Source organism: Pelecanus crispus, chromosome 8 (genome assembly GCF_030463565.1).
Source record: "Pelecanus crispus isolate bPelCri1 chromosome 8, bPelCri1.pri, whole genome shotgun sequence".
Classification (NCBI taxonomy): domain Eukaryota; kingdom Metazoa; phylum Chordata; class Aves; order Pelecaniformes; family Pelecanidae; genus Pelecanus; species Pelecanus crispus.
This window is the reverse complement of record NC_134650.1, coordinates 28,752,605-28,884,132: the sequence shown is the minus strand read 5'-3', so window position 1 is coordinate 28,884,132 and position 131,528 is coordinate 28,752,605. Positions and strand designations below refer to the sequence as shown.

Below are 131,528 nucleotides of genomic sequence, written 5' to 3'. Positions count from 1 at the left end.
GCTAAACGTTAGAGACGCTAACTCAATATACACACATCTGCTTGATGTGCAGGAAGGGAATACATTAATTTCTAGGCATCATTGTGCCTCAGGGAGCTTTTAAAAGGACCAAACTAAAAGCAGTCCGCAATAAACAGGCATTACATTAAGTGGCAGAGCAGGAACTAAACAGAAGGAGAAGGTTAAAAATACTAAACAGAAAATGGTTCTCAGTCAGGCATTGAGGGATGACACCTTTCTGCCTGAGACTTCCTGAGGTGCGAGCTCTTAATTCTATAGGGTGCTCAAGATCATTTTGAGTCCTGCACAGTAGAGCTAGAAAGGTATACTTGGTCCCATGGCACCATAGGATACATCATTTATTTAATCAGTACTCCTTTGTCATGCTGTAACATGCATTTTATGATAAATCCTTCACAGATACCAAAATACACTGTAAAGTATATAGAAACTCCAGCAATCTTAACAAGGGTGAGAATCAGACTAGGACAAGACTATTACAAGAGGAAAACACAACTAATTCTTGAGAACAGGGGCCCATAGGCTGCTGTTTTTCATGTTTTCAGATAACTCTGAACATACATTATGAATAAATCTCATTTACTTTTTTTAAAAGCTAGGCTCCTGTTTCCAAACACATGAAAGGCAATGGTGGGTCACCTAGAAAGTGGACCTTCCTTGTTCACCCTGGAACAAGAAAGGTATTAATACTGTAAATCCTGATCAATTTGTTTAAGGAAGGTGAATCAACAGGGTCTCCACTGGCCACACCAGGGGTTGATTTCTGAGGGTAAGATCTTCTGATCCAAGAAAATTAAAACTCTATTTGTACTTTTGCTGTATCAGTGGCACTGCCTAAATAAATGCAGAAATACAGAGATAACACATCCAGGTTTCACGTCAGATCATACTGCTACAAGATTTGCTCCTAAACTGCCAAAATCACATAGTTCCTGGCTGGTTGCTGTCCATCTGTAGAGCTATGAGGAGCAGTAAAACACTTCTGGAAAGCATCCGAAAATGGATCTCCAATTTTCACAGCCAATAGCTGTGCAGCATCAGTCACAGGTACCAAGCCAGGCAGTGGCTGCTGCTTCTCAGCTTTTGTACTCACCTACATCAGAACAAGTTAAGCACCAAATTGTATTCCCACAACGTTACCACCATATCCAGAGGTGTTACCACCTCTCCCTTATCAGCTTGCTCCATAATGTGTGTGTGTGTTGGGGGGGGGGGGGGGAATTTCAGTGATTCCCAAATGGTTTTGCAGGGGCCATTTTGCAAGACAGCTGTGTGCTCTGCCTGTTCAACCGCTAATGACTGTTCACAGGACTGCTGCACAGTAAGGGCTGCTTGGCCACATCTGTCATCTGCCTAGCAATTCCCATCTAAAATGAAGCGGTCCCTGGGTGTCAGAAATCTGAGAAACATTAGTTGAGATCTTTTTTTTCTATGGTGGTCAGCATACCAGAGCCCTATTCCTGGGTAATTCTTCAGGCACTATGCCAGTGCAAATAAATACAACATTCTGCCTGAGCAGGCTTCTAGTGGTGTTTGCATAGGTGCCAAGGGCTACTCAGAATGCATGGACATGGAAAATCAGGGCCTGAAGCTTAGAAACTAAATGTAACAAATGTCATTACATACCAAGCACACCCACACTCTTTGGAGAGTCTGCCTGTGAACTGTTTGACCACAGCCTTCAACAAGGAAAGCAGCCTGAGATTCCATGCTGAGAATTACATAGCTCTCACTTTGAGAATGCCACAGGAAGATTTTTAAGATCGATTTTTAAGAAAGGTTTGGGAGGTTTGTAGTTACACTCCGTATGATTTGCCAGGAAGGTTGGACTCCAGTCAGTGGCCTTTGGCTTACATTTTTCCTCTCAGTTTTGCATCCCTTGGAACAGCCTGCCTTTCTCTCTACTTTCTCCCTCCACGTTTCTGCCTAAAACACAGCCACTACCATCAAAAGCTGTGTTCCACAATGATTAATGTTAAGAAATTGTAAGATTAAAACATAAAAATTACTGAATTGAGTGGGATTCAGGGGGCACATGCAGAATTCAGGTAACTACTTCTACTGGCCCTCAGTAAGAGCAAACTTGTCAAAGGTTGCAAGGGATTTTAATGACATTTAATTAATTAATTTTAAATCTTTACTCAATGAAATAACATTTATTAGACTGACTAACAGTAGGGAGACGTTTGTCAGCAGTGCTTAAGTTGGCAGACTCTCTGTTACTATACATAGCCAGAGAGGCAGAAAGTAAACATCTTATAGGATTAGCAGCTATGTTCATAGCTGAGATGAAATTTGGACATTTCATTAGTATAAGATTGATTCTGACATTTCATAAAGCCAAAATGCAAACAAAAAAATGTGTCTGATATAAATACAGTATGCGGCACTTACTCAGATAAAGTTCAAGAAGCGCAGCAGGTTTAGTGCCATGACAAAGGAAATACAGAAGGGTCATTTAAGGACCCAACTTGTGCTAAGCACTTAAGTGTATGCTTCATCCTGTGGGCATCAATCAGATACTAAAAGCACACAATAATACCAATAATTAGAAAACATGAAAGATTTCCATGGCTAGTTATTGTTAATGGTGGCAAGAATTACACCACCTTCACCAAGGAAGACAATATCACAATTCATTAAATTTTATGGAAGTTTTCATTTACTGTGCCATCCTCTTAGTTTAAGATACTTTGTAACAACCACAGCTTGACTGGTGAGGCTTTAGAGACACATGACAATGTTATAATAGGAAATACTTCATTACCTTAGCTAGGCACTACCTACTGTTGTCTTTTTTTTAAGCCCCATGCACCACAACAGGTTGAAAGTAAATATATGCCCATTCTCTACTCTCACATCACGATTATTCTACGTTTTCATGCTATTAAATGCTTTCATGTGCTGAAAGTAAATCAATTATGTCAACTTTTTTTCATCAGTTTTTATTAGACTATCTAGAAAATACTCTGTTGAAAATCTTCTTTTGCATGTTAAAAGGAGGTTTAAATGATGCTCAGCTTTAAAGCTACACCTGCCTGCTCATTGCTTTGTTCTAAACTGGGCATAGGTAAGAATCAGCATGTTTCCCAAGTTTCTAGAAGTCTGCTTAAGCATGTTATCTCTTGAGGTTATACAATGGCTGCATGAGACTCAATTTAGCAGTGTAACAGTACTACAACAGGAATCATTCAAACCAGACACGGGTTTTAATCAGGGATTTGTTTTTTCTAGGAATTGCTAGAAAAACTGAGGCATTTTGAGAATGTTACTTAGCTTACGTTTCATTGTGAATTTCTTATTAGCAAGAATACCCAATAAACACACACAAAGAAGTATTCCCTTCTTATAAACCCAGCAAATAGAAATTTGTTTGCAGAAGTGAGAATTCATTAGATTAAACCTGCCATTAAAGGTCTCCGCAGAGGAAGACTGCCCAGCCTTGCCATACAATCTAGTCCATTGCTCAACAACTTCTACTGTTAGGGAAGTTTTTTTCATGGTCTAACCTGGATACTGCTGCAGCTGAAGTCACTAGGTCTTGTGTTCACCTTGCTCAAGGAGAATTGATTAATTTCTACTTCTCTGCAGGGTAACTATATCTGTACAAACATACATACATATCCAGAGCTTATCATCATGCCTGTTTCACTCCTGCATCTCCCAGCCGGCCTTTCTTAAGCCAAAAAGCAAAACCTCTTTCATTCTTTCCTTACAGGTTGCACTTTCTAGACTTCTGTTTATTTTCATTTAAGTTCTCTGGAGATAGCACTTAAGCTCCAGCCCTACCATTCCTCAGTGGACTAGAAGGCTTTGTTTACATAGTTTGCAGTCAATATTCCTGCTCATACACATCCAGCATAAGGCTTGGCTTTTCTAAAACAACATGGCATTGCCCACTCATATACAGCTATCGCTGATCTGTAAGCCCTAGATCCTCTTCTAAAGAACTGCTCCTTAACCAGCTTCCCCCTTTCTCTCTTCCTACAACTGCTCATTCCTGCCTACTGCACTATCTTAGCTTTATCCTTACTGAATTTAAAATATCGGTTTATCAAGAACATTTTGATCAGCTCAGATTATTGTTAGAAAAAGCTTTCTTCTAAAAAAAAAAAATATTACTTCCCTTTTGTTAAGGACATTATCTTCCTAAAACTTCACTAAGCATCTGACAGTGCACTAGAAGCAAACCGCTACAAATTAGAGAGACATGATGAAAGCTTAGAGGCTATAATTGTTCAAAAAGAATAATTTCCTTTTCAAAGGTAAACATCAGCCTTGCAGACAAAGATAAGGCCAAGTGCACAATTAGATACGAAAGTCTGTGCTTCTGCTCATATCTCCTGATATCAAAGATTGCAGGAAAATTCAAAATGTTTTCTTAAAATGTAAAAAAGAAATGAACAGGAAAAAGTGTAGGAGACTAGAAGGAGTCATACCAGAACTGCCAGCAGCTTTTAGGAAAGCTGTTTTCCTCAGTGCCGGAAGTCTTTGAAAGGGCAGATAACCAGCCATGAACTAGAGCAGCCATTCAAAGCAGAAATCATTTAAAATGTTTAGATTTTGTATGCTAGTCTTTTGAATGAAAGTATGCCAACATCCATAATGTTATTTAATTACATGTCTTTGACAGCCTGTCTCTTGTAAGCAGAAAAGTATATTGTCAGTATACGCTGGGGAGAGAGAAACGGTAGCATTTTCACCTATGCAGTTTGAATGCAGGTTTGAACTATTGTTAACTCAAAGCTACACTAAACCTAAAACAACCTTTGAAATAAGGAGGAGGAGCCATTCTTTCTACCTTTGCTATTGCCAATTTTAAAGGCAAAAGTCTATGCTTTCTATAGTGGAAACTAGCAGAAAAGATACTCTGTGGACCAAAGAGAACCAGTCCTTCAGACAATGACAAGTAATAGGAGACACCTTTGACAAAACTCTCCATTATTATTCATTTTATTACAATGGACTTTGCAGCTCTAACAGAAGAAACAGCCATTGAACTAAGTCTTGTATAAAGCACATAATAAGAATTTCCACCTTTCCTGGATATTTAACAGTTTGTAAATAGACAAGGCAAAAGGAAAGCAACTACCTTGCCAAAAGTTACACAGGAGGGTACCGACATAGCAGAGACAGAAATGCAAGAGTTCTGACTCCTGATTAAGTGAATTCCCCATGGGTGCTTGTGGTGTCCCAAACCTCGTAATCAAATTTGACATTCTTTGCTTTAACACTCCCACTGATTTTTTTTTGCCAGATGCAAGAAGGCAAACTCAGCATCAGATCATGAAAAGCACAGATTAAACAGATTTGATCATTTATGGCAAGATGGTGCATTTAGACTCTTTTAGCATCTTTTTCCCTATCAAACCACTTGTACTTCTTACCTGCAGCTACCTCTGTCTTGCTTGCTGTCACTAGGCATTTTCAGTGATACAAAGCCTGATTCTTTCCACTATGATTTGGTGCATGCTAAGGTGCAAAAGAAAGAGATCTCAGGTCTCCATACAGTTTAGGCAAGCTCTGCCCTAGCAGGCACCAGGCAGTGTCTGACCTTCTGGTGGAGTCAGTCAGTCTCAATTTACTCTTCTTCCAGTCTAATGTGAACAATTTCACAGCAGACAAAAAACCCTTCCCCTCCACCTAATCTCTTATTATTTTCCCAAGTGGAGTCCATCTAGCTTACATCAAAGAATTGGTCTCGTTAAGCCATTGTTTTATAAGTCTGCTAATATTTTTCCTGTCCGTAATACAGAAGACACTGCTGACAGAAATATGTCAACAGGAAAACAAACAGGCAGCATTTGACATGCTATTAGTCCAAGTCTGGGTGGATAAATAAATCATAGATCAAATATTCATAAGGGGGAAAACACTGTTTATTTCCACTGGATTCATTACGCACACATCTCCCATACAACATGGTGACAAACACATCCCATAAAAAGGATGTCACAATGTACCCAAGAAAGGACTGTTGATACGATGAGGACAATGTATTCCCTCCTTAGAAAGTGCTTCAGTCTCTTGGGAATATGTCACACCGGTCATACAAAATGAAGCCAGCCAGAAGTGTCTACTTACACCACTGTGTAAGGCAGGGTAATTCATCAAGACTGAATGATTCCTAATCACTGGATGTTTCTCTGAAAGTAATTTGTGCTGTAAGTGCAATAAATATTAAGTATTTCGCCCCCTTCTTTAAAATATTGAAAATCCCACACTATTCTTAAATGAAAAATACATTCTAATCCTACTCTGATCCTACGTCAGGCCTACCGATCAGGGTATCCCACCATATTCTAACTGAGAAAATATAAAATGACTTAATGACATTGTTAGCCATCTAAATATATTTCAGCTCATAACGCTCTCCATAATAAACGATACTGATGTAGCAAAACTGAACCCAATTTATTTTGGTGATGTTTCCTAATCCAAAACATCAGTAAAGAAACCACCTTGGCAACTGTTTCAGACGCAGCCTTAACTATAATCAAGCCAAGATGATAAGGTTAGCATCTCTTCTCTCCTAGAAACAGTGCTACTGCAACCAGGTCACCCGAACTCTAAGGAATAAAACACCTATAGATGTGGAGTCTTCAGCTACTAGAATTCTATAGCTTGTGTCTTTAGTGGTGAAATGCGAATATTCAGTTCTGAGTTAGAAGCTGCCACCAGACAGATGCCTGTGACCCACTGGTGGCACCCACTTTCAGACAGTGGGGAATGATTAAAAATTCGACAGCTTTTTTCTATTTCTTCAGAAGCAGTTACTTCAGGGGAAGCATCTCAGACAGGTAAAAATCTACATTGATCTCTAGATAAATGCTGTGTGGAAGCGCCCAGAGACAGAAGGTCATGTTGTTTAAAGCTCAAAGGTACCTCTGTGCCTAAAGTACCATTTTCCAAAAGCCACCTAGTTTAGAGGACCAAGTATCGTAAAAATACATTTTCAGTCTGTTTCTTCAGAAAACACAGCCCAACCAAGCACAGGGCACAAAGAGGGTGTGATAGAAGAGAAGAAAATCCTTGTTAACTCCATTTGAATTGTGAAAATAAGCTGTCTGGAGGACCTAAGCACAGGACTGGTAAAAAAGCAAAAGCCAGTCTTCCCCCGCTGCTTTCTTAGAGTAAGCAAAGACTGAGAAGCAGCCAGGCAGCATTCGCAGTGCTAGCAGAAGAACAACTGTCGTCCTGGTAATGAGGCAACTGCAACTAGAGGCAGAACAGCAGCATGACACAGCCCTTTCGGCTTACAGGTATCTCCTCTTGCCGAAAGCAAAGTAATTTTCAGTCAGCATTGCTATGGGGATAATGGAAGATGTTGGCCCCCTAGTGCAACAAACCCCATGTACTTTCTTTGCTGAAAGCTTCATTTATGCACGAGGAAGCTCATCTCATTTATACGGCACAGTAGCACATTGACTTAGTTATTGCTACTGAAAGTGGGTGCCGGCTCACAAGGCAGGTCTGCGTGTGTAGGCTTTTTTCCAACAAAGGCAACTTCTATTCAGTTCTTTTTGTTATTCAGGGCTGGGTGAGGGACCATTGCCACGGTGCCGTATTTTGCTCTGGCCTCTTCTTACTTACTAGCTTCTACTATAACTAGTCAGTGTTCATCACCATACTCATTACAACTTTGGTTTCTCATTAATTGATAAATGGTTCAAAAGCCAGTGCTGATTTTCTCTGAATCTCTCATCATCATAGGAGAGCATTTAATGAATAGTTTTAACTCAACACATTCAGCCCTGGGTTGCACTGCAGACCTTCTTCCACAGCTTTAGGCTTACTTACCACTCCTGCTATATGGTTGCAATCACATGGTGCGTCCCCTACTCCTTGCCTGGATAAAAATATTTTTAAAAATTCCAAACCATCCCAAAAAAGGAGGGAATACAAACCACTAACCTAGACCTCAGCATTCCAGGAAATATTAATGCTCTTCCAGGTAATATTAATGCTAAAATCCAGATAACTTTAGTTGCATAACTGTTTCAATGAGTATCTGGCAACTAGCAATCTGAATTTCATTAGTTCCTACAGAATATAATAAACTGAACTTAGTTCTTTTAATTGCTGAAACATTTCCCAAACAGGTGCTTATTCCTCCCAGATTTAGTCAGTGCTCAGTCTTAAGCCACAATACCATTTAGATCGTATTGCTTCTCCTTTACCTTCACTCTCTCCATTTCTGTCTCTTCTCTGTACAGAGCATTGAACACTGGAAGTAACACGGATATGTTTTCATTTCAAATAACTACACCTACTAACTGGAGGCAAAGAGACTGTATAGTCTCAATGAAAAGAACTGTATTCAAATTATATCTGTACATCACAGTAGTGTGTAAAAAACAAAAACTGAATGAATCAAGAAATGCAGCAAAAGCTATGCCTACTGTTAAACAAATGAAAGCACCCTCCCTTGGGCCTTACTAAATAAGTTTCTGGGAGAAGCAGAGCAGCTGAGGCTTTCTCAGAGACAGATTAAATGAGATCTCACTCCAGGAACAGGTTTCCCTCATTTGTTTGTTTTAAAAATCATTAAACAATCCTGAAACTCAACTGCATCCCTCTAGAGACACGTTAAGGGTGATTTTTTTACATATTATAGGCAAATGCTCGCCATTAAAAACAAATGCATGCATTTTTCCTAAGAAACTCCAACTAAAGTCATACATCAAGTATGTTATCAAGGTCATTCCATTGTTGCAATTCAGTAAAGGATGCGTTCCCAACAGGAGATAACACAGTAGATTTTAAAAAATTCAGCAAACTTCAAGGGAGATTCAAAGAAAGGCTGCTTCATTCCTGCAAAAGGAACCAATTAAAGACCCAGTGCCACAAGGAATTTCGAATATATTGCTCTTGAATGAAACAATGTTTGAAGAAGGAAATGAATTTGTTTATGAGACACATTGTTGGCTTTGCTGAGTTTTACCACCACAGTTTTCCACCAAGAGGAAATACATTATTAAGCATGAAGGAAGACAGCCTCTATCAATCCCAGTAAGGGAGCCTAATGTTAATGTCAGCAATGACATGGCAAGGCTCCTACCAGAGTTTTATTTGGCATTTTAATTACAAACCCTCCAGAGCTGCCAGGTTCCAATTTACATACAAATTCCCTCCAAAAGGTTGGGATTTTGACTTGAGCCTATTACATATTCTTATCTGTTTGGGTTTTTTTTTTTTTTTAAGCTTGGCTTCTTTAGGGCTTGGACTGGCCTTATGTTAGACATTTTACAGAGCCTATCATAACAGGGTCCGAGACCCCACCAAAATACAAATAATAATTTATTCAGCACAGCAATCTGACCCTTCAATGTACATTTTTGGAAGCTGCGTTATCAGGTGTATCTGCCAAGAAACAGGCCCCAGAAAATAGGTCCTAAAAACTGTATACCAGAATCAGATAATTACATTGTATGATAATGAACTAGCACAGCTAAGGAAGCATCAATACTGCCTTAGTGGTTCCTAAAAGTAAAAAAACTGAATTAGTGTGCCATCAGAGCTGTGTTATTACACCACAGAAACACAGCACAAAGCTTCCAGCACTGGCCTCATGCTCATTCCAGTAAGACGACTGTGCCCTGCTGCTGCCGCTGGAGCTCTGACCCCTTTTCTCCTTCTCCCCGCAGGGGCTGCAGAGCCTTACCCGACAGCGGGGACTGGAACCAAGTTTTGCTGAGATCAACTCAGAAGAGGAAAAAAAAGAATGAGGCTAAGAGAAAATAGGGAAAAGTATAAGATAAATAATATGGGAATCAGTGGTCAATGTTAATGATTAATTTATTGAGAAAGAGAATACTGAAGTGCTGTTGCTGCGTTAAACCCTGCTTATGCCTCCCCGCAGACACATAGATCAAGAACTGCGGGGGCTGAGGCCCTTAGGAAAGAGAGATGTTGAAGGCAACTGCAGCAATTCTAGAATCAAAAGAAGGTGGTGAACTGGTAACTGACCTAGATGTAGTAAAATACAGGTAGTTTTGCCTTCAGTAGCCTTCTCCTTGATGAAGTTACTGACCATACCAAATTAATTTGGTCTATCTTCTTAATTTCTCTCTTCTAGTCTTGTGAAGTCAGCATATACTGACATAACTAAATACGCAGTATTTCTTCGAAGTAGAGTTTGCCTTCCAAATTTTACCTAGGGTCTCCTAGAGCATGGCCCTGATAAAAGAACAATGCAAGAAGCTTCAGAGAAGTCCCACACTCAAACAACTCATCCTCTCACCCTCAAAATCCCCCGTAATCTCCTCTGTACTTATTAATTTATTGAAAGGGCTCCTTTGCTAACCAGAGAGTTAGAGTCCAGCAAATACTAGCCTATTCCTTCTTGCAACCTAAATAAACAATGCAGCTCTTAGCTGCCAGCACATCTAAGAAGTCCTTACCAAGCAGTACCTATGCCTATCTCTTTTTTCTCTTTTTTTCTCTCTCATAAAGCAAAAATAAAAGAAAAAAGGAGAAACTACATTTCCCAACTTCCTTAAAAGTTTTGAGTCTAACTCAACTCATCTGCATCAGACCGCCTTAGCTCAGAGCCCTTGCTGGAAGGACTCTGAACTCCTGGCTGGAGTTGAGCTCAAGGCAAACCACACTGCTGCATGGCCCGGCAGGAGTCTGAACCCCTCATAAGGACGTATTGAATGAATTTGACACTCCCTCCCCAAGAAAATCTGCAAACTGCTAATGAGATGCAGAAGCCAGGGATGAGACTGGCCCTCAGATTTCCTTCTGCAGGAAGCTCAGGCAGATCCTTGTCCAAACTTCAGAAAATAAAAAAAACCCAAACAAAACAAAACAACAGAAACCACTAGGATCACAAGAATGTATTAAGAAATAGCACTGCCTACATTAATAATATGCAGGCTAATTATTAACAACAGCCTGCCATTAACAGCAAAAGCTTTTTTGAGGAACTAGGAGTGAGCATGTAGAACAACTCATTGTTCTATGCTGCTCAGTAGCTCACACAGTGTATGCTAGTGTATCTTGATTTTCTGTAATAATGTGCTAGTTTGCTTTTGGTTTGACATCCTTTCGCACACATTCAGCTCACTCTCCCCCCCCCCCCACCCCCCTTTTTTTATTTTTATTTTTAAAATTTCCATGTGTTCCTTTGTGCAGGAAATTTCTGCACAGTACAGCTGCAAGGACAGCACAACTGAGTGGAACATTATGTAATTACAGCCTGATCCCATTTGCTTCCCCATCTCTACCTCCCTACCATAACAGACCTGCAGAATGTGAAGTATCTTAGAAAGGTTCTGAGATGTCTCCCTGAATGCACAGAAAGAGGCTCAACTGTTTTCCCTCTCCTGGAGACATTCAAAACCACACTGACAAAACCTCCTAAATTCATCTTTGGTTTTCTTCAAAAAAATGGTAAGGCATTTATTTTTATTATCCTTCCATTTTTGAGCACTTATAGTTCACATTTTCAAGCTTATGAGCTAGAAATGTAACTTTTTATTCTTGAGTGGAAGCTAGGTTTCTAATAGAATCACATGAATTCAGAAAGAAGGTGGGACTTTATGAAAATACCCTAAATATTGTGAGGTTTGGGCAAGCTGGCAGCCCTGGGACCACCCACAAAGGCGCAGGCACCCTGGGGAGCTGCAGTGTAAGCAGCCCATCTGCACTAGGCCACACCACCCACCAGCCCTCCCCAGCTTTGTTCCAACTCGGTCTCGCTGCCAGGCACTCCCTGGGGCTGGCACTCTCTCAGATCCTCTTTTAAAAGAGATTCCCTTCTGCGGGAGATCCTTTCCAGAGCATGCACTGCTGTTCCACCCTGTGCTCATTTTTCTGGGTTCCTCTCTACAGCCAGAAGAGCGACTACATTTGTATCATCCCAGTTCCTCCCCTTACACGGTGAAGGCAGGCCCAGGTCCCATCCCATTCCCACTGCACTATCCTTAGTGTATGAATGGTGTCACTTAAAACAGCAACGAATGGTGTCATTTGGGTTCCCATTCTGTACCCGCATCCTAAAAAAACCAGTGGCTGCAGTTCACCAGAGGCAAAAGCACAGATGAAGGGTAGGCGGACACATAGCACAATGTTCTACCATGCTTGGAGATAAGCTGTGTAGCAACTTACTTTGCCTTTCCAGTGCACAGTCATATTCTCTATGCCTAAAAAATCCAAATTGCAGACACAGGGAAGACAGGCAGAATACTATTCTGCTGAGATTACACGGAGTAATCAGTTAATGATGATGATCTGTGAAGGGGTATAAGAGACCACCAGTGGAACAGAGAATGAGGAGACTGCAAATGCAGGTGTTCACTAAGAAAGAAAAGGAACATAGCTGTCAGCTCTTCTTAACAGGGTAGTTTCTCCTTATACCCCATGAAATGCAGTGGGACTGCAGTCACCAACATGGAATCCCAATGTTACCATACTTCCCGCCATGATCCCGCCTGGGAATGCTAAAAACTCTGTACTCTAATGTGTGTCAGACTAGCAATTATCCTGATATTAAGCTACCCAGGAGATGGATTTCAGGTAGAAGAGAAACTTTGTAGTCTTCAGATGTATCCTCAGTCTACAGAAAAGGTAAGGATTAACATTCAGAGGATCTGATTCTGTCCATGGACTAGCAGATGACCTCTTCCATAGCATAATCTTAGCCACTGTCTATGTATCTCTTCTCCTCTGCCTCTAATCTGTTTCCACCGTAATCTTCTGTCCCTGTCTCTAACTGTGCATGAGCACAGGATGAAGTCCACTGTAGACTTGCTATTACAACAGGGTTCTAGACTCTGCTATCAAACAAGTCACAATATTCCCTCAGAAACAGCACTGAATTTGTTAATGATGGTATAGAGGTGAGTATATTCAACTTCTCCATCATACTTTCCCAATGAATGATAATGTTTGACCTTGACCAGGAGGAATTGTACATTCTCTCATCATAACTTGGACACCAAGAGAATGCAACATGCAAACCTTCAGAAAGCAAAAGAGATTTTTTAATGTTAAGGATACATCTGAATGCCCCATCTTCCCTTCAGGGTATAATGTCTCACAAAGAATCTCTCAGGCTGATTAATCTTCTGGTATCACTACTCTTTCAGTACATAAACAAGAATTGAAGCTTTGGCTGGGCGAAGTATCACATTTTTTAATTACATAACTTTATGCTTAGCCATTTCTATTGCTTATGTTTTACTGAGATGCAAGCAATGTACTTTGATTAAGAACAGTGAGAAAACTAAATAATCACAGCAAGGAGGGATGACTGTATGTTCACCTGCTGGTTACATCTCAGCTCATTTATTTGAAATAAACAAAGAAACAACTGATTCTTCAAATCTACATCTAACTTCAACATCAGCATTTTCATTCCCCTTCCTTTTACGTCAAAGATTCTTGTCTGCTCAGGACAAGGAGCAATCAGGCAAAATTTGGTATTAGCTTTAGGAGACCTACATGGAATCAGTAGGTCACAGAAGTTTCAATTCCTGGAAATGGCAGAGAGACAGAAGACGTCTGGTGTGCGAGAGGGCTGGCTGTCAGAGGAATGTCAGAGGCACAGCCATGTTTCTAAGATCTAACATCAGCTCTTCCATTCGCTTGTGCCACAGCGCAATCTTAACTAAAACATTATCTTGACAACACTTCCTAAACTTTGATTGCTTGACTTTGCAGCCGGGACTGGCTTTTAATGTTGCCATTCATAGGTCTCAAATGTATGCTTTAAATCAGCATATTTGCTGCATGATTAAGGAAGTTTGTATCTTCCTTACTTTCAAAGGAGGTGTCTTTAACTTCTGTAGCAACCCGCTGAGCTCTAGTCTTTTTAGAGGTCCACAGTATTTGACAGGAGGAAGAGAACAGGCACCTAAGACCAGACCCAGCTTTCCTTGAACGGCTTTTCTCAACTTTCAGGTTCAGCAGTACCAGAAATCCCAGCTGCTGTGCATCCCGTTACCTCCGCACCAGAGCCTTCCCGTTAATCCCTGAAGCTGGAGTGAAGGACAACCAGCAGGTGGAGCTTTAGGGCAATCCAAAAAGACACTTTCTGCCTTTCCTCCCGCAGCACCTACTTCGAAGCTGCTCTTACTGTATCCCCACAGCCAGCCACGCAAGGCTTCCTGCCAGAAAAGCAGAGCCGTTCAGAAACCAGAAGCCAAAGCGCTGTAATTGTTATGTCCCCAGACACTTACTGAGTAACCCCGATCTGGACAAGCGCAGCCCCATCCTGGCACCTGTTCTATCTGCTCTGCGGGACACACGGCAACAGAACTTGCTACAACACCCTCATCGGGGCAATACTGTCTGCCAATTTGTGTGCCTCCTTTTCTTGGTTTCAATCGTCATGCAAGGATATGTTCGCTTCAATATATGTACACCCAAAGCAACAAGAGTCACGCAATTAAGTTCACTTTAATGTATGTACACTCGAATCAATAACAAATTTTTTCTTTATCTTTTCATTCTTTGCAAAACAACTTGTCCAGCTGGATCCTAAATTATTTCAATCCTTAATTCAATTGCATTTTTGCCACAGCCCAGCCAATGAGCCCATGAAACCATTTGTGCTTAGTCCAGAAATGCAGAAAAGGAATTAGAAGTTAGGTGAGTAACAACAGGGAAATCCTGTCTTCTACTACCCTTCAGTATTTCCATCTACATTAAATACATACAAGAATAAGTTGCTCTCACTGTGTGAAGTTTGTCTCTGACTTCTCGAAGAACAGATATAGCTAGAAAAATATTTTTTCTTCACTCCATTCTACAGGCTCCCACTCCAGTACCGCTCCATTTGCTAGTGTTCAGGCATTGGGTGCCTCCAGAAGGAATTTACCGTATCCTACATTACTGGCCAACATTTTGGTTTTACCTACTTTTAACACACAGACACACACTGTGCTCACCAGAACATCAGCCAGTCTGTGTAACGTGGTTGTCACAGTGCAACCTTCGCATTCAATCCTTGAGCTGAAATGCAGCGATACATACAGGTACACGTGTCTGTGAGAGAGTGAGGACTGTGGGTCACCTATGGTTTTCAGTGATGAATGATTTTAGATGCACAAATTAATATCGAGATGGCTAATTATAATTTTTTCTCACTTAGAAAATGTGTCCCTTATGCAGGGATCCCCTCCTCTGCTCTCCCCCAACACTCCTCAACGTTCCTGCCAATTTGGAAACTCGTAGCTGGTGTGCTTACACAGCTCAAGCGTCCACAGTCCCTACCACATTTAGGACCTAAAAGTTAACTTATTTACCTAGACTTGCTTTTTCCCAGGTCCACCTTCTTTCAGTTCAGCTTCTTGCTTCTAACCTTTCAGCTTATCAGCATTGATTTATTTAATACAAAGTAGTGAGGTTACCTTAGATCAATTATACCTTTCTTTCTGTGCAATTTCCAATGCTTAATACATCTGCTACTGCTCAGCCGCAGGGACAACTTGTCCAGCTGGATCCTAAATTATTTCAATCCTTAATTCAATTGTATTTTTGCCACAGCCCAGCCAATGAGCATAATTCTTTTATGGCTAAGAAGCCTCTTTAGAAATAATCCAATAGCCCATATTAAAATATAGGTCATCGTGAAAACTGCCAAGTGCCTGACTTGTCATAACTTTGAAGACAGGCTCTGAGTATCCTTCGGCATTGCTGATTCTTTTGGTGCTTGGAGGCTTAATTTTAAAACAATCACCTCAACAAAAACAATTTACTTATAACTGTCCAAACTAGTCAATGTTAGCTGGGAAGCTAATTTGCTACTTGGTGTTACACTTGGATAAATGCTACAACTGAGGGCAACTGAAGGTTTCCAAGTACTAAATCAGTTCACAACTTTATTTACATAGACCTGTTGCTATAGAACTACAAAGGCTTTGGACAGTAAAAATAAGTAAAACCCATTCAAACCTATACATGAGGTGATCAGGTGAAAACACCTGTAAGATGAACGTGTAAACTTACATGAGGCAAAACATATACAAAAGTTCTTAAACTTTGAGAAGAAATTATTTTTGGCTCTTCAACTAATACCCATGATGAGACTTGGGTCCTTTTGAATGTTTATACTTTTACAGATTCGCTTAGTTTTTAAAAGAAATAAAGAACTGATTTTGTTCAGTGTTTTGGAGGAGCCAATTTTCAATTAGCCACTGGGTTTTTTTCTCCTTCTACCTCAAAGAGATGGAATCACAGTATCAAAAGCTTAAGGAAATCAGTTGCCTTAGGAGCACTGACAGGCATGTGGTCCTTTCTCTCCAGCTACCAGCAATGGAAAACTAATTGCTTCTAGGTGGATAAGGTGAATCTGACTTTTTTTTGTGCTTATGTACGTTCAGCATCTAGCACAACAGAACTCTGATGTGGATATAACTGCAGTGTAAGCCTTGAGCAACAGTACTGTAAGCTGCTGCTTGCACACCTTCCCTTATTGAAACGGCGACTTTATTGAGCACAATTCACTTGTTTCTGAACACTCTTAGAAAAGCCAAAAATGACAAACAGAATTTAGATAAGTGAGGCTTTCATTTCCACATCTCCTCCCCAGATCCATGCATACCATTCTCACTGGCAACAAAGGGAGTTCTGTTTCGATACCAAAGGAAATAATTTGGTCCCAAATGTTAATATTAGGCCTAGCAGTAGAAAGCACAAACAGTGAATAATGTAAATGTTCTCACTGTTTGTTTGGGCTTTAGTACAATCAGTGAAATCAGCTGGTTTGCATTTGGAAAAAGAATTAGTCTTATTCTGTCTTCAGATATAGGTGCATGCTGCCTCTTAAAATGAATGAGGCTACATAAAGATTGGCTTTGAATATGTTCAATAATCAGTGTAGTACATAATAAACTGAAGATCAGAAGCCCATGTTAACGTGCCTATTTCTAATTAAGCAAGGTATCAGTGCTCATTCTCAGTCTTTTTTGCAGCCTTCACAATTGGACATATTTTACTTGCTGTACAAGCAGAGATACCAGCAATACACTGGCACCACAAAAAAAGACAGGTCCTCCCAGCAAGCAAGGACAGATTGCTCCTGTTTTTTTGTTTAGTCCTTTCAACAGGAGGAAAAGAATATCCAGCACCTTGCCATCCACAGTGCAGTAAAAAAAATGTAGTCTTAGTATCATCTGAAATGCAATGAGGTTTCATATCATGATATATTTTGGGTCATCTCTTAGTCTAGCTTTCAACATTGAGCGAGGCGTCTTGTTCAGGGTCTGCAGACAACAGAAATTATGAAGTACCTTACAAAGGCCTTGATTTAGGGAGATGCATATAATCCTATGATGACATGGAATTCCCAAGTTAAAACACATTTCACGAATTCTACCCATAGGTATATAAGCACAGAAGACTGCTATATGCAAAATGAGCTTCCCAAAGCCAGATTAATCTGGCACCTCATTCTGATAACTGCTTTTTATAAAAGCAAGGAAAATGTGGTAGATATTAATCTACCGTGACATCAGAAAAGCAGCTGCTACAATGACACTTACAATTGTTACTCTGAGCAGAGGAGATGGAGAGAAATAGAATTGTTAAGACAGGAAAGGAACTGACTGAAGAGGATGTAATACCATGTTGTGCTATAAGGATAATTACAGACTTGGAGTGAGATTACCCATCCTGAAAGATCTGTTATTGGGAATGAGCTTATTAAATATTTGCATTAATAATATGCACCCAAAAGTTTGTGTTTGCTAATGAAATGTGGAGATGATGAAGTTGGCAGGCAATATTAAATCAGTGAAGAATGAGACTCACACAGGAAAAAAAAGGAATCCTAGAGTAACAGAAATGGGATGGAAGCGAACAGAGTAAAATGTTAAGCCTGGTCTTTAAGGATTAGAGAAAAAAGAGTTTGTTCTCTAAACTACAAAACTACAGATTGTCATCTGGATTGTCATCTTGGGTGTTTATAACCTGTCTGTGAGCAAACATTTAATACAGGTGTGAAAAAGGCAAGTGAGATTCCCTTCTCGTTAAAGTCTTAGCTGATAATCCTGGGAATTATTACTGTTTCACTAAATGTTGGTAAGACTTTGTCTGAAAGATAGGCCATTTTTGTTCAGGAAAGGTTTATTCCAACTAGAAAAGAGAAAGACTACATGGACACATGACATGGTGAACCAAGAGGATGGGCTACAGTGGACCCAAGTGTTCTGGTTCTCTTACTGTTTGAAATAGGGACTAGGTCAGGGTGTGTCCTTGCTCCCTTCTGGACCCTGTACCTGGATTCTCTTCTGCACAAGCCAAGATGAAGGGAGCAGGATGGAGTGCACCTTGTGCACAGTCAGACTGAAATTGGGAGTGCTCCCAGTTTCACCCCATTTATACGCAGCTTTGCAAATTGCTCTCATACAAGTATCTCTGAGATAGAATAAACCTGATGCTAAAGCAGCAGCAAGAGCTAGTGATTCAAAACAGGTAGCAAGAAAGAATACTTAACTACTTCTGGTGTGAAATGTTCGAAAGTAGATTTATAACCTTTAACACATATTAAGTGCTAGTAAGCTGGAAAGAGGCCAAAGTGAGGTGAAGAAGGTGTGCCTATAGAGAGGGAGCAGTGTTGAAACTGCATTTCAACATCATCCTCTCCACACACACACATTTTATATGTGATAAAATAATAATAATAAATAAATAAATAATAAATAAATAATAAAGATGCCACGGGATAGATTGCTTGGGTGACACTGATGGCTTCCATGAAGAAGGTCACCTGATGCCAGGGATAGCAGATCCCAGGTAAAATGAGCTTGGGAGGCGTGCATTTGTGACAATCTCAAGCAACTTGATAAGAAAGATACAAATGCTACTATCATAAGAAAGAGGGAGAGGCCTTGTCTTCCCCTAGAACTTGGCATTCTTGCATAAATGGAACACCAAAACATTATGGAGTGCTTTTGTAATAATTTGTTTGCATCTGAAGACAGTTTGTAGCACGACAGACACTGACTGTCAAAATGCAGGGTTGGACCAACCCAAATGGGCCCTCCCAGTGAAAGAGATGCATTTCTTTGGCTCTAGGGAAGACATACTATGACAACAGCCTGCTAACAACACAACACAAAGCTTTTAAATACTAAGTGAACACTACATTTGGAATAGCAATATGATTTTAGAGATACTATGAAGCAGACCTGCCCAACCCACTCGTAACAGTCCAAGAAGCTGGAGCTGATCTATCTACTGTCTATCATCAAAAGGTGTCTGATACAGTCTACAGCGTGGTATCCTTTACCTGCTAACCTAGAAAGATGGGCACCCCTGCAACTGCCATGTTCCTATCACTGTGAAATTGTTTTAACATTGATTCAGTCAGAAGGCTGTTGTCTACTTTGTTCCGAGTTCCTACAGCAACTGGCTATTCCCCGAGTTTCTTTTATCACAGAATAACCAAACCTAACTTCATTCAGCTTATGCACTTCATTTGAAAAATGTTTAGCCTTTCAGTGCTGGTGAGCCCCAAGGCCAGAATGAGCTCAGAGTTTCTGAGGATGTACCAGGACGTGCAAGTAAATAGTTGGGGTACCCTTTTCATTATATATTGGATTATAATAAGAAAGTGATGTCCTGGGTCTTCAAGTCCAAATCCCAGCTCTCGCAAGCAACTTCATGATGCAACCCTGCTCATAAAACAACATCCTAAAACCCAGGTCTTTAGTTCCCACTGTAGTCACTGCTTTGATAGTTAGAACTCTCCTTCTCATTTTTCAACTGAATTTATCATTATTCTTTTGTCCTTTGGTTTAAATGTTGGTGGTGGTTTTTTTTTTCTTTTCCTCAGTGACATTTACCTCAATTTATTTATAAAGCCATCATATCCCCTCTCAGTCACTGTTCTGTTTGGTTCAACTGCCAAGCTCTTTCATCAAGTGTATCAGACATAACATGAAGCAAGATTCTTTCAGATGCACCAACTGCAAAGTGCGAGTTCCAACATATTTGAGCACTGTTTGATACAGCCCTTCTCAAAAGCTGATTCACAGGAAGGACAGTAGCCAGCTCCTGTAGTTCTGTAGTATCAGTGGCAGGGGGCTGCGCTGCTGAAGGCAGAGAATTCAAACCCTGCTGCCAACAAGCACAATGAGCCTTCACACCAGCAGCAAACAGCGATCTGGAAGCACACACTAAATTGTTGTTCATTGGGGTTTTTCTTCTTCATAGACACTAATAGAATGACAATCCCAGCTTACTGTTACAGCATAGAGTATATTCTCCTATACATTGCAAAGAGAATGATAGACAAGAATTTGAATAATTGATGACTAACCCAGCAACACCTGACTATTTTTGAAAGTAAATTATAGCCTAGTTCCCAGTCAAGGGCGGAATATCACTAACAGCCTGCCATCTTGCCTGGCTCCATTGAGATTTCGAAATACAATATTCCCTTCTCTGACTTCAACTCTACCCGCTGTCAGGTTCCATTAGGCATAACAAGATCCAGACAGATTCAAGATTAAGCAACTTTTTTATAAAATCCAATTGAGGACTTTCTTACCTTGAGGGTGCAGCAGATATTACATTAACCAGATTGTGCACACTCTCCATGCAAGAACTAAAGGCGCATATATACATATATATATGCACAGTGACTTAATTCTCTTAGGAAATAAGCGGGGGCTTTCTAGATTCCTCCCACCATAGACATCATGATCAAGCTCAGCTAATTGAGACCTTGTGGGGAAAAGGGTGTTCCTTAGCAAGGCCTTATTTTTCCAGAAGCAATATGTGAGTGCTGTTGTCTAGCGTAGGAAGTCTGTGCAGATTATTAAGGCAGTAATAGTCACGTGGAGAGAGGGGAACCAGGTTTAAAAAGCTCCTTGCTGGCTAGGCTACAGCTTCAGCTCCCAGAGAGACTGCAGTCCCAGAGTGGTGGCACCAAGAAGGAGGAATCCCCCTTCAGTCATCTTCTCCCTCCCTGTAGGTACCAGGGAATGGGACAGAGACATCCCCAGTGCTACCTGGTGAGTCCGTCAGCAAGGTGGCTTCAGGGCTCTGCAGCTGGGAGCGGAGGCTCCCCTTGTGCCCAGAACAGAGCCTATCCTGTATTTGCTACGGGAGAATGGGTGTGCAGGCTCACTGAAATGCAGGGGAGTGTGGGCATATTTGGGGGCACTGCATGTAACACGGGTATGTATTTGATGCATGTGGTGGCAGTGAGCGATGGACGGTATAAGGAGTAGGCAGCAGTGTAGCTGCGCAGCAGCGTAAAAACGTGTGTTGTACTGCATGGGCAAACAGCAAGTGTTTACAGGGTACTACGTAATGACTGTGCACAGGGGAAGTACTTGCAGCACATATGGCATGAAGTGTCAAAAAGAATAAGAGAAAATGGTCTTCTGTGGTGTATTCAGAGATGAGGGCAAGAAATCACAGAGTAACCAAAAGAGAACATATATGAGCTGCATGCTCTAAGCATATAATTGCTCTGAAACAGCATAGCCACTGCTCAAATACTTCACCTGGATGAGGGCTTTAGGATCCAAGTCACAGCCTGGATCTTGGAGTTTGAACCAAGACCTTTTTGTGAAGGCAGAAAATCTGCAAATTGTCAATAGCTGTCTTACTAGAATCTTCATAGTCTGTGGCCTAAAGAGAGGAGGGGCAGATGCCAATATGCGAGCTTTAACTCTTGAGTTGGGATTCTTTTTCACATGCCAAGTCTGCAGAGGAACCTGGTATTCCTTGTGAACTCTGACCAGCACCACTTCATATATTACAATTATAATAGTGTATTACCAGTCCTAGCAGAGTGAATAAGAGCGGGAGGCTGTAACAGCACTGAGAATCCTCTGTGATCTGACCTATTCTCATTGATGCCAGGCAGAAGGGAAGATATTCAATATTGGGGAGGGGGGGGCCAGTTTCTGCCTTTTGTGCTCAAATTTGATTCCCTTAACAGACAATGAATGTAGAGTTACTGCTCACAGCTGTAACAAAACGAATGGAAACCCCTTTCCGCAGCTGTATTTAGCCAACTTTTGGCATCAACCACTGTTGTTCTGCCAGCTAATTCTTCGTTCATTTTACCCATCAAAGACTCAGGTCCCGTTTGGAATAGCAGCACCCAGTTAATGCCCTGCCAATACTTCAACCTGACAACTGAACCCTACCAGCCCCATAGTTGCCAGGAAAGAAAAAGCGGGGCATCCATCAGTCCTGGCGTGGGAGTGTTAGCAGTGTCCAGCTCTGCCGTTGAACCCGCACCCCGCCAGGTTCTGATGTCAAAAGCCAGATTGTACTGTTTAACGAAAGGCACGGTAGCAGCCAGGGGAAAGCTGCCTCTGTGCTGCCGTTCAGCCGGGAAAGCAGGGAAGCGGGCGATCCGAATTAGCTCTACCTGTCGCCTGCTACCGGCACTTTCAGATTGCTTGACCGGGGACGCGTATTTTGCCTGGCGGGAAGGAGCGGCTCCCAGCGCCCCGTAGCCTGCGGCAGGACAAGCCCCAGCCGCCTAACCAACGCCAAGGCGACACTGCCGCTGGCGGGCGAGCCGCGGGGCCGGGCGGTGCGGGGCTCCGGCCGGGCGGTGCGGGGCTCCGGCCGGCGCCGCTCTCCCTGGCTCAGCCGGCTCACGGCGCGGATCGGGAGGCTCCAGCTGGGTGTCCGCCGGCGGGGGGGCCGGGGCCGGGACCGGGGCCGGGACCGGGGCCGGGGCCGGGGCCGGGGCCGGGGCGCCCCAGGTGCGCCCGCGGCTCGGCAGGCTGCGGGCAGCGGCGCCGCGCCGGGCTGCCGGCCGCTCCCCCGCGGCGGAAGGGCGCGGGAAGCCCCGCTCCCCGGGGGCACCCCGGCGGGCGCGGGCGCCGCGGTCCCCCCTCTCCCGCCTCATTTGCATGGCTCTTATTACGGCCGTGCCTCGCGCCTGCCGCGCTGACACCGGCGGGCTGGAGCGCGGAGTCGCCTCCAGCGGGAAGCGCACTTCTTCCGTCATCCGCGCTCCGCTCCGCTCCGCTCCGCACCCCGCCTCGCCCGCGCCCGCTCCCCCTCCTCAGCCCGCTCTCTCTGGATGTTTAAGGCAAGGATGAACAAACAGATCCAGCCCGACCGCAAAGTGTCGGTGGTGGCCCCCTTGCCGGACCGCGCGGGGCCGCCGCCCCCGAGGAAGGACGTGGAGCTGATCCTGGTGAAGGAGCACAACGGGGTGCAGTACACCAGCAGCAGCCTGCTGCCCGCCGGCCCCGCGCCGCGCTGCGGCGCACCGGACAGGGAGACCTGGGGCAAGAAGATCGACTTCCTCCTCTCCGTCATCGGCTTCGCCGTGGACCTGGCCAACGTCTGGCGGTTCCCCTACCTCTGCTACAAAAATGGAGGGGGTAAGAGCACCGCTTGCGAGGTCTTTTTGGTTTTTTATCCCCCCTCCCCCCCCACCCCCCCCCCCCCCGGCCCGGCTTCCCAAAGCCGCACCGCCGCGAAGGCGGCATCCCCTTCCTCTCCCCGGAGTTTCAGGGGGAAAGCCAAGAGCCGGGCGAGGCTCACCCCGCGGCGCCCGGGAGCGCTGCCGGACGGCGAGGGGAGGAGCGGCGGCGCGGCCGCTCTGCCCCAGCGCTGCCCCGCTCCTCCCTTCGCCATCCGGCACCGCGCGTCCCGGCGCCGGGCCCCGCAGCGGGGCCGCCGCTCCCCGCCGACCCTTCGCGGCAAGGACCGCGTCCGCTCCCGCTCCCGCTCCCGCTCCCCTCGGAGTTCCTCCTAAGTTCGGCGCACGGGCGGACTTGCCCTCTGCTGCCGCCTCAGCCTGCTTAACGCTTTTTTCGTTCGCAAGAAATAGCATCAAGAGGGGAGGAAAAAAAAAAAAACAAACAGAAAACACTTGAGCAGAAAAACGGAGTCTAGGAAAGTTAGCGCCGGACCGCTGAAAGGTTTCTTGGGGGCAGTTTTAACGTGGGAACAGGATTTCTGCCCTCCATTCTGCAGTTTGGGGCTTCCCTCCCCCCAGCAGGTAGGAGACTTGTTACAAACAAAACCTCACCTCCTGCACAGTTCGGCTACGACGGCAACAAAAAAAAAAAAAAAAAAAAGAAAAAAGACACACGATAATTACAGTTAGCTCCGAGTGTCTGGCACATCTTCAGTAAGACCTTAACTCCAGCACCCGCTTTCATCTCCCTGAAAGACGCTGTGTTGTCAGCAATGACTCCACACTGCGATGGAGTAACACCATCTGCAAGCCGGGCAGGTGCCTGGGGTGCTTTCAAATCGCACATAGGAAGAACAGACCCTGCCTAGCAGATGGAGGACTGTTTGTGTGAATGGTGAATGACACAGAGGGAAGAACTGCTAGATAGAAAGCGCGTTCTGTAAGATAGTTATGTACGTCTTGATAATGTGGTTGCCTGGTGATAAAGGCTAATGGTTCACACTTGTAGCATAAAATACCTGCTTCCTGTGAAACGAGGACTGCAGGATGGGAAAATCCCTATCAATTAACAGGGAATCACAGCCATCCTTGGAACTTAATAGGTTACTAGAAAGGGCTCGGTACTGAAACACTTGGTCTAGTGTGGCACTTCCAAAACTTGAGAGGAGTCAGAAAATATCCCTGCTCACCACCCAGACCAGCTGAAGAAAGTAGTTAGTACTGAAAAATAACCTCCATCCTTATTTCGTTGCCAAAAATAATACCAGCAATTCACACTACAGCAGCACAATGCATCATGAACCCAGCAGGCTTCCACGGTGTCAGGTGCAGGTGTAGCAGCAGCAGCAGTCATGCCACTCAGCACATATGCACCATTGCCAGATCTCCAGCTCATCTTGCAAGTTTTAGGGAAAGAGATACATTCCCCATCTCACATTGCACAAGGTGACACCCAGAGTGCTTGAACTCTTTCCTGTCATACTTTGGGGCACTTCATTTCCTAGCCTGCTTCCTTTATAATTGGCTGCTAGCTCAGGCATAGGAGGTAACAGTCTGCAATTCTTGCATTTTGTTTAGTCTCCATGTCAGTTCAGCTAGAGAAACCTGGGTCTTCATTAACATCTTTTAATTCAGATACTTCCAAATTGCAGTGGGGAGACAGCTAACATACTTCACAGCTACAAGAGGCACCTTTCAGACAAAAGTTTGCACCAATTCTTCCATACCATCAAAGTGAAATCAGACCTTTACAAGCGAAGGTGGAGAGGCCCTATGCTATCAAAGTCTGCAGAATGACTGAGAACTGCTTACTGATATAGAGATTATAAACACACATTTGTTCTGCTCTTCAATAGAGAACAAAACGCAGTATGAAGCATCTCAGTCAACACCTAGGATGTCATTCCCGAACACAGACATAGTATCACAACATCCTTTACTGGCACTTGAAAGACTTATTTTACCATAATATGAAAGATGGGATAATTCCGATGGTCAAAACCCATCAACAACGGCCTTTTTCCAAGGAGGTGTTCTCATGGAGGACATCAGCTAGCTGAGCTGGACAAAGACACATCAGCTGTGGCTAACAGGGGGACAAACTAATTTTTACAACTTGATTATGTTTGGCTTAATGAAGTTTAATCATATCTAGATATTAAGATTATTTTTCTTTTTCTATGCTTTTTGATAGATTTACGGCCATCAGCATATCAGTCATGACAGAATTTCCAGGATAGACCCTGCGCTGAGATGTGGGGAATGGAAATATAGCCAGGGAGTGGTTAACAGATCTCTCCCTTCTCTTTACAATTGTCTCTATGCAATCTTAAAAATGTTGTATATATCTCTCTACAAATTTTGTTTAGTAGAAACTCCTGTAAGAGATTCAGGCTCTAAAAGTACTGAGTTCACATCCGACTCAGTCCCTTTTCTCTGTCAAACTGGGTTTGGGAGCTTGTTCGCTCTATGGGTAAATTTTCCTAGGGGTAGATTTTCCTACAAGAGCAAAGAACATGAGGCAACAGGCAGAGCTATGGGATATTGTTGGATTTCGCCGTTATCTTTCCAGCCCTAAATCACAGATACTCTTGAACTTTTTTTTTTCCCACACTGCTACTGCAGGAGGGAACCTTTTTAGCACTACAGCAAGTTTTGCTACCTCAAAAGAATAATCCAGTAGGTTTCATGTAACTGCTGGCTTATGTATCTCCATACAGAAAATGTAATAAAAGTAAAGTACTAGTAGACATGGAGAAAAATTTAATTTCAATATCTTAGTAGTTTTGCTCGACTGCCAAGTAAGCTGAAGAGACAAAATCAGGTCGAGTTTCTATACTTGTATAGCGTGCTCAGACTTGATGTTTAAAAAAGTTTTAGAAGATGCTCATAATAGGGTTACAGTTTGCCTTTTGATATTTGTAAGGAGCTACTAGATAAAGGAAAAAACCGAAACAGATTAAACTTGAATTTGAAGGCATGTATAAAGTAAATCAGTAGAAGGAAAATGGTTTCCTGTCGTCTTCCTCCCTCAGTCTCTCTTCATTCTGAAAGCCTCAGCAATTACTCAGCCTCAGCAATTTAACTAGAGCTGACTTTAGACAAAGACAGTCAAATGCTGGTTACGAACTTGTGTATCTTCAACAGATTGATACAAAACGGGCAGTGAAAAGAAGCATGTTGCAGTGTCATAAGGCCTGAGCCAGTAAGGTATTTTAACACTTGTTGTCAGCATAGCTTGTGCTATCTAGCAAAAAGAAATTCTGTTATCCTTCCAAAATCTACACCCACAAAGGTTCTGCAAGTGCTCCTAAATATTGAACAACAGCGTCAAGGACATGGAAGTGGTAGAAAATGGCATCCCCCTTTACATCTGAAAAAAGTGACATGGGTGACGTGTGCACTGTTATGTTCCTAAGACTGGCTATGATTAATTTAAGATGCCAGCAGACACACTAAGGGCCTTTCCATGCTTGTAAAAATAGGTGGTTCTCAATAAAGCGTGAGAACTTACAGGAACTCAGAAGGCAAGTATAAACACACACTGTATTCCCTCATTCAAAGTTAAATTTTACAAGGACATGGATGTGTATACACCCCCACCTTCTTACTAGCCAGATCCTTGAGTTTCTTCCTTTGATACGCTCCAGGGACATTTCCTGATTAAAAACTAGGCTTTTGGGTTAGATCTTGAAGTTCCACACGTACAAAATTCCTGATAAGTTTACTTCAGTGAGTTTTACTTACACAAGGCATACACCACCCAGCAGTATTTATATAGACCCTTTTATGTTAAGTAACTTTGGAGGCAGCACCGGTGGCATTAGCAAAAAAAAAACAATTTGTATTTTAACAAACTCCCAGTAAAAGCTAGAGAGTAAGAAGCATCCAGCAGCACTAAAATGCTGAATGAATTGCCAGAAACATCTGTGTTTTGGGAGTAGCCTGCTGAGAGACCCCAATGGGACTTCTGCACAAAGATAGATGGCAGAATGTAACCCTTCTGTGAACAACTGTGATTTTTGGAAACATTCTTCTCCTATAAAAAAAAAAATCCCCAATCTTTAGTAAGATCTAAAAAGCTAGAGCGTTTTTTTTTTTTCTATCAGTTACCTACTTCCATAGTACTTGCCTGCCTTACAAGGGCAGAGACAGATCCAGTGGCTGTATTACAATATGAAACGGGCCACAGAAAACTTTCAGGACAGTTTAGTGTGAACAGACGGGATGAGATCTGGCCCTCACTAACTTTCTGGAAGCAGGATATGCCCACTATGTCCTCTAAAGTACTATATAAGATGATAGGGAGGCTCTGTACAGATGGTAAAATTCTGCAAGCAGATAAGGCAACACTGCAGAAGGGGGAATTCTCAAATATCGCCTTGTCAGTTTAGCTGATCAATAAACACTGCAACTCACATGTATTTGACTGCTCACACCACAAAGGAAAAGCACTGTTTGCAGCAGAGCAAATACTTTTTGTGCAGTCTGTTTGTGAGAGTTTCAAGGACCACAGTATGTCACTGGAGAAATCATCAACTATGGTCATTTCTACTGGCTATTCTCACAAGTGCTGTATCCTCATTATAACTCATTTCTGGCAAGAGCCCATTTTTCTTTTTTTTTTTTTTTTTTAAAAAGAGACTGCCTAGCTGTATGACTCTATCTATAAGTGATCAACATCAGTGTACCCAAAACAAGTCTTCATAATGCATCCAACTTTTTAAGTGCTCCCCAGTTCTGTATGAGGCTATGCTGAATTAAAGAATAAGAAGGGTATTAAAATTAGACTCTCATCAACTTAGGGAAAGATTTTCCCTGATATTTGGATTACATCTAAAATTTTACTGATGCCAAATGAAGTTGAGTAATGCCTAGTATGATTAACTGGTGTGCTCACAGTGGGGGAGGATGATGCTCAGTTAACAAAGCTACTGTAGTTTTTGTACAAGATACTTTTAGTATGAATGTTCATTTTTGTTTGCTTTTCCTGCATAGCCATAGGCAAAACTAGTATTTCCCATTGAAATTTGTGGAAAAAGAATTTACCAACATAAAGTCCTTTTTTGGTGAGCCATAGTATTTGCAAGGTCAGTCATGTTCAGACTACTCATTAGGAAGCATGTCGGATTAGTCACTGGAGATTTAGTGTATCATAAGAATCAGATTAAGCTTTTCATGAGTTTATGAATAGCTGCAGATAAATATTTTAACAGTTCTCTAGCTATCATAATGTACACTTCTAATCTCCTCCGAAGCATTATTTTTTTAAGTATTTTTAGACCACGGTATTTCTAGAAGAATTTGTTTGCTTCAAAGAACAGTTAACCAGCAATCAATACACTTTAAAACAGAAGTATCTTACAGTTTGTCCTAATGCTCCCTTTCCTATCCATATTTCCATAAGCTGTAGTGCAGGAGTGAGCAATTCACAGCACAGGTGCCGAAGACAGCATACAACCAAATGCGAACATCCCCAAGCAGGGCCAGCACAAAGCCAGGAGCCAAGAGCTGTCGCACACTGAGAATGACACCTGTGAAGGTATCGCCTCCCACAGAGCTGTGACCCTGGCTAGCACACCGCTTCACCAAAAGCAAGCTGTGATGCTGACCAGCAGCACCTTGCCTTTCTACGAGGCTCTGCCCCCTGCATTTTGGTCTGCCACCAAACTTAATCACTATTTTGAGAAAGAATATAATCTGGTGCTTTATACTTCAAAAGTGGATGACCTTTGCCTTGTAATATCAGAGTTTACATTCCAAAATAGCAGTGATGTTGATAACAATAAATCATCTTTGAAGTAATCTCACTGCAAAGCCTACGCCAAGACTTTGACTCATCAATCAATCAAAGCTTAGATGCAAATCTAGTGATTTTGGTTTCCTAATAAGGGGTTTTCAGTTCCCGGTAGCACATCAAACTAGTGACCTCAGACAGGTTAGACTGTATGCTGATGTCCACACTGTGGCCATGAGCTTTGGGCTCCAGGCATCGTGTGACACTGGGGACAACGTTCACTTGTGTGGTGTGACAGTACCTCCTTCCCCAGAGCTGGATTCCGTGGCCCGCTCACAGTTGCTCTCTTCCCTTTCCCATGACTTCATCTTTCCTTTCCTTGATCAGCCACAAATCATCCGGTGTATACAGAACATAGATTCACCTAGGCTCACCAGCACTGTAGCTCACATGCCAGTTGCTTCTCTGAAATTCCCTGTTTTCCTCTGCATATCTTGCTGGCTCCACAAAAGAAATCTTCAGAACTGTAATGTCTGCAGGGTTGTAAGGTACTATGTCATACATCTACTACCTATGAAGCATTATGAATAGTTAATAAGGAAGAACTGAATCCTTCTCACCCAAATCTTTCATCAATTGTAAAATTCTGGTTTCTGACTCTGGGGTAAGATACCATTGAAACAGTGTATAAGTGGTAGGTACACTGTATGGACTGTCAGCCAGATACCTGCCTGAGCGGAAGAGTTATATGTGTCCCTGAACAATTCTAGCAGTACTTAGATTGACAATTTTACAAAAGGTTCTAGAGAGATACAAGCATAGAAAGGTTCTAGACAAGATTGATAGTCTTGTCATAGTCATTAGCTTGACAGTACACCTTAAGAGGACCATCGTGTGATTCATGCAGGGCAAGCATTCAGAACTGATCTAAGGGGTGCTCTAATCAATCAGCCAAACTGGTTTTACACCTTTGCTTCTCCACGTTACCAAGACAATAAAAAAAAGCTGGTGTGAACCAAATGAGCTGTTCTGACAAAAGCAGAGATACTTCTTTCTAAGCATGCTGAATGAACGCATTTTGATTACCACTCAGAAACACTTTATCCTAAAGTAAGAGGCAGAAAAGACATCAAGTAGTAAACTTAGTTCCATTGTTTAGAAATTTAAAATCTCTGCTTAAGGTCTCCCGCCCGCCCCGCCGCCCTGCCTTCATTCCTGTATGCCATTCTCAATTCTGCCAAGAAACTGAAGTTCTGAAATAACACTAGAAAGCCATTCCAATAGGATATATATCCCTCCTGGACAAATAAATTCTGAAAGTCACATTAGGAAGCCTTCTACGTTCATATTAACACCTATTAAAACAGATGCAGGAGTTTCTTATAATTTGGCTAGGGATCTTGGGTTTTGGATACTCATTCAAGCTGAAATAGCAGACACTTAAGCTTCATCTGTTTCTAGTCTGTTTTCTCACATCTTTTTAAGCTCTTTTTTAAATTTGCTGGGAGCAATGGAAAATAGGCCATATTATGAGTGTAGCAGCCAACAGCCCTTCTTTACTGAAGAAACTAAAATATCTCTGAGGGGACTGAGACATGGTCTACATGGTTTTGGGGCAGAATTTCCCTTTCATCTTTTGGCAAAGTATCACAAACCTGTCTGTCAGCTCAGTGAATATGTGAATACAGCTCTAGTGGTCTAAAGATGTTATTTCAAGACAGATACTTTCCTCCCCGTACTTACACTGATACAAATCAGAATGCCAATACAACTACTTACACATAGAATCAGAGGAACATACAGCTTTAGTGAGTGTTTAGATATGCTGTGAGGGAAATTATTAAAATCAGTCCACGAATTACTGAACCTCTTGCTGTGAATTAAAATGGAAACAAATGGTCTAAAGAATTTTGGGCAGTTCTGAGGAGGAACATAAATAGCTCAAGCCTTCATTTTTGCTATGTCTTATGGGAAGCACATCAGCAAATCCCAGTTCTAAAGCCTTTGTCCCAGGTTAACCAATTGATTAAATAGTTAAGAACTGTAGTATGGCTCTCTAATATCAGTTTGCACTGTAAACTCCATAGCATTTACATACACTGTCATTATTAGATGATGTTGTGCCTAACTGCTCGAAGCACTATTACAAAACAATAAACCACAACCAAATAAATTATATACTTAGAGATATATTTATATTAAAATACTGTAATTTAGGAGGCAGGAGAAAAATTTAAATGGATGTCTTTGTAATACAGTTCTCGATCTTTCAGTACTACCTTGCTCTTAGTACTTTCCATTCTCTCTGTATATATGCTTCATACAGAATATACAAAACCATGGTAATGGGTTTTGGGGAATTTTGCAACTGACTCTTGACTTCTTGACTTGAAATGTGACAACAAGAAATTATTATTGAAGTTGAAATAAGTTGTATTCAGGACAACTCCACTGCCCCAGTCCAGTTTCACTGAAGAGTATGTAAAGATTCCAGGAATATCACACTGATTATAAACCTTCAGTTTCCCTTCCTCAGGGCATATGGAGACAAAGGATTCATGTTAGTAGCCTATTACCTATGTCTTGACAACCTGTAATTCCCTCCTCCAACTACAACTCCTTAATCTTCCCCTTTCCTTCCCCCTGCCTCTGAGTTAAGTCTTGAACCTTTCGTGGCAAGATTTCATCCTAATCGTGTAGAACTTATGCACTGGTGCCAAGTCAGAATAGTTTCAAGTGAAAGGCTTTACTGACACTCAAAACTTGACTTCCTAAAGATGGATATCCGAGTCCTTCAGGAAGTTGGCACCAAAAGTGCCTTAGACCCCCTGCAATGCTGAATAATCCCTGTTCTCATGGAAATTCTGGAGAGATAACTGTAGTATAATTCAGCATCTTAACTTCTGTATAGATTCAACATACTTAATTTTAACCATACAGATTTTTATACCTTTAATCCATAGAGAAGGGGGAAGGAGGTGGAGGGAATGGAAGGGAAACAGTTAAGGTCCTTGCCTTGTGGCATATTATTCTTCTTCACAAGGACCATAGGAAAGAACATCTAAACTACTTGTCAAAACTATCCTTTGTTTTATTCTCACTCTTCCTTCTCCTTTCCCCTATTCTCTGTTGAAGCAAGTTTTGCAATCTCTCTCCTGAAGCATGACAAAGGTGACAGCACAGTACACCACTTTGAGAACTAGGGTCTACCATTCAGAAACAGAAACTGTCAGCAGGGAAGCTGTCAGCTACATAAGCCACATACTTCTTTACACTCACATTCATCCAAAGAACACTACCAACTTGCCAGTGCACGGAATTCCGTGATAACATATTACTAAACAAAACTTGGACAGGATTGGGCAGGCAGTTGTCTTTTGCCAGTCCATAAATGTTTTTAATGATTAACATTCTGATTGCTGGTATGCAGAAAGACAAGCTGCCTTTATTATACAATAAGCCTTTTTACAGAAGATGGTAATTTTTCCAGCGCTCCTACTCTTTAAGGCTTTGTGAGCACAACCACTCACTTCCAAAAGCACAAGTGATTGCAGAAGCTGTGCTCTTAACGTAGGTATTAACTGGTTGTTATTGTTTGGCTATTACTATTGTTTAAGAATATACGCTAATTTAAGTGTCTAAAATAGTATCCAACACTCCCAGACCAGTGGTGTAAGACTAGACAAATATAAAGCCTTTCGTGGAATGCTTTGTTACAAACTGCTTCCCTAGAACAAACCCAGCATCAGAAGAGCAGTACCGGTTTGATCCCACCCCACTGAAGTACACAGGAGTTGTGATTTCAACAGTAGAAGAACATTACTCCTTTACAGTCTTTATTTCAGAGCTGGAGAAAAATACTGCATGATTCCCAAGCACCGCAATTAGTGACAGAGTGAGTAAAAAGCCATGTCTTGCTATAGCACTCTTGTTAGTTTGAGAAACAGCTTTTGTGGCACTGATGTACAGGAAGGATTGTGGCCGGGTAATTGCATAGCATTCATCTTTACTGAAGTCTGCAGAACTGTGGGAAGCTGCTGATTTTCTGGCCCACTGGCAGCATGGAAGAATACACCCTATCTGATTGCCTCACTGACTATACAAACAAGCTGTTACCATGGGCCTAGCGTATGTACTGAAAAAAGCATCCGAGTATTGTGTATCTTAGTTTTTGCTAGCTATTTATAATTTATTCTGCGCCTTCTGAACTATGTGTACTGAATAGCACTCTTTGCTGATATACCTTTCATTTCTCTCTCTTTTTCTCTTCTGCAATCAAACACCTCTTGCAATGTCTATCCTGAAGCATGCCAAAAGTGACAACACCTTACTTGCCCTTAAGATCCATATCTGAGGAAAAGTACGATACTGGTTCCAGTCAAATTCCAGTTTAATAAAAAAAGGGGGAGAGGCTGGACTTTTTCTGACATGCCACTTTAGAGTAGAATAATGGAAAACTTTTTCAGACCACAAGGTGGAGCAGTAGATCCTTAGAGATCTTGGTAGGTCCTAACCGGATAATGAATGTAGCAGCAGTCTACTGCATTTATAGGAAAAAAAAAAATACTGGAGGACCTAACAGGGTGGCTCATGACTTTCAAATACAGAGTTGCCCAGTAATAGCAATGATTGTTCCAATCTGACCCTTCTTGGATTTCCTGATTCACTTCATTTATTAGGATATTATAGGAGTGGCAGCTTTTAGTGATGCCTAATTCACATCAAGGAGCTCACTTGTCAGCATGGCCACAATGACAGCAAGGAGACAATCCATTGATAACAAGATGTTACCCCCTGAACACACCATTTTTAAAATCAGTGCAACATTAAAATTGAGACACAGTCTTTTTTCTGCAAGGAATGGCACAGGAGGAAATAATTTCTCAAATACTAAGTTTGGAGGTTGTTCTCTGCAGTGCTCTCAAAAAATTTACCTTTGGAAAACAAACAAGCTCCACACAGACTTTCACTACCATTCTACAATGTAGAGGCATGCCTTTTTTTTTTCTTCTTCAATGTTAATGTAACCAGCCTTCCAGCAGGTCTCAGCACCTTGCCTTTTTGGCAGAAGCATCATTATTTCACACCACCAGTAACAGAACACAAAGAGTTTCAGTGAGCAAGAACAATTAAGTATATTGGACTAACTATGATATTAGCAAGTTTGAGGCCAAGTATTATCAAAACATCAAGTTCACAGCTTGGAAGCTACTCTAAAGTATCTTTGCTGCATGACTCTTCATCAGCATGCAGGACTGTATCTGTCTACGGGTGTCCAATAAGCCTGATGCTATAAGAAAGCTGAAAAGCTCATGTCCCTAGCTGAGGGGTGATCATGGCTGTACATAGGCATCTTATTTATAAGGTTTATCACAAAACTGAGGAATAGCTTGTGCTGTGCAGTGCTTTTGTCTCCTCTCCAAAGAGAAATGCAGATGTGTCAATGAGATCATGAGGCAGGTGTTGGTGAGACCGGAGACACTCCAGGATTTTGTTTTGGGGAAGAGTTTGATCATTTGCTCCTTTTCTGCAGTTTGTTTCTCATTTATGTATGGCTTTACAGCCCTAGTTAGAATCAATAGATTCGTAAACCACAAGGGAGAAATCCTGACCCAGCTGAAGTCAATGGGTGGTTTTTTTCCATTGACGTCACCAGAGCCAGGATTTCAACCCAAACAACAGACGCCTCTCTCTTAAGGACTCCTAAGTAGACAGAATTTCCAGACTAAGAATTATGTGAGAAGAAAAACAGAGTAAAGTAATAAAAAACTATTCAGACTACACTGATATAGAAGACTTCCACTGACTAATAACTGATCTTCAGTCAGTGCAATAGCTCAGTACTTTACCTAATAAGCAAAATGTCAGAACTTACATAGGTGATGGTCATTATTACACGAAATGAATTTACTCTGTGAGAGTTAGGCTGTGACTTCGGCATTCTCCTATGTAGGGCTCAAGCAATAAAAAAAAGTACTATTTTAAGAAATGCTTTTTACTCTCACAGTTCATAGAGACGAATGATTAGGCACGAATCTCTTTCTAGCACTCAAGACTAAAGAGAAACACTGGGAAAATACAAGGCAAGTACAAGGCTAAAGGTCAGCAGGCAAATGAAAGGATTGGACTAGAAGATCTTACATTTTAAGACATTTTAAATTATTCTGGGGCCTAACCCATGGGTTTTGAACTTTTGAAATTGGCAGTTGTAAGAATATAGCTGGCATCGGTGACTCTCTCTCCCTTGACTCTTCCCTAAAAGAAAGTGACAGACAACAGTTTCCAGGCTATTCCTAAATTACAGGTTAATCCTTCATTGACGCATACAGAGGCTGATGACAAAATAGCTGTCTCTAACCCTAAATTAAGAGATTTGGAGATCTTCAAGATCACCTACGTTTTTCCTTCTAAATACTGTTTTACAGTCATGAGGTAGTATGTGTCTAAAAGCTGTTTAGAAATATGAAAAAAAATACAGCTGTGTGATAAGTTGAAAACACAAAGCTCAGCCACACTGATTTATCATAAGGTCTGAGTAATCAGTGAACAAAACTGCCCCACTGTCTGCCCTAGCAAAAGTTTGCACTGTGATGAAACAAGAAGAATTTTGCTTCAAACTGTTAACAGGCCTCTGCTTCGTCTTGGCAGTGAGCTATGATGGGCCCTGAGGTCATTTTCACATTCTTCTATGGCATTTCAAGCTAGGAGGCCCTGTGCAGAATCGCAGTGATAAGGTATGTACTGGACAGATTGGACTGAGGGGAAAATTTACTTCATTGCTGGAAGCCTATTAGGAAAATAGTCCACTAAATAAGAACAAACAAAGCTCAGGTTTCAAACTGAAATAAAAACTTTTGTCTGATTAATTCCCACAGAAGAGGGAGAGTAGTCAGACAGAAAATGAAGGAAGGGTGTTGCTAGCCAGTACAGCCAGATTGATGCAGCACTGTTGTGGTTTCATACTGGTCTAGGTGAGACTCAGTTTACCCTTTGGAGCAAGGGTACATCAAGAGAAGTAGTTCTTACAGTCCTCCTGTTGCAGAGACGCTACTGAAAAGTTTTGCTTTGTGCCCACAATGCCCAAATTCTCAGAGACCCCACCTGATGGCTCTGCATTGCATACGGCATTTTACCAGCACTACCACAGGCTAGGTACAGATTTTTTCCAAATGGAAAGGTTTTCAGTGAAGAATGCTGTGACAGTTTTTGTGAAATTCTTGTGTTCAGTGTTAATAGAAAGTATAGTTAGTTAATACAAAGTAAAGAAGCCACAGCCATCTGGAAGCTACTCTTGCCCAGACCTTCCAAAATTTTAGCACAATCCAATAGCAACTATAATCTTTGATAAGAATACACAGTTTTGCATTGTTCTAGGCAATTAACGCAGTAGTAGCCATCACTGTAATGGTAAATTTGCCAAAATCATTGCTAACAGCATCACACGCAGCCATTAAAGTTTACAAAGAAATTAAATTGATGCAACATTTGTCTTATGTAAGAAAATATTGTTTATGGCTAGATAGCATACTATCCATTTCAAAATATGTGTGAAATCTGTACTTTGTAGTTTATATAGCATGTCTAAGAAGTATAGATGTACCAGAAAACTACATAAAGAATACTTCCCAGTAGTGTTGACAGAAAACATAGGTGGGTTTTAATAAAACATGGAGAATGGCTTTATAGTGTATGTAACTGTTTTCTACTTGGAAGCCCTGTAAAAACATACATTATATGTACTTTACAGTATATTTATTCTGCTTCCTTTAGTGGCATCAGAAAGAACATTCATCCTGAAGGCCTCCAGTATAATGACTAAGAGTAAAAGTTAGATTTCCTAGAATACTTATAGATGGGAATGTATAACTGTCTCATACTTCTGTGATAGAACATAACCCTTTATTGCTAGGAAGAATTTAGAGGATTCTGTTGTGCAAGAGTTTGTGAAGATTGAGATAGTACAGAAAGTATTACACTATTGCAAATAAATCTCTAATAAAGCCTGGAAAGAAAAGGAATGTTTTGCTTTGGTCATTGAGTCCAAAAATTGGAGTTACAACTTAAAATTGGATTAATCACTAAATGGTAAGGCAAGTTTTAAGTGTACCTCAGAGTGTTTATACCTGATTCTTCTCTAGCAGAACTTCAAGGCATTTACCTCCTATTGGTTTGTACATTAATCCTCTTGAAAGCAGCCTGGCACTTGTCTAGAGCTGATTTAAGATGTCTTAAGCACTTTGTTTTACCCTGGCACAGTTATGAACATCATGCTGCCTAAAATGGGTACTGCGTCCTCTCCAGAGGGTGCTTAAACTTTGGGGCTGTTTTTTATTTTGACAACCTGCAAAAGAAAAGCAGTCTTTAAGAGAAACACCCTCCGAGGTTGTGTTGTGAACCAGAAATTGCACTGTTACATGTACAGAACAAAGCACATTTAACATGCCTTGTCTCTCTGTGTATATTAGCTACTGCTATGGCTCTAATTAGCTCTGCCAGGGCAGTCGTATCACCTCGTATTAGGCCTCCAATGCCGGTAGCATAACTAGGAGGTGAGTCTCCCCGTGTAAACCCTGTACAATGTACACAGGACAGCGAGCAGCTTCCACAAGGGCAATCCTGAGAATGTTAGAAAGAGCAGAAAGACCAAAGCAAGAACTAACACTGCCTAAATGAGGGGCTGAAATCCAGAGGATTCATCCCAGGCTCTTTTCTAGCAAGGTGGAGGAACATCTCAGAGGTATAAACTTAGCATTCCTGAAGCATCAAATGCACAGCTCGGAAAGTGGGTGCCGTAACTTCATGTGGGTACAAAAAGTGCCCACATAACTCTTCACCCTGCCAATATATGAACCTGCCATGTGAAGAAATACCTGTAAGGTGGGAATTTTAGACAGAAAAGCAGGAACCACTACTACACTGTAATTCATTAGTTTAGTTCACTCAGTCTCTTCAGATTATAAAAAGAAGGCTGAAACACTTGATTGCAGCACTTAAGCATCTTCACAGGAGGGAAACAAAGTATTGCAGGATATTTTAATTTATCAGGGAAAGCATGGCCACAATTAAATGTCAGATATATTCAGATTAGAAATAATGGTTTGGGGTTTTCTTTAAATTTTTTTTTATAACACCAAAGTTATTAACCCAGGAAACAAACTACCAAAAAAAGCAAAGAATCTGCCTGGTATCTTCAAATCAGGATTGTATGTTTTTCTGGTTTACATTAGACAGGAACTTAGATCAGAGTATCTAACAATCCATTCTGGCATCAAAATCAGATGGATCCATGAATTTTGAAAAAATTAATTTTAGTTTACAGCTGACTGAGACAAAACAAACACAAATGAACATACAAGTTCTCTGAGAAGGGAGAGAAAACTATGACTAACAGTCTGTATCTGAACTGAAGTAAAACTGTAGTTGCCAAAATCTCCCTGGCACCAAACAAGGACTTCCCTACACTTAAGAGGCAGTTAAAGCTGATGAAGTAGTATTTCCTTTCATGTACATGACTATATTCTGTACATCACAGAAAATAGTTTTTCAGTACACACATTTCACGGAAAACTTACCACATGAGGTTATGTTATTATGGATTTTCTAGTGCTGGAATCTAGCAAAACCTGCTTATCTTGATCCACAAGCTCACAGCCAATAGCTTCTGATGTCTTCATTCAAAAATACTTTTAGCTATGGATGTTCTGCCTACAATAAATTGGTACATTTTGACAGGCACTTGATTTTGTACATCTCAGGTAAGCCTACACCTTACATGGGTGGTTTTGTTGATATGCAATTGCAGGTGAATATATCCTTGTGTCACCCCTAATAATTGTTAGGTTGGGGAAAAAACACAAATAAAACACTCCTATTAATAAAATGATAGAATACTATTTTTCCCTCTTAATTTAGCATCTCTTAAGCATCCAGTGATGTCTATTGTGAAGCAGCAGTGTTCTCCAGCTAGGCATCTGCACGCTGACCCGGCAGTCCAGTATTACGTACTTCCCCTGACCGGCACCTTCTGAAGAGCTTGCCATTTTGTTCCCCAAAGCGTTAGCTGTTCCAGGAAAGGATACTACCACTCCTACAAACCCTGTCCCATTCAACATTAGTAATAGGGATTTCATAAATCACATAACAAAACAGTCTACAAGCTGGCTGCACATTCCAGCTCACTTACTCTTTCATTTCTTGTTTAAATCAGCCAGGTAGTTGAAAAAGAAAAAGGCACAAAGTCAAGATGGATTTGGGCAGGAATGTCAGTAGCTAGACCTGCACATTGTTACAACCTCCACGTTATTTACTTACCAAACTACTGTGAAAGCTCACCTTGATGCTAATTCATTTATTTAGAAACAAAGGGGCCAGCTCCAATAGTACCTGTGCTATCAGGAGGCATGATATAAAAACAAAAGCTATCACTGCAACCTTGTAAAGCAGATTTTTGGACTTTCTACAGTCACACTCACAGCAGAAGATGGGAATGGCTTGATTTCCCTAAGCTAGCAGCAGTAAGAGTGTTGTGAAGGTCAGCAGCAGGGACCACCCCCCCAGGTCCAGAGCTCCCACTGCCACACTGGCCATCTTGGACCAACCTGATTTATATTCTTTCAAACCCACCACGTCTATTTATTCTTTAATTTCCTATCAAACAACATAGGCCAGGGTTTTGTTCTTATATGTTCCTGTGATTATCTTTAAACTACACACTGTTGTAAATATGATCATTTGATTAATTTATGTAATAGGACCTTAGCCAATGACTTGGGTCTTATTTATGAATGAATCATGCTGCTCTGAGTGGCTGGGTATATTTAACTCTCATTAATTTGTTCAAAATAGCTACTAATGGGTTTCTTTAGCTCATTACCCTTGTAACAAAAAGCCGAAGAGATGACTGGGTTTGCATGGAAGGGCTTGGGTAACCCTTTCTGTTACAACCCAGTGACCAGCTTATAAATACACTGCACTTCAAGTGATTTCAAGGCAGTAGCAGGCTAACAGCTCAAGACAAAAAAATGCAGGCTTCAGCTGGCATCAGCCCATGGACAGCATTGAACCATTTCTGGAAACTATTTGTTTTCACTTTCTTTTGAGTGAAAGGAACGCTATTAAAATTGGAATTCTGGAAGAACTGAAGTCTCTGAGCCCAAATTGAGAGTAGAAATATAAATAGGTTCAAATCTAGCAAGAGTTTGTTAGAGGGAACAGCTAAATATAAGGGCTTCAAAAGAAACATGTCACTCACCGTGGTATAGCTCCCCTGGTTTTATGATTCAGAAATACTTTCCATGAAAAAGGTTGCATACTTGGAAGATTTTACTGTATACTTGGAGGATTTTATATGTGCAAAGTGCTGCTGAAGTTTTTATAGTATGTCATGCGATCTGTTTTGCAGAAGAATGTTATTTTTGACTACTATAATCTATTGCTGGCTGGGCTCAACATCACCGTACAGCTGCTATTAAAATCATCATCTTGGCTTTGACACTGAGGTTACATCATGTTCCTTTGTATCTCTGACTTCTCTTTGCTGTACCATGCAAACCCTTATTGCTTTTAATCTCAGGTCAGTGAAGATCTACCCTTCCGCCCCTTCTTCCCAGGAGTCAGCAGCAGTGTGCCTCCTTCAGAGGTGCTCTCAGTGGCTGTGCAAGCCAGCTGGTAGCTAGTCTGCTGACGAGTCAGAACTAATGTTCATGTACTACGAAATGCCTGCCTTTCCGATTACCTAGTTTTTCTACCTGTGGTGATCTTGTACAATCTAATTTTCAAGATCTCTGCATCGGGGACTTCCTTTTTCATTCCCAAGAGCCTGCACAGATTAGCGTTTCCGCTCATTTTCCTCGTTGTCCCAGCAAACGTACCGCATTGTATCAACTGTTTGCTGATACTGTTTGAAGTACTAATTATTCTGTATGAAAAAAAAACAAGCAGTGTTGATTAGATACAGAGATTAGCTTCTATTTCAATTCACCAAATGGGAGATCTTTGTTTTTAGACTCTTTTCCTACACAAATACTGGGAACACTCCTATCTGAAAATATACTGCAGTATTTGCTCAAAGTTTGTTGTTTTAGCAGACATCCCAGCCAGTTAACATTTTGACTAGAATAACCATGGCAACAAACGCAGAAGGCTAAGGAGCACAAATAGTTCAAAGTTGTTTCAACTACCCCTGTCCTGGCCTGCTTCTTGCATGTGCATCAACAAATCCTTTTAGGATAACAGCAGCTGTTTAAATGATCTTTTTTCAGTCATTAGTAAATTAATGCTCCTTTCTTTCTGTTATTTAAAAGCAAGATGAGACCTCCCTGTAGGATTGAGAGGAGTATTTAGGGCTGTATTCCGCTTTGCTTCCCACCCCCCTAGGATGCTGTGAACGCTGAAGAACTGAGGGATCTTTAAAGCATGGATTCTGTTATACCAAAATTAAGAAGTTGTTTTGGCACTGAACACAGGAATGCAAAGCCTGTCTTGTATTTTGTCCTCCATTAATTAAATGTTATAGTTTTTTTTAAAAACTTCTAAGTTTCCACTTGAAGTTTCACACAGATGGTTCTTGTAGAAGCTGAGGGTTTGACCTAATCTAGTTTTGCGTAAGCCACAAGGCTGTCTTAACTGCATGTATACACTGGTGCCCTGAGGCATGTATATGGATCTCATGAAATCTGTTAACAGAGAGACGTAGGCATTCGCAACAGTCTAAGGCCAACCTGTGGCTTTTGAGCTGCACGTGACCCAGTAGCAAGTCGAGTATGGCTCTTATGCCAGGGCTGTATTACAGATGTTAATTGCTTCAGATTTTTAGCTGTAAAGGGAAATTAGGAACCATTAGGGATTGCTGAGACCAGTATTGCCTTGTGGGATGCAGCTGTGAGCTCAGCCCCATCCCATTGCACAGTGGGGGAGTGGAATCCCCTCGAGTGCTATTAGTATGTTACTGCCAATGGAGCAATCCCACAGATTGCATTCCCTCAGCTCTCTGAGGTAGGTAGATCTTGGCAAGCTAGGCTGAAGTGTTAGCCAAACTGTGCGCTCCCTAAGAGTTCAGCTGTCTGGGCTATACAAAATCTGACTGGCCCCTTGGATTCACGCAATTCAAGCACAGCAGTTTCTGTGGCCAGTGGCACAGGCAGGAGTGGCACAGCTGGCATCATGTTGCTCTTCCTAACACATTCTGACTTCATAGACCAGGTAGGCATTACCAGCGAGGCTGCTCCTTCAGAGAAGTCTGATATGATGCTCAAATTCACACGAGTGGACCTAAAGCAAGAGGCCCACCTGGATGCTGGTTTGCCTCCTCCCTGGCCCACAGGATGTTAGAATCCCACACACGCAGGATGGTATGAAGTCTCCTTCCAAACAACGCCTCTTGTTCATAAGATACTGTGCACAAACCAGTCCTATGATGGAGCCCCCACGCAATCTCAGAGTGAGGTTGATCATATATCACACATATGCTGTTTATAAGCATTTGCACACCATTCTAGCTTGCAGCAATTTGAATGATACTTTGACCATCATTTATTTTCTGCTCAAGTGCCCATGATCTCAAAAGGGTTCAGTGAACACCATGAAGTTTGAATCTGGATATTGGCTAGGAAGAGAAGAGCAAATGTCAAGATATTTACAAAACACCTGACTTTTTAGTATTTTTTACCTAATCAGAAGCTGCTACAAAAGAACTTCCCAGAAGTCTCCAAAACATTAAGTCAACTTGATGTGACTAAGCACCCTTACTTTGATAACTATCTCAATTTCAAAATACTTCAATCATTTAGTTACCTGAAAAGTAACCCAGCTATGAAACCCTGCCACACTGTGTAACTGCTCTTTGCTGAAAATTACACCACACCTTATTAATCCCTTGCGGGGGCAGGATGGGGGAAGAAAAAAAAGAAAGAAACCTCCTTTAACTAAAGCCTGGAATGACTCGCAGCCAAACAGATGACGCTTAAGCAAGTATGCCTAAGTACAGTACACTTCACAGTTCATCATGTTATTAGTCATACTTCGAAAATACGTATTTTAAACTAGCATTTAATATGTATGTCCACTACACATCTCCAGGATTAATTTTCTCAGACACAAATCTCCCTATTCAACTTGTGGCATCATGTTTTCCACAGTGTCTTGACATTAAAGTTAATCAAACAGCACTCTGCGCAAACTGCACAGCTCCCGAATACAAGCCAGGTTTGTGAGTCAGCTCCACACACTGTAATATTATTGAAGCAAGACAAGTATGGCACTTCAAAGGCTGTCACTTACAAGAGATCTGACAGTAAAAACACCTAAAATAATTTTTCTAGATGCTAGATATAGTGAAAGCAATATGTAGTAGCCCAGATTGATTTAGCTGAGCATATTTCAACATTGAACAGAGCTCAGAACTGCAGGGTATCAAGTATTTGCTGAACACAAATATTTTTTTCCTTACAATATTCAAATATATGACAGTTCAACATGACGATCATAGAAAGCAGCTTATGAACAACACTGAAATATTATTAAAACATGTATCACTGGTACTGTAGTAGCTTATGTGAATGCAGGTTGCATTCACACTACACCCCATATAAACATCATGAATAAGAAGATTTTTTCCCCCAAAGTGATACAACCAATATATTTCAGCTTTTAGGATACATTCTCAAAGCTTTAAGCTATTCTTTATTTCTGTTGATACACCTTGTCTCTCTGTTTCATTGCAAGATTTCAACTTTCAAATGCCTAAACCTACAACTGAATGCTCAATACATTGCCCTTACCATTATGTTACAGCACGTTACTTTTAGAAGTAGATTTGTGGTATGACTAAGAGAACAGAGTTTGGTTTTCCATTCTTATTCTCCAGTATATACTCAAAATTCCCTCTCTGAACAATCATGCTAGGCAGCTCAGACTAGTAATATCTGTGGAAAGCGAACATGAAAAGTAAAGGAGCAACAACTATTCAGACTTTTAAAAGCACAACATTACTTTCAGAAGTACTTTTTAAGCACACAGGTCACTCTGCTTACTGGCATGTTTTAGATAGCTACACATGCTTTTATAGACTACACATACCTTCTGTAAGTTTATATATTTAGAAGCAGTGCAAACTTACTTCCTTCTGCAAGGGAAGTTTTCAAATTACTAAACCAGTACAGCAGATTTTAAAGGTTTGCAAAAGTTCTTACTACTGGCTATTGGGAGAAACAGACAGCTGCTGCTGGTTTTCTTTTTTCTTTTGCTGAACAATTTAACCATGATCTTCACAATCTAGTTCCTTTTTAATAGGCAACTCCTAAGGAGAGCAGTCATTCAGAATATGTAGTCACTCTGCCAGCTCCTTATTTATCAAAACAATCTAATCATTCTTTTATACAAATTTTACATAAATTGAACTGTTCTGGACCAACTAAACTATGCAGTAAAATAGAAACAACACTTTACAGGTACCACAAAGCAGAGGACTGACAGAGCATCCAGTTATTAAACATGGCACAAACTATAATTGGTTTATAGTATCATATGTAGCCATGCATTGGGGGAGTCTTCTTTCTGTGTTGTGGATCATATAAAATAGCTAAGACATTTAGATAGTTTCTACATTAGATGATCCCTTTGTATTTCAGTTGGAAATATTTTTTATGATAGTAGCGCTAACACATCAGCATTTTTCCAGAGGTGAGTTTCTGTGGTATGAACTCACGGGAAAATCCTCAGTCAAGTAAAGTTACGTATTCCAGGAAGGTGCAAGCAGCCTCAGCGCTGTCCTGCTGGAATATAAAGACGCTGTATGTGGGCCCAGCAGTGAAACCAGACCAATCCTAGTACATGCTCCACATTAATGGCGATCAGTATCGCTAGGTTGGAGAAGGGTGTGTTGTCTGACACATTTCATAAGAATAAGGGAATTTATTTACAGCAAAAACCAAAATACGCCATGGAAGCCCAAATTCCGCATGACTGACCAACAGTGATTCATTTTCAAGCCAGAGGTTCCTGCAGACACCTTACACAATATGATTTAAACTGCACTTACAGGAACTTGCACGACTTTTTTTTTCTTCTGTTGCTGGCCTCCATGCTCCCTTTTGAACATACTACACTAAAAAAAAAATTAACAAAATTTTTCATAGTCCCTTTCCTTTTTAGCTCTGCAAGCGTGTGTGGCATCATTTTTTTTTCAGTTCGGGATTAATTTTCAGGGATACATTTTTTTCCCTTTGAAGCCAAAAAGCAGAGGAGGAACATTAGGGGGAAATAGGAGCCATTCTCTACAGCTTTTTTTCAGGGGTTCTGTCTCTGAGACCTTAAAAAAAAATACAGGAAAGGGACAAAAGAACATGGGTTCTTCCTTCCTGGTATTTCCTTTCTACTTCCCAGAGGCAGTGGCTTTGTCTTTACCAGTAAAAGCAAGCAATAGAGAAAGCAAAATGTAACCAAAACTTAGACTACAATGTCTAATTATTCTCTTTCCAGGTGCTTTTCTTATTCCCTATATCCTCTTCCTAATCATTGCTGGAATGCCCCTGTTCTATATGGAATTAGCACTGGGACAGTATAACCGAGAAGGGGCTGCCACTGTGTGGAAAATCTGTCCAGTTTTCAAAGGTAAGTGTCCCTCTGCTCACTTAAATAGCATCACTTAAATAGCTCCATGAGGGTGCCACACACTTGTGATCACAAAGTAAAGGTCTCTCATCTTTCCACAGACAGCATGATATTTGCTGACCTTTCCCCAACCCTTGAAGTCAGAAGCCTTTTTGTTATCACAGGTGGAGCACAAAATGGTAAAAGCCACAGAAATCATCTTCAGGGTTATTGCTGAGGAGCGCAGCAGAGAGCAATGAGCACGGGCAGTTCAGCCCCATCCTCCCTTTCTCCTGCATATTGAGAGTGGGGAGAACTGGCTATCTCTAGGTGGAGGGAGAGGCTGGCAATGCAAATATTTAGAAATACCAAATCCCATCCAGGTCAGTTCAGCCCTGTCTCCCCCAGTGACTTAACAGACCCACTGACTCCATTCAGTTCATTGTGTGGAGCTTTCTCTGCAAAAGTCAGCATACCACAGTGGCCAGAACACTAAAAGGGAGTTGTGAAGACTGTAGTTCAACCACTAGATTTGTAACATCACGAGTTATCTGTGGCTCTGTACCTCGGTTTTCCTGCCTGTGAAATTGGAGCAATGATTCTGATAGACTTTGTAAAGTGGTTTTCAAACGTAGCAATGAAAAGCGCTTATTACAATCTGATCATTATTATTACTATTGAGTGTTTTCCACTAGGGTTAACTCTCCAGTGTCACTGAATAACAGGCTGTGGAGCGTTCTCTTGTGCACTGAGTTGCAATCATTCCGCAAGGAAGAAATAGCCGGGGTTAGGTATTTGGATACTGATCAGGGTGTTTGGCATTGATCAGGGATAAAGGGATTTCCCCGGGTGAAAGAAGCCATGTGCTTTCTGTACATGAAACAAGTATTTCTTAAGGAGCCCCAAGAATTTTCTTAAGCATTGCTTACCAGCAAAAATTACAAGTTCCTTTATATCTATACCAGATTATATCTAAAAATCTTCTGTAAAAGTCCTTCCAACACAGAGCTATCTGAAATGAAACCACTCAAGCTCAGCTGATCTTAGAAGCTTAAAATTCAGATCATGTTCATCCCATGACTGACAAAAGCTGAGGAGCTTAACAATAGCAATCCAAACTTGGCGGATCCAGTGCTTGGATATAGGTTACACTGAGTAAATGTTAGTTGTCTTTCTCAAAATACAGCTTGCCTCTTAAAGGAGGCTAGTGCCACAGAATAGGAAAACTACAGGGTTTTTTCTTATCAATCAAACCCAAAACTCACAGCAAAATTAGAGATACAATAAAAAATAAATAAGCAAGCTAATAAAATATGTGCCCCAAAATTTTAAAATTAATTCATATAGATTTACCTAGCTCTTCTCCCATTCATGGGAGACAAAATTCATCCCAGCACCTGGGAACCTGAAGACCCTTGCTCAATCAAAATTCCTGCCAGTATCAGTTAATACCTTTGGATGGCAATGAGGATTTTGCAAACCTAACTGCAAATTTAGACCTTAAGGATCTCAAAGTGTTTGAGCCAAATACCACTGTGCTCAGAGGTACTCTATCTGTTGACTTCAGGACTGAAAAGACTGATGAGAAAGGAAAACAGAACTTACTTCGTGTATAGTCTTGTTGACATTCCAGCTGTGTTTTTAAGCTGACATTTTCAAGGTGGACTAAAGATACGTTACTGTTGATTTTTAAGTGTTCTTATTACTAGGATATAGAATAGCATAAGTTATTTGATTCTCAAAAAGTAATAAGCATTGAGTTGTATTTGCACCTCAGCACTAGTATAAACTCAGTACTTTTAAAGTTTTGACCAGTTCTTCTAGTAACATACAAACACATTTTACTGCTAATGCTCTTGAGTTGTTTCTGGGATAACTCAAATCTCTCACTCAAATGGAAAAGTACACTGTCTACACAAATTTGTGACAGCTTCTCTAAATGAAAAGCACTATAGTACTAATTTTAGCTATGAATATTATTGCTATGAACTCTAAGGACTCTACTTCTAATGAAATGCTTTCATAATGCATGCAATTAAAAATATACCCTGTAACCTTTGCAACACAGTCTGTTTTCATCTCTGCATTTTCCAGGGTCTATTTTAGACTATGGGTGGTGCAGCATTACTTTTAAGAAAAGTTAGACTTAGAAATAGGAGAGCAAATTAATTCCTGAACATTCTTATGATTTCAGAGGAGTGATATTTAAGATACATTTCAGCCAGTGTTTTTTAATCTTGATATTAAATATCTGTCATTGTCCTCCTGAATTGGAGGCATTTCAGGAACACTTTCTTTAAACAGAAATCATCCAATTTTAGTGCAACGTATATTATTTGCACTTAGTATTTTAACATTAATATTTAAGAATTATCCCCTTGGGTGATTCCCGCCCCCCCCACTCCATTCTATTGATAATAATGGATCACTAGAGTTTGAGTGTTCATGTACTGGATTCATTTAAGCACTGACGATTTGAAAATACAGTTTCATCTTTACTTTCACAATCTTTTCCCCAATGTTAGGGATGAGCATACTGGTCTATGTATTAAAAGCCTCCTGAAGAGCAAAGAGTAACTTTCATATACGCAGCAGTCTTTGAACTGCCTACTCCTTCAAGGTCAGCATCTGTTCCCTATGCAAATTTTAAACCAAGGATTAATACTCAAAGTGTGTGCTGCTACTTTGCTTTATTGAGAAATATGAAAGCCTAATAATCTCCAACTGCTAGGCCTCCAATGCCTGAAGAAAATGAGAAATAAAGGTTTACACTTAGGTGCTGTGACAGTACAGTGATGATAGTCATAAACCAGCTGTAGCTGTACCCATTATATGTAATACATACAACCTTGGGGGGTAGGATTCAGCGAACAGCGCCACACACAGAGGAGAGGAAGAATGATGTAAGGCAAGGTAAAGCAAGTTTCCTGAACAATTCTGGCAACAAACTTTTGTTCTGCTCTGACATTAGTACCAAAGCTTCCTCCCAAACCATTGGATAATACCCGCTTTCATGGAGAGAACATGCACTCTCTGGAGCTCTCTCACTAAAGGCACCCTCCAAGCACACTTCACAGTAGTATGCAAAAAGACAAACCAAATGTTCAAAGTCAAAAGAGAATGCTTACAGTGGGGATTCTGTAATCCTGGGGAGATAAGGAAATGGTTTGAAGGTCCACACACAGTTTAGCCCCAAGCTTGATATTCACCAGGATTTACTGGCATGACCAAGAACCACTTGAGCCCCTCACTGGAACAGCACAGACTGTTTCCTGCATGTTTTGGACCTAGTGACAAGCTGATGGAAGCCAATCTGGAGAGTAAAAATGGGAAAGAAATAGGCGAGGGATCGATATCTGTTCCAAACTAGCTCAGGGTGGGAGCGTGAGGCATAGCAAAACTTCACTTAAGTCTTGAGCTTTGCTTTTCCAAGAAAAATTGCCAAGGACTCTGACATCATGAAGATGAAACGAGTTTCACTCCTAACATGGGCTTGCAATCCTCTGCATTGGAAGCAAATCAACAACAGAGTTGTACAATAGCAAATTTTGACATTGCACTGCTTAATTTGTTTTTCTGGCAAACAACTTGATTTGCTAAAAACCAGTCATTTTCCAAAATCATTAACGTAATTTCTTGTTTTAAGGTCAGGCCAGTGACACTGTGTCCACATGTGTGTATGTGAATGTCAAAAATTCCTTTTATTGGTCTGAAGATCTAAAATGAATTTGCAACCATGTATGGCTGAGTTTAACTACAGTGTTTGCATGTACTATTGCATGTAAAATGCAATGGATAATCTAGTTTTCCTTTGTCTTTAGGTGTAGGCTATGCAGTGATACTCATAGCACTTTACGTGGGTTTCTACTACAACGTTATCATAGCTTGGTCTCTGTATTATCTATTTTCATCATTCACATTCGAGCTCCCCTGGACAAATTGCGACAACAGTTGGAACAGCCCAAACTGTACAGATCCCAAACTCTTCAATGCATCAGTGCTTGGCAATGGTACCAAATACTCGAAGTACAAGCTCACTCCTGCAGCTGAATTTTATGAGTAAGTGTGGACTTGACTGCTATTTATTCAAAATTCTATGTCTAAGAGTGTTTCCTCTGGAAGGTAAAATAGCTTAGCATCCAGCCTCTAAAATAAGCATAAGACTAAGGTTAAAATGCAGTTGCAACGGTGATCTGTATTCCTGTGTGATTAAGACTCTTGCCTCTGCAAGCTTTGGTTTTTCTGGTACAAATGCAATGCTTGCCACTGGGCGATGTGGAAATGGACAAGACACAAAGCTTCCCTGATGCTCCACTTTTATTTACACCAACTTTGCCAGGGCAAGGAAACACAGCAATATTCTGACACAGGCAACTGCATGCCAAACTGAGCTGACTTCAAGGCTTTAAAATAATCATTTGTTCAACAGACTTGGCCTGTTTCTCCACTTGCAAAATACCTCAGAGCAGGCCTCTGTTTGCTCAGCTGCTTCAATAGTTCAATGAAGTGAGACGAAGCACCAAGCAGGGAGGAGAGCGCCACAGTTGTAGAAAGATGGACTTTTTCTAATTCCTAAGCAAAAGAGCATTCTGCAATATGGGCCAAAACAGGCAAAGGCACACTCAAATCAAACACTTGGAATAAAAACCTAAAAGGTATATAAATTAACAACTGAACTATAAAATGAAGATATCAATCTGTGTATAAGTAATTGCAGTATGGACCTCCAGGGGAAAATGGGATTTGATTAGGATAAAGAAAGAAGGGTGGGCATCAGGCTAATTGAACCAGCTGTTGAATTAATCTGAATAATCAATTAATATTTCTGTGTTGAGAATGGAAGGATATCAGGGCACACACCTGCTGAGCAGCAAGTCCTACCCTGTAGAAACAAAAGGACACCGCAGTTACCATAAATAACATAGCGTGTGTTAACACCACACCTGGTTACAGTAGGGATCCTGAGGTCTGTGTTCATAGCTCTGAAACATTTGTGGCTGCTATTTCTCCTCTGAAGACAGCACAGTGAAAGAACAGTAGTGATACACAAACAGTTGGCAGAGGTTTGGGTAAACTAAGTGCAGTGCTTTGAAAACAGTAAGGGGGGTTGAGTACAAAGGAACTCACTACAATGGCAAGTAATGACAGCTAGGAAATCTACTGCCCTTACAAAGACAATACTCGATGTGTTCATAACTCAAATGGAAAGAGAGATCATTTATAGCAAAAGGCTATATATGCATGTAGTCAAAGAACCTGACTTTGAAGTGAACTGTAAGAAGTTATACATTCAGCATCTTCAAAGAACTGCATTATTACAGAACTTTCACATGAACAGCATTTAAAAAAAGGTTTTCTTTATAATTTTCTTGTGCTTAAGCCTTTGTAAAGCAAAATACAATTCCTATATTCTTGCTTTGCTCTTTTATGATTTAAAGTGTTTCTATGCATTTTCTGTTATCACATCATGCTTGGGATATGATTCTGAATTTGTAGTGGGTGAGGTAGTGGTAGAGTCTATTTACGATGTTTTGATTTAGTTCCACTGATCTGGGGAACAGCTCAATTTGTGATTCTCTCTGTGCACTAAAACTTGAAATATTAGGGTTCTTTCCTTACCATGAAATAGATTCAAGGTGCAGTTTTCAGAAGGTAAAAATAAAAGGGAATTTGACATTTCATTATGCTTTGATCTCTGAATTTTGGGGCAGTACTTAAGTTCCTAGGCCCGGTACTTACTAGAAATAAGATTATATTGCAAAAACGAGAAGAATAACCACTCAAGTAACACTATCTATAACATCTGCTTCCCCAGCTGTAAAAACAGGGAATCACAAGGGGCACTATGTTCACTTATCCAGTATTTGAATTACCTCATCAAGTCCAGCTGTAAAGCTCAGGTGTGGACCCAAACGTGGGCAAAACTTTAATGTATTCAGATCCAACCTAATAAAGACAGCCCAATTCAGAAAGCAGTGTTTCTTCTCTTATATCAAATAACCTAACTCATTCCCATGGTCTTTTTACAAAAGGGAGAGCTGAATCTTCTGATTGTAAAATTTCATATTATATGCAACAGGGTCAGGAAATAGAAGTGACGATGTAATGTTAAATTTGCATCAGTATAATGAGTTTACAAAAGGATGCACCATTTTTGGATGCAGTATATTGTTAAGTAATAGTTCAAGTAACTGTCTTGACTGGCTACACTCCCTCTGAAAACCCCTTCAAGTAAAGGCTGAATATTCCTTTGAGAATATTGGGTGTCCTTATACCTTACTGCACTTACACCTTACTGCTGGAATGACTGCTGAACTTGACTCATGGGTTTGTGTAGGAATCACACCTGATTCTTCCTGGTAGATTAGCCAAACAAATCTTTGCCAGAGGAGAACTACAGTTCCCAACAGAAGAGTTTGTATCAGGTCAGTCTATTCCTGACAGCCAGAAATCCTAAACTATCAACCGGATAGCTAATTGATCCTTCCTCAATAATACTGTGGATGGGTAAGAGTTTTTAAGTAACAGCATCATGAAGACAGTTGTTTCCAAATTCCATGATCATGTTTACTTTCTTAAGGTTTGTACTGCTATCCAGTGTTGCCAGATATTAGCAGTAACAGTAACAATTACTTTTTGGGCAATAGATTGAATATGGCAGATTTCAGATTTTGAGTTTTGATCAGTTATATAGAGAAACAAGGAAATAGAGAAGCTACTTTTATACCAGAGGAAAATCAAACTATGCTGCTCAAACTTCAGTGGGATACCTATGGAAGCGCAGCCTCTGCACTAACACAGGGTATGATAATTAGCATTATTAAAGCAAGGATTGAAAACAGCAATAGCACTGGTGCCCACTGTAAAAATGGCATAGAAAGGGAGTGATTTTGCCAGCAGAGGTTAAAATAAGTTCCATTATTCTCCTCAGTACTACCAAGGCATATGGGAGACCATCCAGTCTGGAGTACTTGGAGCCATGTTTTCAACCACAGTAACCAGCATAACAAGAACTTGCTGTTCTGTGTTACTGGGATGCACTGCAGCTTATGGAAAACTTGTTAAGGATGCTAAATGCCCAAGCACTTAAGTCTTCAGCCTCTAGACTACATGGGAAGTGGTACAGCTTGAACTTGGTTCTCTAGGTTGTACATTTACATCAAGAGCATATGCAAACTTTTGCCTTCTGGTGGGCAGGCTGAACTGGAAGCAGGGAGACCAGAAACACCAAACATCTACTTTGCAGTTGGAGAATGACTGAAAAGAGGTTCTTCCAAAACAGGCCACAGACAGAAGGCTGGTGTGGTTACCCTTAGGAGAAACACACACTTCTCTTTGGGACATGACTCCTTCACACAAAGCTGGCCTGACCATGAATTTAAAGTAGATTATTTTCTAAAACAATGCAGCTGCCAGAGCTGACTACCTCCACGCACAGGAATAAACTGTAGGAAGAGGGGGGAGTACTGTGATGTGGCAGTTCACGTAATGCTTGAAGAAAGGCACCTCTAAATTCAACCGAAATATGCTGATTCTCACCACTTACGTTGGCTGAGGAAAGGGAAAACTTGCTAAGAATCTAGGCCAAATCTTTCAGCTGTCCAGCTGTCCTCCCTCCAAGCCTCAGACTTGGAAAAAATAACTTCAAATTGCAATTTCCAAGCTAAGGCAGTGACAGGTGGACTTTGACAAACATATTTGGCTTTTGTTTTCAAGCCTTAAGAATTGGGCAATAATTCAGGTTGAAGTGGTCCCACACTTAGGCTTTCTAGAGTGTTTCATTTTACTAAGTCTGGTTTCAGTCATTCAGGCTTAATTCAGGCCAAAGTGCAAGACGTCAACAGGACAGTTGCTTACAACAGGAATCAGAGATGGTTAAAATCAATTATAAACTATTTGTACACTGCAAACTTAGCAAAGCAAGCACTCCAAAATCTGCGAACAACTGGTGCCCTTCTACTAGTAATAGTCAGTCATAAGAGAAATCCAGTTAGGAGTAAAATGTCAATTCCACATTTCTTTGGAGACGCACAATCCTTTAATTGCTTTCCTCCTCAGTGGTTTGGAATTAAACACACAAAATGCAAAGGACCTGCTATCCTTTCAACATATGTTAAAATAATTCAGTATAAATATTTTTTTTGGAAGAACACAAGTGCATCCCTGCAAAAAAAGTTCCCTATCTACTCCATATCACTCCTATTTAAATACTTTATCTGAATACAAGCATACTTTATATTTGTTCTCTTGATTCTTGTGTCTGGGAAAAGTTTCTTACCAGCTTGCTTTCATTTATGCTGACAATTAAAAAATACCAGTTTGGAGGAACAAAAGCACTTTCTTCTCACGAGGTACTGTGCCTGTAAAAAATCATGATCTGTTGTAGGAACAAATCCTGGCATTTTTTTTAAACAAAACAGGGAAATTGTCAACAAATGTATTGAGCTACAGCTATTTTCCTCTGGTAGTACTTTTTCTCAGGACTGTAATCCATTCTTTCTGTGTAAGAAATAAACCAAATTTTTACAGGGAAATTTTCATGCCAGATTCAGTAAAGGAAATTCACAGAATTCACAAGTCTGCCCAGATGTGAGTAACTGCAAAAAGCTACCTAAGAACAAGGAATAAAGACAGCATTTAGTCACGGCAGTCTACGTCTATCATGTTTATGAACATAAATTTATGAGGAGTATGTGAACCAAGAATATCCTGAAAAAACCATTAGACTATACAGCAGAGGTAACTTTTATAAACCATTAGGGTTGTGCTTTGGGGTACGAGTCTTCACAGGAAATACCACCACGGACCAAAGGGTCCACACAGTTCAGTGGCACGTCAAATGGAGTGATCAACACCATGTGCACCGAAGGAAGATGCAGGAACCTATCCTGATAAAACCATTGTGAAGCAACCTCTCCTGAAAGAGAGACAACATCACTTCAAAAGTAAGCATAAGCAAGTCTGCTTATAAATGCTTATAGAAACTGAATGAGGCAACAAGAACTAAAGAGAGTGGATAGCCCTATATTCTGCTAATCATATCTGGTAAGAAAAGACTCTAAGCTTATGCTAAACATCAGCAGTTCTCAATGATATACCACTTCCCTGGACAAAAAAACTCCACTCAATACATCTGAAGCTTCTTTGAGAGGTTTCTGCATGCCACATTCATACCCTATAAACTAATTGAGAGTTTGCAAGCTATGAGAAATTAAGAACCTCTCTAGACATCTAGACTTCCTTATCTTTTGCATCTTAATTGAAAGGAAAGTTGTCAGATGTTTCTGACAGGTTTGAAGTTGAGTAGCAGTCATCTGTTTACCTTCATAGAGATAACACAATCAAAGTCTAACAATAATTCTAGCCAGGTTCTGTACCTTCACCCCTAGAAAATCCCCTGAATGTAACAGAACTCCTCTGATTTCAGTGGGCTTAGAATCAGGTACATTATTAAATACTTTATGTGGGAAATTTATGGCCACATTGCTGAATTAGCAATAAGCAAGCTGCTTTAGAAATCAATTCTATATTAACTGCACGGGGATATTTAGGAAGTGTTTTGGGTGCATTGTTTACACATCCATAGTCTGAGACTAACACATTTGCATCCCTACACACTCTATTGTTACTTTTTGACGGTGTTGACTTTTTTGACTCAACTAAGTAACTCAATCTTCCTCTTTTTGACTTGGTGCACAAAACTTCTGGTACAAGTATTTACATGCATAAAAGAAAAACAGCTATTCCACAAATATTTACACGTGCAGCTTTGAAATTTACTTTTCATGTACGTTCACATCTTCACATTTGTTGACCATTTACTTACACAAAGAGAAAAGAATTAAATGCAAGTACAGTGGAAGTCAATCCATGTAAGTGTGTACACATGTTCTTAGGCTTTGGACAGCTTTATGGAAATGACTCCTAAACCACAACACGCCCTTATGTAGCAAGTCCAGAGGACTGGAAGAATGACCAACTTTGCCAATTTAAATTTGCCGGGGGGGGCGGTTTATGAGATATTGCAAATGTCAAGAGTTGCACATTATGCTGCACGCAATTGGCTTGCTTTAGTGCTAACTTGTAGGAGAAATTCCAGCTGCTTATGTTTACGTACAGAATCCTATGTAGTCTGGTAGTGGTACTGGGCTCTAGGCAATAATTACAGCAGCTGAGGTCAGTGCTGCAGCACCTCCTCTATATCACCTTGCATTTGAAATGCTGGCAAGCAGAAGCAGAGCCTTTCCCTGTGGAACATCTCCACCTGCACATACTGCTCAAAACAAATCCAATAAAGGTGTCGCACACACCTAAACACCCAGTTATTTGTATTCACCTGCTTCTCATCAAACGTTCTCTATGACACAGTACTGACATAGTATCACCACTAGTGTTTTATGTGTTGCTTCCTATAGCGGAAGTGTTTGCTCATCCAAAACTATCACATCTAAGCATTAATCCATGAAGAGGTTACAAACTTAACCTCACTGTGTAAAGGACCCAGCATTACAACAAATGTCAAACCATAAAGTGAGCATTCATTTGTTTAAATGTGTCAGCGGTCCTCAATTTGTGGTGCATGGGCCTATTCCAATGGTTGACTTTCTTCTGGCAACTGTGTGCTTCCATGCAGCTCTTCTGAAATTAGTAAGGCTTCGTGAAAGCTCAGCAGCTTCTTTGGAGAGGCTGGGGCTCTTCTTTCATGACCCTCCTGTCTAGGGCAGTGTGTGGCCCATTGAGAATGCTGACTGAAGCAGCATTCAACTTGCTGACTAAGGGCTGGGGCAGTTGGGAGCACATGTACTCTAACTGTTTTGCCATGTATCCTCAACTTTTTTCAGGAGTTCAGAATTCGTTAGATCTACGGAGGGGTGAAATTCAAGCGTTTCCATTCTATCTGCAAATCTCAATATAACGGGTTCAAAAGCAGATTTTGAAAATCTCTTTTTTTCAGAGTGCTTTGCAGACTCAAATATGCTGAAGTGTGGCACAAATAGCCAGGGAGGTCAGAATTATTAAGTTTAATGGGAGAATTAAGCTGGGTAAAGATTTCAGTGAGTTGAGAGAAACATTCTCAGTGAATGAAGAGTTTAGTCCTGGTGGCCACGTACAATTTCAGGATTATTGTGATTCAAAAACAAATACCGTTTCATTTAGTACCAATAATAAATATGCTAACAAGGGTGCCACTGGTAAATTATCTTTCTGTGTGTGTTTCCCAAAATGTAGCTTTAAGTGCATTACATAGCTCCATTCTCCAACACAAGAGGGAGCTGAAATATCTTGAGAAACAGAAAAACCCAGACAACAAAGGTGTTGGCAAAAGACAATGCAGTATCCAACAGAACTGGAGTGACTACCTCCAGCTGAACACAAGCTGGCTGCTGCAGAGCCCCTGGCACGCCTCCGAAGCCTGCCCAGCACTCCAGGGTGGGGGAGAGGTATGTTGTGCATATGTAGCACTGCACGTCAGATGGCTTGGCACCTCTCCTATGTTCCTGACTGTAGGAGAGCACTCTCTTAGAGCCAGGCTATCCTTCTGCATTGCAGTGATGCTACACCCAGAGCTCTTTACAAAGCAACCCAGAGGCACCCAAGCAGCTCAGACAACAGCTGTATGGATGGCAGAGCTGGGTCTGAGCCAGGCTAACCCTGTTGCACTTTGCTGACTTCATGTGGAGCCACTCTGCTATCTCTGTGCTGCACCCCTAGCCACAGAATTGCAGTGAGGAGACACTGGTGTTCAGTCTGCATGGAGTCAACTCAAGTCTGCAAGGTTTGCACCACAAGCTCTGCCCCACACAGCTGTGGATACGCACCTTGTAGACACAAAGTGCTGTGGGAACAGTACAGCTGAATTTAAGCAGTGCTGTACCCGAAGTCAAAATACCTGGAGCCTGGCAAACTCTGTGTAAAAAGAACCCCAACCACAGCTGCTTAAAGCAGATAACCTAACCTTCCATGGATAAAAGAACCAACTGTATTTTATACTCTGAAGGAAACTGGCAGCAATGACAACTGAACTATGATGGCCAAATATATAACACAAGAGATGCATGTAAGAGAGCCTTCTAATTAAGTACGATTATCATGCTTTAAATTGCCTTCTAAATTGAGTATGTAATTTAATTTCTATAGATTGCACACTGTATACACTGACAGTCCTTTTAGCATCTTCAATCTACAATTTGCATTAAGTTTTAAATCATAAAAAACTAGTCTAACTGCCAGAACAGGGAACAGAGCTCAGGAGACCAGGACTATATTTATATCTTAGCCAAGTTGCTGATACTTACTCTGTGCAAGCCATTTGGGTTTGATCCGGTAAAAGTGACTACTGACTTTTAGAAGTACTTGGAAGTTCTTAGAAGTTCTTAGTATGTTAACTAACAAAGACATTTGTTAGTTAACATACTAATTTGCTGACAATTTGATGACTTTTTTGTAATCGGAACAAATCTGATACAACACATCTAAAACTTGTTTAGATGAATGACACCCTTCTATTGATCACATCAGATTTAGGCAAATAACTTTTGCCTTTAATAAAAAGAGAAAGAATGAGCGTAGAGAGCTGTGTAATCATATTTGGATTGAAACCTAATACTATAATTGATTTGGGATTGGAAAAATGAGGCCTACTCCAAGACCTTTAACTTGATCTGCTTGTACAAAACCTTCTAAGTTTCCAAAATACAATCATGTAAATCTCCCTAGGGATGAATAATACAAAAGACTCCTTAGAAAGTCCTTACAAAGAACCAGTCTGACAAAAAAAGTCTAGGAGAATTCTACACCTAAAACTCTTATCTCCTGTTTTCTGGCTATGGATTAAATATTTTGGAGTGAACAAGATACAGAGTAATTTTCAGATCACAACCCTTGGCATTTCTTTTTTCTTGTGGTTTGGTTCCCTGTTTATACTCAAATACTCACCACCTCCATAAAGAGTATGTTCTGAATTGCTCAGAGTAGAGGCAAAGCAAAGGTTTATAATAATCCTTATTTTATAGGTGGGAACAAAAAGACACAGAGAAGAATGTATTGGTTCCAACTTTACCCATTATTAGAACTGGATCCTTCATTTACTGGGTCCCACTGAGCAGCTGCCCTCCTGCCTCCTCAATAATTTGTCTTTAGTAGGGTTTGTGTGTGAATACCAAACAGCTTGGCTTCCTGTTGGCTCTTGGAGATCTGACACCAAATTAAAGATGACCCAAGTGCTGCACAAAGACAAAACAGAAGACAGTGGTACCAGCAAATTAATTGCTGTTTGCTGATTTCAACGGAGGTGAACTGTTTCCCTTTAGCTGAATGCAGTGTGGAAGTAAGGCAAGAACTGGTGCCAGAGTTATTGGGTGACTAGGGAAATCTTCCCTGCAGAGAGCACAGGGAAGGAGAGGACCAGAAGAAATCTCCCAAAGAGAGAAACCAGAATCTCTGAATGCAGCTTCAATCTGAAATCCCTCCAATCTGAAATCCCTTCACATTCCTGCTCCTCTTGCAGATAGGCAGAAAGACACTTGGGACCCCTATTTACAGTGATGTACAGTCTCAAAGTCACTGCAAATGTAATTTACACCCCCTTACATGGAAAGCAGTCTTAGCATAAATCAGGCTCCTTTGCACAAATTCCTGATTTTAAAAAAAAGTTAATTTCTTATCTCTAGTGCATGTTCTTTGATTGTTGGTGCTGTACTAACTAAATATTGCTAGAGCTCTGACTAGAATATCAGACAGCTTAAACAATTTATTAGCTCCTCTTGTATTTTGCTCAGCGTAATATAATAGGTCCCTGTTCTACTTTCAGACAGCTCCATCTGTTAATGTTTATTCTCAATCTTTCCCCCATAACATTTTCTTCTCCTTTTTGCACGTATTTCTCATCTACTTTCTTTTCTCAATAACAACAATCTGCAGGCAAAATACTAATTCTAGTTGTCTTACTGCCTCTGATTTTTGCTTTCTCTTTGACTCAGAATTATGAATTATGAGAGTTTATTTTCTTAGCAGAATTGGAAAAATATCTCTACTCTTAAGAAACAAGAATCATTTTCAGAAGCTTTTACTTAAGACATTCTCAGTAGCTTTAGACATAATTTAAAGAAGTTAACAGACAACAGAGGCTGATACTAGTTGGTGCTGTATCTCCTCTGGTTCCCTGGCTTAGGGATTTAATGAGAGATCAGTTTATGCCATTTTGTCTGTGACTTGTACATATCTTTATAGCACTGGGAAATGGGACAATCCTGCAGCTAGTGAAGGCAACCTCAATTCAGGAATGGACATTAGCCATGCTGCATTATTCTGCTGTAATACCAAAAGGCTGAAAATTCAGGTGTTTTGACCTCAGACCTTCCTGAATGGGGAATCTTGCTTCATTTTCCTCTTTGAGGCCAGTATAAGGGAAGTGACTGAGTATAATCTAAAGGAGCCAGTCAGGGATTTATCACTCAACCTGCCTTAAAGGTGACAGGCTAGAAACAGCCTCAGCTGCTCCTGAAATAAGTACTCCTTGATGTGAAACAAGAATAATTGTGGCATAATTGAGCTAACTGGATTTTCTATAGCATCACTGATGTATGCTAACTTGGATGAACATGATGAATGTGAAGTTCTTTTCAAATTTTCCCTTCTCCAAAAAATGACTGTTTTTCAAAGAACATTACAGAGCTATATCCTTCAAACCAAGAAGGTTTAGTCTATCTAATACTTTGGCCACTGCTTCTCTCCTCCATCTCTTCAGATGTCAGCACATCTTAACCTAAATCACAGTCTAGCAACAGATCTTTTATGCTTTATGGTGCCACTGGAACAGAAATGTAGCTTCTAATAGGTAAACATTCACAAACTACTTCCTAGCAACCCTCAAAAAGGGCATCTTGCGGAAAGCTTCTGACTTATCTTCAGAGGTCACAAAGAAAAACAGAAAAAAAGGAAAAGGAAGCAAAACCCGCCAGAACTACAGCTCAGAAACAGCAGCTGTCTGTGAAGATTTTCTTGCTTAGCTGCCCAGTTACACAGCTGTTTTGACTGGTTACAAAACTATTTTTCTCTTCCTATTTTATGATCGCTTACCCTGATTAAGGGAGCAGAACTCTTGGAATGGAGATTCTCCTGAAAATCCTGGGAATCCCACATCTGAAATGGCAGTTCTGGCAAGTGTTCCAAACAGTAAGACACATTGCTAGCTGCTTCTTGGAAAGCAAACACGCAAGGAAGCAGGCTTCTTTACAAATCCAGAAAAATACTTGGGCAAGAAGAATAAAAAGTTAAATAGGCACAAAGAATGCAAGTTCAGATTCAGTTTTTCTGAATAGACATCTACATAACATAATCCAAAGTACTTTCTTCACAACATCCAGCTCTGAAAGCGATAGCAGTGTAACTGTGATAGCACAAATTGCCAAAACCCTCCCAAGATCCTGGACAAATGTTCTGATCAGAAGCCTGTGAAGCTTTTCCCAGCTACACTTATCACTGACAGAGCTGGTAAGTTTAGAATGGAGTCAGGCATTCCTGCCCAGGATTCACTTACACCTGTGGATCCTCTGGCAAATTATACTTTATTAGCAGAAATACAAGTAGCTTTCACTCACACTGTAGGCAAAAGTTGAATGAGACCTACCTGTTTATTTACATTTAATTAAAGATGATAGGTTTTTAGATGAGATATCAAGAAGTCTGCCTCTATGTTTTACTGTTTCCACAGGTAACAGCTATATTGTTATACAGCCATATTGTTGTATAATAATAGTTCAACTCACCTCATACTTTCTAAATAGAAACATTCTCTAATATATACCACAAACACATGGTCACTACCCTTTTAATGCTTCACTTGTTATTAGCCTTACAGTGCAACAGAAACAGACCAGCTGCTTAATTTAGGAGGATGCTTTCTACAAGTATCTTTTACCCAACCTGGGATACATCATAGACAGTCCAAAAATACAGAATTTCATATTAAACATGAGAAACTACAGAAACAGAACTATTACAATTCTTACTTGATCATATCCTGATGCTTTAGGAATCAAAAGGGAATTGTATGCAACTTCCATATTACTAGATAGATCATTCTAATGGGCCTTAATTTTCCCAGAGGTTTGCCCTATCTTGGAACTTACTCAACTACTTCACTAATCTCTGAGCTGATAAGGCAAGTGCTTAAGTTAATTCTGAAGCACCATCTATCTAGTAAGAGACTGTATGCAGACAGGCAATAAGGCTGGAATTATACTCCTCAGGATTTAGTCTCTACATGTCTGCAGTCATGCGGGGCAAATCACTCTACTTCAGTTTCTCTAAAATGTAGTTATCTTCATAAAACATGTCAAGGTCCTCCAGTGAAAAAGGGCTTCTTTAATTTGATTTGTTTGTACTGTCATGGTGCTAAGAAAAGCCAACAGAGATCAACTTTCTATTTTACCCAAAAAGTGCATAGCAAATAAAAGGTGATAGAGAAGAGGAGGAGACGAGGAAGGTCATTACCATTTTATCTGGATGGGCACTGAAACACTAAGAAATTGAATCCCTGAGCCAGCATCCTGTAGATCTGTATCAGAACCAGGAGTTAGCTCTGCAGGGCTTCAGCACCAATGCCATTCTTCTTTGCAAATACAGCTTTCAGCAAAGCAAAATATTTCTGCATTTTTTAGATTTGAGAAAGCAGCAAGAGATGCTTCAATAGCAGAGAACTGAGTTATAGAAAGGGAGATCCAGTATAAAATCTCTCCCATATACCTGTGCGTGTTGCACACAATGTGTTTTGACAACTGTAATTGCAGATATCACCAGTCATGGGGACAAACACCACTCTTTTCTACACTTCAATCCATTTTATTGTGTAGATCTCAAAAGAATTAGCCCGCCCTGGTAAGCAACTGAATTTCTTCTCCTATCACTCCACTATCTTAGTGAACAACACAGAGCACTATATCCAATTTAAATTTACCAACTGTTGCTTCTCCTATCCAACGACTTTTTTGCAGCCTCACAATAGCCTATTCAAAAAGAAATTGAAAGTAACTTCGGAACTGCCCAAACTGCTGGAAGCCATCTGTGTGCTTATCTAGAATCACGAAATAATTGAGGTTGAAAGAGATCTCTGAAGGTCGTCTAATACAACTCCTTACCCAAAGCAAGGCTAACTTCAAAAGTAAATCAGTCTGCTAAAGGCCTTTATTGGCCAAGTTTTAAAATGTCCAAGGATGGAGATTCTTTGGGCATCTGTTCAGTAGTCAAGCAAGAATCAATGAATGACACTTCCAAAATCCCCAAAACTCCCAGGGAAGGAGAGAAGAGAGTGCTATCATTATGGCACTATGGTGCTAAACAGACACTGATGGGCTAGTGAGAACATAAAGGCATTGTGGGAAGAAGCACAATATATGGCTTCCCAAAACAGATTTCACTAACTGCTAGTGATGTCAGTAGGGCAGCTACTACTGCAGTGCAGCATCCATTTCTGCTGCCCACAGGATAAGATATGTAAAAACCTTTTTCCCCCAGTGACTTCGCTTTGTTTCTGTGTATCTGGTATGCAGGCGAGGAGTTCTGCACCTGCATGAAAGCCGTGGAATCCATGACCTTGGCTTGCCTCGCTGGCAACTTTCCCTCTGCCTCTTGGTGGTGGTAATCATTCTTTTCTTTAGTCTGTGGAAAGGCGTGAAGACTTCAGGAAAGGTAGAGCTAATATTGTCCTTCTATCTCAACTACGTTCTTTGTCTCCTTTAAGAAGTCTCCTAATTTAGAAAGCAAGAGACTAAATCACTACTTCTGAGGGAGCCTTGGGAACCAAACCATGTGAGAGGCCTTCATATATGTACAGTGGAAATACACAATCCAGATTCAGCCTTTATTTTATGCACAAGTTTTGCTTGTGTGATATTCCAACTGGAAATTTTATTAGCATATTATTTTCAATTCAAGGCTAGTGGTCTCATCCAGGAAATATTTTGAAAGACTTAAATTGTCTTAAATGTGCCTCCTATTCTTAGCCAAATGTACTAACGTTTCGATGGTTTCGGGTGCTTTGGTTTTATTATATAAAATGACAAGAGAAATATCTGATAAAAGTAATTTGAAATTACTCTTTGACATCCCTCAGAAAACACCTCAACAGAAATTCTAGGGTTGGATACATCTGAGAGCTTTTGTACATTTTCATGAAAGTATCACCTAACATCAGGCAATGACTGCACTTGTTTAGTAAATGATTATGTAGCTGAACAGCTAATCAGCAGTCTAACAGACACTGGTGACATATACACACTCCAAGTCTTCTGTTGGCCAAAACTGTCTCCTACTGGTATCTGTAAACATACATACCTAAAGACTCACGATACATAACAGCATTTTCCCCCAAGACATCCTATAAAGAGCTTCTCCATCGAACTGGATGGACAAAACCAAGAAAGTGCCAGCTGTATTTTTCACACATTGTTCAATCTTTTGTAACAGCTCATTAACCTTTCGGATCTCTGTTGTCTGCAGGTTGTTTGGATAACAGCCACTTTGCCTTATGTTGTATTATTTGTCTTGTTAATACATGGAATAACCCTCCCTGGTGCATACAATGGAATAAATGCATACCTGCACATAGATTTCAGAAGATTAAAAGAAGCCACAGTAAGTGTACTCTTCTGCTCTCATTCCCTTGTTATTATTAAACCTGTTGCCCCTGTTACTAAAACTGAAAGCTGATTTCTGAAATTATATAGCCACACTTCTGCTTTTGCACTAGTCCACTGTTATGGAGAGTGTTGGAAAGTTAGACTATCTCAGCCTGAACCCAAACCATTCTGATCACAAAAAAAACCCTCACCCACAACGCAACAACTGTATGAGGGCAGTTTCAGGTGTGGCAGTCCCTTAAGTCCATGCTTTGACTGTGTACCCTGTAAAGTGTGGTATCCTTTTGAGTCATGCAAAAATTTAATTCTCAAAAGGCTAAGAATTCCCTCAAGAAGAAAATTTTGCGTTTTGAATCACTAGGTTAAACATTAATGTGGTAAACAAAAATCCTGGCATATGAAAACCTTGCTAAACATACTAAGTCAGGACTAACTCACCTCATCATGGTCCTTCATACAAATGAGATTTTCAATAGTATGTTATTCTTATCTTGCTGTTGAAAGTAATGTCCCTGTATCACTTAACAACATTGCAAGACATTCTCATTAAATATATCCAAACCAACACAGTTTGTGGAGTACCTTGGAACTAAGAATTATTTCATCCATTCTAAAGCAATCCATATCTACAAGTATAGTCACTAACTCCCAAAATCACTGGCATTTCAGACCTACAAGAACAATGATCTGGTGACTACAGATAGATCTTACCACTGTGCTATTCTAAAAATATCATAAATCAATTATAAGACAGTATAATCTCTGTGGATGGGTCACAGGGCCATTCAAATGGTTACAAAACTGAAAAGTGAGGATGCAGTTCTACTAGAAGGAAATGAACTGTCTCAAAAATTTGCAGCTTTCAGAGATGTCTGTAATCTGTACATAGTTGCACTGTACATTTCCTATGCATCCTGAATAACTAAAAAGGCAGACAAAGACCTCGTGTGTTAGAACACAGACCTATTTTATATACTCTTAGCAAAACAATCCTTCCTGGTTTTGTAACACTAAAATTGGAAACTGTCATTTCTTCAACAACAGAAGTTATCACCAGAACCCAGACCCCATCTCACTCCATTTTGGAATAGTCAAACCAAACTTCAAATATGGGACTTTGATCTACGTTTGTCACCAAGGCGGTAGCCACCTCATTAATTCACGTTTATGCATACACATAAATACAAAGATGCAAGGATGAACAAAGGAGGTGCTTAAATTTTTCTTATATATTTTAAATGCTGTTTGGAAAAAAACATCACAAGTTCAACTAGGTGTCTGTGGAGCTGTGCCAGCTTGCATCAGTTCAGAATCTAGGCCTCCATAATCATAGCTGCCTTCTGCTTATGGAAGGATGTTCTGAGCACTGCTCTTTCTTGGCTTAATATTTCTGCAGCTGCTGTTTGGATGACCCTAAAGTTATCTGTTTTGAAGACTGTGTTTTTCAGACAACAACAAAAAGAAGTTGCTCTAGAATAATAAAAGGCTAAAGATCCTTTATAAGGAGAAGTTTCGCAAACTGCTTTGTCACATCAACCTTTCTCCTGCTCGGAGACTGCGATACCTGCTGCTGCAGTAGCCTTGTGTGTTTAATATTTGTCCTCAGGCTCTGAAGAATAGACTCCTGCTTCAGTTCTATGTCAATGTGCCCCTGAATCTTTCTGCTTTATGATTTTTTTTTCTCCAAAATGAAGAATCTAACAAAGAAACATGGTATGTCACACACAGTAATGACCTACAGAGGGCTCTGCCAATGCTTTTCTGAAAGACCTTAGAGCATCCTGATCACTGTCAAGATCTGCCTTATGTTATAGGGCCACATACTGCACAGCACTGAGCAAGCCCTGGAACACCTCAATTTTCAGAGATATTGAACCCACAAGGGGTGTCTCGATAAAAAACATAGAAAGATATTCACCTGAGAACATCTTAACTAGAACAGTGCCTAGCTATGTTCCCTGCTGAAAGTCCAGAAGCTACAAAGCCATAATACTCATCTCCACTGCACAAATTGATACATTAAATATCTGTGTCAAACAGCAGCTACACTTCTGTTCTGCTAAAGGAATCAGCATTAAATACAGAGTTAAATCAGACATGAGAAGACACTTGCTCTTTCATACACCTTAACAAGTTTCCTGAAGATTATATAACATCTGGGGGTGCATACAATGTTTTCTCTCCACACAGCACAGGAATTCTTTAAATCCACATACACAAGAAAGAATATGCAAAAAAGTTATAATGGCATAAACAACCATGAAGAAAGGTGGAAAGATTGATGACTGTCTCCTGTAAAATGTTTCTATTTTTTAATTTTTAATGCATATAAAAACAATATACTACTATAAAATATATTAGACTATGCATCAATCAGAAGCCATTCAGCTGAAGTGAACAAAGAACATGAGCGTAAACTGCAGAAGAACCAGCCCCGCTGTCTGTTTCACATCCTGCTTTGTTATAACAAAGAGAATGTTTTGCATCTAATCTTAGTTCTAAAGGATATTCTGGTTTCTGCTCTTTTTTCCCTTCACCTTGATCTTCTCAGTTTGTTTCCTAATCAGCTACTATGAGCCAAGACTCTTACTCAACAGATACTTAAGCATATGCATAACTCCTTTGGTAGGCAGCAGGTGCTAACCTCTTACTTGAATCAATAGGACTTAAGCAGATGCTTAGTGGTGCCTGAATAATAAGAAAGGGGAAGTATAATGAGTACAACCCCACTGGCAAGACACAAAAGAGCTAGAGAAACACTAAAAACAAGTGCCTTATGGTGGCAGCATGCAGATCTAGTTATAGTTTAAGCAAAATTTATTAAAAAAAAAAAATTCATAGCATCATAGAATGCTTTGGGTTGGAAGGAACATCTAGCCCAACCTCCCTGCAGTGAGCAGGGACACCTTTAACTAGATCAGGTTGCTCAGAGCCCCATCCAACCTGACCTTGAATGTTGCCAGGGATGGGGCCTCCACTACCACTCTGGGCAACCTGTTCCAGTGCCTCACCACCCTCATTGTAAAAAATTTCTTTCTAATGTCTAGTCTAAATCTATTCTTCTTTAGTTTAAATCCGTTATTCCTTGTCCTGTCACAACAGGCCTTGCTAAAAAGATTCTCCCCATCTTTCCTGTAGGCCCCCTTTAAGTACTGGAAGGTCGCAATAGGTCTCCCCGCAGCCTTCTCTTGTCCAGGCTGAACAACCCCAACTCCCTCAGCCTGGCCTCATAAGAGAGGTGTTTCAGCCCTCGGATCATTTTGGTGGCCCTCCTCTGGACCCCCTCCAGCAGGTCCATGTCCTTCTTGTGCTGAGGGCTCCAGAGCTGGACGCAGTACTCCAGGTGAGGTCTCACCAGAGCAGAGCAGAGGGGCAGAATCACCTCCCTCGACCTGCTGGCCACGCTTCTTTTGATGCAGCCCAGGATTGGGTTGGCTTTCTGGGCTGCAAGTGCACGTTGCCGGCTCATGTCCAGCTTTTCATCCACCAGTACCCCCAAGTCCTTCTCCGCAGGGCTGCTCTCAATCTCTTCATCCCCCAACCTGTACTGATGTCGGGGGTTGCCCCGTTCCAGGTGCAGGACCTTGCACTTGGCCTTGTTGAACCTCATGAGGTTCACACAGGCCCACCTCTCCAGCTTGTCCAGGTCCCTTTGGATGACATCTCATCCTCCTGGTGTGTCAACTGCACCACTCAGCTTGGTGTCGCCTGCAAACTTGCTGAGGGTGCACTCGATCCCACTGTGTCATTAATGAAGATATTAAACAGCACTGGTCCCAGTATGGACCCCTGAGGGACCCCACTTGTCACCAGTCTCCATATGGACATCAGGCCGTTGACCACTACCCTCTGGAACTTTGTTAACAACACTAGTTATGGGAAGTTTTAAAAAACAAGAAAAACTATAGGAGGCTTTGCATCCCTCCTTCTGCACTATTATCCACAGAAACGCTCTTCAGAGAGTACAAACCTATTTGATCTCAACCTTTGTGTGGAGATAGAACTTTAAGATGCATATAAAAGGAATGAGGAAGGAATTCATTTTACAGGATTGTTTTGCTATTTAGTAAAAGAAATCCATGATACCTAAAAGCCCTGTATGAACTGCAATTTGAGAAAAATCATATCCACCTATCCGCTGGTTTGCAATAAAAACATCATAGAGTGTTCTTCAGATTATCTTTCAAGTAATTAACTCTCAACAGTTCATAAAATTAAGTTTCTCTACAAATACAGAGTTCAATAAATGGTTCACAGTCTTCAGCAGGCAGTATCGGAAAGCATCTATCATCTAGATTGAGAAAAAAACCAGATCACTAGCATAAGTGCTTTCACAGATCATGATAGGATGGGATAAGGCGTGCTGTTTCTTTCCACTGGGCCAAATCTGAAAGCTTAGCATTAAAATCCCAATGCAGATGGACCTCATAAGCTGCTTAGATCTGTTAGAAAGCTGCAGCTGAATAGATACATTGGATCTGATTTTGTAGAGATGGATGGAGATGAAATCCAGCGCTTCTTGTAGTCTTGAGAACTTGGCAGATTTAATCATACACTGAAGATCTCATTTTGACAAATGTTGAGTATTATTCACTCCGTTGACTTCATTACCCATGTTGAAGCTGCTTGTTTAATATCTCTGTGTAACAACCGAGTAAGTGAAACCTGCATTAACCAGGGCAGACTATTTTCAGGCTTCCGATTCAGGAGACCGGCACTGTGGCATTGTTCCTGACTGCTGTCTGCACATCTTGAGTGGATGTTGGGGTGAAGGGTCACTTTAGAAAATTTTATAGCATTAGAAACATGTTTTCCCTAGTGGACAACTCTTAAAATGACCAGGCTGCATCTAAACTGAAATTTAATGGCTATCACAGGAATAACTCCATCTCCAACTAAGTAGGAAAGGTGACAGACAACCGGCATGGTTCTGTTTGCAGCATGTCAGTCATGCTTCAGCTTCTGAAACGAGAAAGCATCATATAAAGCGTACTAAACAGTCCCATGAAGAAAGCTCTCTTATGGGAAAGAAAATGTCCTGTAACTCTTGACCCATTAACTATTTTTAGTTTTCTGGTTGTACATTCCAAACTAACTTGGAACAAGAACTATTGGAAGTGTATTTCTGTCACCCGGGAGAAAAATCATGTAATCATTTCAGTACTCAGTAAAAGCTCAGAAGTACAGATCCAAGTGGTACACCCCACTGTGGTAGCAGTGTGCGTGCACTGAGAACTTGCCCGCTGCTTTGGCCCTTACCATTTTGGGTTAAGCCATTCCAGACCATGACTGTGCTCCATGTGACATCTCATGGGGGCTGAGAAGCACTTACACTCCCATAAGCATGAATGCTGATCCTTTTTCAAAAGCCAGTTGTCTTGTACACTCTTGCATTTCCCTGATGTATCTTTTGGACCGAACTGACACTGACAATGTTGGTGTTGTTATGCAGGTATGGATTGATGCAGCTACTCAGATATTTTACTCCTTAGGAGCCGGGTTTGGCGTTTTAATTGCATTTGCCAGTTACAATAAGTTTGACAACAACTGTTACAGGTAAGACAGCCTATTCTTTCATTACTGCTTCAGAATGATACTCTTTTACACTAACTGCAGCTGGAATAAGTACTAAGCTATCTTTTTATCTTCAGTCATTTATTAATGATGGTCACTCTGTGTGGACATAGCAACCAACCCAAATCTTGAAACACTGTCTTCCTTACTGAAATTTTAGCAACAGGAACCTGCCAAGATATCTGCTCTACAGCAAAACAGAATGGGATTAGGCTTGGACTTCAGACAGCTGTGTAAACTGTGCTTGTGTTTGCCTTTCAAAAGTACCATTAAGAGCAACAGTGAACACAGGATGAAATTGTATCGGTCCAGGAACTAAAAGCAGAAGGATTCCAGTTTCCAGAATTGTTTCTGTGCTTTGGGATTATACTTCTGATTTTTTATGTTGAGCTCCAATTTAGGAATGCACTTTAAATCAAGTCAGTTTGTAAGTGTTTTGCTGAATCGCCGCCATGGAAATTCAACCAGAACTGCTCTGCACCTTCTGAGAACTTCCAACATTCAGAAGTTTTGTTTACATTCCATTTTGGAATGAAAATAAGCATTGCTTTCAAATTTCCAATGAAATATAAATTCAGAAAGTACATGTATTACAAATACATTGTGAACTGAAGGATAGCAAAAAAATGTTATGTGAAAAGGTTCAAGAAAATGTATAGATTTGAACTGCCTTAAACAGATTGAAAGCAAAAATCATGGAATAGTTCCACTGACTTCAGAAAGCTTTGTACTTAACCCAGTTTGACTTTAGGTTGCCAGCTGATTATTTACACTAGGTAATATTACCAAGTTTGAGACCCCTTTAGTTAGAACAGTAGCCATAGCAGCCTTCCAAAATAACATTTATCATCTGCAAATAATTTTGCATTAATCTCATAGCAGCTCCCTATACAATTGTTCTTCTTCTGTATTCTAGTTTTGCTCTGAAATGGAAAAAGTCCTCTTGAAACTAAGAAAACAGCACAGACTATATGTGAAATATTATTTAGTTCCTATTACTATATTTGTTCAATGTTGCTTCATAAGCCTTGCCTTCCCTGTAAGAATAATCTGTAGTTTCATTAAATACTGTGGTTTAGTTCTAACCACAAAAGCAAGCTTCCATTCAGTAGCATTTACAACACTTCAAAGTATCCTTCTTTTGGTCAAATAACTCCATAATGGGCTGACATATTTTGTTCAAAAGGCTTTCTTGAAACAGAACAAACTGATATTTGTACTGTTTCCAAATGAAGGCCATGACTCAGCACTATACTGTCCCATCTATGCTTCAACACACTTTCCTTGGGAGGAATAGTGTTGGTAATGTAAGGGAGGGTAACAATACTGAAAATCAGGGCCAGAAAATATGAGAATTTGTATTAAATTATTATCTAGTTTTACATGCAAAATACTGAGAGCTAGCTCAGCTCCGTTTATAAGGAGGATAAGCATCACATAATCCAGTTATTGACTAAGCAAAAAGAAGCATTATTCACTTGCATAAGAATGTTTTTGAATTGTGGGAAACAGGAAATACTGTTGCCATCTCACCAGTGACAAATACCTAGCAATTTTCTTCTTTAATGACTGGAAAGAATTTGAGTTTATGGGTCCAATCTGGTCTCTCTTGATCCTGCAGCCTTCCCCCAGGAAAACACTTGAAGAATTGCAGGACACATATTCTTCAATGTTATGAAAATAAAGTAATATAAGGAAGAGGATGAAATTTGGTGTATGGCACCTATGTTTTGGGGTAGTGTAAATGATGAAAGGAAATCATCTTTACTTTCTGCTTGTTAAAGCACTGTTTGGCATTACTGATGTTCACAGAGCCATGTCCTCTGTTCTAAAGGTCAGATGCAGCAAAAGATTACATACAAGACACTGTGCAGATTAGGTGGACATCTAAAGACATGTGGTCTACTTATCTTCAAGCTAGGTTTGGTAACAGGGGTTACTAATACCCAGGAAAACTCATACGTCTATCGTAATACCATGGCAGATTGATTAAAAAACACAACTTTGTACAGTCATTACTATACGATGTGCACTGTGCAATATTTACTCTTTAAACTAAATTCACTATTGTAACAATCTGATAAACAAGGGTTTTTTTCAGAAAAGCCTAGCCAACTCCATAGATGAAGGGACCTCATTACAGATTAAGGATAGTTACCCAGTGCCATCTGAATGGCAGCACAGCTTGCTAAAAATGCACTGAAAGTATTCCTGAGTATCTGCTCACATGAATTGATGAATAGTAAAGTTCTTTCACTTCAGGCCACTCTCTTGCTATGTTATGGCTACCAACCAGGAAGATGACATTACTCTTTAATATCTTAATATTTAATATAGCTTTGTTGATTTTTTGTTTTAACAGAACTCTTTTAAATCAAAATAGTAAACAGAAGTTGGTCATTTCCTAGCATAGTATGTGGATATGAGCTCTTGATCATCAAGATAATTGCACAACTAGAATTTTCACAAGAATCTTCCTATCGCTATAAGACAATTCCCATCTAATTCTTCAAGTGGTTTTTTTTCACTGGGCTGTTCTTCTTTCCATCATTAGGGATGCTTTGCTGACTAGTACCATTAACTGTGTCACAAGCTTCATCTCAGGATTCGCAATTTTCTCCATATTGGGCTACATGGCTCATGAGCACAAAGTTAAAATTGAGGATGTAGCCACTGAAGGTAGGAAGTTAATTTTATACTAGTTTTACCACTTTTTGTCCCCCATTTCTTTGCAAATGCATTTATATTTGTTTCAAACAAGTGTGTGAAATTCTCACGGAAGTGACCTGAATTAAATTACCTGGAAGTAAAACTCTGTGTGTACATGCCTTGCTGAAATGTGAACTCTAAATGGTATTGATTCATCTCACCTCTACTGAATTGAGGTTCCCAAAAATCTTGCCCCTCACAAGTTCTGCCTGTGCAACAGACAGACATTTACCACTGCACAGTATCTTGCGAAAGTATTGCTGTTCCGTGCCATAGGTGACTGTTTTGGACAGTTCTGGTAGGCTTAGCTGTAGAGTCCTTTCACTACTAACAGGTCACCCATGATTTCCATTCCTGTATCTTTCACCGCATCTGAGAGTTCTCCTGCCAAACAGTGGAGTCCACATTCACAGGAGTCCTTCTCTACTACATAGCTGAGAAGTAGCTGTGTAGTAGTTGTGAATCCCATGGAAGATTAATAGAAGTGGAGAAGAATGGGATTGATTTTTTGTAATACAAAACTGTCATGAGTATATTATTAAAGTATTTTGGATATATTTTTGGTATAATACAAATTTTGTTTTAACAGCTACTCAGTCTGATATAAAAGTCAACTTAGTCATAATTTATCTTATGAAAATGACCACTTTTGTGAAGCTAAAAAACATCATTTAGTAATACTTTTTTTTTCTCTTTCTTTTCTATTGCAGGAGCTGGTTTAGTTTTCATTCTCTACCCAGAGGCAATTTCAACTCTTTCAGGATCTACATTTTGGGCCGTGGTATTCTTCATCATGCTCCTTACTCTTGGCATTGACAGTTCTGTGCGTATTTTTTTCCTTCTAGCCTTGACGTTTTTCCTTTTCTGTTATATTCTGTAACTGGAGAGGTATCAACCTTAAACAGGGGCTTTATCACATTTCAAATAAATATTCTGTACATTCCCTGAATCTCTTTTCACAGTCACAGCCAACGTACCAATAGTATTACTCCTGGCAGTATATTCAAAGACTCACAATATTTAAGAGGTTTAGGAAAAGATCAAAACTTTTACAAGCCAGCAAATAATTACTCACTGCTGCTTTTTTATGACCCTACAGAGGGGCTGTTCATCAACAACTATTACTATTTAAAGGTATGACCAACATCCCAACTATGAACTATTACTACTACAAATCTGCAATAAGGTTTTGGAACCCTATTTGCAAAACAGAAGCCACAGTAAGACAGTGAATAGAGTGGTTTCTGGAAGAGCTTTTTACGTGTGCTGAAATTCATTAATCTGCTCAAGATACACAATGTCTGAAGGTAGTCTGATTTTTTTCTACAAGCAATGATACAGAATTTCCTTTAAATTGTGACTAAATTTACAAATCACACCAGAATATTTCCACAGTGGTTTCATTTTACTACTACCTTAATGTAAAATGTCTAGTCTAATGAGTGTATTTGCTTGTTCCATAATGTGATGACTTTTACTGTACCGTGATATTCAGGATCACAGAAACTTCAGCCCAGAAAATATCCCAAGTCCCCTAACAACTTTTGTACTGCTTTGTTCTTGCCAAAGAGGCATAAAAACATCCTGTTATATTTAGCTTAAAGGTTCATTAATATGTGGGAAAAACAAACGGGGTCTTTAAGGAATAGTGAACCATGAACAAACATGCATCATTTTTAGTAGGGTAGGGGTTTCTTACTATTCCAAAGCATAAAAGACTCTTTTGTGGTTCTGAGTGTACAGAGCTGATGGAGGAATTTCTTGCTGGAAATGGCAAAATCTAGTGTTTCCATTGCGTACAACTTCAGAAAACTTCACTGATTTTCAAGAACAAGAAAGGGAAAGAATGAACTGTCATGGAGGACAGCAAAACTAAGAAAGATGAGGTTGCAGCAGGAAGCTTTGATAATCATTGGCAAACAGCTGCATGAGATCTTGTGGAGTGAGGTCTGAGCTGTAAAGGTCAGATTCAGGTCTAAATGTTTCTGAAGTGTTTAGATTTTTGAATTCCATCTCAGGTTCAATGAAGTTTGTCTTTATACACTAAGATCTGGATCTGTATTCAAAAGCTGGAGGCAAGATTATACCTGGGTCTGTAGCTTGGCCATTTTTCAACTGTAAGCAAATACGAAGCATGGAAAGGAAGAGTTTAGCACAGTGGAAGGGCATGAATGACCAGTAGGAACAGGGCAGATTTAAGAAGAAAAAAATACATGCTCAGAAGCATTTAGATCCAAAACAGTTAACTTTGCAACAGCAGTAAATTTAATGCAATATAAAGAAACATTTGAGTGACAAAGACACAGGGCTTTAGATTACAGAACACACTTTTCCGACAAGTGGAGAAAGCTCTTTCTTGTGGAGCTAATTAAAATACTGTGAACTGATAAACTGTGGCCAAGTTTAGCTGTGTCTTTCTAAAAGGGGAGGGGTTTGCTCGTTCATGTTTTGTTCAGGATTTTTCGTCCTTTACCTAAGAAAACTCAGGTCATGCAGTATTTTTTATGGTGGTCTTCTCAACTCTCCCCCCACATTTGACTGATCAAGTCCCTGAAGGGAAAGTGAAAAATTTTAAAGCTAAAAAAAAATCAAATAGCTCCAAAGCTAAAGAGGAAAAATTATATATGTATAGTTGTATTCATGCATACAAGCCTGCACTGTCACAGAAATACAGACATCTGTACAAAAATGGAACTGTCAAAATGTTTAACCAAAGAGAAATCTGATCATGCAAGTTTAAGCAAGCAATAGTGAAAAGGACAGAAAATGGAACAAATGTTTGCAAACATTTTTTGGAGTAGATATCTCACTCCACATAGGGAATTTACAAGGGGAATAAATAATGATACATTAAGAAGTGGTCTTCTGTCAAAATAATCCAAGCTGTCTCTTTCCATTTTCAACTTGTCCAATACCATTTAAGTGTCAACATGGTAACAACTTCTGAGAACATCAAATATCAACCCATTGTAACTGCAGGGCACTCACTGATGAGTGAGTCACCCCCAGACATTAGGAAATACAAGCCTACCCCAGGTTTTGGGACATTTTACTTGTGAACATTAGTTACCTTTAAAAAAAAATAGGTCCACTGTCCCCAGCAATTTGTCTCTGGACAGGAATCATTCCAATTTTAGAGAGATAATTCTCTGCTACTGATTTCAACCAGAGATGTTGGTTTCATCAAATTCTTATAGGGAAGGGAAAGGCTATGTCAGCACATGTTAACTAGCTATTGTATTGCACCAAGCACTTCAGGTCTTGCCATGATCTTTCAGCATCAGAAAAAGCATGGAATCCAGCCTTCCCAAAACATTAAATACATTTATTATGACAGGAGACTGGAATTAATTTTCACAATTTGGGGGGGGGGGGGGGGGGGAGCTTTCATTGGTGGAAATAAATTAAAATTTATAACAACCTACATAAACATACATAACCCAGCAGTTTCAATGAAAACTTGGAAAGTACCTTTCCTATATTGCAAAACAATGGCTACTGTTCAGCATTAACTTCTAGAAAAAAAAGTAAAATTCTTTCATGTCATCAACAAAAAACAATTACATCAAGCTTCCTATGTAGTGATTCTTCCAGGTCTGTAAAGATTTTTGTCAAACTGGATTTAGTTAATCAATAGCTCAGCTGAACCTTTGTTCAGTACATTTCCCCTAGGTGCTTGTTGTGTCTGTCCTTATATTAGAAATCTCTTAAGGAGTTTGGTTAATTAAGCTACCAGCTTTTTCCCTAAAGTATATTAAAATGTATATTATTTTTCCCAAAGTACTGTCTACTTACTATTGTGGTGAGAGCAAAGGATCCGTAGAGGATATGGCTATTGAGCCACCAACCATGGCACTTGATGTCCAGTTCTCTGACTCAGTTATCTACCACGAGAAAATAAATTATACCTCAGAACGCCAGTGATTTACAGCTGAAATGTCAGAAATCATACAGTGGTTGGGAATTAATTACACAGGCTGCTTTACATTCTTCAATCTGTACTTAGAACAGTCAGTACCATTTAACCAGAGCTCTTGCCTTCCCTTCCTCAGATGGGCGGAATGGAGGCTGTCATCACTGGCTTGGCAGATGATTTCCAAATTCTGAAGCAGCATAGAAAGCTCTTCACCTTTGGTGTTTCTTTTGGCACCTTCCTGCTTGCCCTTTTTTGCATCACCAATGTAAGTACAACAAAAGTTTCCATCAACAAGCTACCTTAAAGACACAGTTAATCTCATCAGATAGAAATATGAATAGGCTCAGTTGACTGCTTTTGTTATAAATTTTAATTCTTAAACAACTTTATAGTCAGAACATTGCTTTTGGTCTTCTCTACATGAAGCTTCTCTGCTTTTTTTGCACAAGATCATTAGCTATGAACCGAACCTACAAGTTTTTGTTCCAAAGAACTGTCTGTGCTACTGTTGGTTTTGTTTGGTTTTGTGTGCTTGTTTGGGTTTTTTTAAATCACATTAAGTGGAACTGTGTTGAGTGCTTATTCCTGTGTGAGGAACTAAGGATTTCAAGAGACCAGACCTTTAGTCATCTGGCTCTTCTCCTCTCGAAGCAAATAAGCAGCATTCACTTCTTGTGAAAGGAGTTGAGAATAATGATCTCCTCTCCCCAATGTGTTTCTTAATGTTCCTTCATGCACCTAGATCTTATCTCTTACTCTTAACACCATAAAAAGCACACAGATAACTTATTCTGAACATCTAGTAACCTGTGTTTATCACTACCATCATCCTGAATGATTTGCCTCACCAGGCTTTTGACAATTACTTAAAGGATGAGAATCACAGTCTTCTAGGTTGGACAGAACTTTCCTTTCTGAAAATGCCCTGTAAGCAAAGATGCCGAAGTGTCAGAAAACAACTGAAACTTGAGGTAGCCACCATGCAAGTAGATGTGCTGAACGTCTCTCCTTCCCTAGCAATGGTTTCCAGATCTATTATTAAGATTACCGAAATGGCATAAGTTTATCAACAATCCTTTTACACTAAAAGAATACCCCAATATTTTTACTTTAGTTTTCTCAAACTGGAAAACACTTGAGACGCTAGAAATAGATGTATCATTTAAAATACCTATCCTTTTAATACCATGCTCTCTCCATTGTTACCTAAAGAATTGAACATGCTCCTTCCTTATTCAAAACTTCAACTGGAATAAAATTTCCTGAAGTTCAAGATCCGAACAAACTCGGTGGTAATTAAGAACCTGAACAGGTGCCAATGGGTGCAATTCCACTGCCTTCAAGTGAGATAAAGCAGTTCAAGATAACAACCTAGCACCTGTTTAGACTTAAGTCCACCCCACCAGCTGGAAGGCACAAATCTGCCCAGATTCATCCAAATGTATTGGTTCACATAACTGAAAAAGAACATTTCTATTGTGTACAAAACACACAAAAAAATCCTTTTGATACCATCACATTAAATTAATCTGTTTGATTTTGTCCTCTGAAATTTTAAGGCTGTATTTTCAAAACATGTTTCTTACAAAACCACATTTGTCATTCACTTTACTAAGTTTGATAGCAAAGGCATTCATTCAGAGCAGGTGTAGAGCAAAAACAAGAGGTCAAACTCAAATGTCATTCAATAAGCAACATTTTCTTTCTAACACAACAACCAAAGTTCATTCAGTTTCTGGACAAGTCCCCACAGAATTAAAAATCTAGACAAGGCCTAAGTACTATTCTCTCTATTTTTGTAGATGTGAACAGCTGTTTCAGAAAACCTTCTTTTTATAAGAAAAAAGAAAATGGATTGATTGCAGAGATTAAAATCACCCAGAGATGTAAATAGTACAAATGCTATTTATACCATTGGTAAAAACATGCAAAATAATTCCTTTGTTCCTCCCCTTCTGAATAGGCATAGTCAGATTAAGTTTGTTTGTAAAAAAAGATTTTAACAAAAATCCACTGCAACTGCAAACATTTCAGTTGTTTACATGTGACAAAGAATGTCCTGAAATACATTATTCAGGTTCATTTTGAAACAAGTAAACATACCATGGTCTTCCATTCCTCATTAGCCCAATCTAAATAAACCTGAGCAGTAATTTACACAAATTCATACCACATTGTAAAATGAGGCAAAAAGCACTCAAATTGCCACTAAAAAAAAATACCAGTGAAGCAAGACTTTAGTAAATACATTTACAGTTCTCAGTCATGAACCACTGAAGGACAGAAATGTGCTTTTGTGAAGGAAGATGATCTGGTTTGCTCTGTCCACTGAGCAAAGGCTTCCTGATACCACAGCAAAGAAACTCAAGAGGGCAAAGCTGCTTCCACGCTGGGCTGGTAACAGAGACTTAACATGCAAATGCTCCCTTTGCAGGAACATTGGAAAAGGGAGATGCAGGCACTCTGGGAAAAGGGAGACACCAGTCTAAGGCTGCAGGTTCACTGCACTACAGAATAATTGGCCTTAGGAACAACCTGAGGGATAATGGCTTGTGGAAATTCTTGTAGCACTCCATTCCTGCCAATAATTTAGGAAGATCTTCATTAGCTGCTGTAAACAGGCCCTGTCCTACAAGCTGCTGAGCATTCCCCCAAACAGCCTTCAACTTCTACTGAAAACAGAGTGCCAAGAGCACTCATTAATTATGCTAAGCTGAGGCATGTTTCCCAGTTCGGTGAGAACATAGGTGAAAAGAAGGCTCTTTCATTTAAAGAGTTGCAAGTCTGATTCCACTATTTTGTATGCAAATATGAACCCGCATCTGCAGCATCAGCTCCAAATTAAAATACTTGGGTTAAGATAACATTTAAAGCAAAGCAGATTTCTGTTAACTAGATACTAAACTACTGAGATGGTTCTATTTGTAACTTTGCTTTGTTGCACCTTTTAACTCCCCAATCCTAGGGTGGAATTTATGTGCTTACACTCCTGGACACATTTGCAGCTGGGACTTCAATACTGTTTGCTGTTCTAATGGAGGCAATTGGAGTTTCCTGGTTTTATGGTAAGCATTTCATTTTGCACCTGCAAAATGTTTTCTAAAATTCCAAGCACTCATAACAGGCTTACACATTGTTTTAAGGGAAAACAGCACAGCCTTGTGCACATGAAACCACAACAAGCCAGGTTTCATACAGTGATTTTTGTCTGATTTATGGATAGTGACAGGAATGCAGACGTTCAGTGGGCCAAACTTTGAAACCCTGCACGAAGCCAAAGAAAACTGCCTTGTGAAGGAGGCTGCAGTGGGATGGCAATGTTGCTACTTTTGCCAGTATTTTGCAGCTGTTAACATAGCTGATGACTTGCAGTAGCAGGTTTATACCTGGTAGTTTCAAAGCAAGTAGATTAGCCTAAATACAGGCTCACCTGTTCCTCCTTTCCATGATTAACCCAGGGACAACCTCAAGCTCCCCACCTTGCAATACAAACAAAGGTAGTTTGTCTTTAGGGAGTTATAATTCCTACATTAGACCCTTTTGTTTGAGACAATAGTCTACTTCATTATAAAACACTAGTGGTTTAAAATTGGTCTTATTTCATAGCATGGTATGGAGTACCCAACATCCTAGATACCAGAAATAATACTATTTCTAGTATTTCATACTAATTTATGCCACAAAAAGGGTGCAGTAATTTACTTTATCCTCAATATGGCAGGCTTTAAGAGTATTCAGTTATCTCTGGCACTAGGCTGGAATCACTCTTTGCCAACCAGAGTGAAGTGATGGGCTACAGTACCCTGAAAAAAATATGGTTCACAATTTACGTCCGGTCTCAGAAGATGTGCCCAGCTTATTAAATAACATCCCTGGCCTTATTTGGTCTTTAATATTTTTCTCCTCCCTAAACTAACATAAATAACAAGCAAGACACTTGATAGATAGGTTTCATAAGAAAGAAGAAAAACATTTTTTTCTTTCCCACTGTATAAATTACCACAATGATGACAAACAGCCACATTCATTGCTCTAAACCTGTATGAATGCACTTGGATAAACTTAACTGGGAAAAACCCAACAAATTGGAGTTGTGCTTTCCACCACAACTCTGACTTTGGCAACATAGCAGGACACTGAGTCTGCCTGAGCTCAGTCCTTAGCCTCCAGGAACTTCACAGTCTTGTAAAGTATCCTGCATTGTCTAATTTCACCAAGGAAAAAACCCAATCCTCTGCTGTAAGTGATGAAGTTGACTACTACTATTCTCAAGTGAAACAAAAAGGTTAAACTGAATATTGCTTACAGTAGAAATATTTGATTATATATATAGCCTGCTAAGCCTCAGATTATAAAGTTATGAGAAAGTGTCTGGTCTGTGGGTGTTCTCCCCATCCCTAATTCAGCATTTAATAGATGAGGCGTTTTTAAATATCTGAAGTCAGTGTTTCAAACACCTCCCTTTTCCCCTATGCCCCCACCCTAGAGGAGTACTTTTTATGTTCTAGCACTGACCCAGAGTTCAAAATTTCTTCTATCATATATAGGAAGGTAGGGCAATTCATAGCCTCAAGCTTATTCACTGGAAAATATGCCACCTTGGGAAAAGTGGAAATTACCAAGTGCTGTTAAATTACCAAATCAAGCAGAAAACACCCCAGGTCATAGTTTAATCTGAATTTGGCATATCTTGCTAAAGAACAGCAAAAGTGATTTTTCCTTTGTTTTGGGGAGAATGCTATCAGTTCTTTATCTTGTCACAAACAGGGTGAGTAAAATCACAAGGACACCCCCCCAAATATCTTATTTTCTCCAAGTAAAGCAAGAGGATTCCGCACCTTAGGTTTTACATAAGTCATCTCACTGCAATAGTCCAAACTGTCAGTTATATCTGAAATTGCTTGCTGCTAGATTAATCAAGTTTCTTGAGCTCTTGTTTTTCTTCCTCATCTGCTAATTCTCATGTCATACTTTCTGGTTGGTCACAACTTTTCATTATCACCAGGTTTCAATGTCATAGCAGCCTGCAAATCTTCTTCCCATTGAAGTCTGTATTGAACTAGCTGCCCTGACTCCCAATAAGGTTGTTCTTCCCCTGAAAGTCATCTTCATTTCTATTGAGAGATAGAGTTTATAGTTAACGTATGATTCAGAAGGTTCTTAGACATTATCATTCTTACTGCCATTTACTTCCCTCAGTCACTTACTTATCTATCCATGCTGTGCCACCATATTCTTCTAGTCAAACAAACTCTCACTTGCAGTTAAAAACTGTTGATGAGTGAATGAGGTGAAAGAATGGCATTCATGCATAAAGCTGTTCAATCTACTAAAGAAATAGTTTTTAGCTTCAATGTACTAATTCTGTCACCCAACAGCAGCATGGAGCTAGCAGCTCATATGCTCTTCTCTCTCAAAATAGTGGAGGCACTAGATTTCACAGACAACTGTCTTTAATCCCTGTAAAAAAGCTGAATGCAGAAAGAGTGATCATAGCTTAGCTTGGAAACAGAGGCATAAAAATATTCTTCAGTTAGTAAGGGCAAGTTATTATCTGCTGCTATTAAAACAGGATTTACTGCACTTTACAATAGCTAGGCTTTGCATGTGGTTCACAGACTAAGCCAAGGTTAGTCAAATTTTGTTTATTTGTTGCACCTTCTGTCCTTTATCATCCTTTTCTTTCTCCCTCCTGCCTCCCTATAACTGGGAAAATATCTACTCACTTGTCTTAAGCAGCTGACATGTTTTTACTGACACAGCATGACCTGTTGCTTTATAAAGAACTTATCACAGCCTCGGGTGCTATTTAAACTGATTGAATCTGGCATGGTCTTGTCTACCTCTTTTTTCTGATAGACCCCAGTTGCCTTAATGACCCAGCTGAATATTAAGGCAGCCTGAAGGCAAGCACTGACATTTTGGCACAGACCAAAAAGGTGGAAATTTAGTTCAAATTATACCTGTGACCACTGACTGTGAAGTTTCTTCTTGCAAAGGCCAACTGTATGTGTAAGACAAGGGAAAGCTAGTTTGGTTTACTATGCCAATGTATTTTAGTTATGACTGCTAGCTTGTTACCATTTTTCTTCTTGTGCAACCCTGGTATCATCCCTCTGATGAATATTCTAAGAAAAGACAGACACCTCTCCCACTGACACAGAACTGCTCTTCAGTTTCACCTGCAGGAAAAACTCTACTAGGTCAGATTTTAATGTGAACATCTCCCTGAATGACTAGAATAAGCTCAGTATGAGCTAGCAATGATCTTCATCCTCACCTGTAATCTCATTGCTTTCATTTACTTAAATCATTTCCAAAAAAGATCCCTTAGGCTCAATTTCAGACTAAAAGGTGCATTTATTTGAAAAAATCTAAGGTTGACTTTGATTTTGCAAAAGGGAAAGAAGTTAACCAAGTACTGACTGCTGGAACTCATCTTTGCTCACAGATGCTTTTGCATGGATGTGTGCCTGGCATAAGAGATGAAGTATGAATGCACACGTTTCCATAGAATGGAAATACAAATGGGGCAAACCAACTTGGAGAGCTTACTGCACCACCATAGTGGGGAAAGGTTTCCTACTGTTCTGCTTGCTTTTACACTAGCACAGCTGCCCTTCTTTAGGAATGGTACTGGTATGGCTTACTCCCTTACTGCCACCAGGTGAGGGTCGCCACCAATGAGTATCAATATTGCTCCAGAGTTAGAAAGGAGAGTCAGGAACAAAAAGGGGCAGTTGTTGTTACCTCACTACACGGCTGATCAACAGATAACTTGTTCTGTGCTCTGTAGGATTTGCAAATGAATGCCACACAATGGCTTTTATATTCTTTTTATCCTTCTTTCTCATGTTCCCAATGCCAACAATTGCTGAAGTGCGTAAAAAACCAGTGTCTTTCCTCATCTTCTCCTGGACAAGTGCTTGTATGACTGGGGTTCTACGTTTGATACATACATGCTTGTTAGGACAGAAGCAGGGGGCAGGTGTCATCTTTATATGCAGAAGAGCAACTGAAATGTAGTGAATGGATGACAGGATGGCTGAGTGCTTGTGGGTCAGGGCAGAGGCCAGCAAGGGTGACATTGTGGGGAATGTTGTTACAGAGCACCTGATCAGGGTCAGGAAGTGGAAGAAGCCTTCTTTAGGCAACTTAAAGAAGTGTCTAGGTCAGATGACCTCTAAAGGTCCCTTCCAGCCCAAAGCATTCTATGATTCTATGACTTCCATATTCAACACCAGGTCTCCAGCAAGTAATCTAGAGTTTTGTTCCTTCCTGTAACTAAACAAGTAACCCACAGTTTCAGTTTATACTACAGGATCACAAAAAAAAAAAAAAGGGTAAATGCTTTCAAGAACTGGAAAAAAACAAGCCCTACAGGTACCATCATCTGTAGCTATAGCTATGTTGTACTCTACAGGTTGGTTCGCAGAACGGTTATTTGAAGACATATAGTATTGAAAACCATGCTGTTGAAAAAGCAGTCTGACAGCATGGACTACTTATCCCCCATTTAGAAACTGAATACGTAGCACTATTTGAGCTCTGGGTACATCTCTCTGGAAACCTATGAATTACATTTTTGGAGATACCTAGTCCTTGTCTTTGACCTTCTGCACAATGATAAATTTCACTCAGTATTCATTGCAGTTGAAATTCAGTCACTTTAAAGTTCACAGAAGGCACTGCAAATAGAATTAGATTAAATTTAAAGAGCATTTGCAGATCCTTTTGGCTACTTTGCTTCACCTGTACATAATATTGGGGGGGAGGGGTGGGGGAGGGAGAGGGGAGGTGGAAATCAAAGAGAAGTTTACACTCAAATGTCCAGACCTTGTAAATACATTGCAACCTGGCTGTGTGTGACGAACTAACTCAAGCTGTCCTAATTATTTACATTAAATACATTAAATAAATCCTACTGAACTGAACTTATCCACGTGTAGAGAAACAATTATTATCGTAAACTATACATCCTCTTTAACGAACAAATATGCATGGCAAAATGCTGCATTTCTGCTTTTTACCTAATAGGGTTCAGGATTGAAAGTAAACTTCCTGAACACGTCGAGTATAATAAATTGCAGACCAGTAGTTTGACACAGCAGATTGTACTAGAGAGAACCACTTCTCTGTGAGCTGATGTCTCTGAAGCGTAAAGTCAGAGATTGTTTTCTTTTTAAAGAAAACTGAGAATGACATTTTTTCCCCATTTTTATATCAGTGATAATCATTCCATTCTAAAATACAGTGTGGAAAATAGCATGGCCTTAGATTAAACTTTTGCAAGATACCTTATACTGGTAAATCCAACCAGAATAGAATTGGTAAGAAAAACTGGGAAGAAGCTGCCGTTCAAATGGACTTTTTACAGTCACTATAAAATGCATATTTGCTTTGCATAGAAAATGACAGTAAATTACTTAATGCAAAAAAGTGTTTCAGTAAACACTGAAGATGGAAAATGTCCCACTGAAGACTAGAGTACTTCCAGGAAGTCCACAGCGTGTGAGTTAACATGAATTAGTATTACTAGAGTAAAAAAATAGCTTTCTCACATAGAGACAGCTTCATACCCTTGTAGACTACTCAAAATGCTTAGCTAGATCAGGCTAGTGCCACTCACAGAAAGCACATTATACTTGTGCAGTCCTTCCTAAGGTATTCAGACACAGAATTCATAAGACCTACTTAAATGTGTAAAACCCATAAGGAATTAAAAGGCACTGACTGAAATGCCATTTCTTCCTTATTCACTGTTACAGAATTTGGTGTGTCCTGAGGAACTCAGGGCAGCAGATTTTTTTAGTTTCACCTTGGTCTGTGTAGCATGGCCTATCTGATTTTGAAGTCACTGTCTAGATAGTGTTTCTGAAGGGGAGTCAACAAGGGCAGATGATCTTCCTTTCTGCAATGGCTGTAGGAAGGGATTTCTACTGCAGCTATTTACACTGGTTTTAGAGCTATTAGTACTTCAACTGACGTAAGTATTAAACACACACATGTATCAACACACACATACAAAATCTCAGACTAGATGGATTCAAGGAATATTACAGACTGAGAACGGGGTATTTGCAGCTCTTCTCTGCTCTGGCCATTATGTCACTTACAAAACACTTTGTTCTGGTGCCTCCATTTCTCTACACTGCAGTGGAGTGAATCCCACTGCAAATAGCTAACCTTTGAGTGATTTTGAATGGAATACTGTTATATAGTTTTCCTGACAATAGAAATCTTGTACATTATTTCTTGCATGCTAATATACCAAGTCTTATACTGAAATATTGTATGTTACTATCAAGGTTTTGATAATAATCAAGCAATCAAGCCATCCATATGTTTCTAAACCCATACTCTATATTCCTGGCACAATTAGCAGGACTTATCTTTGATCTATGTCTTCATTTAATGGTTTTCATGTTATCCTCTGCTGTCTTAATTACTGCAGCAGGTAAAATTTCTGACTACTCTTGGTTTTTACTCACATAAACAGATCATGTATCTTCTAAGGTATCTACAACAGCTACATTATTAGATATTAGATGCATAAAGAGGTAACCATTTTATAAATTCTAGCTGGTATTATGTTTTTCAAAAACACACAGGATACTTTAAAGACCACCTGTTCCTAGCTAATGTAGTTCTGGACATACTTACACTGAACAGAAAAAGCATCTACCCAGTTCCTTGGAAGGGTGATAACAGATGAAATTACAGTTGTCATAGATATAATGAACATTCTGTGGTATTTAGTGAAACACTGAAAGGTAAGTAAAGTATGCCATTAAGTGGAACAAATAAGTTTCCTTCGATAAATTAAGAATCATATGAATCTACCTCATTATCAGTAAGCAGTTTGTGTGTGAGTAACGGTCTGGGTTCTCCTTCAGTGTACTCATAATAGCATTGAGTAATTAGGTTACAGTAGTCCACAGCTATTAAAATAATGTTTTCCCCATTCACAACTTAAATTCTAGATATATGTGAAATGCCATTTTCAATGGTAATGCTATTTGCAACAGACCTGAAGTGCTCACAGGCGTTTAAGTCTTGGATACAGTGACATCAAAGACACATCTAGTCTTTGAAAAGAGATGAATGTTGTTGTATGTCTTATGATTTGGAAGTCGTTACTATCTGCCTTCTGAAAAAGCAGATGTTTTGGGGTATGCCAGCATCTCATCAGTTTAGATTTACACCAGTCTGATGTTCACATCCCTTCCAGGTGTGGACAGATTCAGTGAAGACATCCAACAAATGATGGGCTTCAAGCCAGGCCTCTACTGGAGACTGTGCTGGAAATTTGTTAGCCCTGCTTTTTTATTGGTAAGTGTTGATAATTATTTCATCATGTAAAGAATGCTAGTATGTTGCTCCCTAGAATACACAGTAGGTACCGAGAGCAAAATACTCATTGCTATGCCTGATGTTGTCAGGATAAATAGAAGACACTCCAATACAATTCTTTTTTTCTCCTCAGTGGCATTGGATATATTTTGTATAATATACTTCAGTTGTGAAAGAGAAGCTAATTGTGGCTATGGTCATCTTCTCTTCCTTCACTCTAGCAGGATTTAAAGAAAGCAGCTTTTCTTAGGGAACACTGAACACTTAGGCAGTACCCTCCCTGTCCCCCCAGCATTTATGTGTATTAAATATAAATCATTCTGTTGCAAAAATAAACTAACCAGGGATAAGAGATTGTGTTAGCAAGAATTTATTTTTCATTGGAGGATATCAAGATCCATGAATTGTGGAATGACACCTTAGAATAGCTAATATGCAACTACACCTAGTAATTAGCTATGCAAAACACTGAAGGGATGTATTAAATATACCTTGTAAGCTGCTTGATGTGAAAAACAAGTGCTTCATTACATTTGGGGAAAAAAAATCCCAGAGTGTGAATTTGGTTGTTTTGCGTAAAGGATAGGTTCAGAACTAAACTACACTTTTATATTGGGATCTTTTCCTATGCATATTAGTAAATCAAAAGGTCGGGATTAATAATTTGGAAATATGACCTCGCTATGATTTTAGGAGACTATTAATTGCGTTAAAGCTGTGCATTCTTAAAGCAGTACTGGTATTCCAAAGACACACTGGGTAGGCTTTTATGACAGCTCTCAGGTCCACTTTTTTTTTTTTTTTTTTTACTTATATATAAAAGTTTCTGGCCCCGATTTATCAGTAAGCGCCTACCAAACATGTATTAATTATCCTTTTAAACACTGTTCTATAAGAAGCTTGTATGGAACTATATCCTGCAGCACTTCAAGCAGGCTGACTCAAACAGAACAAAAAATGCTGCACCAAGCATCCTTAGGTTTTGCACTTTAGGAGACTGCTGAAAATTTAGATTTTACAAAGCAGAGTTCTAGCAAGCTAGCTCAAGAAAGCTGAAGTGATTATCTGTCTAACCTTCAGGAAGCTTAAAACTTCTTGGTGAAATAGCCCCAATACCTTCCTACCGAAGCCTAGAAACATAAGGGTCAGAATGAGTAGGTAATGCATCTTTCAGCCATCACAATGCACAGATTTTTTTCCAGCTGGAAGTGCTCAACTTGGAACATATCAACTTAATTACTGGGTACCAATATATTTTAAAACCCATGGGAATGATATCACACTGGATAGGGGACATTGGGCAGTTTTGTTACAGCTATACATTTTCTCAATTTTCTAAAAGGCAACATGGACATTACAATCTTGATTTATAGGGGAAAAGTAAATACAGTTTACTTTCTTACAACCTATCTATTGGGTTCATTATTCAATACATTAATAAAATAAAGCATATTGCATCAAATTGACCAAAATGGTTTAACTTAGTAAGTTATAAGCGAAAACTATACAGATGGTCACTAGCATGAAAAAGGTAGTCCACCATTAGCCTACATAATTTAAAACTACAAATTCTAGAAATTTGTGATCTAAGAAACAGCATTTTTATACCACCTGTATGACGCATACAAACTGCCTCACCAGACGAGACTGAGACCATAAGCATAGTGAATCTAATTTAAAAAAAAAAAAAAAACAAAAAAACCCACACCCCAAACAACCCCACCAGATATAGTTTCTTTGATATATATATAGTTTGGGATAATTTAGAAAAGGCTATAAAATTGTCAGACTTCAGTATAATTCTTGCTCTAACAATCCCTTGTGTGCTCAGTGCAAGGTGGCCCCTGTTTGGGACTAGTATTGTATTACAGCACTTCCTAATGATAAATACAAGTCTCTATAAGATAAAGGTAAGTTGGGGTTGGCCAGGTATCTGGTATTAGGAAATAGCTCCTTGAAGCTTCTTCTCCATACTGTCTGCAGCTATGTACATCATCCGAAGAAAAATCTCCAAATGGAATTAGTATTTTTCTAACTGGATTTCACACTATCAGCTTCCTTTAACCCACACCATTACTCTCCTTCTGTAGCCTTTGAAACCCTAGGCTCAAAATACTCTAATTTGAAATTGATATATGGGGCAGAATGTATAGGCCCAGAGAACCAAATCAAGGAACTCTGCATATTACACAATCCATATGGATTTAACAGGAGGGAAATAGGGTGGTGCCCCACTCTTCCCTTCTTGCACCTAGTACTGGACAGGGTAACACAGCAGGAGAAAAAAAAAAACAAAACCAAAAAACCACAACTTTGTTTTCCAGGCCGTAAGGCTGCTGACCTTTCCTCAGTAAATGTATCATGCTAGAGTTTGCATCATACCTCTCATTGAAAAATGGGTACAAAACATCTAAATGAAGCCTAATGCCTCTGGGAAACAAAGAAGGGAAAAACAATAGATCCTGCAGAGGTTTTTCTTGACTACAGAATCCATTTTTGTATTTGTAACATTAGTTTAAATGAGGCAGTAGCAGACGACAACTTGATCTTCCCGCCAAAGTATCAAATAATCTGTATCCAGAGTAGCTAAATAAACCGTTAATACTAGTAAATGCATCAAGAACTTCAACAGTTTAAGCAGTAAGAGGCACAAAGTAAATAGGATGAATGTAATCGGTAAAGCTGGGTTGAAATATACCTTAGAGTGGCTGCCTATAAAACACATGAAACTGGTTTTCCACTAAGTTTCCACTAAGTTTTTCCACTAAGTTTCTTCATCTCAAAACTGTGGTTAATTTTATTCTTTCTTCCCTAGTTTGTCGTGATAGTCAGCATAATAAATTTCAAACCTCTGACCTACGATGACTACACCTTCCCTCTCTGGGCAAATCGCATTGGCTGGGGAATAGCATTATCTTCAATGATACTTGTGCCTGCCTACATTATCTATAAATTTATGAATGTGCGTGGGACCTTTAAAGAAGTAAGTGGAACACTAATAAAATGTCATGAAATGTTGCTATGAAATTAAATGGCTGGATCTAGGTTGGCAGTTTGTTTCTGTTACTCCCAAAACTTATTACTTATGAGTGACCTTTTGGATCCAACCATTGGATGGATTGGAGTTTGGAGGTAGGATTACTGCATGCTGTTTGAGTTTCTACATAGAAATTAGCTTTCCAGAAAGCACCATGATAATTCTGAAATATTATTTTTGATGCATGTAATTAATCCAACTGATGAGATAATTTTTTTCCTTATTAACAAACAAATATACAAATTATGGTATCTCCATATTCAGCTCTGAGTTATGGTCTTCACACAGCTCTACCTAAACAGAGTTCAGTTCAAGGTATGTTTTATCACTCTGTACTGGAGTGCTGTAAACTGTTATTTGTACAAAGTTAATTCAGACCTTTTCTATCCTAGCATTATAAGAGTCTCTAAACACATATCCACATACTGGGAGGGTGAGATGTGCCCCCAAAGTAGCCCTGTGTTCAGGACAGCCTTTGTTCATTTAATGAGCATCCAGAAAGGACAGAAGAAATACTTTACTGGGTCACAGCAATAGCTCCATTTAGCCCAGTATTCTGTCTTCAACAGCAGCCACTTTGTATTTGATTTTCTGTCAAATATGCATCCTTATCCTCTATTTACTGGAATTATTTCAACATTCTGCCAAGGCTAGAATTAATGCAGCTCTTTCTATTGTGTTCATCACTAATATCACAATGCTTGAAGAAACTTAATAGACCAAGGTGCTGAAATAGATCTGGAAATCCAGAAACAATTCTGATATAGGCACCACTTATGGTCTCATCTAGCCTGTGCTTTTTAACTGCTTCAGTAAAAGCATTCCGCACTACATAAACCCACTTCATGCATAATATGCCTGGTTTGTGCACTGAATAAAGCAGAACCTGAGGGAGAAACAATTTGTGAACATCTTACTGACTGGATGATCTTAAAGGTCTTTTCCAACCTAAACGATTCTATGATTCTATTCTAATGATTTGCCTAACAGCAAGAAGTTTAACATTGCAACCTTAACAGTGTTCTTTTAACTTTGTTTATATGTTTGTGTAATATTAATATATTAATTCTATTTTAAAAAACCTGTTTCTATGGGAAAAAAAAATGCATCCATATTTCCTTACATTCTCCCCCCCTGTACTTTTCTTTATTTATCAGTTCAAAGTGGCAGCATAGGATTAAGGCTCACTATCATATTAATTCTAACATTACATTAATTTTACTATCACTGTCATAGTAAATTATCTATAGTCTTAAAACCTCTAATGGTTCTCAGAAGTAAGACTCCTCACCACTACACAGCATCAATTTTTGTCCTGTCACATGTCATAGTTATATAACCTAATCCAGACTGACTTGCACCTAGAGTTGTATTGCTCTCCTTTCCCACAGCTAGAGTTACACAATGGTGTAGCAAGATATTGACGCTCTTAGGCAAATCACTGAACCACCAACACAGAGAATTAAGCAGAAAATAGGGTCTCGCCCTTTACCTACACAGGGCACGTTCCCCTCACATTAACCAGGCAGGCCCAAAAGGATAAATGCCTTGTTTCTGAAACATTAGTCACCTCACTTAATGTTCATCTCAAAAAGGCACCCCAAAGTGTGAACTCCTCTTCACCCGCACCGTTTTCGTCAGCTCCAACATCTCAATGTTGTGCACAATTTCTAGCTCTCATTTCCAGCAATTCTGTAAGCCCTTTGATTTGTTCCATTCCTGGGGGGTTACAAACTAGTAGCATCTAAGTGTCAAAGAATAACTTGTACTGGCCCAACAGGCTTTTGCCAGCTTGCACAAGTTTGCTGATACCGGGACACAGAAGCCTTTGGCCAAAACCCACATTTGCTCATTCATTTTGTAGTGTTAGCAAGTTATAGTTTGTGTCTTTTACAGCTCTGGCGGACAGCAACTCTTCAGTCTCCCCATGAGAAATATAGCAAAAGGCTAGTATATTAGATCCAAATAACTATCATAAAGTATGATGCCCTAAATTGTGGCTCTTAAAAGTATGGGGAAAGGTATGCTCTTAGTTTAATGGGAACTCCTTAAGTTGATTGAAAGTTCGTGATAAACAAAAATCTACATGTGATCCCAAATGGCACAGCATAGGGTAAACAAGGGACATGAGCTGGGAAATAGTCAGTACCTCCTTCCTCTCCCACTGGGACTAGTCAACCTCATTACAGCACTGACAGAAAAGTGTGAATTTAGGGGATCTAAGGCCTGTGATGCCAACTTGTTCCTGATGTTCTTTTCCATATGCACTTGCTAAATATTTGGACTCAGTATTTGCATAAACTTTCTACTGTTGCTTCTTATATTAAATGCTAATACCAAGGGGCTTATAACAAGCTTGTTCTCTCAGTGACTAAGGTAAAGGCACATGATGCAGTGATATTAAAGATTTAAGTTACCGTTTTAAATAAAGTTCATGCTACTTCCCCGTTATAGATTGGGGATTACAGACATAATCCCACTTCATATGGCTGACTTTTTCCTCTTCTTCCCATCTGGTTTAGAGACTAGCTTACTGCATCACACCTGAAAATGAGCACCAACTCGTGGCCCAAGGAAATGTCAGGCAGTTTAAGGTTTGTACTCCTTTCACCATGCTTCCTCTCCTGATACTAACCCTTTCCTGTCCATAGCAACAACTACAGGTTTGCACCTATCTCCTCATAGTGGATACCTTTGCAGGTCTGTGGTTCTTTTTTTCTGCCAGCATGACAGGATGCAGAAGGCTCAGTGCCATACACATCAACTCTGTTGGAAGGCTTTTGGCACCTTCCTTCCTCAACTAAACAGAACCCACAATTTTACGGATCACTTGAATCCAGTATTTTAGGTTGTATCTGAATATAGTAAGATCTCACCAAGAGATGAAGGTATTTCCAGACTATCAAGTGCATTTGAACAGGTCATAGCCTCAGTTACTGCACAGCGATCTGAAGTCATGTTTCCTAAACTCCAATTACGTACCACAACACATGGTAAACAGCGAAACAAATACCCATTGTCAGAGCTTAGACATAATGGCCATGATGAAATAATGTGCTAGGTTATGTGGAATAGGCTTTCCCCACAGGCCTACGGTTGATTGAAAACACTGCTGGAGACTTCTTAAGCAGCCATGAAAAATGTGCTATAGGATTCCAAACACTGCTTTCCTTTTAGCAAATAAAATGAGCTTATTGAAATTAAGTCCTTTTTGTAGAAGATAAAAAGGATGCAAATATGAAGCTTGTTACACTTATCAGCATTCATGCTGGACCACATTCTGTCTTCAAAGTTGAAAGCAACTAGAATTATGCGCATCATCTCAAAACATGACCCAGATTTTATAGCAGTGGTTTGTATGTTGGTATTGAAAAAAGAAATTTGCCTTTTGCTTACTCTGAAAAATACTGTTTGAAGTATAATTTTGAATTTTAAAGGAAACAATCCAAGCGTAGATTTATGGGATGCAGAGTGGAAGCAGGAAGAAAAGGCTTCCTGTTTAATGACCACAACTTATTTGATGTGGTGAAGAATATGTAGTAGCACAGCACCTCTTCCTGCCTTCTCTTTCCCCTATTCCTGCCCTCAGTTGTCTGAAGATTTAACGTTCCAGCTGTACGTAATAACTTGATTCTTCCAGAGGCAGATGTTCCTGTGTGAATGGGCTATAAACAGCCATTCCTACACAGTACCAGTCTTCTGAACCCAAATCTATAATGGCAAAAATGAAGCAAATGAATTTCACTTAAATTAGAAAAGATTGTACTCAGAAGTATATTCCTAATGATACCTCATACCATGTCAAACACTAGGGTGTATTAATTTGTTGCTGTCTTCAAAAAAAAGCTAGGAATAGCCTTGTTATTGCTAAAGCGTACTTACTTATTTGTTCATGATGTTAAAGTTCGTAAACAAAACACTGACTACCATAACCAAACAAGTACAAAAATTTTCTTCTCATATATGTTTGGCAGTTCTGAATTTTAAAACTGAACTGAGAGCTGACTAAATAGCATTTATGTTCAGCACCTTTCTTACTGCAAACTGGAATCCACAGAAATTTAGTTATAATCTATCTGTTACTTTGAAACCTCTTTGTAACTCTAGATTTGCCAACTAATGTATTTCAAACATCTCTCACTATCATAATTTTAATCAATAATGTTATTAAACAAATACTTCTGTTCCCTTACAGCTTCAACACTGGCTAACAATATGACAACCAACAGGTTGAGGAAAAAGCCAATATGGTAAGCTAAACTGGGAATACAGAAAAGTCAAGTTCAAAGCTCCCTTGATTATGCTTGGACCAGGCTGGCTCAGAGCTTATCTACTGACTCTTTGAGGGAAGACATCTGCTCTCTGTTCTCAATGCCTCCCTTCTATTACTTGGCTTCAAACGATCTTTAAAGACTCTGTTTAATTTTTCTTATATCCTTTGGTGCCATGAAATCCCTACATGACCAAAACTTGTGAGTTTTGCTATTGGCAGAAGTGGAGGAGGGGGGAGCAGAGAAAAAAAGCAATCAACATAAGTTAAATGCTCTTTTATCGTGAAGAAGTGAATTAAACTTTTCTGACAGTAATAATTACTTCAGATATTCATGCCACGACCTATTTTAAACCAACAACACCTGAACATTCTTAGATCTAAGGAAAGAGTACATCTCAATTATAAGGAAAGAGCAACTTCAACTATGTACTAATGTCATTAGCTTTCTTGCCGTACTATCCTTTGGGATATGAGTTTGCATCCTTCTGAAGTGAAGACTCAGTGCTTCATTTTCAGTGGTTTGTTATTAGTTTCTTCTCTTGGTGAAGAAGGTTGTCTTTGCTGTCTGTGTATGTCCATGCCATTTTCTGTTCAGTTTAATTATACAAGCTGAAGAGCAGCAGGAACAGAATTCCTGTTATGGCTAAGTACAGAATGAAATTTAATACCACACTGTACTTAATGAAAAATATATTCCCTTATATCAACAATTAAAATGGCTTTATCATATGATCCATACTCCACAGACTTTTTCAGCTAAGTATGAAAGTTACATGCAAATAGACAGACTTTCATCTTTTAGTCATATTTTGTTCCAAATAAAGAATGTAAGATACACAGGAAGAGAGAATGATTTTTAGAATTACATAATCTACCCAGAGGCACCAAAATACCAAACTTTGGCTTTATTCTCCTGCTGTGAACATGCTTTTATTATAATGTAACCTGGATTCACCTACCAAACCATAGTAAGATTGTGTTGAATAATTTAGAAGGATATTTTAGGCATACTCAGCTCTCTAAGCCTATTCCAGCTCTTCTCTCTGGAAGCATTATGCAAGGTAGAAGATACAGAACAAACTCTGCATTTGGGTGCTGTTCTTATTCTGTGGTCACTTATCACTTTAGTATCTTCCCAGTGATCAATAGTTTGGTAGCTTTGAGTTATTTCTTGTACTTATTTATCACTAGATCTACAGTAATTTTCAGAGGCAGTAGCTTCTCAGCTGAATTCAGCCCAGTTTACCTCTGGACCTTACCTCTGAATATTTTTGCCTTTATACATTCAATTCAGCTTGTCTTTTAAATGTATGTAGTGCTTCCTCTTTTTAAAGAGGCCATTTAAAAGGATGGGGCTTTTTTATTTATAATACAGTTTTTGTTGAGTTTTTTTTTTTCCTTTTTTAAAATAGCCCAATTTAGAAGTCCCAAGTGATTTTTGCCTTTTCCATTTAACATTGATTCCTGTTCAAAATAATGGAAAGGAAATTTCTCTCCTTATTTATCCCTTTCCTCCAAAATAATCAATACTTCAGAACATATCAAGTATTGTCCTTTTCTTAAAGGGTCTCTGTGACAAATAGTAGTTTTATTTAAACAGGGTTTTAAACCCAAATGATACTTTCTTCTAATTATAAAGGAAGTCATATTTTCTGGCCCAGCTGATGGCCGATAGCTGTTTAAACCCTGTTATTAAATGTGTTTCAATAATAATGGAATTTCAAATGTTGCGGTTCTAGTTCTGTAATTACACGAGGCCAAACAATGAAAATATGTTGAGGGCTTCAAAAAAGCCATCCCACCAACTTCATAGTTAATCCCATTTTTATTGTTTGCTAAACTACATGAGAATCTTTTCATTGTTATAAAGCTTACTTTTCAATAATACAGCTGCCTCAGTCACTGGCTTGGCTTGGCTCAAAATCTTCTTAGCATAGATATAATTACTAAGTTTTGAAACTGCTGGGGGCTCTTTAACATGGAGCTTTAATAGCTTGTCACATTATACATTGTTTGGTTCGCTCATGATTGGAAACGCTAACAACCTGCACCAATGTTCACTTCTGACACACCCCATCACCACCATCCATATAGCAAAACCCATGCAGGAAAAGTTACATTTCATCACCACTCAGCTCTGAAATAGGAGCAAAGCTATCTTAACATCAGAGTGAAATCAGCTTTACCCAGCATGTCAGGGGTTGATTGTATTTTTAATACCAACTCCCAAGGCAATTACCTACTACATTATTTTTATTTCTACTACTGTATAATTTCTTAGGCTTAGTGTAGTATTTATAGCTCAGGACTCCGCTGCACTATTGCCGTCTTCTTCTGAGGTTTTATAGACAAAAGAACTTGCAATCTGTAGAGAAGACAATAGGCAAATCAGAGGAAGCAGGAATCTTATTACCAGGAATAGCCCGAATGAAAAAGAAAGATAATACACGTTGCATGACTGCACAGCTAGGCTTTAAGTTTGAGATGTTGCCCAAAGGAAGTCACCCCCAAAGTAATACGACTTCTGTCCCAGAGACGAAGAACAATGTCTTCAGTTCTCCACAGAATAAGATACTCAACTACCTCAGGCCTCTTGGCTGATAAACGATGCCCTTCGACACAAACTAGCATCCATTCAAATGACAAATACCTTTGTGAAGACCAGGTTATATTCTTTTCCTTGACTCAGTGATATGGTACAGACAGTCCAATAAGAAGCCACAGCTCTGGCATCCAGCTCCTCTTAGGCACCTGCTTTGTGCTAATACATTTTCACTATGGAAAATATCAAATGCCACTAAGATACTCATCTTCTTTCAGTTCAACCACTTGTAGTTTAAAAAAACAAAACAAAACACAACACGCAGTCAGGTTCTTATCCCCCATGTGGTTTAACTGCAAGTCTTCCTCTAACTCAGTCTTCAATTTTCAGCCAAGCAGGTCACTTTTCCTCACCTACACCTACTGTGGGAAAAGACCTGCTGCAGGGACTGGTGCTCTTCCAGATATCCCCATGGGATTGCATGTATATGCTAATGGAGTAGGCAGCCCACTTCCAAAAGAAAATTTTTGGTACAAGCTTATTCAAGATGCAGTATCTTCTGCTTGCTAATTATGTTGGCTGTTTTGGTAACAAGCCAGTGGGAAGAATTGAGTAAAGCAATTAAATAGCTCATTTGACAGTTCTAGAAAATATTTTCTTGAAGCCTTTTTGTAATCTGGTAAAGGAAGCAGCTATCATACATTAGCATCTCTCTACTGACCTTCCTTCCTGTCAGTGAAAAAGACCTTCCTGTGATCCATATTTTTTCATCAAGCCACAGAAAGTTAGTTAGCACCAAGGAAAGAGATCCTCCACGTTCTTTGTACTCCTCCTGCTGTCTTTCAGCAGAATAATTCTTAAGATACCTGGTAGTGTTCTAAAGCTACATTACCAAAACTCCAGAGATTTAGATTTCTGGTAGAAACAGTGGGTCTTTCATGGGCAACAGTCCAAAAAGCACTAGTGCTACTTAGTATTCGGCCCCTGTTTGAACCATATGGGTTTTGTCAGTTCTTCTTGTGTTCTGTCATGTCCTGAGGCATACACCCTGGCAACACTTGAAAGACATCTTACCATCGTGAGGGATTTTGCAGGAAATCCAGGATCAAACATGATATTTTAAATATAGAATGTAGAAGAAATACTTGGCTGTTACTATTGTACATGTTCCCTAACTGCACGTGCAATGTATGTTGTATGTAATTTTCCCAGAGGAAACTCCATATAATTGGTCATTTCTTCTCAGCAAAATACCATCTAAATGCTATTATTTAAAAAGGTCAAACCCAAACATTTTGTATATACATCCACTTCTTACGCTATTGTTTTGACATGAATTAAGTTTATTTTGTACTCTTAGGTTGTAGGAGGCCACATAGAAAGTTCTTTTGCTTTTAATGTCTCTTTTGCAGTTCTTCTGATTCATACAGCATTAGTTAGCAGATACTTGCTTTTATGGGAGTAAATAGCTTTCGTTCATATCCTGGACTGATTCACTAAGTTTCATGAGGCATTGGCAAATATTTAAGAATTTATTTCCCAAGAACCAAATTTAAACTGTAGATCAGCAATTTCAAAAGAGATGAGACTTACAAATGTTTAATTTGCAGTGCCCCGTTAAAACCTTTTAAAATGGGCCTGAAGGACTCGGACATAAGACAGTTACCACAGCTCAACAAATGACAGTATATAATCTACCTGCAGAAATTATGTGTGCACTCCTGAGCCTCTCAGGGCAGTAAAACAGGATATCTTTGTTGTAATACACTTTACTTTCTCAGGGCTAAGAATATTTATGGTCCACAGATCAGCTCATGTGCAAGAACTCCATCTCCTTAATATAAAGACCATTGTGATGTTTCAGATTAGACCCTTGAACAAGTTTGGAGCCTTGGCTATAGTACATGGAGATAGATCTTGGAAACATTTCCAGAAAGTCTCCTCCAAAGGAAAACACTTTTTCAGTCTACCTTCCTCTGATTCATACCCACGTTCCTGTTGGTGAGTGTGGGCTGACCTAGATCAGTGGAAAGTTAAGCTGTTAGAATATGAAGCTAAACTGTTTATAATACATTACAGAAGTCAGAAACAGGACCTTGAAGTGACCTTACTAGGTTCATATCTCTATACAGGCTGAAAGTAGCATATGGACTATTTTAAGCAAAGCTGGCCAGAAATCACCATACAGGACTGAATCTGTGAGCTGCTTGGACACCTGAATTATTACAGCTCTTCATTTACTAAACTAACATTAGCTGGTACATGAGAAAGCCAGCCACATTCTGGCTTCCTTTAGCAAAAAGGTACACTAGTACAGGACACTGCAAAACAGTTGAGAAATCTTTTTAGAACTTAATTTACAGAAGTTAAGCCTTCAGTTAAGGCCTGTTACATCTGTCACCTTGCATCACTGAGTTTCAGAGAGGATCATATAGAAGGAATAGTTCTATCTCAGACATCCATGTTTGAGTGTTTCTGTGCTGTGGAAAACAGTTTTTTGTTCAGCCATTTCAGTGTGTTGTATCTCACTTCAACTGGAGCATTTCATCAAGCACTTGCCCCCCTCTAATCCGTATTCTCAAAGGACAGGTTTTTCTGACAATCAGCCAAGACCACTCAGACCGACCAAACAGGCATGCATGTGTTCCTTAGCTCTGATTAGATGTACAATTACTTGGGTTTGCCTGCTTAAGTTTATCTGGGGAATGACAAGACTTGTAAGCCATGCCATGCACAGAGAAACTTTTCCTAGGCCAAAAAATTTCAGATTTTTGTACATTGTTCCTAATAAAAATTAAATCAACATAGGACCAAGACCTTCAGCTGGTGATTACTTTGTCCCATGGTACTGTTCACTGCCTGAGACTGAATTTAGATCCATCTATGCGCATCAGAGACTACTACAGAAAACTAGATGGCAGATAAAGACATTTCAACCAGCAGAAAAGCATAGCAGTGTAATGTAGCTACTTTTAAGTACCCAATTTGATCAGTTTTCCTTCGCCATTTAAAAACAGAACGTGTTGAGACAAATTGCAATCTCTGTATGACCGACCTAGCAGATGCACGCAGAGAAACAGAAGACAGCCAGAAGACTGCAAGAAACACAGATTCATGGTTGTATTCAGTGAAACTGCCCTCCTTAGAAGAACACGTAGGTGTCTAGATGCAAGTGGTTGGGATGGAGCCAAGAAGGGGAGAAACCAAAAGGCTTAAGTCTCAGTCCAGCAGTGCAGCCGTCATGTAAGTTAACCATTACTGCCATTAGTTTTCACGTTGAGAACAGTGGCCTTTTTTGCCTAAGCACTGACAGCAAGATTGGGCCCTGTGTGCTTTGCTCTTCTCCTTTCTAAAGGTGTTTCTTTAGCTGCCATACTAAACAAAAGTTGCTTAATTTCTTTAATAAGGGAACAGAATAAATTCAGTGCACTAAGAAAATTACTAAGCCTTAAGCTGGCTCTCTTTTAAAGGTGTCATGTTGTTTCTTGGTCACTGCTGGGAAGCCTCAAACTTGCAGGTGACCTGCATTTGTAATTTATGTTGCACTCTCTGTGAGCCTATCTGCAAGACATAGCTTTTGTTTGCTATGGGTAGCATCAGTTATGAAGGGAGAATCTCCAAATAGTACATTTTGAAAATAACTTCTAATAGGTCTGATGAAGATTTGCCTTACAAATAAAAGCTTTATAGTGAGCATTTACTTGGTTTACACCAGTGTTTTACTTAATTTTTAATGCCTTTTTATAGCAGTGACTAGACTTTACCTTAGACAAGGGTACCTCTGTATAGGAAATATTTTAATATTTTTACCAGTTTTTTTAATTTTCATAGAATATAAGTGTATATTGTAAGGCGAGAAATTCAACTTTGATGTAACAAGGTTATCACAGAAGACCTATTTCTCCATTTTAAGATTTTGTAGTCAGCCAGTCTAGTTCAATAATATGTTGGCCTTCGATTATAAACGTAAAAGTGTGATAAAGGAGAATAAAATATCTACAGCTAAATGCACATTGTAGCACAATATTCTCCATTGCTGCCTTAATCTCATAAAAGGAAGTCATGTGTTTTTAATTCATATTCTAAAAAACAAAAAAAATCCGGAGCATCCTTTGGCTGCAATTTTGTGTTGTTAGACGACTTAACATTAAACCAAACGTGTTAGTGTCCAGTACAAAGCAAGAGATCACACTGCAGTTTTCAGGAATAAGTTTTCATAGGAGTTCAGAACTTGCCACTGGTAAAAATACCCTCCAAAGCGCCCCAGTGACCAAAAGTGTCCAAACACAGCCACCACATTTCCATGCCTTATTCCATTAATTGTGCAATCTGCAGGTCCTTTTGCCTTTTTTTTTTGGTAAGTCTTTGGTTATCTGGGGGAAATGGCATTTCAATTTTTTTTGTTTTTTGGGTTTTTTGGGTTTTTTTGTGAAAGGGAGACACCTACATGCCCATGTGTGTAATTAGAAACAACTACATTTCTTATAAATATGGTTATGGATGTGTGTGATGTGTGCTGGTTAACTATACTTAAAATGATGATAAAGATGGTGAGTGTAAAGTATTTGTCCTCATTCCTCTGTCTTTCTGTGATCAGTGTAAATAAGAACTGTTTTAAGCTGTGCATTAATGTTACAGATTATTCCAATATTGTGTATAAAGTTATTTAAATAAAATCTGACAAATATGCACATAAAAAGAGTATAAAGAAAAGTCTTATGTACCAAGAATTTACTTAGGACAGTCAATTAAAAGCTGAAATGAAAGTTCTGCTCGTTGTCAATACTATTATATAAAAGCCCGAAAGCAGGAACCCTATACAGCTCTCAACCTTCATGAGATAGTTCACATCTTTTCGGTGTCCAGTGGATGCAGTGAACAGGTTAATTTCTACATTTGGACTCCTTTCAGGAATGTAATTACAATAATGCAATGAAGTTTTCACAACCACACATTGAAAGGAAATAATCAAGACCTTTTAGGAACATGAATCAAAATGCATAGCACAAAAGCTGTAATTCCCCAAGGCTACATGGTTTTCCTTTTTCCAAGCAACTCCTTTTGTCTCATTAATTTTGCCATAAGTAGTAATAGCCATAAGAGCATTATGCTTAATTTATGGACCAGCCAGGAAAAGGCTAGTCCTATCCAACACAAAGGAAGAATAGATAACAATTATTTTTTTTACTAAAACTTAAACCATTTTCTTATATTTCCACATGGAACATCACAAAATGATGCGAAGGACTATTTCCAAAGGTACGTTTTGTCAGGCAATCTCAACTATCTACATACAAATTGCATACTTGGCACGTACAGACACTAATCTACTTCCCTCGGGCCCTTTTTTTTTTTTAAACAGATCTCCATGTTATTGCAGTACAGCCTTCAGTTGTTTATATTCCTCTACTGCCTTCAAGCAAGTAAGAAAACATGGTTTAAATTATTTTTAATACATCTGAAAAACTGAATAATGAAATTTCTTTGTGTCAGTTCTTAAATAATGTAAAACACTTAAAACCACAAATTAGTATTAAAATAATTCAAAGTTAATTAATTTCAAAATACTTTAAGTGTTTCACAGAAGTTTCTTTTAATCTATTTTGCTGTTCAACAAAAGCCTGTTTACAAAATTTTCATTTTTCACTACTACTCTCCATTCTCCAGTTTATCATTTTCACCAAGCTTCAGTCAATTGGTAAGTCTTTTAAACTCAGCATTAGCATACTATTATGGAAGTAAAACTAGGCAGGGCTTACTTAAAATAATGGAAAAATTTTGCCCTCCTGGAAGTATTACAGAAACCAGGTGTCCTGTCTGCTTTTGGATAACTACATCATCTCTTCTGATATTTCCCGAATTTACTCTAAAAGCAGGAACATAAGTTACATCCTTTTTCAACACCCAAAACAGAAGAGGGAGATTAGGTACTGATACTACTAGTAGTAAAGACAACTGCTTCAGCATCTCTGATTCTTCAGCATCTCAGATTTGTACAAGTAAACGTGAAATTTTAATTTGCCCTCTTACCTAAGCTAATACTTAAAACCTAAGTTAATTTAAAATGCAGAAGCACAACAAAAATTTTATCTTTGAAAAGAAAATTGAAGGCTGGGGAAAAGTCAGAATACATCTGATTCTTTTTTCATTATAACACAAATCAACAATGCTGCCAAAAAGTTAAGACATTACACTCTTGCAAATGCAAAGAGAATGGAGAGAGAAAACCAGATGTGACATGTTTAAAAGCAGTAACTGCAAGTAACAAACACTTTTTTTAAAAAGTTCAAAGAGAAACCAGTTTAGCTTTTTAAAACTAAAAATGTACTGCTATAATTGAGAACCAGAAATGCTCACTTGCATAATTTGCCAAAGTGTAATTCCAGCAATAAATCAGAAGCAATTCCTAGAGAACAGAAACACTCTCTGCTTCCTCAACTGTAAGAAGCGATAATACTGCATATTCTCCATAAAGTTTTGCAAGATCTTAGACAGACCAGAGCAATGGCATACACAAGCCAAATATTAGAACCCTGCACTCTTACAGTTATTAAAACTTACTAAAGCACCAAAAAACCCCATAATGTTGTACCCTCCTATAAACTCTCCTATATTTTGGAAAGAAGTTTGCCTTAGCTTTCTTTCACATCTGCACTGAAAGGTACTATTTTCAGTTAAGGAGTTTAAATCATTCAAGTGGCAAAAGCACTTTGCCTTTGAAAGGGTCTGCATTTTACATGGTTCTGAAAGTAACTTCAACAATCTTTTCCAACGAAACTATCTGCTGCTGCTTGCTTTCTCTTCTCCCCATCCAGCCATATACCTGCTTCTCTTACTCCTATCTTCTTCAGCACTATTTTCAAAGTCGCTTATGAATTCTGTGCGGGTTTTAGTACCCTCCTGAAAGCAACCAAGTAGCCTTTCTGTGCCTTTATCTTGCTAACATCCTCATAAGAGCATGCTATTAGTGCCACTTTGGAAGTCCCAGGCAGACAAAGGTCCAGATCCACAAGACCAACCTTGGACATGCCTTGGCCCAAAATCTCAGATGTCCACCATCTCCTCCCTGAGAAGGTTCCCCACACACAGACACATACAGGTAGCTTACTGCCTAACTCAGTACTGTGGATTCCAGTCTGAGAGCCCCACCATGGGTCTTGCCCTCAAACTTGGCCAAAGTTGCAAAAGATAATTTCCCTCACAAGGCCAGTGACAGACTTGCAAAATCACTGTGTAAAACAGACTAGGAAAAGGGAAAAGAATGGCCAGTCACAACTCTTCAGCTAATGTACCACTGGAGCTGTCAAGTTATATTCTCTTGTTTCTCATTATGCTTCCAGATGCAAGCTGAGACATGCAAAATTGGATCAGGTATCCACCTTTGTATTTAAAGTGCTGTGAACATAAAAGATTAAATTCAATTTAGAGTAAGAGTCACATTTACACTGACTACTACAGTTTTCTTCTTACATCAATATGATCTTTCCCTATGCTATCACAATTTATTGTCTAACCATTTCCCATAAAATCGTCTTTATACTATTGCTACCAAATTAAAAATTCTTTGGCATGGCAGAATAGGTCAGTGCCCACTATGTTCCTTCAGAACAGGAATACGAGCATACCATAAGTTTATAGGCCCAGATAGGTCACACTTCCAAATACTGAGTATTTTCCACTGAATTATTCTAGATACCAGATGACGTTTAGTATTCTGAAGCACAGTTCTCTTATAACTTCATAGTAACAGGACAAGGAACCAATCTTCTGGTCTTACACGAAGCTCATTAGTTTCAACTATCCACCTCAGGCAACAATGAGAATCTGGAGCCACCATGGACCCAGTTAAAGGAGCAATATCATGTACATAAACATACACAAAAAAGTTGCTGAAGGGAACAGACATCATATCTTCCACTTGCACATTCAAAATAAATTGACACATTCTAGAGCTGCATAAAGTTGATATCTACCCAAAAAAACTCCGTTATGCCAAATCGAAGCATAATCTGCATGGCTGCTTTTACTTCAGATTGCAAAACATCAGTTGTGGGCAGGTGTACAAACAGAAGGTGATGAGATGTGACAGAAATTTAGTCATGGCACCAGCTGCGTATATAAATTATTGTGCTATATTATTTTCAGAATTACTTTTGCAGGATAATCTTGCTACAGAATTCATTTTCTTCTGACTTAAACACTAAGTTTTAAATATCTTAAAAATACAGAGAAAGTCTCATATCCAGGCATTACCATTCTAAACACTTGAAATACACAAAAAAAGAAAAGATGAGGTTTAAAATATGGAAGTGTTCCATCCTGGAGGATTGTGTGTTCATACTATTGAAGACAAAACAGAAAATACAGAAAACGGAAGTTAAAACCAAGCATTTCTATAGGAAAATAAACATTTTTCAAAACAAAAAATAAATATACAATAAAATAAACAGAATTTCCAGCTTGATTGCCTTGCATCACAAGCAGAGGTGAAAGAACAAAACAGAAAAGAATAAAACCAAAATATTAAGCATTTAAGAACTAAAAGAGTTTTTCTTTTATTTAGTCAGATTAAAAATAGATGAAAGGCAAAAATAAACCAGTTTTGAAGTCTACCTATCAAACAACATTAGATCAGTCTGTAGGTGCTAGCCACTTCGAAAACCACTCTTTCAGGTTTTACAAGGCTGAAGATGTACGCTGCTCTGCCCATTCCTCATTTATGGGAGTGAAATTCTTGAAAAGCACAGCTTCTTATGAAATCAAAAGAACAGGTAACAACTGAGATATTCTAGAGAATAGAGATATTCTAGAGAAGTTCTTGCAGAACTGAAATAACTACAAATAGCTTCAATTTTCAAACAGCAGGATTGATTCCATAGCTAACAGCTCCTAATCTATCCTGAAACCCTGAAGAATTTTTGGAAGTGAAAACTTGAATGGTTAAGTCAGAAAGGCTCTTATGAAATATTTCAGCAATTCAGAAACTTAATACATCTTGCAAATTAAACAAACATTAATAGCAAGTGTGTTTTCAAACATCAAAAGAATTAAAAGGGTAAGAGACACCAGAATAACAGAAGGAGTCACAAGTAACAAAATCATTCTTTACAGGCATGTACTCTATCACTTCATGTTTCAACAGAATGGCTAATCAGGGTAAATGAAAAAAAAAATCAGGGTAAAAGGAGATCCTTTACAGGATCTCCTGTAAAGTACCTTAAAATCTGTGGATGAAAAGTGCTCTGTAAAAGCTAAGTATTATCCTTGCTGTATGTGTTAAGATTTTCATAATACTGGCTGATCTTTTTCAAACCATTACATCTTACACAATGCCAATTCACATTGGCTTGGGCAAAAATGCAGCCAGACAGATCCAAAGCCCACTTGACATTCAAAACTCAGCTAGCCAGTAACAGGAAAAAATTATTGGCCAGAGGAAGATAGGTAAATTATATACAGCCTCAGTCTTCAACAATTCCTGCATTTTTTCTTGACAAAAATCAATGATGTTTGAAATTCTTTGCAGATAAACTGTTCTTTTTCTTTGGGTTTTTTATTCTTATGGAAGAAAAATATTCAAATTGTTATAGTTGGAATACTTAATAAAACAGTAATTTTCTCAGTGTATTTGAAGTTAGATGATCTTTATGGATACACGACTGTATTTCCCATTAGAGTATAGAAAAACTTGGTGCTTCAAATTTCAATCGTGTTAACTGCCAGATTTTTCTAGAGGAACAAGTTAAATCTAGTGTTCACAACTCCTTTTTTCCTAGTACAGAGAATTAATCAAACTTTAACCACACATACTAAAACAGCTAGCAAATTTTTTTTTTCATATAGACTGACTTATGTATGAACTTAGTTTCTTACCTGTTCTAACTATAGCACAGAAGAATTTTAATTCACATAGACATCACTACCCTGCTTTGGGTCCATTCTAGAAAAGCAAAACCCGAAGGCACCAAACAAGCATGCCATGCTGCAGTATAATAGCTTATTCTGCATTACCTTCAAAGGATGATTATTCAGACATTCATGATCTACACAAATCATTCCCTTATTAAAAGATGCATGTGACATACATATTCACTACAATGACCAACTACACCACTGTTAAAGAAATAAAAAAATCACACATTTTTCTCAGCCATGCATAATATTTCATCATGTAGATGCAATGAGTGGCTTTTAATCAAGCTGTTCTCTGAAGATGTAATAACCAATTTTGAGATCCCATTAGATATAAGCTACATGCAATAATGTCTGCAACAGATTGCTTCTAAAGCTAACAGCTGTATTATGCTGCAGCAGATGTTTTAGGAAAAAACATCAAAATCTAAAAAACCACAATCCTATTTGCCAAATGATCAATTAAGTTTCAGACTGGCAGTTTAATTTCAAGAACAGAATTGTCACCTACACAAAGTTAGTAAGGTGCCTCCCATGGACCTTTCCAAATACCATAAAAATAGAACTTAGATCAGGGAACATGAATATAACACATATTTAAGGGAACACTAAGACAACACAGTGAAATTGGTGTTAGTCGTTACCTGCATATTCAACATTTTCTGTACATTGCAGAATAGGGCTCAAGGAAAAGCAAAAACACTTTTTTGAAAATGTCTTCCTTTCAATATTTCATTCATGTGCATAACTCTCAACACACAAAGAGGTTGCTGTATTCCTTACTCCCTGTATCCAACTGATAGGTAGGTACTTGTATGGAATGCGAGAAATCTAGGTCCAAATCCTATTCTAATTCAAGCAGAGCTGCTTTTAATCTCACTCTTAAGTGGTCTGTGTACCTAGAAAACATTATTCATTGTGATTCAGTGCCACAGGTTGGTTTTCAGCCCAAATATTACAATCAGCTGCTCCTGACCCTATTCTGAATATGGCAGTGACTGTGCAGTTTGAGTTCTTTGTTACCTGTTACTGTCACCTGTCTATAGCTTTGACTGAAAATTCTGTTCCCTTTGAAAGTTTCACCTACATCATTATATTGCCATTACATTTTGGTTTTCATGACTCACTACCTTTTACCTAAACGTTCCCAGACAGCTACAGTAGAAATAAAGCATAGGTAGATAGCAAAAACAAGCAAGCAAAGCCGCCCAAACAACAAAAACAACCACAAAAAGCTACAATTTCTGGCAGAGAAACAATACTAGTACTTTCAAAGAAGAGATGCTTGACACTTCATTCTGTGGTGCCCATGAAAGCAAGTCTTTTGAGAAATTTTGTATATTTTGTATATTTTGACATTGATCATGACTGGAAATGATCACAGTTACAGCTATTTAATTGCAAAAGTGAAAGTTTCATAATTGATATTGCATATTTTCAGCCATTTTTTTAAATTTGGAAAAGTGAAAAAAATTCATAGACAGGAAAAACCTCACAAACCAAAAAAGGTGTTTCTATTATAATCTCAACCCCTGCAACAGCAGAATTCTCTGATAGTATTGACTCCCTTAGAGAGAGCTGCACATCAGAAAACCTCTGCAGAGAGGCTCAGATACCCTCATTCAACATGGGGAAATTTCCCAAGGATTCAAAAGACATAGGACATAAAATGTAGGACTAAATTTAACCTTGTCTCCATAGTTTCCTCTCTTCTCTCATGTAGCCTTAAGTAAAAATTCCACTTCTACCCAAACTTTACTTTGATATCTTATGGTCTGAAGAATCCTTAAAAAATACAATGAGACACCACTTAAATGTAATATTCCATACAGTAAGAACTTTACATCTAAAAAAATCACATACTATTATTCTTTCCAACATTAGTGAACCTATTAGAAGAACAGAAGCCACAGACTCCTGTACTAGTACTGTCAAAATACTCCCTTCTCTTCTGACGGAAGCGTACTGGATGCCCCACTAACACTGTAGCCAGATGAGACAATTTTGTGAAATACCACAAGCCGCATGGTGTTACTTGTCCTTAATAAAATCTTAATCAGCGCTAACACATATACTATTATTACACACAGTAATAGTGTGACCATCACAAACCTGCAAGGGTACCCAGTGTTCCATCAAGTAACAAATGCAATGAAAAATCACTTTAACACATTTAAAATAATACCACAAAAGAGTGATACTTCATTCTTATATTTATATGGGGAAAACCAGAAAATCTAAAATAAAAGATCAAAAATTTCATTATTGCTATTAACCATTATGCATGAGACAATCCTGGGAGACTGATGTGAAAAATTCCCTACAAAAAACCTACTGTTTATGGCGCAAGAGTAACCAAAACAGAAACAGAATTAAAGTGGTTCTCTAGGAACACCTGACTCAAAGGATATTCTGAGTGCAGGTGGCCCAATTATATAGAAAACTTATGTTCTGAGTGCAATATAAGGGACAAAAAAAGGGTATCTGTTCAATATATACTTAACTAAGGCTCATTCCTCCTGCCTCAAGAAAGGAAGTTTATCTTGAATCAACGCTTAAAGTAAATATAGGTGATTTGCTTGCAACCAAATACACATGTATCTAAACCCTTTCCTGACTTCTTTCTAGAACACACATTAAAAGAACCACGGACCAGAATTTTTGAGCCTGAGGTGAAACAGACACTGACTGCAAGATAACGGATCTTGTCGTGGTTTTAGTTCCTAGAACGGATTGATTTTTCTGCCGCCTACTGTCTTCATTAGAACTTTTGTCCTGAAAGCTGAACATTCACTTTCCATGTTCTGCTAAGAGGTCACTGACAGCTTCCCTTAAGCTTCTGCTTTCAAACCTTAAAGTGAATTAAACCTGACTGTAAAGAGTATATTGAATTAAACTTATGGCAAATTTTTAATTCTGCTGTCAGTAAGCTTTCACCATCAGCGAAGAAAATTCTGAAGGGGACAAAGGCATTGTAGAGCTGCGTGGCAAGAAACACTGATGACCAAGAGTTTCACGCAGTGAAAGGAGAGCCCTCTAAACGAACACACAGCATTAATGAAGTAAGGCCATGGCACACACTGACTGGCATCAGCTCTGCTAGCTGACACTAATACTGTCCCCTAGCTGCACTCCACCCTGCTACAGGTTACTTACTGCCTTGCCTTTCCTGTCGCCTCAGGTTTGCCAGCAATGCAACCTGTGTACGGGTTTCCTAATCCTCTTTACTCAAAAAGGACTCAAGTCAGCTATGCTATTTAAACCATTTGTAGCTCATTTGGTCTAGGACAAGTAATAGAGCAGTTGCACGAGAGAAAGGTAGCCTGCCATCCCTTCGAAAGAGAATGAAGCATTAAGCTTTCCGGAAAACATTCCATAATATAAGAAAACATAGATAAGGATCTGCATTTGAAAACTACTAAGTTTGGATGTTAGAAAGAGCTGATTTTATTTTATTTAGTATGTAAATACTAAATTTGGCTTCCTGTTTCAGTGGGCTTCAACGGTCTCATTCCTATTGGGATAGTAAATAAGGCTGAGGATCAACTGTGTTAAGAATTTTTATTTCCATTTTTTGAAAAGAACAAACTGTTTTTCAATTTCCAGTTGTCTCATCCAAAAGAATGGCAAGAAAAGCTTGGGTGCTGGTGGAGTGCCAGCCCAGCTACCTAGAAAGGCCAGAAGCCCACATCAGCCTTGGTCTAGTTTTAAACACTTAAAAAGCCTGGGAATTTCAAAGTCTATATTTAAATCACTATTTTGCTCTTTTGCTTTTAGTTAAGCATGTTACAGAGCAAATAATTGAATGCACCTACTGAACTGACCCCAAATCCCTTGAACTATTTTGTTCTTTGTTTTTAAAACTATTTTATTTAAAAAGTAAACCTGAAATATTAATGTCCCTCCTAGGCATGTAGAATATTCTTTGTTATCCAAGAACAGAACGAGCTGTTTTCTACTCATCTGATTTGTTTTTGTCCTTGCAATATGCCAGTTCAGTAGTTCACATTTTCCACTGACTTTTCAATGCTTTCTGAAACCCAAATGACATTACCCTTTAAGTACATGGGGCTGTTGTCATCAAGAAAGAGGCAGCACAGAAAAGTCACTGTATACAAAGCTAAGATACAATTAAGCAACTAAAAAGAAAAAAAAAAGACTCACGATCAACCATTTCTGCTCCCATTCACCCCTCCCGTGCAGAGCCCTGTTGGAGATCTATCGGCTCTGACATTCCTCACAATACAAATGAGGGTAGCAGGCAAGTTCAGGTCAGAGAGAGTTCAGTTCAGGCTCTGTTCTGTGGGTTAGATTTTTGGGTTTGGTTTGGGTGTCCGTCCCCCCTTCCCCCATGACACAGGAGTCCCATGTATGACAAAAGTTCAAAGATACCTTACCACCTCTTCTATATGTTTTTCCTTTAAGTAATAGCCCTTGAAACACCTTTTTAGGCTTTATATAGGGTCTGTCCCAAAGACTTCCAAGATACTTCAGTTTCATATTTTAAAGAGACATATTTCATTTTTCAATGGGTTTTCAGTTCTAGTCCATGACAAATGAGTTATCACTGCTCTTTTTCATTATCTAGGATTAGCACCTATCTATCAGCACTACCAGCTTGATTTCTAGGAATATCTTCAACCCAGCTACATGTCCTGTAGCTACACCAGAATAGACTTTTTGGATTCTTTTCCTGTTAGCAACCTCAGTCTCCATAAGATTAAATCTAGAATTAACCAAATGAGGGCCTCAGTCTAACAAAAACAACTTATGAGCTAAATATTTTGTAAAATACAGATGGTATTTTTAGGCAAGAAGTTAAAGCTTCTGTCAAGAAAACTAAGCTCCCAAAATTTTGTTTCAGAAATTTTTTTCAACAAAGCAGGGAAGAGATCATTTACTGTTTTGTTCTACATAACATTTTGCTACCATTTCAGCAAAAAATAGTCTTTTTACATATATTGAATAGCTAACTTCTGTTCATGTATTAATAAGACTGGACTAAGTTATACAGAATAAGCACAGATGATAGAGAAAGTTAAATGACTTTAACTGGATTCGACATTCCTTTAACTCATATTACATTCCCATGCCTGGGCCAAAAGTGAAATGATGACCTACAAGGATGTTTATTAGATTGTACATACAAAAACCCTGTTCTATACAGATTTTGATCCTGCACACACAAAATATGTAGAAGTGTACTGCTATTAACTTCACTGATTTTTCCTCTGCTTGTATTGGGCTTGAAACAACTCTCTACTCACAATTCAGGTTTGCATAACCCTTACTTAAATCTCTATTTGCCATATTTCCATTTTGAATCAAAATCGTAAATAAGAGTTCCACAGAAATTGTCAGATGCTCCCAGGGATTTTCTTCCTTTATTTCTGAAGGATGCTATTTAACAATTTCTGTATACAAGCAGAATAAGTAGTTATTACCTGGCTAGAAAAAATGCATCAGGAAGGTATCAAAGTACTTGGAATAGAAATTACCAGCCAGTATTTCTTAATTTCCAAGGCTTCATTTCCATCACAGCAATAAAGAAAAACTGATGTGAACTAAACACTAAAAATTAGAAAAATATCCCTTAGAATTATTCAAGAGGTTTCAGAGATCTGCAGTTTTAATATAATCCATCTTCAATAATGATTATATGCTTGAGAAAATCTGGCATTTCAACAGTTCTTTAGCCAGTTGGTTTCCTTCCAAACTCCTGCTGCTATCTGATGTTACAAAAGGTCAAGCTTACAAAATTCCTTCAAATTTATTTAAATAATAAAAGTCAGTAAACTGCCCACAAACCACCGCACAATTGCTGTGACTACAACAGTTTAATCCAATTCAAGAGGAAAAAAAATTTTGGTTAGCTGTCTGGTATCAAAGTCATTCAGACAATTTCAACTCTAATCTAATTCACAAAACATTTATCTGTCTGGTTCCTGATCTAAAAGCTACCATTCTCAAAAACTTGCATCTCGTCTTATTTGAATGTTTTCAAGCTGTATAAAAAACCTGCCAAACATCTTCCAGTGGGAAAAAGTGTGCGCAAGCACACTATTTCGATTCTTGTACAAGCTTCCAGAAAAGCCCTTTCCATGATTTATAAATATTAAACATTAAATACCATAGGAAATGAGTGTTAAAAGCACAGTCCTGATCTGAATTTAAATACTAATGTATACACATCTAGACTTCCTCTGCAGTCAGTAGAAAAAGGCATGACCAGACAGCACTAAAGATTCAGATCTCTAATAGGCTGAATTGCTTTCTGGAATCTTTGTCTTTGCTCTTCATCAACTAGATCCTTTAATTATGAGTCTCACTTATGGTATGACAGGTTCACATTTTACATGGAATAGCATCCTAATTGACCCACTAAAGTTTACTTTCCCCAACATCAACTCTCTTGAAAAAGCTGGATGTATAGACAGTAGCAGTAGCGTCAGCAGGCCGCCTGATCAAGGGGAGCCTGCTGACAAAGCCTTCTTCCTCCAGCTCCAGGAGACTTCGCGCTTGCAGACTCTTGTCCTGCTGGGGGACTTCAACCACCCCGACATTTGCTGGAAAAGCAACACGGCGAGCTGTAGGCAATCCAGGAGATTCCTGGAATGCATAGATGACAACTTCCTAAGCCAGGTAATAGACACACCTACCCGAGGGGACGCGATACTGGATCTGATGGTCACCAATGCAACTGAGCTCATCGGTGATGTCAAGACTGGAGGCAGCCTGGGCTGCAGTGATCACGCATTGGTGGAGTTCACGCTCCTGAGGGACATGGGAAAAGCGAGGAGTGCAGTCAGGACCCTAAATTTTAGGAAAGCAAACTTCCAGCTCTTCAAGGAGTTAGTCAGAAGGACCCCCTGGGAGATGGTCCTCAGGGACAGGGGAACGGAACAGAGCTGGCAGATCTTTAAGGACACCTTCCATAGAGCACAAGAGCTATCAGTCCCCAAGTGTAAGAAATCAGGCAAGGAAGGGAAGAGACCAGCATGGCTGAGTCGAGACCTGCTGGTCAAACTAAAGAGTAAGCGGGAACTGCACAGGCAGTGGAAGCAGGGACAGGTGTCCTGGGGGGAATACAGGGAAACGGCCCGGTTTTGTAGGGAGGAAGTCAGGAAGGCCAAGGCGAGGATGGAGCTGAATTTGGCAAGGGACGTAAAGAATAACAAGAAGGGCTTCTACAGGTATATCAACCAGAAAAGGAAGGTTAAAGAAAGCGTACCCCCCTTGACGAACAAGAAAAGTGAACTTGTATCAACGGACGAGGAGAAGGCTGAGGTACTCAACAACTTCTTTGCCTCAGTCTTCACCGGCAACCTCTCTCCTCACCCCTCCTGAATCGATGGACCACAAGATGGGGACCAGGGGGGTAAAGCCCCTCCCACTGTAAGGGAAGATCAGGTCCGAGACCACCTGAAGAACCTCAGTGTACACAAGTCTATGGGACCTAATGAGATGCATCCCAGAGTCCTGAGAGAATTGGCTGATGTAGTTGCCAAGCCACTCTCCATGATATTTGAAAAGTCATGGCAGTCAGGTGAAGTCCCTGCTGACTGGAAAAAGGGGAATGTTGTGCCCATTTTTAAAAAGGGAAGAAAGGAGGACCCTGGGAACTATCAACCTGTCAGCCTCGCCTCTGTGCCTGGCAAGATCATGGAACAGATCCTCCTAGAAGATATGCTCAAGCACATGGAGGACAGGGAGGCGATTCGAGACAGCCAGCATGGCTTCACCAAGGGCAAGTCCTGCCTGACCAACCTAGTGGCTTTCTATGAAGGAGTGACTGAATCAGTGGACAAGGGAAAAGAAATGGATGTCATCTACTTGGATTTCTGTAAAGCGTTCGACACAGTCCCCCACAACATCCTTCTCTCTAAATTGGAGAGATATGGGTTTGATGGGTGGACTGTTCGATGGATAAGGAATTGGCTGGATGGTCACATCCAGAGGGTAATGGTCAATGGCTCGATGTCCACATGGAGACCGGTAACAAGTGGGGTCCCTCAGGGGGCCCGTACTGGGACCGGTGCTATTTAACATCTTCATCAGTGACACAGACAGTGGGATCGAGTGCACCCTCAGCAAGTTTGCAGGCGACACCAAGCTGAGTGGTGCAGTTGACACACCAGGAGGATGAGATGTCATCCAAAGGGACCTGGACAAGCTGGAGAGGTGGGCCTGTGTGAACCTCATGAGGTTCAACAAGGCCAAGTGCAAGGTCCTGCACCTGGGACGGGGCAACCCCCGACATCAGTACAGGTTGGGGGATGAAGGGATTGAGAGCAGCCCTGCGGAGAAGGACTTGGGGGTACTGGGGGATGAAAAGCTGGACATGAACCGGCAACGTGCACTTGCAGCCCAGAAAGCCAACCCAATCCTGGGCTGCATCAAAAGAAGCGTGGCCAGCAGGTTGAGGGAGGTGATTCTGCCCCTCTGCTCTGCTCTGGTGAGACACCACCTGGAGTACTGCGTCCAGCTCTGGGGCCCTCAGCACAAGAAGGACACGGACCTGTTGGAGTGGGTCCAGAGGAGGGCCAACAAAATGATCCGAGGGCTGAAACACCTCTCTTATGAGGCCAGGCTGAGGGAGTTGGGGTTGTTCAGCCTGGACAAGAGAAGGCTGCGGGGAGACCTATTGCGACCTTCCAGTACTTAAAGGGGGCCTACAGGAAAGATGGGGAGAATCTTTTTAGCAAGGCCTGTTGTGACAGGACAAGGAATAACGGATTTAAACTAAAGAAGAATAGATTTAGACTAGACATTAGAAAGAAATTTTTTACAATGAGGGTGGTGAGGCACTGGAACAGGTTGCCCAGAGAGGTGGTAGAGGCCCCATCCCTGGCAACATTCAAGGTCAGGTTGGATGGGGCTCTGAGCAACCTGATCTAGTTAAAGGTGTCCCTGCTCACTGCAGGGGGGTTGGGCTAGATGACCTCTAAAGGTCCCTTCCAACCCAAAGCATTCTATGATACTATGACAAGTACTATTTGTAGACATTATCTTCTAACAGTCTCAGAACACAAGTACTCGTGAGTGATACAGATAAATAAGCATACATTTGAATTAACCATTTCAAAGCATTAAAAAAAAAGGCTGTAAAACATAATGAGAAAGAACTTCAAACAAAAATGCATTCAAGGATTTTATCTGTTCAACAGAAGTTTCAAACCAGGAATGAAAGGAGGGGTGGAGGAGTTGTTTTGAGAGCCACTAACAGCTTGACAGCTGTGTTTTGCAGCCTAATATACGAAGCAGATGAGCAGAGCTTCCAACAGTCCATGATGATTATGTTTTTCTATTAACTATGAAGAACTTTAGACTTTGTTCTGTTTAGATCAGTTGTTTTGTTTGAATCTTGTGAATTATAAAACGTATGTTTTATACAAATACATGAAAAAGGCATCAATTCAAGAACATAGCAAACGAATTTCTGAACATTTAATCTGAAACCATAGTTACTGCTATAATTTCACACTAAATGTGGCGATATTTTGCATTCTATACTATTTTAAAATAGTAAACAAACCAGTACTGTTAGCTTGTCAGTTGAGGTAGTAGAACAACATCTGTAGTTGATTTCATGTTTTTGTCAACTACAGTACAGGCCTTGGTAGATGAATATGTGAAACTGTTTTACAAACTTTTTTAAGGAATCATGCACCCTATCTTACTTTTTCTGAAAGAGATATGACACTGCCCTCTTCTGCAAAAAAATGGACTCCTCTTCTCGATGGAAGTTTTTCATCAGTTGTTGCTGGAATGATTTTTAAGTTTTGTTTGGTTTCTTTTTTTTTTTTTTTTAATCTGGAACAGCATTATTAGAATTCTAAAAGGAAGGTTTCCTTTCCCCATCTTAGTAATATTGGACGGCATTCTCTAAGAAAAAAGCCTCAGCCATTTATAAACAAGGTTTAAATGCCCCTATACAATCCCTATAAATAGCACTTTTCTCATCAAATATCTATCAAAATTTATTACCAAAACATAATATTAATTGTTCCCAAGTCACCAGATTAAAAAGTTTAAAGGGTTTAGAAACACAGAAACTGTGCTCCTGCTATACATGGGCAAATAATTTCAAGTCTCAGACCTGCAAGCAATCTGAAGCACAAGAAAAACTATAACCTGTAAAACAAAATGACCACTCCCTTCTGAATAAATAAAACTTGTATGCAGATGTGAAGACAACCGAACTACCAAGGGCTGTGCTGAGCTGCAGAATGGTTTTACTGCCCCAAAAAGGAGCACTGGCAGTAATTCTGTCTTCAAAATCAGTCTCCATCACAAGCTCTTGTGGGGTATAACTGACATGGCTAGACGAGGAAGAAAAGCAGTAACTTCAGGACTGCTACTAGGACCAGTCTCACAACACATACATATTGCTTTATGTTGGCATGCAAGACACACAAACAGTGTGACTTCTGTCTCCTAAGACATAGTGCCACAGATGCCTAAGAAACATATCCACATGGCAAAAATAACCTGATACGCAATTTTAGTTCAACTCATACGTCCTTTTGCCTGTGTCTTGCCAACTATAAGTGAGCCAGGTCAAATGTCATTTCCTAGGCAGCAAATTTTTTAAAAAGTTGGGGTTCCACCACAGAGTAGGGTTCCTAAATGAAAAATCATTGCTGGAGAAGTTGGTATTCATCCTAGGGGTAAGCTGATATGCACATGCTTTTGGTGTGTAACATGACAATGAACAAAGATTGCTCTATGTATTTTCTGGTTCACAGACAAATACCATGAAATTAAATGTCAACTCGCGTAGCAACTGCTAATAGTTTTCACGTATTTGGAAAACAGAGCAATTGTTGTCTGTTATAAATTATTTAAGGCTGACTCATTTCAGGGTTTCTTAGCACCAGAGGGCTCCACATTTTTTTTGTGACACTGCCTGGCTTTCATAAAAATAACACCGAAGAAATTTTATTATCATTACTCCTAAACAAGCCTGACATGACCTACTGGGGCTTTTTATTACAAAAACTATTCAGACAATAATATCTAGAGGCAGAGGAAAGCTCTTTAGCAATAACAAATAAGTACTTTTAGACTCAGGAAGCACTTCTTTTTAGCATATCCCACCCATACCAAAATTTGGTGTTAGATAAGACTCTGAAGTACCTAGCAGTACAAAGACTTTTTTTTTTTTTAAATGTGGAATAAGTATTATGCAATTTTAAATGCACATCACCAAAGTCCATACTGTTACCTGAAGGTACATTCAGACTCATGGCACAGGTTTAGGTAACCCTGCAATGCCTTATTCTTCCCCTATAAAGTGAATGCTGTGGTATTTACTTCCCTCACAGAAATAAGCTTATTCATAGAAATTCTATGAACGCTCCAAAGGAAAAACAGTGAATTTAATACAATTTCTCACCTTTTCTGGTTAATACGCTATACACAGCTCCTATTCTTGATTCATTTCAGTTGCAGCCTTCTACTTGGGTAATACTGCTTTTCTCTCCCATACAATCAAAGGTGATAAACATTAGTATTTTCTATACATATGCAAATACCTTAACTTGTAATAAGTTAGTTAAGCTCATTTTTCCCCTAATACAAGCCTACTCAACTTATGGAGCCTACTTCTACCTTCAGCTCAACCCCAGAAAACAGCAGCTGGCTCCAGAATTACACAAGTAAAACCAAAAGCAGTTTTAGACCTAATGAACTTACACAAAGATTAGAATCACTCAGAAGCAATGGAACGCATTAAAAAGTAGATTTAACATAACTATAATTGAATAAAATGCAGCTCTATAGATAGATATGCATTTTGCACTCTGGGAAACACTTAGAAGTAATTCAGTTTTATGCCATGTATTTTCACATGGAACAAGCTTATAACTGCACACACTTAAACAGCAATGAGAAATAGCAGTTATGACTAATAACTAATACTTTTAGAAAGCCAGTGGGGCTGATCTTTACAAATTCCATCTGTGATTGGTTCAGCTTTAGAATTGCTCCTCAAATTCTAAAGATTAAAAAGGAACGGAATGTACACAGCTTGAAGTCTCTGAACTTACAGGTGTTCAATAAAGGATCAGTGTATATCACCCCATCCAGATCTAACATTCCTACAGCACATCACAGTTTCCTCTTCTGTGCACAAGTCTCAAATCACTCAGTATTTTCCCTTGGTGGGCCTGAAACAGGGCAGAGTTTGATTTATTTAAAAGACAGAACTATAAATCTTTATGTTTGCAGTGATTCAGACACATCCTTTGAGTTACAAATGAGGTACAAAATGTGTGTGTGTACAAATAAATCATTCTTTTATTGAAAGTTGCCATAGACACACACTACTTACTGTTGACCAGAATGGCAGCTCTTGTTGAAGTAAACAGGGCTGAGAAGACAAGAAGATAATAGACTATGAGATTTAAAAACTAAGTCCCATTAATCTACCTCTTTGATAAAACTCATTAGTTATATTGAAATGAATTTGGTGCCAAATATTCCTGTGGGCTATGGTAACCCACTGACTTCAATGGAGTTACCTCAGGGACGCATTTGTTTCTCAGTTATACTGCGGTGCTCAATTTCTCATAAAGCTTATCTGCCAGTGTGGAGCTGAACAGGAGGACTAGGCCAATAACAAGTTATCTCTTAACTTAAGCTGTAGTAACAACTCTCCTGGGCTAAATGAGAGGCCTCAGAATATGTCCCCACAAGCTTCATTGTCAGAGCTGCTGGGGGGGGAAGGGACTGTCAGAACTCAAATGAATTTTATACTAAACTGATTTTAAATGCTCCTTGCAGATAATTTTTATATATACATATATACACAATACAGAGTCTGTTACAAGCTTTAACTCCTAACTTCCAATTCTCCACTATGCCTTCCTTCTCTTTGCCAACTCTGCTGATCACCTACATATTGGTTTACATGTAAGATTATTCTCGTATCTTATCACTGTCTTTCTCCTGGTGGACTATTCAGAAACCTTCCTCTGCCCAGCATTTCTGACCTTATTAAGCTGAAAACATGGCATCTTCAGGAAAATAAGACTAGATCATTCTATTCAAAGGAAAAGCCAACCCCTCTACTAATGCAAGTGAGAAGCAAAAGCGAAAAGCACCAGGAAGACATTTTACCATCACCTCAAAAGTTTAATTTGGTTTGATTCAGACCAGTTAAGGTCCTCTTAAGAAGGGCATGCACTGACATCGAAGCCAAGAGCTCAGTCAAGTAGGAGAACTTCCAGTTCAGTCTTTTTAACAACTGTTACAGCAATAGGTACATTTCAGCCAATGCAGAAATAGTAGAGATTTCTGTAGGACTCCAGATAAAATGATTACAGAAAGAACATGTGACTTTAAAACAAAGTTGCATTTACTGCCAGGCAGGTCACAACTTTGCTGCCTCTTCACTCAACTAATACGACCCGTTTACATCATGATGGTAGCACACCGATCTTTCTTACAGGTGAGGAAACAATAGATACAGTAGATGAAATGGGAGAGTGGGAACTAAACTAACAGCTGTGATCCACCTCATGCTCACTTTTTTTCCCCTTCAGTGCTAGAAGGACCCACAACAGCTGAGTCTGGAAAGAAAGGGAGATTCAAAGGCTGGATTGCTAAGTCACTGTCTGCTCTCTCTTCTTTTCTATACATCTGTTCACTACCAGAGCAAACAGTGTTAAGACAAATACCAGACAACTATCAGCATACTTTGCAGAAGATAGCTGTGACAGGACATCAACAAGCAAGGAAAGCTTTTCGGATTTCAGAGACATTGCTACAGGAATTTCCCCTCCCCCCCAACATTCTGAAGTCTTCACAGCTAAATATGTATTTTATGTATCAGACAATTTCTCATACATTTTTGCTGTTAGGAAAAGCAGCCAAAGCACCAGTCATAAATATATTATCAATCATAGAATCATAGAATGCTTTGGGTTGGAAGGGAACTTTACAGGTCATCTAGCCCAACCCACCTGCAGTGAGCAGGGACACCTTTAACCAGATCAGGTTGCTCAGAGCCCCAGCCAACCTGACCTTGAATGTTGCCAGGGATGGGGCCTCCACTGCCTCTCTGGGCAACCTGTTCCAGTGCCTCACCACCCTCATTGTGAAAAATGTCTTCCTTATATCCACTCAAAGTCTATTCTTCTTTAGTTTAAATCCGTTATTCCTTGTCCTGTCACAACAGGCCTTGCTAAAAAGACTGTCCCCATCCTTCCTATAGGCCCCCTTTAAGTATTGGAAGGTCGCAATAAGGTCTCCTCGCAGCCTTCTCTTCTCTAGGCTGAACAACCCCAACTCTCAGCCTGTCCTCCTAGGAGAGGTGTTCCAACCCTCGGATCATTTTGGTGGCCCTCCTCTGGACCCGCTCCAACAGGTCCATGTCCTTCTTGTGCTGAGAGCTCCAGAGCTGGACGCAGTACTCCAGGTGAGGTCTCACCAGAGCAGAGCAGAGGGGCAGAATCACCTCCCTCGACCTGCTGGCCACGCTTCTTTTGATGCAGCCCAGGATTCGGTTGGCTTTCTCGCCTGCAAGCGCACATTGTTGGCTCATGTCCAGCTTATGACTTAGTTTTGAAAAGAACTTTTAACATTATATCCATAAAGACCAACAAAATCTAATCAAGTGATGTCATAAGATTTGCAAAGACACAGGACATTTAAAAATGGACAACAATGCATATCCTTCAAATCTTTTGTAATTTTTTTTTAATGAAGAAAGCCTTATTTGTTCTTCCATCCTGATTTTAATATGGAAATAACATTACACCAAAGAAATATGATGGCTATAAAAATGCACATAAAACTAAGCAAAAATCTTGCTACTTCAGGCTGATTTTGTTCAAACTTAAGTCAAAAGAATGAATAATGCAAAAAGATATGGGTTTAAACAAGACAGAAGTGTGCTCTGAAATGAGAACTATTTTTCAACATTCAGTCCTCTCATACTGAAACTTTCCTCAGTTTTATGAGGCTTTATAATCAGAACCTGCTGCATACTATATAGCAACGAGAGCTGCAACTGGCAGTTTCACCTTGGGGGGGGGGGGGGGGGAGGGGGGATAATTTATACTGTCATCTGTTAAACCACAGACTGTAAATAGTTCTGCTAGGGAAAGCCATTCTAGGACAGTTTAAAACATGGTAAGATTTGTGACTAGTTCTCCAAACCCTTTCCTTCCCACTCATTCTCTTAAAAAAACACAGGGAGGCTATGGATTTGTACTGAAGATCAATAGATAAGGGTCCTGGAAAATATAGCCTTAATTTTCAGAGTTCTTATTTTTAAAGGAGCCACGTAAGCATTTCTGAAAACACCCCCTCAAAAGGAAACAGAAGGAAGCAGAGAAAGCTAAGCAGAGAAAACTATTGATGGTGTGTCACCTGCAGAAGGATTTCATTAGCATACAAAGAAGGCCTTCCAAAGAAAAAGCTGTTTCTTCCTTGCCTTCTAGTGAAAGGTGATCATCCAAAGCTCCAGAGCTTTGGCCCTGGAGGGTTTGGTCTGGATCAGGCTTCCTGAAAATATGAGTAAGAAGAATCCATTACAGCTGCTGTATTCACTTCTTTCTGGCCGATACTTCCTTTTCCTTGTCATCAGTAAGTCACGTAGGTGTTAATGTCATCAGAAACTCTGCTTCAAGTTTTTTTGGTCTCCTCCTAGATTTTATAACCAAAGACAAAAAACTAAACTTGCCTGTGTGATCCACTGTAGCAGTAACAATAACCTTCCAACATTAACTCCTTACTGAAAATGTTACCATAAAAGGACATCTTTTTAGCCCCTATGCATTACTGAGAGGTCACTGCACTATTTGCAGGATCCTGCAGGAAGATAATAGCTCATTAAAAATAAGAAAGCTGGAGAACAACCTTATCTACCAATTCCAAAAGTAATTATGGGGCATATGAGGTCAGCTTATACCCTTATGTCATGTGTCTCACAGCATTAATCTTTCCATGACACGAAGAGACTACAGCTGCTGGGAAAACCTGCGGTCACCACAGCGCTTCCAGCAGCATTTCAAGGCCACTGACATAGCACAATTAATCAGTGTGTGCAAAAGCGTGTTCTATAAAAGTTATTCATCTCCATCTATGTCTGTTCCCCTTACAGCCGTAGAGCACACACATCTACAGTGCAGCACAGCTGCGCTGGCTTCCAAACCATTTGGAAAGGTGAGGCATAGTAGTATCAAGGGATAAACAGCATAAAGCAGAGCTTCAGTTGCAGCTTTTTCTTTGAGAAATGGGCCTGAATGACCTTCCTCCCATGACTTTCTACACACAGAGACTGCCCCTCGCTCACGCATGAGCATCTCTGCCAGGTCCTCTTCTCCCTGCGGTCTGTGCAGAAGGCACGCTACAAGCTTTTTTCCCCTTTAAGAAAGAGACACACTAATCGGGTTTGCCAGAAAGATACACAAAGTTACACAGCTTTCACTTCAGGGATCCTATGGCCCCTCGGGTACAATTTCAGACAGAACTAGAACTATGACATGTCACCAGAATCTTGGTATCTCTACAGATTTTTAAGATTATTTCAGAGGCAGAGGCCATAGTGCTTATTGTTGTATGGAAGGGGAGGAAAGGTACAAACCCAGCTCCCCTTCTCTTCCAAAGGAATTAGAGGGCGGATGTCAAAATTTGCTTCTGATCGCTTCCACTGATTCCACTCAGCGAGAGGTGGCTCGCCATCAGTGTGTATTTTACACTGCACATCCAGAAGGCCAAATCAGAGTCATCTGCCATTCTCCTCTATCACTGACATAGATCCTCCCAACAGTCTCTTCCAAAGAAGCCCAGATGCTGTTGTCTCACTTCAGTTCTCATCTCACTTCTCTCAGCCCATTCTAGAGCTGTGCATGAATATCAACTATTTGCCTAGAGCTGTACTCATTTTGTTTTCCCTTTCAGATCTCTCCACTACATTTTTCTTCTCGTCTACCACATTCTACCACACATAGACCCTTCTGTTTTGCCAATCACTTCAGCACACTTGAATATTCCAGAACTTTGTATCACAGCTTCCATGGATTCAGCTTCCCTGCATCCCCTCTGTCAACAGACAACAATTCTGGCAAGAGAGTTCTTTCCCATTGAGACCGTTTATCAGGACTTAAAGGACACACCTAGTTTTGATCCTAATTATGCCGATGGCAAGCTTCATATCATTGAACACAGGATTTTGGTCACCAAAGGAAGACATTTCATACTGAATTTTATATAGCAGGGAGTATCAAATCTTTTATGTAGGGAACAAGCTGGGAACAAGCTACATGCCCATTTGTAATAGCACAGCTTCCTGTCCCAACAATAGCAAAGAAACTATGTCAAGCCAAAGGATTTTAAACTCCTATCCTGTAATATAGCAGATAAAACCAAGTTACCAAAATATGGCTATCAATCTATGGATCAAAGTTTGGTAAATGCTGCTTTAAAAATATCATCACAGCTGAGTCAGAGATAATAGCCTTTCATGTGGTCTCTCTTAAACCATAAAAGATTATTTGAAGCACTATGCCCATTAATGCGCACATATATCTTGTTAATGCCAACTGAAATTATACTTGGGTGTGGAGTACAGAACAGATATCTGAAACTTCCATCTTGAATCAAAATTACAAATCATGTATTTAATAAACTCATTTAAAAAAAATCTTAATGCACTTTAGCAGAACAGGAAAGATGGAAATAAAATACCATACTGGGTTCTGGTAAGGTCTCTCATGGCAGGTAACAACTGTCTGTGTCAGGATAAGACCTCAGTAAAGCAAGCCAAACTCTTTCTTGCCCTTCTCACATACAATCCTCACACACATGAATGCGGTTACTATTCTGCAGGGGCAAAACCCTCACAAATTATTAATGTTATTAAACATTCTGCCATAGGCTATGCATTTGGGTTCAGTAGCACATTTGGCCCTGATGATGGAAAAGTAAAGAAAACAAAGACCTCAAAACAAATGGGTGGTATTGCTCAGACTAACCCAGTCTTCGGAAGTACGTTTCTTTCATTTTCCTTAGCAGCTCTTCTTACATGGGAGCAGCAGAAGAGAGAAGACTGAATGAATCTTCCATTGCGCTTAATAAATTTACATTTCCTTGAATCAAGGGACTAGTTAGACATTTTGGGTTACAAGTGCTTCTGTTGAGTCTGAATAAGAAAACAGCCAGACAGCTGCTGCCCTGCATTGTTTCCTTCCATTTGCTAACATCATTTAAGCAGTAAAATTGAAACATCATATTTATTTCCATTATTCACACACCTTTTAATTCAAGCTGCTGGTGCAATATTTAAGATATGCAATGAGCTGATACACCAGAGAATATAAATCATTAAAAATCCTTCTGTTCATGGAATTAGAGGTAGCTTATACAGGCCCTTTATTAAATAGTGTTCATCTCAAAGGGAAAAGAATCTCAACTTAAATTTCATGGGGGCTTTCCTTCTGGAGACTGAAATATTGCAAGATCCAATATAAACCCACCAGTTGAGCACAGTTAAAGAATATTAGACTCATCTCTGCAGTTACAGAAGCCAGAAGATCCCCACCACACACTCTACTTAAGTGAAGCTAATCAGTTAGTTTGGCAGTGTCACAGTCAGGAATCCCAAAGCCGTAGCAGGCTCTGAAAAAACTCTAAATTACAACAAAATAGATAAAATCCCCAGGACACATTAAAAATCACACTTAAGGAAAAAAAACTAAACACTTTTTAAAAAGTATTTTTAAAAAAGACTCAGAGTTGCCGTTATCAGTTTTTGTTCAGCTGCAGTGCTCAATTTTTGGATTAAAAAAAACCTGGCAGGCAATCTGTTTACAGTTCAACGCTATGGTATAGGGTCACAAAGTGCTTTTAGAAATAGCAGTAACAGCTTATGCGGTTTCTTTTATGAAGAAAGCCAAGAATAGCGACAACCAAAATACACTATGCATTGACAGGAATTCTTCATTCTACAGAAAAAAGCTGCAACCCAGCAGTTTCATGTAGAATAAGTATACCTTGGCAAGCCATGAGGTGCTGTTCTCTTCAGCCAAAAGGCATTCTCTTGAACTTTGCTTCATTTCCCCATATAAATTTGGGGATGGGGATTCCTTTTACTGTGCACATGGTGTAGATATGAAACTTTGTGGAATGGATCCTCACCCCAGACATTTTACTTTGTTGGGCTAAAATGGGCACTCAGGTGCCCATAAGATATAAAGATACTGCAGAAACTGTATTAGAGTATATGTGAAACAAGTATATGCACTGGAAGTGAGAATGGCACTGAATTAATTATTTGTTTAGCTATGTTGGTTTTCCCAGCATCTTCCTGACAGAAGTGTTACTTCGGTGTCATTTACATTCACTGTTATAACAAGAAAAACTTTCAGTATAAGCCCTTGATTAGTGGTCATAAAACAATGAATAACAGTATAGATTAAGTTCTCAATAGGGAAACCATAGCAGTCATCTTCTAAAATAGTCTGAGAAGCATCTATAGTCTCTACAAATGTCATAAAAATTAATTTCTTCCTAACACTAACTTCAATATGCCTTAAAAAAAAAAAGAAAATATCATTATCACTAAACTTCTTAAACCTTGAGAATTAAGGTGCACAGAGCAAAGGGATTTGCAAAAGCCAGCCAACCAGCCAAATTCAGGAAGGAATAAGATCCCCCAAGGCCCAGCCTACTACTTTTGACCATTAAAGAAAGACTTTAATACACATCACTTTTTTTGGTTGTTGTTGTTTTGAGTTTTGTGGGTTTGGGGTTTTTTTGGGGGGTGGTGGAAGAAGGAAGGAAATAATTCCCTCTTGCTGAGTTTTAATTCCTGCCCAGAGCAAAATGCAAATGCAAGCACTAAGAAATAAGTGCACATCTTTATACGGCTGACTGGATTTCACTGACTGTAACCATCAGAATTAAAAGCTGTAGTCCCAAAAGAGGATGCCCTTTTTCAAAGACGACCAGACTGCCAATAATTTACTAAAAGAATTTAAGTGAGGCATTTAAAACAAATAAATGCTCCAATGGTCACTATTAAACTGTCAGAACTCTATGGTAAATGGTGAAACTACTGACATTTAAAATGTCAACTATTTTATATTTCCAACACGATAGCAGAAGCCCTTTATCATTTAAAAGGCATTGTTCATGTTTTCTTAAACTGCATATTTGTGGAATTTCATTTTAATTTTCATCAGTTCATTCAAGACAACATTACATACAATTTAATTCAGGCACATATGTCCCAAACGTAGATTATTTCTTTTCCCCTTTTATAGTAGCCAGACCAAATCAAGGCAAAACCCTTCTGGTACCTTTTATTGTAGTGTCATCACTTGTCTTCCTTCTGTCTAGAGCACATAATTTCTAAAGTGCAGAATTACAAGTGTGCATGACTAATGCCAAGCTGGGAGTAGCCTCACCACCATCAACTCCATGGTGCAGTGATATTTCCAAAAGGATTCACTCCAAACTCTGCCTCTGTTTTCCTTCAGTTCATTTCAATGGAAGAAACAGGACAACACTGACCATGCTTGAAAACTGCACCAGTCCAAAGTAAGTGATTCGGGAAATCCCAACACACAGCTCTTAGAAATGCTACACAGATTAATTCTTATGGTCGTACAGGCTCCAGTGCTGAGAACCGTTCTGCACAAGCAGCTTTCCTTGGATACATTCCATAGAATAGAAGGAAGTCCATAGGCCTCCAAGGAGAAGACTGCTCAAACCACTCACAACATCAGCCAAAATTAGTGATTTTTGCTTACCTTAAAAACAACAAAAAAATTAAAAACACTTCATATGTGAAGGTAACGCGTAGTTTTCTGAGAGTTCAGAAGTGCTGTTATCACAGATTTGCAGTCTCACAAAACTCAGTGACAGCTGACCGCATTAAAGCTCTTCCTCTCTCTTCCCACTCTGCTTCTAGCTAACAGCCCTTGCTCAATTCCTGCTTACAAAAGACTAGAACAGGGCATGTCTGGCAGACACATTGGAGCTATATGCTTACAAGCACTCCTTGAAAGAAGTGCTTCCTACACAAACAAAAATAAATCTTCCAGGAGTAAGCATGTGAAGCCCAACGCATATTGGGTAAACTCTGCTAAACAGAGGCACTAGAAGATTTTTCCTGTTTCGCATTAATCCCCAGCATCAGGTTCATTTCTTGGTTTCCCCATTTTCTAAACTGTAACAAATGATACCATAAATTTTATTTCCAGGTGCGATTAACATCATTAGATGAGCAGCTTTAAGATCCTCATCGGATGCAGTGCCTTGGTGTGAGGTTAAATTATAGGTAAATGCTATAGACTGCATTCCCTCTTTCCAGTGCCACTTCCAAACCCTCTTCATCACTTTCATTGTTCTGACAACTCCCCCACTGCCTCAATCTTTACCTTCATTTCTGTAATGCTTAAGTCAAATCTCTAGACAGTAATTAGTATTTGCTTCTGCCTACAAAGCTGACATTTCAATCACCTTTAAACTCAGATTATAATAAAACTAAGCTGGAGAATAATGGAGAAAATAGCACTGTTTAAAACAAACAAGGACCAGATTATGTTTTAGATGCAAATGTAGGATTTCCTGGTAACAAGGGACAAAAACTTTAGAGTGGACGGTTAAAAACATACATGGTACATTTGCTTGCTTTAATTCCAAGGAGCTACATATTTGGGCATCAAAAACTAGATAAACTTACAAACTTACTTCCCTCAGTACAGAAGAAATATGATAGTTTCTGCATATCATTGAGTTATTCAAAAAGGGATTCCAACTTTCTTCCCAATATCCACCTATGTCAACTATCATGCAAAGAAAGTACAGATACTAAATCACAGTAGTTTTACTATACTGCTTTAAATGATGCTTTTCAATTGCTCAAACCCCATGCTTCCAGGCCCACATTTAGACTAAAAATTAATCACATTCCTGATCTCTTCAGAGTTAATTTACTCAGTTAATAAAATATTGAGCAGAAATACTGGATTTTTGAAGCTTGGATCACAGTTACACATAGCATACAATCTTCCTTTTAGTACTCCAGCTCTTTTTCTGTGTCCCTTCTTTCTGTTTGTCAAGTACGTTCAGAGTTGAATGATAAGACATTGTTCTCAGGAACAGTCTTCCTGGCCTTCCTTCCCCTGAGCTTCACCCACCTTTTCTCTCATGACTGATACAGGTTTAGGGCAAGAACTGATCATGTTTTTATACAGATACTAAATAGGGGCCCCCTCTGCAGTTCAGTAAGATAAACTGGCACTTTTCTCCTGCTACTCGTTGTAAAGCAGAATTAAAAAAACCTCATTCTGCTGAAATACTGAAATTCAGGTATGCAGATTGGATAAAGGCTCTGCAACAGGGCTGGTAAAGAAGTTCCTTATCTCTGAATCCTTGCTTACGGTCCTCATAACCCACATTAGAACACATTAAAAAGTGTCAGCGATGGTGGTTGGTCACCGCTAAAAAAAACCAAACCAAAACCCCCAGATAATATCAGCTCCTACTGACTGTATTTCCTTTGTTTTTAGCTCTGATCTCTGTAATCTTCAAAGTGTGGAGCTTTATATTTTGAAATTATTTAAAAAACTTAAAGGTTGGCATTTCTTAAGAACTCTGCTTAGGGGAACAGAGGAAACTTTGTAGTGGCTTCATTACAGTTGAATCAGTCCTTCTGTTATCAGCCTTCTTTCATGGAGGATGTTTTATAAGAATATAAATATTTCCATGGAGCTGAACATGGAGTGCTTCACTTCTGTATACCACCACCCAGCTTTTAGCTACAGTAGCAAGGCAACAGACTGTTTGCTGCTTTTCAAATTCAAGCTGCTGATTAGCTGCAGGAACCTGAGGATTTATTGGTTCATTGACACTTCAGGTCCTTCCCAAAAGTAGAACTCCAATCCCATCCTCGGTTTTTGAGGCCCAGAGGGCAGAGTCCACATTAACTTGTATAACTACTGTGACTGAGTACAAAACAGATTAGTACGTATTGATGACCATGAATGAAAGCCTCCAAGTTTAGCAATCCACTGTACATTTCATGTACACTTTCACATATACAGCATGTGAATCCTGTTATTTTCTGGGGCACATGCTCATTTCCAGTCTTTTGTAAATCATGCTGCATTGTATTCAAACTCTGGAAGGCCATGAGTTATGCTTAAAATGTAGTATCTCTCAGAGCTGAGAGATCTACAGCGGGGTAAGGAAAATTAGCCTTTTTGTGGTCACCTGAAACAGACCTGTTTGGTTTCAGCAGACAGAATTCAAAAGATCATAGAATCATAGAATGCTTTGGGTTGGAAGGGACCTTTAGAGGTCATCTAGCCCAACCCCCCTGCAGTGAGCAGGGACATCTTCCACTAGATCAGGCTGCTCAGAGCCCCATCCAACCTGACCTTGGAATGTTTCCAGCTACACCTTCTCTGGGCAACCTGTAAAAACCCCCTTATGCAAGTCACAAGGCACTCAATACTTCTCCCCTGTGACAAGTAGCAATGGTTAATTCCCAAATAGCTTTCTCTGGGATGGCTCGCAAGTATAGACCTTCTGTCTTTCGACAAATCTCTAAGGAAATACCCTTGAACCTCTTTGAGGCTAACTGGTTCCCATTACAGAGAAATGTACAGACAGACGCAGGATTCTGTGACTATTTTGCATGTTCCTTTTGACAAAATGTAAGTTTTACTTAACTAGCAGAATGTCAGTAAAAACTTTTTTTTTTTTTTTTTTTCAAGTCGAGTGATGGAACAGTAGGCATGCCTTCAGTATTCAGGGAGCTGTATTGCCCACTTGCAACAGAACCAGCCATCTCATGTGACCCTGAAATGACTATAAACGGTGAGATTTCCAGTAGGCTAGCTTCCATATAGAAGTTTCTATTGTAGGAGGACAGATTTTCAGGAGATCTTAAACATGATTAGATGCTGGCTCCAGATCTTTGGCTGTTGATCTGCGTGCATAAAATTAAAATTTCATCTCCCTGCCAGGTCTGGTCTGTCGTGCTTCACACTGTAAACTTCAGAGGCTCTCATTGCGCATTTGTAGCTTTGCATAGCACAATGGAACTAAGATTTATTAGTGCCTCTAAGCCATAATACATAGAAAACTAAGTAGGATTCTAAACAAACTCCCTTTCCTCCCTTCAAGTGGCTCTTTTACTTCACTCACTGACAATACAACCCCAGGAGAGAGGTAACAGACAAAGGAGAACAAACACACAAAAATATTTGCCTTACTCTTTCAAAGCAGTAACCAATGTCCCACTGTTTTCATAATCTTTGCTATGTCAAAGGCCACTTATATTTAACTAATTAAAAATAAAGCCAAGAAAGAACAAACCAGCAGGGCAAAAGAAAATGAGAAAAATAAAATAGATTTGGGAAGTACAAACAAAATGGAGTAAATGTGAAAAAGGAAAGGGCTAACATGACTCAACAGTACAACTCCCAGATGGTCTAAAGAGACATTTTTGGATATAAATGTATGAATGAAATCACATTAAACAAATATTACCCTTGACATTTTTCACTCATCATTTTACACCTTTTCCTGGAATTTTCCATAGCAGCTACACTTCAGTCTGCAGCCAAAGTCCATCAGCAATTTGAAAAAAAAATTGAATTTTTTTAGTAGTATAATATACTCCTGTTGAGAGAAAATAGTTGCCCAATTTATTGTTTTTAGTAATGTCATTTCTACATGTCCAAATAAGAACTTGAAACAAACATTTAAAACAAAACCTTAGAAAATAACTTAAAGTTTGGGAGATGTTTAAAGAACCACCAACTCCTTAGCTGGATCGTGATCAATATTAGATAATCTATTACTGCCAACAAAAACTATTGATACCACTTACGGAGAGAGAGCGGA

General features: G+C 39.5%; 1 protein-coding gene across 1 annotated transcript; it reads left to right on the top strand.

The window, feature by feature from the left end:
• The first annotated feature begins 22,859 nt into the window (after nucleotides 1-22,859).
• Nucleotides 22,860-94,150, top strand: SLC6A2 (solute carrier family 6 member 2). The gene is given in 15 exon segments (XM_075714909.1): nucleotides 22,860-22,979; nucleotides 22,982-23,339; nucleotides 45,594-45,725; nucleotides 49,526-49,763; nucleotides 63,254-63,392; nucleotides 64,203-64,337; nucleotides 69,795-69,898; nucleotides 72,471-72,595; nucleotides 73,336-73,448; nucleotides 76,678-76,806; nucleotides 79,507-79,606; nucleotides 86,773-86,873; nucleotides 89,710-89,877; nucleotides 92,454-92,525; nucleotides 94,127-94,150. Coding segments are annotated over 15 exon segments (2,058 nt in total).
• Nucleotides 94,151-131,528: the final 37,378 nt, after the last annotated feature.